Source organism: Carassius gibelio, chromosome B9, assembly GCF_023724105.1.
Source record: "Carassius gibelio isolate Cgi1373 ecotype wild population from Czech Republic chromosome B9, carGib1.2-hapl.c, whole genome shotgun sequence".
Taxonomy (NCBI): Eukaryota; Metazoa; Chordata; class Actinopteri; order Cypriniformes; family Cyprinidae; genus Carassius; species Carassius gibelio.
The window spans coordinates 11419591-11563769 of NC_068404.1; the positions used below are offsets into that span (position 1 = coordinate 11419591).

The 144179-nt window shown below is 36.5% G+C and overlaps 8 protein-coding genes across 12 annotated transcripts; 5 read left to right on the top strand and 3 right to left on the bottom strand.

The window, feature by feature from the left end:
• The first annotated feature begins 22071 nt into the window (after positions 1 to 22071).
• zc3h15 (zinc finger CCCH-type containing 15) lies at positions 22072 to 27559 on the top strand. Its single transcript, XM_052566245.1, has 10 exons — positions 22072 to 22277; positions 22811 to 22912; positions 23020 to 23131; positions 23817 to 23969; positions 24185 to 24276; positions 24388 to 24573; positions 24682 to 24828; positions 24988 to 25101; positions 26017 to 26149; positions 26588 to 27559. The coding sequence occupies exons 1-10, from the start codon at positions 22203 to 22205 to the stop codon at positions 26773 to 26775; spliced, it is 1302 nt and encodes a 433-aa protein (XP_052422205.1). The 5' UTR covers positions 22072 to 22202; the 3' UTR covers positions 26776 to 27559.
• A 4736-nt stretch (positions 27560 to 32295) lies between these two features.
• Positions 32296 to 55957, top strand: itgav (integrin, alpha V). The gene is made up of 30 exons (XM_052564672.1): positions 32296 to 32832; positions 34005 to 34141; positions 36373 to 36464; positions 36867 to 36981; positions 37267 to 37328; positions 38383 to 38428; positions 39570 to 39692; positions 39898 to 39942; positions 41254 to 41297; positions 41406 to 41462; positions 41930 to 41982; positions 44346 to 44551; positions 44820 to 45011; positions 45162 to 45207; positions 45815 to 45922; positions 47300 to 47355; positions 48570 to 48724; positions 49258 to 49395; positions 50197 to 50264; positions 50359 to 50506; positions 51142 to 51234; positions 51382 to 51461; positions 51907 to 51987; positions 52297 to 52402; positions 52507 to 52665; positions 52911 to 53036; positions 53411 to 53524; positions 53641 to 53748; positions 53950 to 54069; positions 54393 to 55957. Exons 1-30 carry the CDS (start codon positions 32666 to 32668, stop codon positions 54489 to 54491), a joined length of 3144 nt encoding a protein of 1047 aa, XP_052420632.1. The 5' UTR covers positions 32296 to 32665; the 3' UTR covers positions 54492 to 55957.
• Positions 55958 to 56245: 288 nt separating this feature from the next.
• Positions 56246 to 58471, bottom strand: si:dkey-69o16.5 (Alpha-aspartyl dipeptidase-like). Its single transcript, XM_052564675.1, has 8 exons — positions 58021 to 58471; positions 57622 to 57710; positions 57459 to 57533; positions 57242 to 57321; positions 56991 to 57164; positions 56724 to 56783; positions 56459 to 56541; positions 56246 to 56366 (listed from the first exon to the last, which is right to left on the bottom strand). The coding sequence occupies exons 1-8, from the start codon at positions 58113 to 58115 to the stop codon at positions 56300 to 56302; spliced, it is 723 nt and encodes a 240-aa protein (XP_052420635.1). The 5' UTR covers positions 58116 to 58471; the 3' UTR covers positions 56246 to 56299.
• Positions 58472 to 59491: 1020 nt separating this feature from the next.
• On the top strand, positions 59492 to 63500 carry umps (uridine monophosphate synthetase). Its single transcript, XM_052564673.1, has 6 exons — positions 59492 to 59708; positions 59954 to 60107; positions 60856 to 61527; positions 62249 to 62424; positions 62575 to 62689; positions 62877 to 63500. Exons 1-6 carry the CDS (start codon positions 59553 to 59555, stop codon positions 63050 to 63052), a joined length of 1449 nt encoding a protein of 482 aa, XP_052420633.1. The 5' UTR covers positions 59492 to 59552; the 3' UTR covers positions 63053 to 63500.
• A 1107-nt stretch (positions 63501 to 64607) lies between these two features.
• On the top strand, positions 64608 to 71211 carry cryba2b (crystallin, beta A2b). 5 transcript variants are annotated; one of them, XM_052564678.1, is made up of 6 exons: positions 64608 to 64738; positions 66991 to 67074; positions 68405 to 68589; positions 69571 to 69712; positions 69855 to 69997; positions 70692 to 71211. In XM_052564678.1, the coding sequence occupies exons 3-6, from the start codon at positions 68429 to 68431 to the stop codon at positions 70837 to 70839; spliced, it is 594 nt and encodes a 197-aa protein (XP_052420638.1). In that variant the 5' UTR covers positions 64608 to 64738; positions 66991 to 67074; positions 68405 to 68428; the 3' UTR covers positions 70840 to 71211. The 5 variants fall into 5 exon arrangements, with proteins under 5 accessions (XP_052420638.1, XP_052420640.1, XP_052420639.1 ...); XM_052564679.1 differs by lacking the exon at positions 64608 to 64738 and adding an exon at positions 64954 to 66801; XM_052564680.1 differs by lacking the exon at positions 66991 to 67074 and having other exon boundaries at positions 64632 to 64738.
• Positions 71212 to 74075: 2864 nt separating this feature from the next.
• Positions 74076 to 77629, top strand: fev (FEV transcription factor, ETS family member). The gene is made up of 3 exons (XM_052564676.1): positions 74076 to 74828; positions 75301 to 75372; positions 76150 to 77629. Exons 1-3 carry the CDS (start codon positions 74741 to 74743, stop codon positions 76695 to 76697), a joined length of 708 nt encoding a protein of 235 aa, XP_052420636.1. The 5' UTR covers positions 74076 to 74740; the 3' UTR covers positions 76698 to 77629.
• A 3973-nt stretch (positions 77630 to 81602) lies between these two features.
• cdk5r2b (cyclin-dependent kinase 5, regulatory subunit 2b (p39)) lies at positions 81603 to 83756 on the bottom strand. Its single transcript, XM_052564674.1, has one exon. The coding sequence runs from the start codon at positions 83506 to 83508 to the stop codon at positions 82606 to 82608; it is 903 nt and encodes a 300-aa protein (XP_052420634.1). The 5' UTR covers positions 83509 to 83756; the 3' UTR covers positions 81603 to 82605.
• Positions 83757 to 124834: 41078 nt separating this feature from the next.
• wnt10a (wingless-type MMTV integration site family, member 10a) lies at positions 124835 to 140308 on the bottom strand. Its single transcript, XM_052566213.1, has 4 exons — positions 139947 to 140308; positions 138816 to 139078; positions 135645 to 136018; positions 124835 to 125717 (listed from the first exon to the last, which is right to left on the bottom strand). The coding sequence occupies exons 1-4, from the start codon at positions 140174 to 140176 to the stop codon at positions 125250 to 125252; spliced, it is 1335 nt and encodes a 444-aa protein (XP_052422173.1). The 5' UTR covers positions 140177 to 140308; the 3' UTR covers positions 124835 to 125249.
• Between the last annotated feature and the right edge of the window lie 3871 nt (positions 140309 to 144179).

The following is a 144179-nucleotide window of genomic DNA, read 5'->3' on the forward strand; positions in this document are numbered from 1 at the left end:
ATCCACTAAATTCTGTTCATGTGTCAATCATTCATTCACAATGATCTTGAATTGTTAAGATGCTCGGAAGCAGTAATGCATTGTGGTACATTCCATGATGTGCTATCACAATAGTAACAATCAGCAAACCACTGAAACAATGAATACAACAAATTAAGAATTGAAATGTCATTTCACTGATACTTTCTTTGTAAACGCTTAACTGGTTAACACAGAAAATAAATGGCTGGATTTTGCATCCCACTTAACAGTGCTTGTCAATGTATGGCTTTACAGACTGATTATTCTTATTAACTGTGATGCATCCGGTCTTGCACCCTGAATATGGAGTTACGTAACATATACGACCAAATGGCAGGAAGTGTGGAGAGCGTGCTTGTGTGTTTTGGCTCAGTCTGTGCTAGCAGTGTTGTGCCATGGCATGACCGTCTGGACTCGACACAGGGATTACAAGTGTCCGCTGTGAAGAGGGAAGGGTCTCACAGGAAGTGACACGTGCTGTTCACACCCCACCCACTCTGTGCTAGTGGTAGAGTGACTGCTGGAGACGTTCAGGTTACTATTGCTGTTGAAATGTTTACCACACATAGGTCTCCCCACGTTTCATTCTACAATAGAAGCATATGCCTGTCTCTTAAAGGGATAGTTCACATTTGTGTATTTTTTCTCTTATGATGTTCCAAAACTGCATGTCTTTCTTCTGTGAAATTAAAAAGGAGTTTTTTATCACAGATTTTAACATGTTTGTGACGGTAGCTGGTGACAGGCATCCGGTGCACATGTCAAAAAACTGTCTCAGAGCCCAGGAATACTTATTTGGATTCTGACACTTGGGGATAAAACAGGTCAAGGCACATTTGTTTCAAGGACATATTGTAGAACAATTGGCATTTATCAGTGCATGTCCCCTTTACCAGGGCTTTAACCAGAGAAACTTTTGTCCTCTGTATTTTACCAAAGTTCTGCTGTTAACAGCAGTGGAGGGAGTTTGAATTCAAATCAGTTATTTCTAACATTGCTGGGCTTAGCGGATGTATTCATGATTGATTTTTAATGCGGGTCCTGTTGTTTGATGATTGAGTCCTTTGCTATATAGTAAGACTCTGAATGGGTAGTTCTAACAGCAGTTGCAGACTGTGAGAAACTTGCTGTGTTGTTGAAGGTGCAAACCTGAGCCGTCTCTAAAGATAAGGCTATTCCACCATCTGCAGTGTCTGATATGCAGCTCCAATGAAACAGGCTTTGCGTTCAGAGAGTTTCAAGCCGCTTTGGTGCCACAACTGTCAGGGGACATCAGTCGAGGTTTCCTAAATTGATCAGGCGCTGAGAGATTACTGGTCAACAACAACCATTTCTCCCCAGTCTCTCAAATCTCTACCCACACACACATACTAAAGCCTGGCCTCTAATGGAGGATAAATAGACAGGACTTTCTCTCAACATGAGCCTTCCTATCTAGAAGTTACGATACAAATGATCATTATCGATCTGTCATTTTGTATTTGTATTTGCTTTACAGGTTTTTGCCATTCCATACAGTATGTATATGTGGATTTGATACATATATCTTCCCCAGTCAACAACAGCCGTTCAAAACAGGAATGTCATGAACAATGCAAGCAAATTATATTATCTGCAAGACAAGCAATACATTTTCACCGTGTTTCTAAGAATAGATGCATTTTTTTTCTCAGTTTTGGAGACACATGCATCATTATTTGGGTCGTGTTTTCCCAGAGCATGGAGCAATCTAGTGAGAGTCAGCTCTTTTTCAACTCATTTTGCTTTCTATCGATTTTTATCGGGAGCTCAATTTTCACATCTGAAGCTTAATTGTTCATGCAATCCCTGTATGCTATATTCCAATTCACAAAGAGATGAAACAGTTGGGAGGAACGGATGTGTATAACTCAGAGGGAGCTGTAGCTGTGCTGGTGACAGTGGCCTTGTACCATAGATCACAGTGCCCTCTGTTGACAGGTCCTTGAATTTTTGCAACATGCTTGGATGCAGATTGGAGGTGAAATGTTTTTCTTTTTATGGCACAAAACAACATTATGTCATCCTAGACTTCATCTGTTTTTGCTATCACATTGATAATAATAGTATTTCTGGTGCTCTCATGTTATGACTCATGTATGAGGGAGAAACAGTGGGCAGTTTACAAGCAAAACCTCCTCCTTCCAGTAAAAAGAAAGTCCAGCTTTGATACATAACATGATTTCCATTCCGAAACATGATTTATGAGTTGCCTTGAACTTGCTTTTGTGTGCACCAGATAAGCAGTGTGCATTTATTTCCTCTTTAATTATCATGCGGGTTGGTGCAATCTGTGGTCAGGGACGCAAAATGAAAGCATTAGGAAAAGAAACAAGCTTTCAGAAGAAGTATTTTTGCCGAATAAGCGTCTACAAGAGCATTGACCTGTCAGGCCTTTCCCATGATCCATTCACCCGGGATATTTGATGGCAGTGTGTTGGTTTATTTTTATTCTTTATTTTTTTTCTTTTTTTTCTTCTCTGAGTCATTCGGTTCAAGCACTCTAGGTATGGATAAAGGAGGAAATTTGATTTCCCCCGCTCTGTGACTTATCGACTTTCTTATGTGCTTGAGAATAATGAACTTCCATTCTGGGCTGAGGTTAAATGGCAGTATGTTTGTTTTGATCACATGAATGTCAAGCACTTTTTAGCATATATTGCCTCAGCAAAAATGTGCCAGAATGGAGCAAATGAAGACAAGTCCCACTGTTGTCCATTAGAAATCTAATTAATGAAATTTAGCGTTGAATTGTTTCATGGCCCGTCCTAGCAAGTTTCATTTCAATTTTGCTCTCCCCTGCTGTCACCTCATGATGTGTGTAACACAGCACTACATAATTGAAAACCAAGCGCTGCATCCCAGAATGTCTCTCTCAGCAGATTTTGACGCTGTAAGCCCTTGACCAGCAGAGAATTCATAATTGTTACATGGGTTCCACTTGCCACAGTCACCCTCTATTTGAGCAAAACATTTAAACCTTGTATTATAGCATTCCACAAATACACTGCAGAAAAAAATGCATCTGTTTGACACGTCACATGGGTTTGTGAACATGTGTGCTTTTCATTAAGCCATTTAATTGCCTTAGCACACAATATGTAATTATACACTGATACACTGATGGAAAAACAGACACTGAGAAGACAATAGGAGAGAAAATTGCAGTGTGTATATGTGCATGTTTATATCTTGGTGTGTGCTGGAACAGGGGCTTTCTGAAATGTGATCTACCAAGAACTTGCAAAGGGGATTTATGAGAATATTTTTTAGGGCTGTCAAAGTTTATGTGCATTGTGCACCTAAGATATTCATGAAATATTAACAAAATGCAATATGTTTAATGTAAGTTTTTTTATTATATTATAATTAAATTTTGTTTTATAAAGATTGGTCAAAAATCAGATTAATAGTGGATATTTTGTTATGTTTACTCCACTAGTTTATAACTGAAAGACAAATTCTCAAATTAATCTCAGCCTGTAATAATAATAATAATAATAATAATAATAGTAATAATAATAATAATAAATTGGCTTTGGTACATGACAGTATTAAAGCCCATAATTTATTGTGGATATAATTAATTATGTTGTCTTTATAATATTTTTCTCCCACAGTTTACACTACTTTTCGAAACTTTGGGGTCAGTAAACTTTTTTTTATACTTTCATTCAACAGAGACACAATAAATGAATCAAAAGTGACAGTAAAGACATTTATAATGTTTCAAAAGATTTATCTAGATCTTTTGAACTTTTTATGCATCTAATTATATATATATATTACAGTTTCCATCAAAATATTAGGCAGCACAACTGTTCTAAACAATAATAATAATGAATATTTCATGAACACTAAATCAGCGTATTAGAATGATTTCTGAAGAATCATGTGACACTGAAGACTGGAGTACTGATGTTGAACATTCAGCTTTGTCATTAATAAACGACAGAAAACAGTTATTGTAAACTAATAATATTTCAGTATTTTACTTTTTTTTGATCAAGTAAACGCAGCAATGGTGGCTGCTTTCAAAGTCATTAAAAATGCTTACAGACAACATTTTGTAAAAGTTTGCAAACTTTTGAATAGTGTATATGGGATTTTCTATATGAAAATATGTATCTTATTTACATTTTAGGAAGACTATGTTACCTGTTATTTATTCATAGTGACCCCATGTACAATGCACCTTCTTTTATGATTTCAGATCATCTGTTCATAAACGAAAAGAGCTAAAGAGGTCTAAAACATTTTACTATTCGATCATGCAAACCACATCAGAAGGTGATGGGTTTTAACCTTCTTTTTCTTTTTTCTTTCTTTGAACTTTTTCCTCACTTGCACTAACATACTGGCATAAGTAATGCATAGTCACTATATCAGAGACCCTTCTCTCAAAACACAAGTCGCAAGTGATCACGTCTTAATGCAGGAGTAAACAGTGATAGGTCTCAGCTGACCACTTGTGATAAAATCACTCCACCTTCATACCAGGTGTAAACAGTGCCTTAGTTAAATTGATGTAGAACGCGAAGATCTGGTGAATTTCAAAGTGTTTCCTCTGTCCTCTGCAAGCAATTAGCCCACAGCACAGAGAGCTCTTAAAAGAGGTCACAGTAATTGCTAGGAGGTGGGTGATAAAAGCTAAACCAGTTAAATTATCATAGGCAGACAGCCCTGTGGTTTGCGACATCAGTTCTTCATCAATAAACTGCCTCTGTCGTTAACAGGGCCTGGGAGGGAGATTGGAGATTTAATATGGGTGTTAACCCTACTGAGGCATGTATCATATTTTAGATCTTATGACTTTCCTTTTTCCTGGAGATTCATAACCAATACGTCTCTCGTAAATTGAAGACAACTCTACTTTGCTTTCCTTGGCAATTCCATCCGAGCGTTCCTGATGTCCAACGAGATTCCGTACGAGTGAGTGACATCGTCTCAGCCCCACAGTTAAAGCAATTTAGAGATTTCAATAGAAAGCAACGGAATGACAACACAGGCTGAAAGATGCTGAAAGCCCGGGGAGCGAAGAGGTCTATCTGAGTGGTTTGAACATGGCAGATAGTTTCATAAAAATTTTGTAGTCATTTTTCCGGATCCAATATTGTGAGATGCACATGAATGCACTTTATCATCAAACACAATGCCTGACAGAGATCAGAGTAGAGGAACCGAGTGTGATGGAAGGGCCATTACCGAAAGCTGTTCTTTTCTAACACTGAGAGTTACATGCTGTCTAGCTCAATCTGTGTGAAAAAAACAACAACCTCCTAATGGTTGCGTTTGAAGTCTAAATTTTCATCTGTACAGTGTCTAATGGTGGGATTTGCCCAACTCCATTACACCCAAAGGCTATTGGCAATCGAATACTTTGCTGTGGATTATTTTCATAGGAATGAATAAAACTATACAGTTTAACCGTGAAAGAACCTCAGGATTGTGGCAGAATGTATATTTTCAGTGTATATGAGAGTTTACCATTGTAAAGAAAGTTTATTCATCAGCTATATTATACTGGGGCTGTTTAAAAAAAAAATAGATTGATTTCGTGCTCATTCTTTATGGCTCCGATTGCTTCTCATGGGTAAAATCTTTATATAGCTGTTTATGAAATGCCATGCCAGGGTTTTATAATGCTTTTTCTGTTCTCTTGTTTATGGAGACATAAATCTTGTTATTTACTGACAGGAATAATCAAATATTAACTGTCAGACCCCATTTATTCAATCCACAAATTGAGTCTATAAAATTTGAAAGCTTTGGTACAGAGGCAGCAGTAAAGCTGTGCAGTTTTTTAAACTTTCCTGAGATGAGCAATCCAGTTTTAGTTTTTGCCTATGCCATTTTTTTTATAGCATTATGAATTAAATAAATCATAAGAGGTGTAATTTTCCTGTAAAGAAGCACTGTTGCTGACAGCTGTGTGGGCTAGAGAGGTCTGATTCCTTCAGGGCTCTGCAGTGTCTGTAGTTTGCATTTAGAGGTTTTGAAGAGCACTATGAAATTGGAGGTGTCTCAAAAACTGTCAGGACTTTGAGCTTGTTAATTTATGAACTCGTCGTAGAGGAACTCCACCAGGCATAATGTGCCACAGTGTTAGAGAGCATTTCATTGATCTGCTCACATTAAATATGTCCAAGACTCTGCATCTGACAATTGACGAAATTTCACTCACAGGGATTCAGTTTGAGCTCTCTTGCTTTTCCCAGAAATGTGTGGCATTTAAAATCACACAGCCTCTTTAATTAGACAGGTTTGGCCTCTCCTGTGACATCTTGCTTGTTTTTATATTATGCAGACCTCTTTTCTTTACCCCAGAATGTCCCAAATCAACACAAATTTTGGCATACATAAATAATCCTTCCTGCTGGACTTGAGTCACTCTTTAATTTATGCTACTAAGCTCTAGCGCAGCTAAAAGTATTCACTTGGTTTCTGTCATCAGAAAATCTTTATTTTTAACCACAAACACATTTAGCGACAAACTTTCCACTGCTTATAAATCATTTAACATCATTCTAAAGCTCTGCAATCGACAGATCTGTATTTTTATATTCAATATATGCTTGTTATTCCAGCACTGGTCTTTTAAACTTTACTTAAAAAATTCAAAAAATGGAAACAGGCAATTACAATGCATGGCTCATAGGTTTTTGGCTCATCATAGCCCCTGATTCCAGTCAGTAGCATAGCCATCATTTCATAAGTGGGGGGGGGCAGGCATGTTATATATATATATATATATATATATATATATATATATATATATATATATATATATATATATATATATATATATATATATATATATATATATATAAATTTAAATTTATGCATTTAGCAGACGCTTGTATCCAAAGCGACTTACAGTGCATTCAGGCTATACATTTTTATATCATGTATATATATATGTATATATATATATCCAGTACCGCTGCTCCCTATACGCAGAGTACGCAGTCTGCGTAGGGCACCAACTCCCAGAGGGGGCACCATCCCAGTTGCTCAAAAAACAAAAACAACATGTGCCATTCTCCCATCCATTGTATATATATATATATATATAATTATTATTTTATTTTTTATTTTTTTAACAGTAAGATTTTTAATATTTTATAAAGTCTCTTCTGTAAGGAGCCCTGCACATGGCATGCAGGAAACAATTGTAGGCTAAATAATGTGCACAGATTATCCCTCAATGTACTACAAGGTGCACACGATTACTATTGCATTCCCTCGATTTAATATTTTGCTCACTTGATTTGTAAATTAAATATTTTTTTTATTATTATTTAGGATTCTTTGATTAATAGAAAGATCCAAAGATCACCATTTATGTGAAATAAAAAGCATTTGTAACATAATACACCATTCAAAAGCTAAGAGTCATTATATTTTTTCGGAAATTATAGAAATTAATACTTTTATTTAGGAAGGATGTTTTAAATTGATCAAAAGTGATGAAAAAGACATTTATAATGTTACAAAAGATTTATATTTCAGATAAATCCTGTTTTTCTGAACTCTCTATTAATCAAAGAAATGTTAAAAAATTATACTCCAATGTTGAAAACATCATCAAAATAATAAATGTTTTTTGAGCAGCAATTCAGAATATCAACCTGTTTTCTGGAGGATCGTGTGACTGGAGTAACGTAATGAAGCTAAACATGTTGTTTTGAAATCACAATAAATTAGTTTTTCTGAATACTAAAAATATTTCTAAATTTTACTGTTTTTCTTTTGATCAAATAAATGCAGGCTTGGTGAACAATAATCAGTAATAATGATTTGTTTATATAATGATTATGTTTATATACTACAAACACTTTTTTATCACACAATAAGGCAGAATAGTTTCTATACTGTAATAAATGCTATATCAGTTAGCACTGCATTGTTCATATACTTTATTTATTACCTGGTGTTGACTTGAAAAACACAGATAAACCATATTGTCGCAATCGTACATTTCTGTTTTTCTTTGAAAACAACTGTTTTCATACAGCGATAGCTGGACGCTTTTGTCCATATTAGGAATTTCTTGGTTCAACTTTCTCTGGCTTTGTATGAATGAAACACGCTGCATGAGGGTTTAGCACTCCGTGATGTTCATCTCGCCTTATTCTGGGTCCGGATAAAATATCAGATCATGTGAAGACTATCCTGTCTATTTGAGTTAAAATCTATATTTATTCACAGAAGCACTTTTAAACCTCGAAAAAGTGTGACAAATTTACGTGATATTAAAAGTGTCTAAGCTTCTCTTTTCCATACAATCCACTTTCATTGTATGGAAAAGAGAAGCTTAGACATTCTAATAAACTTCTCATTTAGTGTTTAATGGAAAACATAAAGGTTTGGGATGACATGAGGAACAGCGCATTTGTATGTTCATTTTTGGGAGAAATTCTTCCAAAAAGTTGAAATACATGTAAATGCATTTATTTTCTTCATTTATTATGATTTTGATAGAACCTCTTAATGCTCAGTCTGAATATATTTGATGGCAAGGCTGAACTTCCCGCAGCCTTTACTCCAGTCATTTTTTTTTATTTTTTTTTCAGGATTCTTTGCTAAATATAAAGCATTTATTTGAAAATAAATGTGTACAGTTCACTCACTCACTTTTAGATTAATTCATCCTTGCAGAATAAAATGATTAATTTCACTATCAGTGTATGAAATACTCAGTAGCAAAATACTGAATGTTAACTTTGCTTGTGAACTCAATGTAAATTGAGTAGAAGTCTTTTAATTCTTCTCAGTGCTATTTGGTTTTCTGTTCTTCCCTCCATGTGGACATTTAGACTCAGAGTATATTAAAGAAGATTGTGTTTGAAGTTTATGAGACAGTGCCACTTCCTCAGGATGTAATTCACTTTCCATTTGAATCTCAACTCATGCGTAATGAAATAAAATGCACTCCGCATGAAGGATAGCACAAAAAATTGCATCAAACCCTGACGGCTGCTGATCAGTTGAGTTCTCTTTCAACTTTCTGTTGTTGCTAGGCTACTTGTAAGAAGCACAAAAATAGCTGCAACAAGTAGTATGTAAAGCTGCTAATAAACCTCTGGCATTTGTGTAGTTTACAACTTCTGCCTAAGAGAATCTGATGGCTGCACTCCAAAAAAAGTGTTGCGGTTGGAAAGGCATGTGATAGCTGTAGCTAGAGACATCGTGATTGTGGGTAAAACGTTCTATATTTACAGCGCCGTTTGAAGAATCCAAAGGAAAGCTGAAACCGGTAAGGTGTCATGGAGCGAGCCGCAATATTGAAGCTGACAACTTCTCTGAAGGATTGCCTCGGGGGAAATTGCGGAAGTGCCACTAGTGGTCTGTTTGATAAATCAGAGGCCTTAAACCAACGCAGCTGACGTGTGCCCGCCAGCCACTGTCAGAGGCGATTCAAACAGAGATTAAAGGGTCTGATTACAGCGCTGAAAGGAACAAACTTTAATTAGGAGAACACAAGATTCTCCCTCTGGTTTCCGCTGTCCCAGTCCCCATGCTGTCAAACTATTCCCATGCTTGATCACTGTCATCTATAACCCAAATCTCAGACCATGCTATGTAACTTCACTCTTACAGAATATCTGATTCTTATGAACAGCGAGCAGGGAGCAGTATAAAAGGTAGGATATTGTCACTGACAAGTACATGTTCTGTCAGAATTAATATGGCACGGTCACGCTAGACTTGCGCTCGTACAAGAACGGGGGCAGAAATGAAAACACATGAAAAGCGCTTGAAAGCAGAACTTTCAAAGTGTCGTTTGGGAAACTTAATCTTAGGACAGATGTTTGACTTAAAAATCATAGATTTACAATGAATACACTATTCCAATTACTGTTTATGAAAAACAGAAGCCATGGTGTCATATCCTGTGGCATCATAGCCCATATTTTAATCACCTTTATGCTGTCTGTGGAACAAAACTGTTTGTCACACATATTTCTGCCATACAGATTCTCAATCTTACAGTCTTAAAACAATAGTTCACCCAAAAAAGAAAATTATATCACCCATTACTCACCCCCATGTCATTCCAAACCTGTTTGACTTTTCTTCTTCATGCATTTGTCAAAAGAAGATATTTTGAGGAATTTCGGGTACATGAAGGTGAGTAAAATTCAGGAATTATTCCTTGTGACATTACTGTATCTCTGAATAGCTGAACAGTTAGTCAAAACTGTTTTCATTCAATCGTCAATATTCCATATCAAAACCTATATGTTCTGTATTATCTTATATATGTTTGATGTTTGCTTTTAAAAGATGCATTTTTACATTTTACAGATCTCTGAGAATCTCTTTGCAAACTGCTAGGATGCATTTCTTACATCAATCTATATTTTAATTCTCAATCTGGCTAAATTTGGCTTCTTGACCTGGACATTAATTAAAATAATTGCGCAGCTTATACACAATATTTTGCAGGCTCTTTGGAGATTATCTGTCGACAAAAATGCCATACTTTTCCATCTTGATAATTTGTTAATTGTAATTGGGATCAAGTGGTTAATGAGGTAAAGGCAGCAGGATTAGTCTGCAAAGCCTTATTGTGACAGGTTTAAAGACAGTGCTTGTGCAAAGGCCTAGGAATTCATTGATTCTTTTGAACTGAGATATAATGATTTACATTGTTAATCATGAATATACTGAAAGGTCATGTTGGTCACTCATGAATTGCAAATAGAAAATGTGTTGAGCTAAAAATGTTACAGCCAAATACATGCATTTGTTTTTGGAAGTGGCATGTGGCTCTGGACTCCGATGTGTGCTTTGCCTGATCAAGACATTAGGTTTGAGTTGAACTATTCTTTTGTGGACATATATATAAAAAAAAAAAATTACACAAAAACAGAATAATAAGTTACATCAACCAAAGTTAAATTTAAGAATCTAAAGTGTAACTAAATTATTTGAGTGTGTTAAATGTAATGTTCAAGTATGTTACTGGAATAATTCATTGTAATTGCGTTGCAGTGTAAGTATCATAATGTATGTATTTGCATGGTGAAGTGCAACATGTTCCTGGATCAACATCCATGTTGATCCTGGAACAATATTCCATTCAACCAATCAGAAATAAGGCATAAGTTTACAGGAAATGTCCCTTTTAGACTAACACCCAGATTTACGTGCTTCTACATCCTTGTTATTTAACAATCATTTCCCTCTGATTTTAGGGATAAATTATGGGTAGGGTTATGTTTAGGAGTAGGGATAGGGTGTTGATCCAGGATTAACAAAAGATTTTGACATGAGGAACGTCTTGCTTGGCAAAATCATGGTGACCGCATTTTGGCCTTTAAAGGGTAAAAAAAAAGAAAGAAAGAAAGAAAAAAACAAGTTTACACCTAAACTAACTACATTCAGTATTTAATTCTATAATTCAGGTTTGGGTTTGTGGACACAATGTCTACTTTCACCCCTTTTCAGCCAGTTTTCTCCTGGCTGCAAATTGTCCAGGATTTAGCAATTAAAAAAAGTCAGTTAACGTTATCTCAGAGCTGCTCCGGTGATGTAATTGCAGATCTTCCCCAAATCTTATACCAGCAGCTAAAGGTTAATTTGTTCAGCTGGCCTGCTTGTACCTCATCAGCATTTCTGTAGCCCTGATGTTAAATGATGAAAACTTTGGGTGCCAAGTCAAGCAAGAATTGTGAAGTTTAATCCTCTAGCAGAAGAAGAGCGTGTCTTGCTGTCTTTTTTTTATTTAAATGTATTCCCCACTGAGAGATGATGTTTGACTGAACTAGGACAAGCCAGTCTTGTTTAGAGGAGTTCTGGGAAGGACTTGTGGAAATCGCACAAATAAATAGCATCATGTGCAATCAGGGCATATGTTATGACTGACAGAATGTTCCAGCGTGGATGGACGATAAAGGCTGATGGCTGCGTGGTTGAATCTTCTTGTCAGTGCACGATGCTGGCCAACCGTTTGAATGAGTGTTTGTGCATGAATAATGGAGGAAACGTGACTTTGGTGGCAAAATGATGATTTTGGTGTGAAAACATCCTCCGCTCCTTGGTGGTTGGTATGCAGTGTAATATTCTCATTTTTGTGGTTATTTTGGAAGTCAAATTAATGTTACAAAGGTAAGGTTGTTTTTCGAAGCAGCACTGAATTAAATATTGCTTGGCACATTTTGTTTCTTCAGAAATGATGAACAGAAGGTCTATTTTTGCATCTGGAACAAAACAAATGCATTATGAATCAGTTTGGCACACTGATATTGTGAGAGGATGGAGAGAGTACATGTCGTCCACTGGCAAGTGTTTAACAACACAACCTTGACATAAATCGCATCTACACAAACAAACAATATTTATCTCTGCCAGCCAATGGCTTACTAGGTAGGTTTATGCCTTTATATGTACTTAATGTGTGTGTGTGTGTGTGTGTGTGTGTGTGTGTGTGTGTGTGTGCGTGTGTGTGTGTGTGTGTGTGTGTGTGTGTGTACAAACACACACACACACAAATACACACATTTGTTTTATTATTATATATTTTTGATTCATTCTCATTTTGGGGGAGCCAATATAATTTATTGTTTTTTCCCCCTCAAAGCTATGTGTTAAAATATTTTTAGAAAATGTAATAAAAGATTATGCCAACCTATTTAATCAGTGTTTTTTTTTTTTAACCAAATTAGCAATTGTTACTTAAAAATAATAAAAAATAAATAACTGTTATTTTGGTCACACAACTGTTACCATGGCAAAAGGCTCCATCTATTTTATCCAGTTTTGTTGACGTTCAGCTTCTCCCTGTTTTATGTTTTTGTTGAGAACATTTCTAAGTCATGGCCTGCAGCTAACATTTTGAGTAAATAAAAATGAGAATATCTTCCATCAGGCAGGTCAGGTGAATTATGAAACCATATTTCCATTAATCAGAAACCGGTATAGCATGCTATTTTCCCATTGTGGCAGGTTTATTGTGGTTGAGGGGCATGTTTGTCACAATCATACTAATCCATATGAAATCCAGTGCCGGGATTTGTGTTCAATGCATATGGTTTCCAAAGCAACATTTTATCACTTTGTACATGCTGCCAAAGAAGAATAAGGCATGAAACACTTTGAAAGTGACGTCTTTTGTTTCCTGTCATTGTACCTTTGTTGTTTCACACTGGTGCTACAACACATGTTGAAAGGCATGGGTGCGGGATAAGACACGCTGTGGAAATCGTTTTCCCGCATCCGATCAAGTAAGTAGAGCTCTAACAGAGGGGTGTCTCTGAAACACCTGTTAACAGTTCTGCTGTATCGCCGCAGGGAGGAGGAACATCAATAAGCCACCGAATATCCTCAGGCAGATCTTTAAAACAACAAATTAAAAGGGGTGGTGGAAGAGAGGTGTGTATGTGCGTGTGACAGGGTGGCTGATGAAGCTCTGGAGGATGGGCCGCGGCGCTCCGGTTTTCTCGCTGATGGGAGATCGAGTCCCCAGCCATCTGCTTCTTGGCCCACTACAGGGACGCCTGTCTAGCTGAATATGCTCAGCAAGCAGAAAGGGAGACGCTGTGGCAGCACTCCTCCTCTCCTGCCCCCTCAAACCCACCGCTACAGACGAGGTGGCATCCGTGGGGGGGGGTGAGGGTAACTGTCTTGTCTTGGCTGGGCTCCATTGGATCCTCATTGCCAAAGAGCTGGCAGGCATATCTATACACACACTCATTCATAAATACACACAGATGTATACTCACAGGTACTGTCTATCTGTAGTCTATGTGAACTTTACCAGTGGTTTTCTTGTAAGCAAACCAGTGCACTAGCAGTATGAGTGCATTGAGATTTCTTGGATCAGGGTTTGATGGACCCAAGTAAATGTCAGTATGAAGATAACAGATATTAGTCATCACAACCTATTTCTTTTAACCCTCTGGTATCACTTACTTGGTGGTGCTAGACAATAGACAAGTAAATCATAGCAGAATTTTGGGGATTTGGCCAAGTGGCACCAGTTCGTTACAGAAGTCGAAATATTGGAAAAAAGATCTGACACTTACAACCACATCTGGAGACATAGAATCTTGTCCAGTGTTTGTTATAAACCATTTTGATAGTATTTGATGATTCATGATCTCTACCTTTCCATTTAAGTAAATTATTCAAGTTTGTACCGTCATGAGCCCGTTATTTCAGCCATTGCAGTGGTATTTCACCTGCTTCCTCTGCTACTGCATAAGAATTCCATTCCATCCAGTTCCCTCTGATTGTCTGAAGTAGGCACACAGACACCTAAAGAGGATTCTGCTCCCACTGAAAGTAATTGGCAACTGCTATGCACGAACAACCCAGGCGTAATACACTAATGGCTCTGCGTGCGTGTGCGAGTGCGTCTCTCCTCTTGTGTATGCTAATCCCTAGAAGGAGTCAGACTTGTGATCGGCATGTTAGTTCCGTTAAGTGTGGAAGGAGAGATTCCATTCAGGACCACAGCAGAAGGATATCAGTGTCCCAGCAGAAGTGTAAGCGGGGCTATCAGGGGAGCTGGTAATGACAACACGCTCTCTGTGGGCTGATTAAAAGGCCTGTCACTCCATTAGCTTAACAATCACATAAATGCACACACATAAACTTAGTAATGGCTGTAATAACATGTTGGGACACATTCCGGGGGAGACCGTCTTTCTGTATTGACGTGACTGATGGTCTTTCCATCTGAGCATGTTCAAGCTGAGCGCCATGTGGCTGCGTACTATTACAGGATTTGGATAGCGATTCAGGCAGCAGGAGCGGCTGGTGTGTTCTGCACATCTGTCATACCCAGGAGACTCAGTCTTGTAAACTCCATTAAGTGTTTGTGAGGGTAATAACGGATTCCTGTCTGATAAAGCAGAACGGCTGCCTTTCTCATCTTCTGCTTCTCTAACATCGACAAGCAGTTCCGGTCCAGCAATCTTCACAACTAAACAACACCACGGCTAGAGGTAAACTTTAAGCGCTGCTCCCATCCTCAAACCCTTATTGGTTCTTACAGGTATTTGGATTATACCCTTTCATATCCCCCCTCCCTGTCATATATGTGGCTCTGGGCTGTTTATTTTTGTAGGCTTCCCCTTTGCCCCTCTGAGGAATTCCATTAAGATAATGACACAGAAGCTGCACATCCACACTCCCCTGCAAGCATGTTTACACCTGCGGGCCGCAGGTTATTGCAAACATTTTAAAATCAGATGATGAGGGTGATTGGCGGCCTGTGGGGGATCGCCATTATTAAATATCCCATTACACTCAGAGATAGAGTAATAGTGTCGGGATCACAGGGGTGCATGAACACTCCAATTATTGGCCTCTGAGCTCCGATCTGCTTCCGTTTGAGTAAACAGCTATTTAAGTATGAGGGACTGTGGTCAAATGCAATTTTGTCTATTACGAAAAGGGACAAATGCAATTTTGTTGCCCCTCTGAACCAGCTGGCTCAAAAAAAAAACACACATATGCATTGCTTTTTGGAGAGTATCGGAATAATTCATGTGGCCACACATTTATTTTAATGATGGTATGTCTACAAAACATGGTTTCATAAACTCATCAGTTAATGTGAATATACAATATAAATGTTGATTAAAAAACATTGTTTAATTCCCAAATTATGTTTTTTTTTCCCCAAACAAACAAGGTCTTTCTTTCCCTCGACAGGCATGATACATTTACTAATGAAGTTGTGATATCATAAAAGTATGATATGCAGATATCCTCCCTGTAGAATCTGTCTGGCATTGTGTCCATCTATAATCTCTACAGTTTATATCTACTTATCCATCCATTTTTTTCTTGCTTTATGAAGCAAATTTTGACAAACCGTAGGCTATTCACGAGACACATTAGTCTGATGGCAGTAAGGGGTCTTGACTCAAAGAATCTCTGGGCAATGAGAAAATTAGACACGAGTCTTTCCTCCCTGCCTGCTTTCTCACGGCTACACTCGGTTGAGCAGCGACACAGAGCTGCAAGGCCACAGAGATACACAGCAGGGAACCCTAATTACTGCCTTAGCCAAAAAGAGCTCTCAAAGACGGAGGGGAGGTGGTGACTATGAGAATCCTGTTTTAGAGTGGATGCTGAGATTAAGTGGATACTTACTATTCCCTCATTTTTGGAAAAGTATAGATGTGCTTCAAAAATGTGACTGTTCCATGAGGGCAATACGCAGAAGAGATAATGACATGAATGTCACAGGTCATTTATCTGGAAGGTCATTTGATTTAACATTTAATTGACTCTTCCACCCACAATAGAGATTCATTTGTGAAATATGCCTGGGTTAAGATGGTGAACTGTGCATTTAAAGCCAGACAATGTATTTATGAAAAAACTGAAACTGAAAACTGGTTCGTATTTAGATGTTACTTTAAAATATTTTCCGATATATGAAATATACCATATAACTGTTTCCCCTTTTTGCCTTTATATTTACATTTCTTGTATCAAAACAAACATTAGATTAATGTTTCTCTCTGATTTTTTTTTTTTTTTTTTTTTTTTTGATCATATAACAAATTTGGGGGTTGAAATTGCCTTTTCAAATGAATAAATACAAACTTTTCTCTTTAGACAAATGTAATAATCACAACAATGTTATTGTCTGTGTTTTTGTGCAGTAACCACTCTTGTTTTTCTCTCAAGGTTGTATCACTGTTCTGTTTTAAAACTCCTTTCTTGTACGTAAGAGGCTGGTGACTCATTGTAAGCACAAAGAGTTGCTTATATATACATTTTTTTTTTTTCTTTTTTCTTTTTTTGCTCTAGACCTTCCATTAAGAAATCATTTAAATGCCAGCATAGTACATGAAAGTGCAAAAAAGATGAGTCATGGTCACCATTTCACGACAAGCTGACAGCATAATGATAACATCTGTAAGGCACGTATTTAATGTTTCTGGGGGGAGTGACAAGGGAAGATATTAAGAGTCTGTGGGGGGTGTTCAATAAGAACTTGGATGGACGGTTGTAAATTAGGTTCAGTATCAGGAGTGAAAGTACTGCAAGTAGGTGACATTGCTGTGTAGATGGATACTGAGTTTTGGTGGTTTCGAAATCTATTCCAAACTATCATTTCACAAAAGAATTTTCCTTTTTGCTAAATGCCTGTTACAAAACAAAAAATGGATTTATGATATAAGCAACCACATAATCTTAAAAAAAATATATATATTTTTTTATTGTATAAAATGTCAGTATTCAGCGTTTTATGTTAAGAACAAAACATTAGGCCTATTTATACATCTGTATCTGCAGATTAAATGAATCCATCTCCCTTCTGAGATAGATAAACTGTGTAAATACATGCTATTTCAGATTCCAGAAATGTTTTCTTATGAAAGACACTGTACCGGAAGAAGTGCTTCTTATTCTTACCCAGAAATACAAAATGGAAGAAATTGTTGCTACTCAAGCTGTGTATGAACATTTAATTATTTATTTATTTGCTTTTTTTTCTATTTGGCATTTACTTGTACTTTTACTTTCAATACTCAAGCAGATTTCAACTTCTACCAAAGTCATTTTCTGGTACGATATCTGTACTTTCAGGTACTTTGTACACCTATGGGGCCGTGCATTATGCTGCAACATGAGGTGATGGTCGTGGATTAATGGCGCAACAATGAACCTCAGGATCTCGTCACGTTATCTCTGTGCATTCAAAATGCCATCAATAAAATTCACTTTTTTCGGTTGTCCATAACATACGCCTGCCCATACTATAACCCCACCACCACCAAGGTCCACAACTTGGACATCAGCAAACCGCTCACCCATACGACACCACACATGTCTGTCATCTCTCCTGTATTGAAAACTCTGATTCATCCGTGAAGAGAACACCTCCCCAAATTGCCAGACACCATTGAATGTGAGCATTTGCCGACTCAAGTCGGTTACGATGACGAGCATGCAGATGAGATGGTTTCTCACCGTTTGTGCAGAAATTCTTTGTTTATGCAAACCGATTGACTGTTGCAGCAGCTGTCCAGGTGGCTGGTCTCAGACGATCTTGGAGGTGAAGATGCTGGATGTGGAGGTCCTGGGTTGGTTTGGTTACATGTGGTCTGCAGTTGTGAGGCTGGTTGGAAGTACTGGCAAATTCTCTGAAACGCCTTTGGAGACGGCTTATGGTAGAGAAATGAACATTCAATTCATGGGCAACAGCTCAGGTGGACATTCCTGCAGTCAGCATGCCAAATGCACGCTCCCTCAAAACTTGCGACATCTGTGGCATTTTGTTGTGTGATAAAACTGCACATTTTAGAGTGGCCTTTTATTGTGGCCTGCCTAAGGCACACCTGTGCAATAATCATGCTGTCTAATCAGCATCTTGAGACTTTCTGTTTGGGAAAACTGTGTAAAACTTATTCAGCAGCGCTGAAGGTCAGCAACATTCAAACTCTCTCTTTTAAAAAAATAATAATAATAAAGATTAATATTTATAATGATTGATTATCTAATGATAGAAGCATTTCCCATATTGAAGATTATCATTAGAGGCAGAATATTATTTATAAGAGAACATCAATGCTGCATTTTTTTGTGTGCCTCTTTGACTGTGTTCTGCAAGGAATTCAACAGGTGACTCAAAACTATTTGAACATTAAGCTAAAATAATTCATATCAGGGCTTGATGAACAGCTAAAATTAGTTTCTTGATGTATCAGTCCCTGGGTAATTTCAGCTTCCTGCTCAAACACACATTTGAATTACCAACATTCAATGAGCATTTAACTTAAATCACACAGTGAATGACATTGTTCTTTTGTGTTCTGCTATTCTGCACTTTACTTGGCCACATCGGCAGTGTGTGTGCTGATAAATATTGCAGAGGGTTTTGTGGGTTATTGCGCACTGCGCTGAGCCAGGAGGACGTTGCAGAAGGCTTTGGATAATTTACTGTGCCATAAAGGCAGCATGAGTGATTTTCTCTAGTATTTATTACCCCCACCCAATGAATTGCCAAACCATTTCATTCAGTTTATGGCTTTATGCTAATGTGCGAAAATCAAATTAAGTTGACTTTGTTTATTTATTTGATTTTAAGTTGGTTTACTTTGTGATTTATTTGACATTTGAACATATGGTGTTTGATGGATAGCTAATAACATCTGACACTTGGAGATTAAAAGTAGCAAAAGGCTAGTTGCAGTTCTACATTTGTTTGAATGTCTTTATGTATTACAAATCAACAAAATGTTATTTAAAAAATCAAAACAGACTCATTGTAAAGTTGTAAATTAAACAAAGACAATTAGAGCATGTTATTCAAGAAAATACTACTTTAGACTTTAATTCAGAATTATAGATTAATTAAAGGTAATACTTACCAGTTTGAATCAGTTTTTAGTGTAGGCCTATAATGTTTTCATTTAGTAGGCTACAGTTAATTTTATGGTCAAACATCTTTCAGCTGATTCAGGTGGCCATAGACACTTGCACTTTGTCTCAGTAATTTAAGGCATTGTTGGACATCAGTGCAGGAAATATAAAAAAATAACTGTGCAGAGTGTGCAGAAAGACATCTATTTGTTTGAAAAATGAAATCAGTACCATTTTATGTCGTGTGTGTGTGTGTGTGTTAATAGATTCGTTTTAAAATGGTGATTTACTTATTTATAAAAGAGGCTGGCCGCCCCCTAGAGGACAATAATGATATTTTGTATCCACGCTCTATTCAAAAGGTAAACACAAATCTGTACGTATACCAGATTTCCAGAACTGTGCTCCGAACGAATAATATTTTAATCATTAACAGAATGGCTAGAAAATGAACACGTGGTTGTGTGTGTGTGCGTGCCTGCGTGCGTGTGTGTGTGTTTTATGTGTTTATGCTTTTTAACCATCTTCTACAGACATTATCATAAACATGTCTGTCATTTTATACAGATGGATTTTTCTATCTAAAGTTAACTAAAGAAAAAAATTAAAACAGATTTTATAAAATCCATTGCTGTTTATTAATGTTTGGGTTGCTATTTTCCTATCATGAATTGTCACTTTTGAGAGGATAATGTAAAAAAAATGGCTTATGATAGTAAAAGAACTTATAAAAGAGTAATATGAAATAAAGTAATATAGAAAGGATGCAACATTTGAAAATGTTGATACATTATTTTGAAATATCTGTAATATATGAAGAAATTTAAATATATTAATCTGAAATATTTATGAACAAATCAACACTTATTTCATGCACTATATTACAAAATACATGATGGGGGAATTTAAATTAACTGCAAAGTAGAAATGACTCTGGTGTGACAGCAGGATGCTGCCTGTGTGAAATTAAATTCTGTACCAAAAATTTAAGCAAAAAAGTATTTACAAAGGAAGCTCAAAAAAAAAAAAAAAAAAAAAACCTATAACAACATTCCAGACAACATCAACAAAATCCATTCATACATTTAACCACCACTTAATATAATGGATGAGCAGCTTCATTTCTGTAGCTGTGATTTCCATTGTTACTCAAGAGTGTGTTTATCTCACCTCTCCCTTTTGGATTTCTCACAGAGAGGAGTGTGGCAACAGAATCCCATCCGTCTGCTGAATCGGCAGAATAATAACATAATGGAAAAGGTGCGACAGTATGAGCTGCTTAGCACAAGACTTCTGCTTTGATTAAACTGTGTCAGACTAAAACCTGAGAAAAAAAAATCCAATAGAAAGAGAATCAACAAATAAAAAATGCTCAGTGTTCAGACAAGACATATAAAGAAAAATTCAAACGAAAAGTGTTTTAAAATTCTTCTAAAGCTACATTTCTTTCCAAGCATCTGCAGGTCCTCAAAGCTCAAACATTAGAGTTTGTATGAATATCTGAGGTATCTTTGAGACTATCAGCTACATATTCCTCTAAAGCACCCGAGGCCAAGTTGACTAATGGAAGACTCATCAAGTCGCCTCTCTATTTGCTTTGGATGGGAGGATCTGATATGCAGCAGGAGGAGAAAGAGCAGTTGCTTGTAGAAACTGCCAGAGTTAATGATGGCTACTTACAGCAGGGTGTCCATTTGTGATTAGACACTATTCATCACTCCGACAAGGGGAACACATTTGGTGTGATGTTGATAAATCAAAACAGCTCCTAATGAGAATGCTGGAGGGGCCTTCCTCTTCATTTATAGGTGTGCTCATCATCTAGTTCATCTCACAGAAACCTCTCTCCATACCATAAATGACGTTACTTTTAATCATACATGTTTCACTCAAGCATCCCGCTCAAGTCAGTGATTAGAACATCCACATAAATGTTGAAATGCCAAGTTTCTTTAAAGCTAATCATGTTCAAATTAGATCCCTGTTCTTATACTCTCCTGGAATATATATATATATATATATATATATATATATATATATATATATATATATATATATATATATATATATATATATATATATATATATTAACAAGAAATACTATTTCTGTTTTTCTACTTCAAAAATTTACCTTTAAATTAATGTGTTACTTGATCTTTCTTGAAATGAATTTTTAAAGTTATGCATTTTGAGTAAAAAAAAAAAAAAAAAAAAAAAAAAAATACATTGACACCAACTTTTTAACTTTTTAACGTTTTAAGTACTGTGTTTCTTTTTACATTTATATTTTATAATTATATTTTTATATTATATTGTATTTTAAGTGTTGAAATTGTATTTTCATGCCAAATTCAATCTAATAAAACTTTTTACAAACCTAAACATAGTATTGTCAGTACTTCTGTCATTACTATGATATCAATCATTTAAAAAAGTCATGGAAAATTGAAAGTAATACAAACACATTTTTGCTTTATTTATAATTTATTAAATAAATATATAAATGGGAAATATTATTACCCTCAAACATTGTTACCCTCACATGCAAAACAATAAAAAAATCTACTCGAAGGCAGATCAAGGCCTTATTTTGTAATTGGAAGTAAACTATGGACCGCAAATCACAACAGAAAACATGAACAGCATGTTTATCAGCAGTGCGCTAGATGGCGTTGTTGTGCCACGTGCGCTCACATCATGCGCGCCCGGACTTCCCAGAATGCGTCGCGGCTGCTAGTGCGGTTAGCTTACGCTTGCCTGTGAACATACGGCATTATTCACACGGCGTCAGGGTTTCCTCAGTTTTATAGGTAGTCTTAAGCGATATGCCTCCGAAAAAGCCAGCCCAACCTGCAGGCAACAAGAAAACCCAAGAGAAGAAGAAAGAGAAGATCATTGAGGTGAGATTTGCGGCGTTTTAACACTCATGTAACGTTAGCATTCTCAACTCTGGGCCTTGTGCTCTGATTCACCCACCAGCGCATTTCTGAACCTTCTAATGCTATTAAAAACCTAAAATGAATGGAACTATATGAATAATCAGTTATATATTTGTTTAATTGGGTTAAACAAATTAAGATTAAACTGTCAGTCTGATATTGTCAACGTATCGGTAAGTAAAGAGGAAATGACGATATGAATTGAGCCAAAGTCTACTGCTAGTGTGCCACATTGAGGCTGTGTCTGAAAACACAGTGAGCTGTCCATGTAGACTGTATTTGCAGCCATTATCGGAGTCATTTGAAAGTGCCAAAATGACTTACAGTCGACAATTGGTTTGAAATGAAATGCCTGTTAATTTTGGTCTTATTTTATAAGCATCACATCGCTGTTCTGTTACGTTTAATTGTCTGATTATGTAACCTGTTTGTTTTGATGGGGCTGGTGTTTAGATGATGTCATTTTTACCGTGACTTTCAATTGTTCATGGCAGGATAAAACCTTTGGACTGAAAAACAAAAAGGGAGCTAAACAACAGAAGTTTATCAAAGCTGTGACTCAGCAGGTCAAGTTTGGACAGCAGAATCCACGACAGGTAATGATTGATTGACACTGATTTTAGTGTTTCTATCTTCAATTTGAATTCCCAAGTCAGTGTCCCAAAGGTCTGCAATGTGTTGAGGTTTTTTTCTCCCCCCGTAGGCTGCTGCTGCTGAAGCTGAAAAGAACAAAAAGAAGGATGACAAGAAGAAGGAGTTGTCAGAGTTGAATGAGCTCTTTAAGCCCGTGGTGGCAGCTCAGAAAGTCAGCAAAGGTAACTGGTCCATCGAATAAGAGACACGACTTTATTTGAAACTGTTCTCTGAATCATGCACATAATTTAAATCATCAGGGGTGCATTTCCCAAAACATTGTTAACCAGCTGGTTGTAATCAACAAACGAGTTACAGCTTTCGACCTGTAGTTAGAAGCATAGTATCTGGTTACATGCTTAAATAGACCAGTACAATCTGTATTTTTCTAGTTTGTCATAAAAATAAAAGCACAGTTTTTTTGAAGAGTGCATGTGCAAATATGATCCAGTACCCAGTGGAACCCTGGAGTATGATGTAAGAGGGAATCAGTGATTAAATCAAGCATCTGTAAATAAAGCAAAACAACAGAGAACAAAAATGGCAAGGTAGTCCTTAAATGTTTATTTATAGCAGTAATGTGACAATTAAAACCTAAACCGATTAATTAGCTGAAGTTATTACTCCCATCACTTTAAGATCTGTATTGTTTAGCCATTGCTAGTTAAGAGATGAGTGCAACTGTATATTTTATGGCCATCTGTATACTTTACTTTGGTCTTAGCTTGGTTTATGTAGCTCTGTGATGAATAGAATTGTCTTGCTTTGGAATGGTTACTGTCCATCTGTTCGTTTTGCTCTTCTGTTCTGTTCTTTGTTTTGTTGTGTGTGTGATCTCTTTCATGGTTTTTCTGTTTTTCGTTTCAGGTGTAGATCCCAAGTCTGTGCTGTGTGCTTTCTTTAAGCAAGGCCAGTGTACCAAAGGTGATAAGTGTAAATTCTCTCATGACCTCACTTTGGAGAGGAAATGTGAGAAAAGAAGCTTGTATGTGGATGGGAGAGATGATGAGCTGGAGAAAGGCAAGTCCAATAGTATTTTTATGAGGTTATATTTTTAGCATGGTATTATGTACACTAATACATTTGAAAAACAAATGATCACATACTGACAAGGTTTCTGGAATTGACATAAGTGGAACTGTTGCTTCTGATTTGGTTGATAGAATTAATCTGAAAAAATAATCTTGCTTGCTTTTATGTAGTTATCTAAATTGTTTTGATTTTTGTAATCACAGACACTATGGACAATTGGGATGAAAAGAAACTTGAGGAAGTGGTGAACAAGAAACATGGAGAGGCTGAAAAGAAGAAAGCAAAGACCCAAATTGTAGGTTCTGGCAGGAAGTATGCACTTACAATTTTGCACGTAAATCATCTAGATATTATTGATGTTTTGATCAGTGAATCAAAGAAATTAATGAATAATTTTTATTTTAAGGTGTGCAAGTATTTCCTTGATGCTATTGAAAACAACAAATACGGCTGGTTTTGGGTTTGTCCTGGAGGAGGGGACAACTGTATGTACCGCCACGCTCTCCCGGTGGGCTTTGTTCTGAAGAAAGACAAGAAGAAAGAAGAGACGAACGTGGAGGAGATCTCGCTGGAGGATTTGATAGAGACTGAGGTGAGAAGGAAGAGCGTTTCAGATTGCGATTGTGAAGTAGCAGTGTCATTGAATCTGATTGTTATCAATCACAATTGTTGTTATGATCAGCTGTACTTTATTTTGTAGCGAGCTTCCTTGGGAGCAAATGTCACCCGAATTACTCTGGAAACATTCTTGGCCTGGAAGAAAAGGAAAAGGCAAGAGAAACTGGCTAAAGCAGAGCAGGACATGGAGAGAAAGAAAGCAGACTTCAAAGCTGGCAGAGCATATGGGGTGAGTGAAAATCAAGACGCTTATATTCCTGATTGATTAAAATACTGATCTTAAAATAAAGATGTTGAGGTCTTGAAAAAAATACTCTGAAAAAGTATTGGGCATTAAAAGTCCTGGTACTTCAAGACTCTCCTCATCTCTTGCTTTCATGTCCTGCAGGTCAGTGGAAGGGAAGTGTTTGAGTTCAGACCTGAGCTTGTTGATGATGACGATGCAGAGGCCGATGATACAAAATATTCGGATGAAGATGACGATGCTGAGGGTTATAACGAGGTTTGAAAAATAAATTTCATGTTATTTAACAGAATGCACCATTACCTAATATAAGCTATACACTGTGTACACAATTATTAGACATGTTGATATTCTGATATTCTTTTTTACCAATTCCAAACCACATCGATCTTAATAACTACTATTGTCCAAGAAGGCAGGTAGTGAAAAACTCCTTACTCAGGTGTGCAGAATGATTAGGCATGTTTTCCTTTACTGATAAAATTAGCTTAAAACAGAGGTTAAATTCAGACTGAGATTTATCCCCCATGAGAAATATTCAAAACTAATGCAATACAGAAATTGCAAAGTTAAGGCATGACCATTGGACAGCAAAATGCTCTCTGGGACAAAAAGGTCTGAAAAAAAACAGGTGGAGAAAAAAAGACATGTTAACTGCAAAAGTATTAAGAATTAATGTGAAGAATTGGACACAAAACCATCAAAAACCATTTCATCTCCAGCGCCACCATATTTCAGAACTGCAAACTTCCTGGAGTCTCCAGAATTACAAGGTGTCAGGTTCTCCGAAAAAAAAAAAAAAAAACAGACCTCACAACTATGGAACCGCTTCAAAACACTTGAAATATGTGCACGAAAACATTTTGGTTTCTTTATAATGTTTTTGTGCCTTTCGTGGAGCTCAACAATAACACAGAATGGTATGCACACAATACTGTATTTGGATCGGTCTCGTTTGACTAGAAAATTGGAGCCGATACCGATCCCGAGAATCGGATCGATGCATCCTTATGTCTAATAATTATGAATGCCGTGTATAAACATTGTATATAAAATTAATTCGAGCAAATCTATTACATGTTTAATCTTTGTGTCTGTTGCATGTAATACTTTGTGATTCACTTATTTCAAGTCTCAAGTCGTTAAGCATTGTTAACATGATTGTCTCTCCAGGTGGAGGAAATAGATGAGGTTCAGGACATTGACATTGCTAGATTTGTCCCTAAAGAGGTGGATAATGCAGGTATAACAGTGGCATCTGCAGACCGGTTTACTGCCAAAGCTCCTCCAACAAATGACACAGATGGTGAGATGCATCTAAATATCTTTGTGTTTTTAGTATGCTAATTTGAGGTTTGTGTAAGTACAGTCTTGTTTGAATAGTCAGGCAGAGAAGGGTAGAATGACAATATAAGAAAAAGAAAGAAATGGCATATATATTAAATATTTCACAATTTTCTACCCAGCTGTTTTCAGGTTAGTGAATCACATAAAAAATAAAACATTACTGTTTACTTTTCAGCTATATATATATATTTTTTTTTATTACCCAATTAACTTGCCTACCGCAATTTCAGAAACCGTGCTTTACAGTGATCTATATTTAATGGTTGTTTTTAATCTTCACTACCTTAAAATAGTCAATCTTTTTATCTTTTTTGAATGAGTGTAATAACTCTCAATCAGGTCACAGCTATCTATAAATGTCTTTCAGACATCACTGAACTCTGTTTTGTCTCCACAGACAATAAATTGAGCGAGGCATCAGGTGGATCTGTGGAGAATGGGGAACACTGCGAGGATGAGACGCTGGAGGACGGAGAAACCAATGATGACGAGTCAGAGGCAGTGCCTGTAGACGAGAACCTATTCACCGGGGAGGATCTAGACGAACTTGAGGAGGAGCTCAACACACTGGACCTGGACGAGTGAAGACTGGGACTGGTGCATCATTCATAAACTACACATGGCTTGATGTGAATGACGATATTTTCACAAATAACTACCACCTGAATTGCCATGTCAGAAGCCGATCTGCCTGCGATATGCACCCTCATCACTCGATGTCCCAGGATGCTACAGGAGAGACTGGAGTGGATGTGGCTCTTGTTCTCACTCTGATTTAACTTTTTTTTTTTTTTTTTTTTTTTTTAATTGCAGTCTACCCCAAAAGCACAGTCAGGTGAGGGTTTGGTTCTTCAGCAGGAACATACTCCAAATATTTATGAGGCTGTTGATTATTTGATATTTCTGCGTTTGATTAAATCAGTCTTTGAAATGATCCAGCATAAATCCTCTTTTGGAATCTGTTTTCCTCTTCCTCTGCTGTTGAAATGTTGCTATAATGAAAACAAAGGTTCAGTCGATCGGTCTCATTTCAGTTTTTAACTTGTAACCAACTGCATGCCTATCAGGATCAGAATGTAAAGGTGAATAAGTGTGATGCTGACTTTCAAGTGTTCCATAATCAGTTGATCAGATTGAGGTGTTGAATGTGAAGTCTCTCGGATGCAGATGTGGCATCTGGCCTTACAGAAGGAGATGTGGATGTCGACATCATTACTAGTCAGATTTGATTTTTGAAGTGGTTTCAAGAAATATCAGCAAAAGAGGTGAGATTGTGAACTAGTAACATCTCTGTCCTTTTGTATTCAATTGTTTTAAATTGCCCTCCCACCAACAAAAGAAATTGTAAATAAAAGGATATCAGATACTGGCTTTGAGTTGAAATGTCTAATTGTAACTTTTGATTGAGTGTAGGTTTATTTAAGCTTAAACATCTGAAGTTTGTTCAGAAAAACTTAAACACACAGTCTGGTCTAGATATGGACTGCTTATCCTATATCAAAAGATTTATTACATTATGTGAAATATGGGTCTGCAACAAGCCCAAATCCATGAATTATTACCTGAATAAATGTATTATGCAGTTGTGCTGTTCTTAACACATGGTGGCACTGTATCACTAGTTCCATATAAAGCTTAAGATTTCAATAATTACATTTGCCTGGAAACACAATGGTTTTATGATATCTTAAAAAAGTTTACCAGTTCACTCCTGCCCAAGTCATGCTGGTGAAAGACTTTTTGTCAATGAAAATGATTAATCAAAACGGGAATCACAACTGTTTTAAGCCTTTTTAATTTAAAAATTGCAAATACATGCGGAAAAAAATAATTCTGCAAAAAAAAAAAATGCATTTACTGGCCATGTTTTTAGAGGAAGAGCAAAACTACAGTTGGGTTTTATTAATAAAAATTCAAAAAGAACATTTATTTAAAATACAAGTCTTATGACAATATACACTACTATGTTCAAAACTTTGGGATCACAAAATTTTGTTTTCTTTAAAAAAATGAACACTCAGCAAGGATGTTAAACTGATAAAACATGATCAAAGTAACTAAGTAAGTAAAGACTTGTTGGGAAAGGTTTCTGTATTTAAATATAAGTAAATGCTGTTTTTATAACTTTTTATTCATCAAAGAATTCTGAAAAAAAGTATCAGTTGCCAACAAAATATGAAGCAGCACAACGGTTTTCCACACTAATACATCAGAATATTATATTAATGACTGATCATGTGACACTCAAGCCTGAAGTAGCAGCTGATGGAAATGCCGCTTTGCATCACAGAAATTATTTAAAAGTTTATTAAAACATTTAAATAGTAATATTTCATCACTGTATTTGTTTCAGCATTTTTAAACGAATGCAGCCTTGATGAAAAAATAAATCTTACTGATCCCAAACATTTGAATGGCAGTGTATATTGATCTTTATCAGTAGTGCCATTTGGATATTTTTTATTTTCTTTTAAATGAAATCAGCAAATATGTATTTCTTTGATGAATTCCGCAAATACTGATGTACTTTTGTTTCTGTGGGCTTTGTTCTGAAGAAGGAAAAAGAATGAAAAGATCTCACTGGAGGATTTGGTAGAGAATTACTCTAGTTACTCTGGAAACATTCTTGGCCTGGAAGAAAAGGAAAAGGCAGGAGAAACTGACTAAAGCAGAGCAGGCCATGGAGAGAAAGAAAGCTGGCAGAGCACTTGGGGTGAGTGACACACTGATGTTCATCCTCTGTTTGCTTGATTGAAAAAATGAGTGACTCAATTAATTGGATATTTTGGCGGTGATGCTGTGGTTTGACCAGGAGGTGACAGTAAAGCTTATGCTCTCAGATCCTGTGGTTCTGCTGATTTACTGTGTCCTGGGGATTATTTCATAAAACAAGTTTACCAAATAATCCAGGCTTATTTCACTTAGTCTGATTTACTTTGTACCAAATCAGCTGACAATGAGTCAGACTTACCAAAATAAACCTGGCTTATCTGGTAAACTTGTTTTATGAAATAAGCCCCAGGTTCTTCAAGACTCTTTCATGTTGTTGTCTTTTGTGTTAAATGACACTTCAATCTTGCTTTCATTTTCTGCAGGTCAGTGGAAGGAAGGGTTTGAGTTCAGACCTGAGCTTGTTAAAGGGGGGGTGAAATGCTCGTTTTCACTCAATATCCTGTTAATCTTGAGTACCTATAGAGTAGTACTGCAACCTTCATAACTCAAAAAAGTCTTTAGTTTTATTATATTCATAAGAGAAAGATAGTCTGTACCGATTTTTCCCGGAAAAACACGACCGGCTGGAGGCGTGACGTGTGGGCGGAGCTAAAGAATCACGAGCGCCAGTAGGCTTTTGCGTTGAGAGCATGTGGAAGCTGTGACATTACCGTGAGGGAAAAACTATCATCCGAAACAAACCATGGCTCACAGTCAGATTCAGCCGTTTATTTATGATCCAGAATCAGATCCCGAGGCTGAAACTGAACGAGAGCAGCAGCAGCAACGACTCGCTCCGAGCGGGGCTCGATCCCGGGTCTCCAGCATGGGAGGGGACACACTAACAAGGAGGCAGAGATATTTGAAGCAGTTTTACTCACCGCCTACGGTTCCAACACAAGATCGTGACCCTTTTTCGTTGGGACTGCATTATCCTTAAGAAATAAACGATACGCAAATCCGTCGTCAAACTGGGCCTTGTTTTTAAAACAAGCATCTTCGAAATGCAGGGAACAAACAAAAACACTTGCACAACTCATTTGATGCTCTGTAAAAATAAACTCCATCCACTGGTCCCACTTGCCCTGTCAACCAAAAACACATTTCTTTTGTGACTTTTCGTGACGCTCTCGCTCTGATCAGTGAATCGCTCTGATCAGTGAAATGTCTGTGCTCAGCCTCGCTGTAGAAGTTCCCTTAGGACCCATATAAGGAAATTTCGCTCCATCTAACGTCACACAAAGCCATGCTCGAAAAAAACTTTCCGAAACTTGTGACAAACCGGAAGGAGTATTTTGGGAACAAAAATACTCCTTCAAATGTACAACTTAATTTTTGAAACTTTGTCCATGTTTAGCATGGGAATCCAACTCTTTAACAGTGTAAAAAAACTCACTATGCATGAAATAGCATTTCACCTCCCCTTTAAAGATGACAATCAGGAGGGTGATGAAACGTGGAGATGTGGAGATGTTTATTACCACTGCTCTACCCACAAAGCTGATGGTCTAGCTTTCTCATCACCTAGGGCTTTGTGGTCCTGGGGATACAGGAAGTTAGTTTTAATGGCAGTCAAAAAATAAAGGCTTTTCGCTTCTTTGGTAGATTGTTTTTCTGACACATTGCTCCAGCAGCTGGACTGAAACTGTTTTTAATACACAGAGGTATTGATGAGGTCTAACTTCTCTCTGTCACTGAATCTAAATAAAATATCGCAGAGAGATTTTTCTCAATCACAACTCTGGACCACTTTCCATAGTAAGACATCTTCATCTAAAACAATATGGGTAAGCTGAATCTGAACTTCCTGTCAACAACAGTGAGTGTCTCAAACTGAATTGATCTCATAGTCAAGGTTGGTCATAACATATATATATATATATATATATATATATATATATATATATATATATATATATAATAGAATACTTGAATCTGATTGGTCAAAAGTGCCATCCATTGTGTTGTATGTTGTAGTGGACTGTTAAGACAATACATCTGTAATATTATAATTTCAGCACTCACTATTTAATTTACACATATTTGTTTAGTAGGTTAGTAGGATCATGTACAGTCATCTGGTCATTATAACAGAACCAACCAGTAGGGCCTGTATATGGAGCATATAATGACTAGCTGGCTGGCAACAGACTGTTAACAAAGTATTTCCTCTATTTTCATTGGTACAAAGCCAGTGTCCTTCTGTTGTCAGTGGCCAAACGACTGAAAAAAAAAAACATTTAATGGATACAACCTCTTTTTGCATGAAAAAACAAATAATAACAACCAGATGGCTTTCTGATAGTTATTTTTAGTAATTAAGAGTATAAAGAAATAATTTGCCCTATAAGGCATTTTTCTAAACTTTAAAAGATTTGCTAAATCTAGTCATTCCTATTCTAGTAAGCCCCGAAAAGTCAGAAAACCTTATTGGAAAAATGACAAAGTGAAGAATGTCCATCGTACAGTAAAATCTAATCTTGATGTGCACCAGGCAAACAGAATTATTCTGCCACTCTGCCATGTATCACGTGGTCCCAAAAGCCCCTTTGACCACACACATGACTGGTCAGCTCTAAAACAAAAGTGACTTTGTTCTCTAGAGAGTGAGAATGTTGTTTATGTTCCAATTTGTAACTGGTGCCTTTTATTTCCTCAGGAAACATAATCTTTTCAAGCCTTTTACTCTATGACATTGTATAAAACACCAGTTGTTCCATATATATTCAAATAAATGGAATGTTAGGGGTCGAAAGCAAGCCTCTTCACTTGTAAGACAAGTCAACTGAAAAAAAACTAATAATATATCAACCAATGTCTTTCTTTAGGCAGAATCTATGGAGGATCCCAGGGGGAATTACAAACTGCATATTTGGAGATGTACTTCACTGGTTTTTAACCTCATGAATCACTGACAAGCCCATGTATGAATAACATTTCCTCAAGCTCTGAACAGTCATTTGTAATGGTCACAGCTATCTGTACCTTGTAGATAAAGTGAGACTCAATGAGCTTTTGTTGACAACTGTTATTATTGTTAATAAAATAATAGTATTATTATATTATTTTTCACATAATAATATATATTTTTTTATAATAAAAAATAACAATAACAATAAAATTAAGATTTCGCTTACATTTTAGGTAAAAAATTTAGTTAAAAAATTAAATCCACGTTTGTTTATTGTTGCCTGAATTAAATACAGACACAATTCCGGCCTTTCTTAACAGAGGGTGTCGCAGTTTCAGTAGTTCTAATAAATCAAAAGACTTTCATAAAACAACAGATTCCTCTTGCCTGCAATCGCAGTGATTTAATGGCATTTAAAATGTGTACCAAAAACGGTACCAAATGCCCTTTTAAGTCCTTGGGAAACGCTGCGGAAGTTTCTGGTGACGTCATCGTGACGTTTCAGTAGGCGGGTCTATTTTCACTTCCTGTAAAGTGGGACACCCATACAGACAGTAAAATAAGGGGACATCCCGCGGCTCCATCCAAGCAGGACTACAACAGTACCGCGTCCTACTTTTAGACGATTGATTCCATTTTACAGCTCAGGCAGGAAACGGATGCTTTTTATTGCAGCGTCTCGCCGGGAATAATGTAACGGACATCTCGGCTGAACAGTTAGTGTGAGTGTTTCAGTGATTGTGTTGTTATGGAGTGCGGAATCAGTGGAGATCAGATGTGCTGCTGATACAGACGTCCACCCACAAACAGCGCGATCTCCGTCTACTCTCACACCACACTCAGATACAAAACATGGCCAGACATCTCATCTGCTGTCGGATTTGGGCTCTAGTGGCTCTTTTCTACTTTGAACAAGCACTTTCTTTTAATCTGGATATTAGCAAACCCACAGTTTTCGCTGGACCTCCAGGAAGTTACTTTGGATTTTCCGTGGCTTTCTTCAATCCTGACAACAAACAGTGAGTAAATTAAGTTACATTTGTAAACCTATTGAGTTGTCGGTGCGCCAGTTTAGTCATCATAAGGGGCCTACAGCATTTTATATTTATTTATTTTTTGAAGAAAGACTAAGGCATGATTCTATTTAAATATGCAATTCTAAAAGATAAAAAATTATACATGTTTACAAAGTGGGAGAAAATTCTGTTGTGAAAAGTTTTTTTATTTTCTTGTACAACTGTTATGTGAAAGCTATGTATACATTTAGTATTTTATTCAATGCATGTTAAACAGATTTTTCATTTATAGGTTTTATTGTAATTTTATAGAAATCTTACCATATATATGTGGGAAAAAAAGTGAAAGTGAAAGTGACGTGAAATTCAGCCAAGTGTGGTGACCCATACTCAGAACCTAACCCATCCAAAGTTCACACACAGAGCAGTGAACACACACACACACACACACACACACACACACACTGTGAACACACACTTGGAGCAGTGGGCAGCCATTTTTATGCTGCGGTGCTCAGGGAGCAGTTGGGGGTTCGATGCCTTGCTCAAGGGCACCTAAATCGTGTTATTGCCGTCCCGAGATTCGAACCCACATCCCTAGGGTTAGGAGTCAACCGCTCTAACATTTAGTCCATGACTCCCCTTGTATAAATAATATTCTTATTTTAATATGATTTAATTAATCATTAGGCTTTCATCAGTTCACTTGCAAACTGCAGTTACAGACATAAAAAATATATAATTGACATAATGTTTAATGCATTTCCTGTTGTTGATAAAAAAAAAAAGGAATATGTACAAACAAACACACAGATTTATTTTTCTCATTGTTTTATATGAATACGATACACTATAATTCCATTCAAAATTGTGATTAAAAATGTTAGGTTAAAAGTTATCGAAAGGTAGTCAGAATACATTAGCTTAATTACTAATTTAATGGATTACTAACAACAATTTTCATCAAAGTAATGGAATATAGTTTCTTAAATATTTATATATAGATTTTAATAATAGTAATACATGGTATTTAGAATGTATAATACTATTATTAAGTCAAAATGACAGATATTCTTGTTTCAAGTGGTATATATATATATATATATGTAATATAATATTATTGTGTTTTAGTATATAACAAAAGCAATTAAACACACTTTACCCTGTTGTTCCAGGTTAAACATACTGGTCGGTGCACCCAGGGCAAACACATCTGATCAAACCCCGTCAGCAGTCACTGAGAGGGGCGCTGTCTTCAGCTGTCCCTGGCAAAAAAGTGGCTCATGCACCCAGATTGAGTTTGACAGCACTGGTGAGATGCAGCACTGTGTTTTCAGCCACCATAGTGCAGTCTTTGCTCCAACATGTTGTTATTTAAAACTTTTTTCTGTTTGTCTGTTGATTCACTTTGCATGCTAGTTGAAGAGGTTTGGGTTTTTCAGATTTATTAAAGGACCTTCTGAGTAGCTTGTAAATTTTTTTATGATTTATTGGGTCATATATCAGCTTTGCTCTAAATATTATCAATAGGTGGGGGGCAAAAATAACAGGCGAGGGAGTCTGGGATCAGTTCAAAGCTCATCTAGATTATAAGATTGTTTTTGCAGAATGTTTTGAATTCACATGCTTGGCAATGACCTGCAATAGAGAAGGGCTTTTTTTACCATTCACAAAATTCATGTACAGGCCTACTAACTAGTTTGCAGATGTACACAGTCTTCACACTAACAGGACTTTGTTCAGCCTTACATTGCTCTGAGGTGAATATAGGCACCAGTTTTTTTGTGTGCCAGATCTCATTGGCATTCAGTGACAGTTATAGACTAGTCTGGCCTGATTTACCCTGCCAGCCAAGCTGGATTGCTAGAAGAGGAACTACCAGACAAACAAAAAGGTCTTCAGTTGGATTATCTCAGTATGCTTCGAGTTCTCACCAACAACTGAACTACTCCTCTTTGTGTCCTTTTCAGCCTTAAAGAAATTCCTGGAAAAGAACCAAGTATAGTGTATGTTTAGTGGATGCTGTGCACCCATAGCATAGTAAGCAGACAAGTTACAAGTATATAATAATATAATTAAATATTTTGTGGAGGAAAATAGCCGGTCATATTCTGGAAGTCAGGATACTTATTTGGGCCACAATGTTGTCCACTGACCTTCAAGATATTTTAGATTTTTCTTTTTCTTTTTTTTCTTTTTTTCTAGTTTTCTTTCAGTGCACTAAATTTGTTTCTTAACAGTCACTTTTGCAAGAAAGAATCTTAAACATTTTTATGTTAAGCAACTGCCAAAGCATAACTGTGTCCTGACATGTTTTTACTGTGAATGATGTGGCTTCACAATGGTGTTCTCTGTGCTGGGCGACCCGCTGACTGTTTGAGGTTCTAGAGAAGTCTAGATTAGAGAAAAATGTCAGAAGTATGAGATGGAAAACACTGTGTATATGGAACAACACTCATGCTGAGCTGTTAAAGCGTGGTTATACAACTGTGTTTCCATTGAGCCACTGTACCATCAGCTCTCCTTTTGTGCTGTTAGGCAATAATTAAGTGCTTAATTCTAGTAAAGCCTGGGTGCTGTTGAGTGGCTGTATGACTCTGTTGACCATGAGAAACACTGGGAAATTCCCAGCCCAGTAGCACAGACAGATGAACAGCTGGGGCGTCCTGTGGCTGAGATGAACCAGCCGCAGGGAGGGAATATCTTTTTGGTTATATGTGTGTGTGTGTGTGTGTGTGTGGGTGTGGGTGTGTTTGTAAGGATCACGACATTACTAGGAAAAGCTTCAACTGCAGCGTAATGTTGAAAGAGCATACATTTGGAATCCTAGAGTAAATGTGACAGAACTAAAAGAGTGATTTAATGATTAGAGTCATGTCAGAATAATGTTATAATGGACAAATCCCTGACTTTTCTGCAGAACAAAAAAAAAAAAACCTTTAATTCTCCATTTTCTAAAAATCACCCATATCTTAATATGATTAAGCTTTCAGTTACCATTAAGATTTTAGTAGTCTCTGTGCTTCATAACATGTTTTATCATTTTTTTAAATCCAAAATTCCACGTTTTTCTTAAAGTGAGCACAGAAATTGTAAAAATATAAATAAAAATAAAACAGGTTTCCTTCTGGCCCTGCTTCTCTTATTATTGTCACTAGATGTTCATTGTGCTTGTTAATAGCAGGAAAGGTATAGGGTTTAATTCTGTCATGCCATGAATAGATTCAGCTGTCTCTTTTCTTGACCTTGGATTGAACTTCAGATGGTTTGGTAATGAACAAGATGAGAGAGTGTTTCATATCAGCATATCAGCTCAACTGTTTTAACTCTGATGCTTCTGTCAGATCAGCTCTTTTGAAATCAGTTGTAATTTGAGGAACACGCCAGGGGATGAGATTGTAGTGATGGGGAGAGCAGTGTAGACACTACAAAGGAAATGATGACAGTCTGATGATTCTAATTAACTGACCTAACTTATGTTTCCGTTCTTAACTCCATCTCCTCCTTTCCCGTTCTTCCTTCCCCTGTCGTTCTCTTTCACAGATGACAGGAAGAATTCCAATGGACAGCAAATGGAGTTCAAGTCAAATCAATGGTTTGGGGCCACTGTGCGTTCCTCTGGGGACCATATTCTGGTGAGTCTGTCTGTGGAGGGTGTGAAAGTTGCTCTGAAAAAAAGATTGTACAGAGCGAAAAAAAAAAAAGACTGCTGCAACAGATCACATTTTTGTTTCATGGACCATAAAAATATTTTATCTGCCGAACAATTTTATATATCGATCTGAAATCCCAGATTAAAAGGCAGTATGTCAAATTGGAATTATGTAGTCTTTATTGCATAATTTATTTTAAAGTACCCTGAACTTATCTTTCAGTGTTGATGTGTCACTGAAAATATTTATAAAAAGATAAAAAGATTTAAAGTAAATAGATACATGCTGTTTGGAAGAACTGGGTTTGAGCTGATTTACAGAAAGAACATGATTACTAATCTAGTATTTATTTGCACATCTCTTTTTTCCTTTTTTTTTCTTCAGGCATGTGCTCCTCTCTACCAGTGGAGCACGTATGGATTATCAGAGAGAGAGCCTGTTGGGACATGTTACCTGAAGAAAGGCAATAGCATTGTGGAATATTCACCCTGCCGCTCTAGTACGTACATGATCACCGCTCTTTTCCTCACGCTGCTCCTGCCCTTATTGGGTCATATCTAGTAGCCTAATCTTAACTAAGATTAATGGAATATTGTATGGTTTTTTAGACGTGTGTGAGTTAATACGTTTTCAGCAGACAATGTGTCAGTGTGCATGTGGTTGTGACAGTTCCTCTGTCTACAGTTTGCCTTCCATTTTCTCACCTTTTCTGAAACTTCTTTAAAATGATTTCTGCTTGTTGTGAATATATGAATGAAACATATTTTTTTTTTTATTACATCAGGCTCAAACTCACCTGAGGGACAAGGCTTTTGTCAAGCAGGTTTCAGTGCTGACTTTGTGAAGGTATTACATCCAAAGAAATCTGCTTCTTTGTATATATATATATATATATATGTATTTATTTGTTACATTTTATATACATTTTGCCCCCAAAATATTAGGGCACTTTATTTTCATTTCATCAGAATTTTCAAAATGACAGAATACAGAAGCAGCTCATATCAAACCCCATTATATCTATATTATATCTACAGCTCATATCAAACCACATTATATATATATATATATATATATATATATATATATATATATATATATATATATATATATATATATATATATATATATATATATATATATATACTGTTGTTTTCTAATGAAATGTTTTATTTGAAGTTTTGTTGAAAGAGTGTGCTCTATCTTTGCAACATTAATAATGAAATAGTTTTGGTTATTTAGATAATTGGGTACAATGCCATTGTGTGCAAAAGTAGTTTATATACCAAACAATTTTGTCAGGCATATCCACAACAAGAATCATTATATTACATTATAATACTGTTTAAGGATCACAATACAGCCCACAAAAAATTATTCATTGTCATTTTAAATCTTTACTAGTCCTTGCCGACATCTTTCAAACCACTAGGACATCTAAAATATAATAATTTTAATCATCTGAAATATATTATTTTATTTTAGATTTTAATTATTGAAAATATAATAACATTTAATATGATAGTTTATGCATTTAATATTATTTTATTTTATAAATCTTCTTATTTTTTATTTTATATATATTACAGAATAAGTATGTTTATTCTTTTTTACATAAATATCTGTTATGTTGTATGAAAATGGAACATTATTTCACCCATATTTTGACCTTTTTATTTTCACAGAAGGTATTTGAAACATTTATGTAAACATTTGCTTTTAAAATGCTTTTTAAGCATATGAAATCACTTTGAGAAATTAATTCTGGCGTGGACACTAAAATGAGACATCTCTTTTTGGACTCATATATAGCTGCTTTTACATGGTTATGTATTTTACTGCCTATTCTTGCCTAAACTTGTACAGAATGTATAAAAACATGATTTTATGTCTCCTTCAGAAGAATCGGGTTGTTATTGGAGGACCAGGAAGCTTTTATTGGCAAGGTAAACTTATTTATTTTATTATCCCTCTGTGAATTTGACATTGGAAAGCATAATGGGAAAAAGGGAAACAACAATGTGCTCTGTCAGGATTTTTTGTGACTCAGAGAATGTCTGCTGTGTCTTCAGATATAGCATGCACACAAAACCGGTCAGTGAATGTTTGCACAAGAATGGCAATGCATGTTTAAATTTACAAATGTGTTTTTGGTCCCCGCCTGTCAGAGAAATGCAGCTCAGAGGAGAGGGAGGATGTTTTTGAGGCAATAAATAATGCAGAATGATATGCTGTCTCCTTCTGTGAAGATGCGCCTGCTGTTTCATTGAAAGGTTTTGTGTTGCTCTGCGATGTTGAGATGGCTGTTTACCAAATCTCAGCTCTGTTATGACCTCATAGGGTGGGGTCACTGTAGGAACCGTGCCCAGAAAATGCATTTAATCTCTAACACGTCTTTCATGACCTGCAGTGATCATTTTAAAGGATCTGTTTAAAAGCTTTCTAATAGCCTTTTGTGAAAACTGTTTCGTTTTTCTGCTGAGTCTCTCTTTTTCCTGGTGGTATGGTAATTATACACCCTGCTGAGAGTAAAATGCTTTCAGAAAAGGGAATGTGATTGATAGTAAGCTTGGTTTGACTGGAACGTCTTATTCTCACTTTGTTTACATTTTGTGAACGAATTCCTGCGTTATCATCATTTCGTCAAAACTAACCTTGGATAGACTTGAAATACGTCTTTACTTTGTTGTGTTAATGTATTCATACATTATCATTAAAGCCTCATGAGTTTTTTTTTTTTTTTTTTTTTCAAAAAGGTGACAAATGTCTGGGAACTTTGCTGATTACTCAATTTATACTTTATTTATATTTATTTATTTATTTTAATTTATTTCTTCAGAAAATGTATAACTTCTTTTTAATGAGACAATTAACTGAACAAACTGAAGAAATGTAGCCACTGAAATAAATTAGCTTTAAGTAAGAGATGATTTGAAGGGAGTGTGTTTGATTATTGCATCAGCTCGCTCTGTCGTAAGGCCGTGTGAGCAATAAATGTAGCTTAAACATGTTAGCGTACTGTAAAAACATTGCTTGCTGCTGAATCTTTCATATTTGTGCTTTCCTAACTGTTTTTTGTCTTTCTAGGTCAGCTGATCTCAGATGACATCACTGAGGTCATCGGCAGATATAATAAGGATTTTTTTACTCCTTACGGTAACCAGTTAACAACCAAGTCAGCCGGAGCCCAGTATGATGACAGTTATTTGGGTAAGCCTGTGTGCGTCTTTTGTTTTGATATTTCTTAAAGTTGTAATTTTGTCTTGTGGTGGTGCTCTGTTGCCTGGAAACCAGGAGAAGAGCATGCTGTAATATTAGTTTACATATGTAAAGAATGTTTAGGTGCTTTTAGTTGCAGTGATCAGAAAATACAAAGTTTTACAGATATTAATGTCATCGTTTGATTTGCTCTTAGGTTACTCTGTGGCCATTGGTGACTTTAACGATGACGGTGAAGATGGTAAGATATTTCATAATTTTTATTTGGTTGATGTTTTGGAAATTATAAATAGATGGGATCGGTTAGATATTATTAAAAAAAAAATAATAATTATTATTATTATTATTTGGTAAGGGCACATTAAATTAAACAGTTAAAGGGTTAGTTCACCCCAGAATGTAAATTCGTCAATTTTCTACTCACCCTCGAAGCATCCTAGTTGTGTGTGACTTTATTATTTTAGAATAATCCAATCGAAGTTATATTAAAAATTATCCTTGCTCTTCCAAGCCTTTCAATGTTTGTTGTTAACTGTTCAGAAGCATCTGTAATAAAACGTCTCTCACACGGCTCCGGGGGTTGGATAAAGGCCCCCTGTAGTGAATACATGCGTTTTTGTAAGATAAATATCCAGATTTCAAATGTGATAAACACTTTTTTTTTCTCACTTCAGCTGACTGTGGGGAACCATAAGGCGTGCAGGCAGATGTCTTAGTTCGTCAGCGTTGCGTGGTTAGTGACGAGCGTGGAGCGAGAACAAAACAAAACAAAATGCTGGTCACGAATTATAAGCACAAAATGAGGATTTGTAAAGAAAAACTTCTAAATTTACTTCTACATTTCCCAGAGACGTGCGCAACACATATGTCCTCCATCTTCCACCAGCACATCTTCTGGTTCCCAACAGTCAGGAGAAGTGAGAAAAAAAAGTGTTTATCACATTTGAAATCTGGATATTTATCTTAAATACGCATGTATTTGCTACAGGGGGCCTTTAAACTAACCCTTTAAACTAACCCTTTAAGTCAATAATGACAAAAGATCACTTTTTCAAATAAATACTGTTCTTTTGTAAACAATCGTGAATAAAAGGGTAATATATAGTTTTCAAAAAGTATTAAGCAGCGCAACATTTCTACATTGATAATTATAAAAGATTTTTCTTGAGCACCAGATCAGTGTATTTGAATGATTGCTGAAGGATCATGTGACACTGAAAACTGGAGTAATGGCTGAAAAAAAAATCTGCTTTGCATTACAATAAATTAGATTTTAAAATACATTCTCATATATTTTTAAACAAATAAATGCAGAATTTTGAAAACATAAAAAATCTAATAGACCTCAGATGTTTTAACAGTAGTGTAATTTTAAACACCCCACAACCACAAGCTGTCAGTGGCTTTTTATCTGGTCTTTACTGGGCCCATAGTATTGCAAACTAAAGTAGTGCATTTCGGGAATTGCTTAGATCCGTACACTGAAATCAAGAAACCTCTCTGCTGAATGAAAGCATGTCCGACTCATTTCAAATTCTTCCTGCCTCTCTAGATTATGTCACAGGAGTTCCTAGAGGGGAGAAGGCTCTCGGTTATGTGAGTTTCATACTATTTTTGGTCAGGAATCTGATGAGAACCTATAAAAGTGATGCAACTCCTTTTGAAACGACTTGCATGAATCTCTGTCTGGTTTTGTCTTGTAAGGTCAACATTTTTAATGGGAGGAACATGGAGTCTGTGTATAATTTCACAGGCACTCAGGTGAGCATTACAAAAGTGTTTGTTAGACATTGTGATGTGTGGTAAAAGACAGGATAAGAGCATATATGAGCAGTCCTGCCTGTGAGCAGCCTGCAGGTCACATGATAGCCCCATGCTTGTGGTCACGGCAAAGTTATGTTCAACGTTTGTTTATGAGCAGCAAGTTCATGTCCTAAATCTATTCCCACATCTGGAAGCTATTGACAGCAGCGTCGCCAACACACGAGAGCAAGAAGGGAAAAGAGGTGTTTTTGGCTAATTGCGATTGCTTCAATGATGATTCAACAACAGTTTATCAAGTCAGCATGAGCTTAACAGAGATTTCAATAAGCTCAAGAACTGAATCTACGTGGATATAATGTAGGGAGTACAACCAATACCAGTGATAATCATGATATTCACGTCTTAAAAACAGTACTTAGTCTAAAGCTGCAGTCTAGTCATTTTTTTTTCTCTGTCCACCTTAGATGGCTGCTTACTTCGGTCATTCTGTAGCAGCTGTTGACATCAATAATGACAGGTTAGTAACACTTTACACTTACACGCTGTTGGATGTTTTTTTGTTTCTCAATGTGGATTGATGATGATTTGTAGAAATTTTTGACAATCTTTTCTTTTATAAATGTGCATTCATGCACTAATGGATACTTTAAATCAGTGGTTCACAACTGGTAGGGCGTCGCCCGGTTTTGTGATTTAAAATCTCGACGGATGGACAGGAAGAAAGTCAAAGAAAAATAAATTAAATGGGCAGAGAGGAGGACAACTACTGAACTAATCAGCCTGCATTGTGGCAAAGTCATTTGAACCAAAATCTCTAAAATCTTGCCAGATTGGATGGATGAATTAACAACTTACTCTACAAAATATGACTTGCTCTATAACTATGAACAATATATACAGTATTTACGAACTGTGAGGTTCTTCACTGACGTTCGTGTGGATACATGGAGCGAAGCTTCTGCTGCGTGTGAAGCTCTCAGTGATGAGGACGCGTCCATCTGGCTGCTCTGTCTCCAGCAGTAAAGGGCACTTGAGTGTCTCCCACAGATGCTGCTTGATCTTCAGCCCCAGCTCAAGGCTTTAGGGATGCTGTTGTGTCTTCATCATGGGCTCCACATAGTGGTAAATGTCCTGGTGGCCCCTGACACAGCAGCCGTGGATGGAGATCTTCATGCTGACACAGAGACTCCAGACACTCGTCCACTGAAGAGAATGAGACAGCTGGAATGGCTGTGAGGAAAGACAGCAGTTCTTCAGGTATCACTCTTCCAGCCTGTTGGGTCTGTGAGCTTTGGCAGAGATGCAGCTTTAGGTGTGATCTAACCTGAGTACAGCTGCCAGCTGTGAAAGCTCACAGGCCTCTTGAATGAAAGAGATGCCCTCCACCCAGAATCCCGTCAGGTGTGTGGGAAGAGCCCTGCTTCTCCTGGGGCAACACTGCTCCATGAAGATGCCTGGAGAAACACTTTCTCAATGATTTTTGACAAATTTATAAAACTCCCCAAACTTTGGAATTGAAAAGCTTGCAGCACATGTGATCAGCTTCAAGGCTTCAGGGATAGTTTGTTGATTTCAAATAGCAATCTGTGTGTATATGTAGTGGTGTCTGTTAAGGTCATATGAATGAATCTTTTAAAGCTGCGGTAGGGAACTTTTGACGCTCTAACGGTTAATAAACAGAACTGCTTGCGTCTTGCGGAAGAACATCGTAGCCGGAACTACTTCTCTCTGTTTATGTCTATGAAGAATCACAAAGGTACTGGGTTACTCCGCCGCGGTACCCCTGAAGCAATCTAAAATAGTCAGAATATAAACACTTATTATAGGTGCACCCTAGTGATTCAGGACAAGTTAAAAACACGGTTTGCAAAATGGATTCATGGTGTACTCGCTTATTATATAAATTTTTCTACATTTTGAACACAAACAAAGTTACGGACCGCAGCTCTGATTGGTTGCTTCTTAACGGGAGCGGTCAGTAACTGCAAATGGCAATAGGACCACTGGGAGGAGCCAGAGGAGCTTGATTTTTTTTCACAGATTATCTGTCTCATATTCTACTGTCAGGACATAATGACAGGTTAAACAAATATGTAAAAAAATATATATATTTACAAAAGTTACCTACTGCAGCTTTAAGTGGACAAAACATTCTTGTTTACTTCCTTGTACTGACTCTATTTATTTATTTTTTGTTGAAGTAAATGACTGCTTTGGGTTTTTTCCACCCTCCAAAGATGTCCAAAGCATTTAATTGGTTAGACCTACGGTATGAATGTGATTGAATAAATAGAGGGCATGTGATTTATTCAGCAAGTGAGGCCATCTTGTTCATCTACAACAGAAAAGTGTGGAAAAAATTGATTAATTAAAGAGTTTTATGTGCGTTCACGCAAACCATCGGTTTTTGGGCACTTTAAATTAATGTCTTTTTAGAAGCCAGTTGAGAACCACTGCTTTAATTATATTCATGTTGGCAATTCATTTTTATGACTCTGGGCCAAGTAAACCTAGCCTAAATATATGCAAAGCAATGTTTTGAGAACATTAACTGGCATTATTTCAAAAAATGAGCTCAGATCTGAACATTGTGCAACAGTGAAGATAAAGTTCACTAAGTTTCCCGACAAGTTACTCTCTGCCTGAACATGTTGAACATTTTTGTTCAGAAATGACCTGTTTTTAAATATGAGGTAGTTTTCATCAGCTTATCTTTTTTTAGTTCTGTGCATTTACTACTTTTACTTTCGAAGTATAGCATCTATTCATCAGAATCCTCCAGCTGTTATATGCTGGTTGATAAGTGTAACTGCAAAATCCCAAACAGCCTATCCTGATCTTTTCAATTCGAATTAACAACACCCCCCCCCCCCCTTTTAGGAAGATGGATTTGTTGGTGGGAGCTCCTCTGTTCATGGACCGTGGGTCAGATGGGAAGCTGAGGGAGGTTGGTCAGGTCTATGTCTACTTAGGCAAAGGTGGCTTCACTTTCAACAATGCCATCAAACTCACTGGTTCTGAGATCTATGCTCGATATGGAAGCTCCATCTGCAGCCTGGGAGACCTCAACATGGATGGATATAATGGTATTATTTTGTCTTTCTTCAACATATTTTCTGTATTTTTGTGCTGTTCTTAAAGGACCCAACCTAGATTGCAACACTGACGAACATACAGTACATATTTAGTCATTTGAGTGTCTTACTTGCCTCATTGTGCAACAGTAATCATGACTTGTGAGCTTTTTGTGCAAAAGCGGTACAAGCAGATACAAACACAGTACTGCCCATGGTGGTTACTCCATAACCACTACTTAAAATGGTTTTTAATTTCAATCCCTTTGTTTTCTCTCAGATGTGGCCATTGCTGCCCCATATGGTGGGCAGTTCCACCGTGGCTTGGTGTACATTCATAACGGGCGTCCCACAGGGCCCAATTCTGTGGCCTCTCAAGTTCTGGAAGGAACATGGGCGTCTGCTTCCATGCCTTCTAGCTTTGGTTACTCCATGAACGGAGGCACAGATGTTGATCAGAATGGATACCCTGGTTAGATTTCAACAATCAAATGATCTTTTTTCACACATTTACATCTTTTGCAATTAACCGATTACAGACACTTAAACTCAAATCTACTTCCTCTCTCTTACTCTTCTATTGCCACTCATTCTTTTTGTCTCATACTCCCTTCTCTTATAGACCTGGTTGTTGGGGTGTTTGGCGCTGACAAAGCTGTTCTGTACAGGTACAGAATGCTTATGCTTCACTTTGAACTCACACATGCGTTTGATTGACTTTTATGATCAGAGCCGGATAAGCTATTAAAGGTGGTCTCATTTAATTCAGCAGTATTTCATTTGCTTTATGTGCATGTAGCAAAAGCAGTTCCAGGCTGTATAAAAAGAAAATCACAGTGAAACAGTTGCCATAATCTATTTTTATACACGAAAGACCACTAGACTTAGATTTACTTTGTATTACACATATTGTGTGAGCCAAAATGTACGGTCAGCTCATCATTATTGCACAATAAGCTCTAAGTGTTAAAAAAACAGTGAGCAAAAGTTTAGTCATACATTGTGAAACTCCCTTCTCAGTCCATCTAAACCATCAATGGATACTAAGCTGCAAAAATAGGTGATTCTGAATCCCACACAGTATTTTTGTCTCAAATATGAATATAGTAATATTACCAACCACATATCAACAGGGTGTCAAAAACTACACTAAAATGATCATGTTAAACTAAATTAGTGTTTTCATGATTTTTCTGTGATTGTCTACCGTCTTACAGTATAAGGAACCTGTCTGAATTTGTAGACTGATGATGCCTTCTCGTGTTGTGTTGTTAGGGCTCGTCCAGTCATCAGCGTGAACACCACACTAGATATCAGCCCACAGATCCTAAACCCTGAAGACAAGAGCTGCACCCTCCCTGGTACAACCACCTCAGTTTCCTGGTGAGTCAAGGTTTTTTTCATCAGTTTCAACCAAACATACATGGTGCATTTTGTTTCATTTAATGATGGAAATGTAATTGCCAAATAAGAAGTACATAAAAATCATTGCAATAATAATTTTGTTGCCTCTTATTTCACCAGTAAAATCATATAAAATATATTTAGAATATCCCTAATATAACACTAAGCTCGACTTTTAGTTCTCTTTTTTGAGGGGGGTTCATTATTCTTGTAACATTCTGCTTCTGTTAAAGCCACAGCTGTTTGTGCAAGAATACATTAACAGAAGCATCGGTCTGCATGAATATCTGTTTAAAGAACTGATTTCTTAAAGGGGTCATGTCATGGATTTTTTTTAGATATGTTACTTAAGGTTTACTTATAATGTTAATAAAGTTTTTTGCACAATAAAACATAAATGTGTGGAAAAATTATTATTTTCAACCCTCATTCTGACCCTCTGTCGAAGGGCCTGTCCACACGAATGCAGGTATTTTCAAATCCGCAGCTTTTCTATGCGGTTTGGCCATTGGTCCACACGCAGACAAAGCACCAGGTCACTGTAACCAAACATTTTTGAAAACGTCTGGCAGGGTGAAGATTTTCAAAAACTCTGGTTGCAGTGTTATTGTGTAGACGGCGAAACCAGGGATTTGGGCTTGTGTGGTCGGAGAATGTTCTGTTATCTCCGCCTATTGGAAACTTTTTCAGGCTTCTGATTGGCCAACATGACTTTACAGTTGAGATCATATCTCTGCCTGTTGGCTTGGCCTGCTCTTGACAGTGCTTCATTGCATGTTTTGCATTTTCATGAGGACAGAGATCTAAAAAAAAAAAAAAATGGAAGGAAAAACATGGCCTAAAATTACCTGTTTTAAGAGGCTTTAATGCTTCACAGTAATCAGCCACTAATGATCGGCTAACGCCATAGCATAGGAAACCATATTGCAACACTATTAAATGAGTGTTTTGACAACATGATCAAAATAAAACTTCCAGACAAAGCATTATGAAAGCATTTACTTACGGTTTGTGATGCAGCTGTGATCATATCTAGTACTGTTTCATCTTTCAACAAATGTTTCTTTGTGAACTTTCCGTGACACTGTGCCCCAATTGCAAGACAAAATCCTCAAGATTTTAAGATATGAAATGTTTTAAAATATGAAACTTGCAGGATGTTTTTTTATGGTACAGAGACATCTTTTATGCCAAAAAATCAAGGCAAATTTGTTTTCTCATGTCATGACCCCTTTAAGCAGAAATGGGAGTACATCTAGTTTATCATCAGTAATATCTTTAAGATGCTTGTCTAGACTATTATGCATTGAAAATATCATGAAAATAATGGTAATCCTACTCAATTCTTTCCCTTAGCTTTACTGTGAAATACTGTCTGAAAGCAAATGGCAAGGGAGCACCATCTTCTCTTTGTAAGTACCTTTTTCTTTATATATGCAAATGTATAATACCCAGGGCAATATAAGCTATTATTGCCCATAGTAGGAGCACTAGGTGGCTGTAAACGGCGTCCTGCTGTTGCGGTGTGTGTTATGAGCACTGCTGCGGGGGGAATCTAGAGCTCAACGTGTCAGGCATCAGTGTGTGGAGCCGGACGTATAGTGCAGAGCCGTTAAAAGCCCAGCGTCCGGCGCTCACAAAGTCTTCACATGGATCTCACAGTCTGGGGTGTAATGGCTACCAGACCCCGAGCCCACTGTTCATAGACCACAGACCATGATGCCAATTCATTACTTCTCTGTGAGCTTTGAAGTTCTCCTATGCTCTGGTTGAGCTAATGGCTACCGTTATGCAAGCTTAAGATGCGGATGTGTGTATGCTGCAAGGCCTGTCATAAATGGATCTGAAACGCATAAACTGTATCAGTTTAGTTGTTTTGTTATGAGTAGGACATGTAGTAGGTATGGATATACTACTGTTGAAAAGTTAGGGGTCAGTTAGATTTTCATTTATTTATATTTACAAGTTAATTATTTCATTCAACAATACATTTATCAGAAGAGACAGTGAAGACATTGTTCTATTGCTAATAATAAGAAATGCTTCTTGAGTAGCAAATCAGCATATTAGAATGATTTCTCAAGGATGACGTGACACTGAAGAAAAATATATCCAAATATGTATGGAATTTCGAATTCTAATAATATTTTACAGCATTACAGTTTTAATGTATTTTTCATCAAATAAATGTACCCTTGGTTGAGCATTAAATACTTTTTTTAGAAAACCTTGCGAACTAGCTTGTTTGTTTTCTTTAAACGTGTAGTTTTTGTGACTTTGCCTTTGACATATATGTAAACCCCTCATTGTATGTGAAATGAGTATCAGTGCTTTTCTGTGCTTATACAAAGGATGTGTGATTGCAGCTAAATGCTTACAGAAATTCAAGGGCATAACTATGTTTAAAGGTTTCAGGGTTGACTGATGGTGTTCTAAACTCTTTCATTTGCAGATGATATTTATTTTGCTTGTTTCCTTTAAATTGCCTCTTTCATTTAAAGGAGAAACTCTTGTTATCTGAAGAATGTAAATAGCTCCCTCAATCCTTCGGAATTTAGTGCTTTGTATTACTCTTTGAGTTTCCCTCCTTTATAATTAAAATGAAAACGTGGCCTTTCATTCACAGATTTCCAAGTGGATCTGACCCTGGACCGTCTCAAACACAAGGGAGCCATCAAACGGGTGCTGTTCCTCCATAACAAGCTGTCTCAGTATTCAAAGAACATGACCGTCTCCAACAGCCAGGGACCGGCCTGCGAGGAGCTTCAGGCTTATTTAATAGTGAGCAAATTCATTCACATTTATTTATTGGACAGATGTTTTTATCTAAAGCATTTTGCAGTGCTTGCAAGTTCTATATTTGATAGGAAATCAATCCTGTGGCCTAGGTGTTCCTGATGTAATGCTCTTCTAGTTGAGATACAGGAACACACAGGAACTCTCATTCACTTCTGCTGATCATGCCAGTACTGGGCTGTGAAAAGTTCAGTGTAGTTTTGTTTTACTTGGCCAACTGAAGAAGTGCTCATGCCTTTATGTCATCAAATATGTGTTTGCCCTGTGCTTAAAAGCAGATAACCCAGATGTTTGGCACTGGAATATGCCGTTATTTTGTTTTTGAAAAGGAACAGTGCGTTACAGAGCTAAAGAAGGATTTGACCTGGAAAGCCAAAGCTCTCTTTCTTGGACATAAAAGAGCATGTTGTCAAGCTTGTAAGCTGGACTGAAATTCCCCAGCCTTGAGCTCACTGAACTAGAGGCCCCATTCCTCTCTCCATCCACTTTTGGCTCTACCTCTTTCTCTCTCTTAACAGGATGACTCCGAATTCAGGGATAAGATCACACCCATTTCTGTTTTTATGGAGTACAGCTTGAATTACAAAGCAGCAGCAGATAAGACCGGCCTGTTGCCCATCCTTGACCAGTCTGCACCTACAAATGTCACCAAGCAGGTACAGCTGATTCCCACACTAGACCTCTGCTCACAGGGACACTACATAGACAAATACAAATCTTAGAAATAAAAATAGAAATCTTCTGTATCACAACAAATCATAAAATCTAGTCTTTACTGATGTTTATCAATTCAGTACATCAATTTAATAGATAAGTATACATTTCTTTCAAAGAAGACTCTTCCTGACCTCAGACATTTGAGCGGTAGTGAATGAGCAGTCTGTTTCCTCATTGGGTGGGGTTGTCATGGCCTGAGTTGCATCTTTCGTGTATTCCGGAAAGATCTCAGCATCTGTAGGAAAGGATGACGGTGGAATAGATGAACATGGCTGACATGGTTGAGTTAAAATATTTTCCCATGGACATAGACAAACTAAAAGTAGCAGGGAATTTTTAAATGTTTCCTACATTTTAGAAAAGCCATGGAAACAATTAAAATCTTAATATAAGTCTTTTTTATGCAGTGTTCTGAAATATTTTTAATTGTGAGAAAACTTTCAAGGAATTGTGGAGTCGATTTGCAAATCTTTTTTTTTATTAACTTGAATTCTTTCACTTTAGTTTTATAGTTTTTTTTTCTATTTATCACAAACTACTGGAAAACTGTACGAATTCATTGGTTTTAAAGTGTGGGAGCCCTGAATGAGACCTTACATTGTGCAGAAGCAACTCAAAAGATCAAATCTTCTACTAACCAAATACTTACTTGATGATTTACACAAACAATTAACATGAAACAGCATTGGATAAAAATAAAAACACACTTTATTTTCTTATAATTCCTTGTGACTTTCCAGGCTCACATACTCCTGGACTGTGGCGAAGACAATATTTGCAAGCCAGACTTAAAACTGTCTGTTGTGAGGTGAGTCACTGGTTCATCTCAGTCTTAAATTCCATTGTCTGGTTGTGTGTGGCTGGAGATTAACTTAGTGCTTTGATGGTGTTTTGTGCTCCAGTGACCAGAAAGAGATCTACATAGGTGACGATAACCCCCTGACCCTAGAGGTCACAGCAGAGAATGGAGGAGAGGGGGCATATGAGGCCGACCTTACCGTCACCCTACCATCTCAGGCAGATTTCATTGGGGTTGTGCGTAACAGTGAGGTGAGCAGTGACCTATTTACACCTAATAAAGTGCACTGTCCTCCCGACAGTGACCTCCTATAACAAGACAATTAATGTTGTATTAAAAGAGCTGATTTAACAGATGTTCCAGGTTTAACGACCATTAAACTCTATGGACAATGTCTGTGACTCCTTACTGGTAACTTGTTGCTCCATTTGCAAAGACAAGCTAAAGTTTCTTTGAACAGTAGTAGGAAGATTTATAAGCACTTTTAAAAAATACAAGATGCTTTGGAAAGCATTGCTGGTAACTCTTTTTTTTTTTTTTTTTTTTTTTGCTGTGACCTTGTTACAAGCTAAATGTACTTACCATTATAATTGCAACAAATTATGCATAATTACATGCAAGTAACATGCAATGTTAAGCCAAACCCTAATCCTAACCTTAACCATATAGTACATGTAGTTAATCAAGATACTTAAATATATAACTATACTGTATCATGGACACCTTAAAATAACACATAACCACATTGCCTCATTAAGACCATTTAGTGTAATTTAGTGTTTTGGGACAAGTCAAAAGTAGTTTTATTTATCAGTAATATTTCTGTGCTGTTCTGTGACATCATTTAGGATTGTTTGAAGGTCCATATGTTATTTCTGTATCTCAGACATTGTCTAGACTTTCCTGTGCCTTCAAGAGAGAGAATCAGACCAGAGTGGTGGTTTGTGATCTTGGGAACCCAATGAAAGGAGGAACTAAGGTGACCAACAGACTTTCCGCTCTAAAATGTCTGCATATATATTTGTAGCAAAAGTTCATTTTGTTTAATGTTGCTTAATGTAACATAAATTAGTTATTTAATTTCTGATTTTTTTTTTTTTTCTGTAAAATGGTGTTGTTTGTGTAGATAATAGCAGGACTGCGCTTCAGCGTGCACCAGCTCTCTGAACAGGATACAGAAGTCAAGTTTGACTTGCAGATACAGAGGTATTTTAATTAATGCTTGCTATTGCAATTAAATATAGTTTTTAAAGATTTGCTTGTGCAGTGTTAATTAATTAGAGTAAGGTAACCCAAGGAGGCCCATTAGAACAACTGTAAAACGTTTATTTTCACTTCCTGTCTTTATATTTAAATCCGTAAAACTTCAGACAGCATTTGCTTCTAATGCTACAGTTTTCTGCTGACTGTCAGTGTTTTTTCTTAGAGTGTTAATTACACAGAACTGCTATTTTTGTGAGAACATCCTGCTTTGCTTCCTGTCTCTCACTGTTTACCCGACTTTACCACAATGATTTGTAGTTCATTTCTGAAACCTAAAGAGTGGTCCATGGTAATATGTTATCATGTTGTCTGTAATTTAATGAAATGTATCAGTTTTTAAAACAACAGCACCACCTATTGGAAATGAATAATTCCCTTCTGCTTCCAGCTCAAATCAGTTCAACAATACCAGCAATTTGGTCTCTGTTGTGACCAAGCTTGCTGTGCTGGCCAAAGTGAAATTAAGAGGGTAGGATCATTTAAATCATATTTCTGTTCGAATTGTGTGACATGTATTATGTACACAGATTTAAAATCATTTAGAACACATTTTACTTTTAAGTAGCAACAAGTTAAGACATTTAGATTAAGAGGGCAAACCTTTTTTTTAGAATGACTTGCACCATATGACCAAGATTGGGAATTAAAAAAGTAAAAATGATCCAGTATGGATTAAATATGTCAATAAAAACCTGAATGATGAAAAAACTTGAGCATTATGATTGGCTGCTACCAGACAGGATCTTGACTGTGTATTCATCTGCTCTATCCTGATTAGGGTGTCTGCGCCAGAGCAGGTGTTTTTACCCATCGCTAACTGGCAGCCAAAAGAGAATCCTGTTCTGGAGGATGATATTGGTCCTCTTGTACAGCACATCTACGAGGTAGAAAATGCAGTGAAGACCATTGGTCAAAGACATTATATATTTATTAGACTTCAGTAGTGCATCATTTCTGTTTTTTTCTGTTATCACTTATCTCTTACTAGCTGAGGAACACAGGACCCAGTACTTTCAGTAAGGCCATTTTGGATGTGGAGTGGCCATACAGATTCAAAAATGGCTCTCTGCTCTACATCACCAAGTTTGAAGTGGAAGGAAACATGAATTGCAGCTCAGACAGAGAGATCAACCCACTTAATGTCACTGTATGTATCCCACAATCCAAAGTATACATTGATGTGTAAGACCGTTGTTGAAATGGGTGTAAACAGGACCCAAAACCCCACTCCACACAAGCTGTATATTAAATATTATTTATTTTCTGAACATCCAACAAATGGGATTTTTTACACTGTGGACAGAATAATTAGTTAAATGGATGGTTAAAAACTTCATTTGTACACAAATCACTAAATTCCATTGATGAACGTGTGCTTTTGCTTTCACCTAGAATCCCAGATTTATTGACAAAAATGAGACCTCTGCCAGCGGAGACAGATCTGAGGGGAGGGACAGACACAGCGTCCACCGCAGAGACCTGGAGGACAAACAAGGGGAAGAGAACCTGGAGATTCTGGTATGTTCACAGCTTTAACACTTGCTGTTTGACAACCACCATAGTCTGCGAAGTACTTGGAACAGTTTTATATCAAATTTGAAATATGTACACTTCTCATCATAAAGCTGTTCAGTGAATTTTTGTTTGATATTTTTGAAAGACATTTCTAAGTCCACATTTAAGCAGAAATACAGGAGAAAAACACAAACTTCTGAACAGCAGTATGTATGAAATATATGAACTATTATTATGGTTATTAAACCATCAAACCGTTTTTATGGGAACTGTTTTACCCTTCTACACACCAGTAGGTGCAGCCAGTGTGTGTCACTGAACTGTCCTTTACACCAGTATGTGTGAATGCAACTAATGGTTTTTGTGTGTCCACACAGGATTGTGTGAATATGGAGTGTCAGAAGATTAAGTGTTGGGTCGGTCGGCTGGAGAAAGGCCAGAGTGCCATTCTATTTATTCACTCCAGACTCGCTGTGAGCACGTTTCTCAAGGTAAAAAATCAATTCATTTGACTGACATTGCAAAGCCTTAAGATTTTTAACATCTGGTTTTCACTGCACAAATACTTATACATTTAAAACACAGCAGTGCTTTTCTTTCCTTATAGGCTGAAAGTCAAAACAAATCATACAGTGTTCGCTCCTCGGCATCCTTCAATGTCATTGAGATGCCATATAAAAATCTGTATTCTGAGCTTCCAGCCAGCAAAACATCGGTAAGTTCCTATAATCATCAATGTAAATGGGACATAACTTGGATTTTCTTGGGTCAGAATGTGTGGAATGGTTAACCGCTGTTTAAAAAAAAAAAAGCATAACCAAAAAAAGGAACATATTTGTGCACCGAATATGTGGTGTTTTTTACTGTCTTCACTGATCACGACTGAGTGTCATTATCACGCGTCTCTGTCCTGCAGGCCTCTCTCAAGGTGATCTGGAACTCAGAGAACCCTCAGCCCGTCCCAGGATGGGTGGTGGCTCTGGCGGTCCTGGCTGGACTTCTGCTCCTGGCTCTGCTCATCTTTGTCATGCATAAGGTGAACAGCTGTAAACTTTAGTCATATAACTTCGACTGATTGATAGTTTGATGAACTACAGAGGTCAGAATTACTGTTGCTAATTTGATAAATAGTCATTTACACATTTATATTTTTAGCCTCCAATCAGTGACTATTGCTTGCGTTTCTATGGCCTATTCAATAGTTATTTATTTGATGTAAAATGTAAAAAAATTACTTAATGTTCAGTGCTTGAAGAATCCACTTTCAATGGTACTTGTGTCAGTAATGGAAGTTTTGGTATTGAACTATGCATAGAAATATCTTCGACTGATCTTGATCTTGATCTCTCTCCTCCTCAGATGGGCTTCTTTAAACGTGTGCGTCCGCCCCAGGACGACAGCATAGAGAAAGAGCAGCTTCAGCCTCAGGAGAACGGAGACCGAAACACAGAAGCCTGAGCTCTTCATCTTCACTAGTCTATTACTAGCCGACTCAATAATGCCACATCAGCAGCAGTGTGCCTGATTTACAGTACAACACATCCTTCATCTTTATTAGCAGGTCAGCCAGACAGCCCTGCTGAGCGATGGCTGTCGTCATTTGAATGGTACACAGCTGAGGTGGTCTGAATAACCATGATGCTCTGTTAATAGGACTAAAGCCCCCTGCGCTCCTGTCCTTCTTTAACTGCACTGAGTCTTAAGACGAGATTTGATTTTCAATGGGGTTTAGAGAATAATACATTAAAAATCATAATACATTTTAAACTGTTTACAAGTAACTAAAATAATAATGGTAATGAACCATAATACAAAATGAGATCATGATTTTTACTTTGAGAGATGTGAGGTGGTTTGGTACATCATTAGATTGCTGGTTCTGCTTCTTCTGTGGGAAAAATGCTCAGTTTCTGCTGTTTGGGGGATTTCTGTAGGACTTTGGACTTTTGTTTCTTATCTTTTCTTTGCAGTTGTTTCAGCTGTTGGGATTTAATTTCTTATTTTTGGCGTAAGGTGTATTATTTTGAGAAAATATTCTTATGTTTGTCTACTGTAAGCACATGATTTTAGGGCAGGGTTGTGTTTGTGCATTTAGAGCATTTTGTATTATAAAAAGAAACAATAATATCCTTGCACAATAGAGCAATAAAATGGTAGCATTTTCGTATTTTGAAAACTATCCCTTATGGACAGAGCACCTTTATTAGAATATTTTAACCCCCCGCTAGTTTTAATATTCCTCCTGGTCAAAAGTATTTTTTTATTGATGAAACACTAGTCTTTTTTTTAAGGTCTCTTTTACCCAAATACATGTTGATTAGAATAGGACAAAATCAATTTAGTATGATGTAAACTGATTAATATTAATTGATACAAATAAAACTGAAGCTGGAATCCTTAACAGTATTGGTCTTTTTAAAATTGTCTTGTTATATTGAAAATGGTTATTTAATTAATGATTTTGTAAGGTTGCGGTTCATAGTTACTGGTCTTAATTTTGACTTCAGATATACTGAAATACATAACCTATAACACTGAAGAACAAGAAAAAAAAAACCTGGATTTCTTATGTTGCTGTATTATTGTAATGCTGCTGCCCATATGAATTTACCCATATTGGGTTCCCATAAATATGTTGTCTAAATGTAAAATTCTACACATTTATAGTTCAATCAAAATTATGCATTTTGCAAAAATAAAATGATCCAGAATATATTCTCATGTGAAGTTTGTAAAAAAATAAAATAAAAAAACCAATAGAACATAATTATAGGAACAAAAATATGTATTTTTGAGAATCTACCGTGTTTAAAGATGATCACTGACTCTTGACTTTATTTTTGACTTTCCTTTTCTTTTTTCCCCCCACAATTTTGTTTAGCAATATGTTAATGCTTCTGTAATTCAATAAACACATATACTGATGTAGTTGCATTTCTTTCTTTCTTTTTCTTTTGGTAGTTGATCCTATTAATGAATATAGCTGGACTTGCATTTAGTACTTACTATTGCTGTCCAAAGGTCCTGCCATCATAACACCATTTTCTAATCTACACCGATGAACTTGACCTAACAGGATATGTTTAGCTGTTAACAGATATATGGTTGATGAATAACCAACTGCAGGCTTTAAATACAAAAATAATCAAATTTAAATTCTAGTGCTTCCTTAGTTTTTGTTTTTGTGTGCTCAAAACAAACAGCAAACTTAATTGTGGATTTTATCATTTATTGTAAAAATTCATTGCACATAATGCAGTAGCAGCTCACTGTGCATCTGTCAGTAAGAAGCTGAGATCACTGCCCGGTTCATACTCCGTAGTATGCTTCCCCCTGAGAAAGAGAACCACAGTCTCACTGTCCCTGTTTGGGATCATTTTTTCTGTTATATTTTCCATGTGCATGAGCAAGAGTCTCTGCATTACCTCTGGAACAGTCGTGCTTTGGTGCTCCCTAATAAGGTGGCTTTGTTTCCCTCCACTAAGAGCATTGAGCCTTCCCGAAGACCCTGCCATGAACAGCATATATAGTACTGCTAGAGCTCAACTACTGCTGGAAATTAGATTTGAAAATCCACTCAAAGAGAAAACAATATTACTGTTTTTACTGTAATACGGTTCAAATAAATGCAGCTTTGTTGAGCATTAAATCGTCTCACTGACCCCCACAGTATTGTGCATGTTAACATACCAGCACGCATGGTGTTTCGGGCTCCTCGTGGTATTGGATAATTCTCTGTTCACGTGTTTCCTGTAAAATGCAAAATAAAATCTGCATTCATGAAGCCTGAAGGATCTACCTTACAATTCTGGTTTATTATATTCTATATATTCAATAGTTTTTTTTTCCTTTCATTGATGGGAATCAATTAATGTAAAATACATGTTTTTGGGTGATTTTATGCATATAATATTAATAAACGGAGTCGTGGCGTTGTGCATGATCATTTGAATGTACCCCCATATGCTTGCTGTTGGGATCAGCATCCAGGAAGTGAGGGTTAATGTTGAAGGGCACTAAACCAATGGCAGCAAACGTGGGTGGATAGACGATGGGCATGTCATTAGTGGTGTTGATGCTGATGGTGGAGACATTGGTACCTGCACTCGATCCCATGTAAGGTATCCCATCCTATAAAAAAACAACTACACCGGTTACAGGCAATTACACTGTAGTTTAGATTTTGATTAATAGAGACACTAACTCACCTCTAGAACTCTCTTTCTAATCTCAGTCACAAGATTGTTGTCATAGAGAGATTTCAGCAGGCGGAATGTATTACCACCACCTAGTGAACACACAAACACAATAACACAAAGTCTGAGATTAAATATGATTTATTATATTAAATATATTCTTAAACTGATCATAGTAAGAAAATGTTTATTTTACTATAGCAGCAAATGTATTAAAAATCCTTCATACCAATGAATATTCCTTCAGCTTTCCTAACAGCATCCACAGGGTCTGGAGTCTCATGGACGCTGTCCACCTCATAGCCTGGAAAAAGAGAAGAGAAGAGATGAAGGACAATGTGGCAGTGACTGTGTGCTTAACATGCATGTGGTAAAATCAACAAGACACAAACCCAGTGTCTTGAACTTGTCTCTGGCAGTCTTGGTATAGGTATCTCGATCATGCAGTGCATAAGGGACAAACAGGATCCTCTTTACATTCCTGTTGAACGGAAAACATTAAGTTATGCACACTTATAACAGGGGTCAATGCAGGTCAGATTAATTTGATTATTATTATATGCACTTGCCATAACGCTTATTTATGTTCAGTGAATGGACTTGTACTTATCCAGCGACACTGTTACATACAGATATAAAATGTATCAGAATATATTCCGAATATAGCCATTTATTATGTATCAGAATATTACTATATAAAGGGTTTTATTTCTGTAATTGCAAAACTGTTCTTAGAACAGTTTTACCAAAAGTTAAATGCCTACATTCTAGTTAAGCTGCTGGCAACTTACTTTCCAAAAAAGTCTTGGATCTGCTGTTGACAGTGCTGTAGATATCCTCCTCCATGAAGAGTGGAGTTAGAGATCAGCAGAAGTCTTCTCTTCATGATCCTGCCTCAGAAATGTAGACGTGGATCACAAGATGTCAAGCTCAGCAAATGATCAGCGGTTCTTTCTGCTGACAGTACACTTTCATATCAGTTTGGTCGTAATCTCTAATACATAACCTTTGGCCAGAATGTATATCGCTCTGATTATTCCACAGAAGACAGACCTTCATAGGAACAAGCCTTGGTTGATAAGAAACTTTATAACGTTACTGGAATCACGTGATTAAAGCAGAACAAACTTCACAACATGATTTACTGAGAAAACAGAGGCGGATCTTGAAGTGCCTAACACAATTTCAAAAAAATATTTTTTTTTAAAACAGACGAAATCGTTTGTTTTCTTTTATTTAAACGTTGTATTTGTGTTACAGGAAATTTGTTTTCAAAATAAAAGCCTAGAAGCTGGCCATCTTATCATCTTTCTTTCTTTTTTTCAGATGAAAACGTCGTAATTTTTTGCTACTTTTCAGGTGGTTGTATAGCTCGAGCTAAATAAAAAATACTTTAAGCATTTCAGTTATTAGTGTGTGAAAGTCATTTTTGTCTTTAAAAAAAGTACAGTCCCATATTTGTTATGTCATTTTAACCATCGCTCTTCCACTCGAAAATAATGTCATGTTGAAGAGCTTGAGGTGAAATATAAGAGATCAATATAATTGTGAACAAAATGTCCAGTCCATTTGGTATTTTGTCACATTGTGAAATTTTGTCACATGGGCCTATTATTCTTTTGTTTGTATTCAGGGTATTTAAAATGCTTAGCTATGCAGCAACCATTAGCAAGGAGTGTGTGATAAATAACTACTGTAAAATGCGTTTTAATATATATATATATATATATATATATATATATATATATATATATATATATATATATATATATATATATATATATATATATATAAGGTTTTTTTGAAGTCCACACAGGCACAGGGCTATACTGATGCTTTTATTTTGTCAAGTGATTTATCCAGTTTATCACGTGCGCCCGTCATAAAAAAAAAAGCGCGAAAGTTTTTAAAGTTTCGAATCAATTGAACCAATTGCTTTGGAAAACGATTCATTGTTTCGAAGCATTCGAAACACCACACAATGGCGACGCCTGCTGGTCAAAACTGTGTAAATGCAACAAAAACTCAGGCTTAAATATGCATAAAAACAGCTTTTAAAGCCCATTCCAAATGTTTCATTGAAAGCATACTACATTAAATGCTTCGATGTCAATGAACGCTCATAATTTACAGGTTTACATCTGTTTTTATACAGTCTGTGCTTTTACACAGTCTATGGTTCGAAAGGTTTCGAAACAGTCATGATGTGAATTTGATTCAATTGATTCGAAACAAAAGATTCATAAAAGTTTCGAAGCTTCATAAAGCAGCCATCACTGCTTTTCCCGAGTTAGTTTAGTGAGGCATTACTAGTCAAATCGAAATGGAGGACACTAACGTTAGTCTGGACAGTTTAATCCTGAATCTGTACGACATCCAAGCAGTCAAGTTTGAGACTTTCAAGTTAAAAAATGGACTCACTTCGCCGATATATTTTGATCTTAGAGTAATAGTTTCCCATCCAGCGTTAATGAATCAGGTAAACACGTTTTCGCTTTGAGTAATGATTCTGTACTGTTATGCCAGAAGTGTTTAAAATATCCTAAAGGTTTCCTTTCAAAATGTTTTATAAAAACAGTCTCAAGAAGTGAAAAATGCTCCTTTAGATTAATCTGATTTATTGATCATATGTTAGTATTAGATGTTATTTGTGTTTGTGTGTGTGTGTGTGTGTGTGTGTGTGTGTGTGTGTGTGTGTGTGTGTGTGTGTGTGTGAGAGATCAGGTGGCAGATCTTCTTCATAAGCGTGCTGATGATGCAGGAGTTGAGTTTGATAGTGTGTGTGGAGTCCCTTACACAGCTCTTCCTCTGGCCACCATCATCTGCTCTACCAAACAATATCCCATGCTTATTCGACGAAAGGAGGCAAAGGACTATGGTAAAAACATGCAAAGTTAACTGACCATTTAACTATCAGTAATCGATTTATTGTATTATCGACCCCTCCATTCCCAGTTAAGTATTTGGACACTTAAGACACATTTAAAGACATTTCAACCCAACCAGTATTTGTGCAAAAATAGAGTAGAACTGTAAAACAGTTCACAAAAAAATTGTGTTAGGTTTTAGTTAGGCTATTTATATAGTGTTAGATTTGATATTCAAAATAGATTTGGACACTTTTTCTCATTGACAAGATGGAATGTCATGCGATTAAACCGTTTCCACATGTATGTCTTATTAATCATTAATCATAAGTGAATCTGTATTATTATTATTGTTATTATTATTATTATTATTATAGTCACTTAAACCATAAAGTTAACGTTAACTGTAATATATTTTAAAAACCTAAACATATTTTATTTAAGCTAGTTGCAAAGCAACGCTTCTTTGGTTAAGCTAGACATCCTAAAATAACTAAACTGAAATAAATGAGAAAAATCTGTATAGGAATTAAAATGAGAGCGAGAAACAATTACTAAAACTTTAATTAAATTTTTAATTAAATTTTAATTTTGTTTAACTTTAATGTACTAATATCTAAAACTGAAACAGATTACAAAAAATTGTATTGACTGAAAATATATAAAAATAAATTAATATATTAATAAATGCTATAATAGTATCTTAATGATACTAAAATACCACTGACCTGTATTGATTTGAAATTTGATATCCCCCAGGAACGAAACGTCTCATCGAGGGAGCCATCCGCCCCGGTGACAGATGTCTGATAGTAGAGGATGTCGTGACCAGTGGCAGCAGTGTTCTAGAAACCGCTGAGGTGCTTGAGAAGGAAGGTCTGAAGATCACAGATGCTGTCGTGTTAATGGACAGAGAGCAGGGAGGCAGTGCCCGACTAGCTGACCGTGGCATCACTCTACATTCAGTCATTTCTGTCTCCAGACTTCTGGAAGTGTTACTTAAAGCTGGTCGAATAGACACAGCCACTTCTCAGAATGCTGAGAGGTTCATTCAAGAAAATAACACCTACATATCAACAAAGCAGAATGGCTCCTCGGCTCCTAAAAAGAGCTGTAAGGAGCTCAGTTATGGGGCTCGGGCTGCATTGCCAGACACTCACCCTCTTGCCACCCGTCTGCTGAAGATCATGGAGGACAAGAAGACCAATCTGTGCGTGTCTGCAGATGTGACTCGTTCTGAGGAGCTGCTGGAGATTGCGAATACGCTGGGGCCACTGATTTGTGTGTTGAAGACTCATGTGGACATCCTGCAGGACTTCACTGCAGATGTCGCCAGCGGTCTGAAAGAGTTGGCTATAAAGCACAACTTCCTGATTTTTGAGGATCGCAAGTTTGCAGACATTGGAAACACAGTCAAGCATCAGTATGAAGGTTTGTTTCACAGGTTCATGGAGCTCCTTACTAGTCTAAAAATGTTGCTTTCACTTACAGTATGCACCAGACATCCATAGAGCAAAGTCATTTTACATAGTTATGTTTTTTGTTTTTCTAATTAAATTTGATGTTACACACAGTCCCTTATTGCCCCAAACCCTTTTTAAAGGCGCCATGACTTTTTTAGCTACCTTCATTGTATAAGGATTTTAAAATATATATGTTTACTCTCAATTTCCATGCAGAAAAATGTTTTGGAGCTAGGCATAGCTATAAAAATGTACATTCATTATTTACATTTTTGCATTTAGCAGACACTTTTATCCAAAGCGACTTAAGTTCATTCAGGCTATATATTTTTTTTGTTTAATTTACATGACTTCTGTAGTCCTAGATATCACCATGTCATTCAAAACCTGTATGACTTTCCGTGAAGCATAATCTTCATTTTATAGTGTCCAAAATGGACAAAATAATAATAAAACACCATAAAATAGACAAATATATATTTTAAAGTCTCTGAAGCCATATCTTCAGATTCCTCCTTTGGTGTTCCACAGGACAAATACAGTCATACAGTTCTGGAATGACATAAGTGTGAGTAAATGATGACGAAAGGTTTATTTTAGTTCAAGTTTTATTAGTTTTTTTAATGTCATTTCAATTTCTGCTCAAGCTTTCTTAATATAAATGATCTACACATGTTCTTTGTTTCAAGGCGGTCTCTATCAGATCTCTTCGTGGGCGCACATCATTAATGCCCATGCGTTGCCAGGTCCGGGTGTGCTGCAGGGTCTCGGAGCAGTTGGCAAGCCTCTGGGTCACGGCTGTTTGCTCATTGCTCAGATGAGCTCGCAGGGTTCCCTAGCAGCAGGAGAATACACTCAAGCAGTTGTACGTCTTCTGCTTTCTGTGAAGAACTTGGGAACACTGTTCTCACCTAGGATAATACTTGTTTATTATTTCATAACAGTAATGTTTTTTGATAGCTACCAGAGCTCAGCTTCTTGTTTCTCCTTTTGAGTTAATTGAAATGTCTTTTAGGTCAAGATGGCTGAAGACCATACAGATTTTGTGTTTGGATTCATAAGTGGATCAAAGATCAGTGCAAAGCCTGCTCTGGTTCACATGACTCCAGGAGTGCAAATGCAGACAGGAGGTATGTTTTACTGTGGGCTGGCATTAGCTTTTCGGTAAAGGAGTCTTGTCAGAGAAAGAAAAATCACAAAAATGCCTTATAATAGAATGTGTTGTATTTTTACTATTTAAAAGCAAAAAGTTTTTTTTTTTTTTTTTTAAGCACAGACCTGATGCATGTGCTTAATTATTAATAATTTATTCTCCAGTGGATGGACTTGGACAGCAGTATTCTAGTCCGGAAGATGTGATCTGCACTAAAGGCTCTGATATCATCATTGTGGGACGAGGCATTCTTGCCAGCTCAGATCGGCTCAGAGCTGCAGAAGAATACAGAACTGCAGGCTGGCAGGCATATCTGAAAAGACTCTCACAGGCCAGCTAATGAAACCCCCTCCGGAAAGAGAGCTGAATCCCGTCTGGTCTAGCGCAGTCATTCCATCCACTTGAATACAAACCTAATTCTGATTATTCCCTCCATGTTTTGAACACTAGTAAAATGTCAAAATCTCACTATAATTATTACAAAAATATTTTAGTGCAAAATTTCAATTTAAATATTATGAACATGTTTCTCTGTCTTGTACACCTAGCTGGATCTGGCCTGGTTGTAACCACATTTATAAGCCTAGACATGTATACAGGTATACACTACCATTCGAAATCCTCAAGAAACATTTCATATCAGTGTTTAAAGCAGTTGAGCTGCAAAGATCTTTTTTTCTTTTTTTTTTTTTCAAGATAAAAAAAAATTGTCACATTTATTTTTGTAATTCACTTTGAAGAAATGTCATGTGTTCTTGCTGAATAAAGGTATTAATACCTTCTAAAAATCTTTGACCTCCAGACTATTCCAGAGAATGCCTCAAAGATGGACTGCCAAAATTTGTATAGTTTAGGGCACAACCAAAACATGTGCAGCAGTGTGGCAGGAGCCTGCCTGCACCGATCACACATAGGGTCAATATCGTCTTAATCTTAGACAATCTATATCGACCTCCAGACTTTTGAAAAAAATTGTACCTGAACAAAAATTGAGCTCCACAAATAAACTATGATATATGAAAAGTCAAACTCATTTTTCATTTTCTTAAGCATGTTTTTAGTAATTAAGGTATTGCAATCTTTTGAAATTAGAAAGTCACTACTTATTATATTTTGTCAAATCCAGTAGGGGGCAGAAAAACATCAGCTATTTTATGGCTGTTGCTGCCAATAAAGTGTTCAAATGATAAATAAAAACGACTGCACAATAACGTTAAGCCTTTCATATGATTAAAAATGTGGCCTTAAATTATTCCTGTCAGTCATTGTCCACTGCTTCTCTTTGATAAATGTGATGTGGTTTAATTTCAATAACAACAACGAGACATGCTGTATACCACATTAAAAACATTAAAAGGTCAATATTTATCTAATAAATGTATAACTTCTAAGAATATAAAACTATAAATGCAGTTTCCGTGAAGAGCAGAAATACATTTTTAATAAAAATAATACATAAAAATAAAAAATTAGTTATAGAAGTTTATTCATTCAACATGACTTCTGTAGTTCTGAAAATCACCATTTTAAAATTAAGCTACGTCATATATTAAGTAAAGAAAAAACATAAAAATAACCTGAGCTGAGCAAACTATTAGCAAAAGTGTAATTGTATAGGCTACAATTTAATGCTCCGATTTTATTTCTGAATCGTTCACCTGCAGGAGAGCGCGGAGGTTAAAGGGTCACCTTTGTATGATCTCGCGCTCTGACCTCATGCGCTCCAGATGTCTCCGCGCTTTTTATCTCAACGAAACGAGAGGTCGGTTTGCACAGAGCGACATGATTGACATAACAGAACTAATCTACTCTGGCCCTCCCATTTGACTCCCTGTGTCAATATTGGATGAGAGGAAAGTGCCGTGTGACAGGTGTCCACGACAGAGATCCGCGCGCGGAAGACGGAGAGCGGATCAATGCATTTACCCGCGTGCGCACTAAATACACCGACACGGCTCTATAAAGGCCTCAGGTCAGTGTGCATTAGCGGTACTATTAAAACGCTACTGATTCGCTAAATGACACGGTAAGATTTTTTCATTTTATTTTATTTTTTATTCATGTTTTGTTAAAAGCTACATAATGTAGCCTCATAAAATTTAAATATAATAGGCCTATTCATATTTTCATTTAGGTACATGGACTACTGATTATTAGCTATATGGTGTTTGTATTGATGGAAAAAGTTATTATTTGGGAAAATCATTGCACACATGATCTGTTGGGGGTTGTGCCTTCAAGGAGAGAAGACAAGTCATCACCAGAAACGTAATAACAGAATTGCCGTCCAGGATGGATGTTTTGTGTGTTTTCTGTACTTGTCTCACGTTGAGCCACGCGCACAATGCCTGCAGTTGAAAAGGTTTTGTTCGTTCGGCTCGCGTTACGCAGATGCAGACGCGCGTCAGTGAAACACCAGAGCAGCGGGACACATCGACTGACATCTCAGTCACACTTTTCACCGAAGCTTCATTCTACCACAAGCAGTAATACAACGCAAATAACATGCTGATTAACTATTAAGAATGTTAAGGCTATGACATATGAAGACACAGGATTTTGACAAAAGGAAACATGTTAAAAACGTTTTTATTCATTTATTTTTAAACCAGTAGCACTTGTAAATTAATACTGTAAGGTCAACAGTTTGTAAAACAAACCTTTATATTATCATTTTATATAACCATGTAATTGCACCTAAGAACAATAGCCTATACATGTAGGCTAATAATCTGAATAGGCCTATGTATTTATTGACTGGTTTTTAAACAAGTAACACTTGTAATACTGTAAGGTCAACAGTTTGTGAAATAAACCTTTATATAACCTTATATTATCATCTTAATGTGTATTTGTGTTTTAAGAACAATATAAATGTAATTATCAGTTTATTATATTAGAATTCTGGCCAATTAAATTTTAAGCAGAAACAAATACTGTATAAGTTTATTTTTTATTTATTTATTTACATTCTGCTTATGTTGTGACAATTATATTGTGTCTGAATGAAGCATATTTTGCAGTATTATTCCATGAAGTGTTTAGCAAACAGTTACCTGCTGGAGAGGCGTTGCCTGTTGGCTATGTGGCAGTTAAAAGAGTTACTGTTGAAATGCAAATTATCTTTTTTTTTTTTTTGCCTTTGGCAGTAGATGGAAATGTCTGTCTCTATCCATCATGGCCATGTTCTGCAGAAGCACTCGGCTTGTGCTCAAACACATAAAGGACATTATCTGAGCAGATGTCACTTGCACTAACTGTCTGAACCTGTTCACATTTGCACTGAGAAGGATTAGTTTCCATGGCACCCTCAAGAAAACATCACCCAGCACTAACTATTTCACCCTTCCATCACCTGCAAAGTAAACAAATCAGGAAAAACAATATTCACACCTACAGGGTTTGATGATACTGACAACACGCAACAACAATAATAAAAATAATAAAATATATATAATGATATGTCATCTTTCATTATATTTTACAGTTCCATTAGTATTTAAACATAATTGTTCAATGTCTATTTATAAACGTAACTTTTTATTTTGTTCAAATAGACAGATATGCCAAATCCTTTTACTGTGTGGATATGATGGCACAGTTTACTTTTAGAATGAGACGGAAGTGTCACACTTTCTGATTTGCAAAGGACTGATTTGCATGTCAAATCACTGACAGTAACACTGTGTTTTTCCATTAGGAATGTGTACATTGAACACTGATGTATCCTCATGTTTTTAAATGATTCTGAATCAAGGCTATTATGCTCATAAAAGCTGCATTTATTTGACTTATCAAAACAGTAATATTGTAAAATATTATTACATCATTAAAATATCTCTCTCTCTCTCTCTCTCTCTCTCTCTCTCTCTCTCTCTTTCTCTCTCTTTCTCAGAAGAAAAAGGTACAAATGTTGTCACTTGGGTGGTACCTTTTTAAAAGGCACAACTGTCTACCTATAGAGTCCAAGTTGGTACCACCCCAGTGACAGCTTTTGTACCCTTATATGTATATAAATTTGGAAGAACTGCATTTTCAGCACCATTAGGCCAGCATTCATTGTCACATGATCCTTCAGAAATCATTCCGGTTTGCTGAATCTTTTATATTTTCATATCAGTTTTGGATTTAATGCATTATTGCTGAATTTAAATATACATTCCTGTCAAAAAATTTAATAATAAAAAAAAAGTTTACTGACTTATGAGTGCAATTCTGTGCTCTTATGAAATTAAGTTATTGGATGCAATTTAATTATACATACATTGTTTCTCTCAGATCAGTAAAATCAGGATAACAGGACACCAGCTGTGTGTCCTGTATCCCTGCAGCACCTGTTCTTACGCAAACAACACCTAACAGGTGAGAATAATCACATGTGTATGCATGCATATTCATGCCTTGGCTTATCAGAATATTTTATAGGGTTATGTTTCCAACATGATTGCAATACATTTAGTTCTATGAATAATACTAAATAATGTTGTGGTCAAAAAGGTCCTAAAAAAGTTAAAATGTAGGCTACTGAAACCTAGCTTCACTGGTCATGCAGTAAAGTATTACACCACCAGATGTCATCAAGAAGGCTATTGGACTAGTTCTATGTTTAAAATAAATTAAAATGGCCTACTTTTTATTAACATGATCATGCTCTAAATGAAACAACACGGGCTTGACAGGATAAATCTGCCATGCTGATCCAATTTCAAACATTTATCTCAATTATTTTTAATGATGTATACCTATTATTTAAAATAGTTTTAGCTTTTATTGTAAAAAGACATAAAACAACTGTCTGCTGTAGGCCTGTATGTTTCTGAACAGCGGCTGTTATTACAGATATTACAGATTGCAAACTGGTATATTATTTTAATTAATTATCTTAATCATAAACACACTGGTTTCTAGCGCAATAGGTTTTACTGTTTACTGAATTTTTTTATGAAGTATTCCTCTAAAGAGTCTTCTTATCCATTTATAGCGGCTGTTATTATAAATGAATCATAAGTCTTATTCAAAGAAAATAGTTTAGATCCGCGCTGCCTAAATAAGGATATTGTGGATAAAATTATTTGGGAAATGTATTCTATTGCCATAAAAGTGTGAGAGAAATCCTGCTATTGGCCAAAAGCAGCCAGTTCTGCCCAGAGAGAGCATCCACAAGCAGGCACCAGAGAGGGACCAGGGCTCAGTCTAATCTCATGTTAAAGCATAGCCATTGTAAACAGCCAAGGGTCTGGTGTGGGGGCAGATAGTGAAGTTTTGATGAGTCAGTGGGTCTAAGACCTCCACAATAGGCTGCACATGGCTCCACAATAGTGAAGGCTAATGCAGTTTTTCTGTTGGCTGCTGCTGAGTGTGCAGGCCTGATGTGCATTCTGCACTAAATGAGGGGCCCTGTCCTATAAAACACTGGACAAGGGCTTGGCCACCACATTGATTATACTGGATCTGTCCCACCTCAGTACGTGAGTATCCCCTCAAAGTGAAACATCAGAATGCTAAAGAACACAGACAGAGCAAATGTGATCATATTGACCAAAAAGTTTATGTCAGAAGGAAACACATACTATCAACACTTGATCCAGGAATACATTTTTTACTTGATCTACCCAGGAATTTCTGATATGGGTGCATGAATTCATGCTGTGGTCTTGGTTATGCCCCTCTCCTCTCCTCATTTTCCTGATAGAGAGTGCGGTGATCGACAGCAGCCATGAATCCACAGGAGCAATTGGAGCAGAGGGGGAAGTTTCGGATGACAGTGTTCGAGGAGGAATACTTCCAGGGCAAGAGCTGTGAATTCAGATTTGAGTGCCAGAACATTCTGGACAGAGACTTCAGAAAGATTCGCTCCATTAAGGTGGAGAACGGCCCGTAAGTGTATTCTCTGAATGTTTTAATGTGCAAAATGTGAAGCAGAGAGGATATTATAATATATGAATGTAATGTTTCATCGAAATAAGTGAGATATTTGTCAAATTAGAAGTAATATATATATATATATATATATATATATATATATATATATATATATATATATATATATATATATATATATATATATATATAATTTTACAAATGATTTCTACTTCAAGTAAATACTATTCTTTTGAACTTTCTGTTCATCACAGTATCTTGAAAGTGTAAACAAAAATATTAAACAGCACAAATACTTTTAAAATGGATAATGAGGGAAAATAATGTACAAATCTGAATAAAGTAATGATATCTTAAAGATCACGTGACTCTTAAGACTGAAATAATGGTTGCTGAAAATTCAGCTTTGCCATTACAGAAATAAATGACATTTTAAATATATTAAACAAATAAAAAAAGTAATAATATTTCCTAATATTAATGTTTTATACCTAGGTAAGTTTAAGAGGAAAAATATAATTGTATATGTACTTTTAAATTATGCTATTAATCTATAATAATAATTATAATTATATAATTATATTATTGTTGTTTTTTATTAATTTAAAAATGTCTATATTAGAATTACAGTGACTATTTGGTATCTTTATCTTTCTTTACTTGATAGCAGTGCTCCCAAATAAAAACAGCTTATAGTCTTAAACAATATTTCCAACTGTAACTATAGCTTCAATGCTGTTTTTGTTATATTTATATAAACTGGAATAACAACAGAGAGATAGTGGCGATAGTCCATGTGGCTGGCAGCTGCCTGCCGTGGTGACGACAGATGAGCTGATAAAGGAACACAGAGCCGCTCCATTCAGTCCACGCCATTGTGTTTGCTTTGCTTTTGTGTCCTGATCAGTAGAGATCACTGCCATGTAAAGCGCTGTTGTTTCCTGGTTTGTGTTGACTATGACATTCTGTCTGTTTCAGCTGGGTGGGGTACGAGTATCCTGAGTTCCAGGGCCAGCAGTTTATCCTGGAGAAGGGAGACTATCCCTGTTACCAGGCCTGGAGTGGCAACAGCAGTTACAGAACAGAGCACATGCTCTCTTTCAGACCTATTAAATGTGCTGTAAGTTTACGTCAAACCTGTGAAGACTTACTCCAGCACCTCTTTCAGCATCTCTGCAATTTCGACACATTAGTTTTTGCAAAAATCATCAAAATCGTCACCTCTATGATTTAATTTCTCGCACTCACCCTCTCCCCGACAGAACCACAGTGACAGTAAGATTACCCTCTATGAGTGTGAAGACTTCATGGGACGCAAATTTGAGATGTGTGAGGATTATCCCTCCCTTCAAGCCATGGGTTGGTGTAGCAAGGAAGTCCCCTCAATCAAAATCAACTCTGGAGCGTAAGTCACCTCACCAGCTTTTTAACATCATTTGTCATTAATAAACTACGATAAATATCTACATACTGAATAACTATATTTAATTATTCATTATTTTTTTATGTTTGTTAGTAAAGCCAAATAATAATGCATACACATTTTTATTTATTTATATTATACATTAATTTTATATATTTTACTTTTTAAATGTTTGATATAGTAGGCTATATTTATACAAGTGTAATATATATATATATATATATATATATATATATATATATATATATATATATATATATATGTTAGATTTTCTGTAAAAAAAATATGCGTATCTGCCATGCATGCAATCAAAAAAATTATTTGTAACAAACATTTCATTACTTGTGATTTTACACTCTCACAAAGATGGTATCTTTTCAAAAGTTACAAATATGTACACTTTAGGTATTATTATGCACCTTGAAGGTACTCATATGCACCCTTTAGGGGTAAATAATGTGTATCTTTTGAAAGGGTACTGCCCCTGTGACAACTTTTGTACCTTTTTTCTGAGGGTGTATATATAATTGTCTTTGAAGCTCATATTATATAGAGTTTTGTCATTTGTGGATGTCCATTTCTTTGTGACAAATAATGTATCACAAATGCAGCAGCTCCCTGCACAGTCTTATTTGTGAGCAGTGCAATAAATGATATTTGCTCTTTTCTCTGGCAGCTGGGTAGGCTATCAGTTTCCCGGTTACCGTGGATATCAGTACATCTTTGAGAGGGACAGACACCAAGGAGAGTACAGATGCTACAATGAGTACGGCACCCAGGCACACACCAATCAGATCCAGTCTATGCGCAGAATTCAGCAATAAGACCCAGCACCACTGTGTTCACCATGTCATGACATGTCAATACTATAGGCAATAAAGACATTATATAAACTATAGTAAAAGAGTGCTTGTGGCAATTCCTTGCTTTCATTCACATCTGCTCAATTCATGGACCTGCTAAGTGGTAATTCTTGATGTAAAACAAGCAGATCTGATGCTTTTTTAAAGTTATATGTAATTAGAGCTGGCCTCCCACATTTCTAGGTAAATGTAACCATGCAGACATTTTACAAATTAAGGTTGTTTTTTTTTCTTTCTAAAATTGTTGGACTAGACGGATTAAATTTAACAATAAGGATGTTTTATGCCAGCTGAACAACAAAAAAACTCTTGCTTGATCTATAATAAATATATATAATAAACAAGAGCATGAGTACCTTTATGATAATGCCTCATTATTTGTTCTTCGTGGACCTGCTTTTGAGGTTTTCAACTACAGTACCATATATTAACATATATCATATGTACCCTTCAGGGGTAAATAATGTGTATCTTTTGAAAGGGTACTTCCCCTGTGACAACTTTTGTACCTTTTTTTCTGAGGGTGTATATATATATTCTCGTCTTTAAAAATCATATTATACAGAATTAAATATGAATATATATAAATGTATATTATTTTTCTTTATATATAAAAAGTTTTACTCTAATTTTTCATATATAACTTAGATATATAGGAAGTGCTGCTAATTACAAATCTAAATATTTATGTATTTAAAATTAAATGACATTTTAGTAATTATTTATTATTTATTTAAAATGAATTATTACATGTTTATGTAAATTATTTGTATTGTGCATGTATGCATACATACACACACACATACGTACATACACGCACACATACATACATATATATATATATATATATATATATATATATATATATATATATATATATATATATATATATATATAATGCATTTTATAAACAAAAGATATGATACAACCAATGGAAAATGAAGGGGGAAATGACTATAAATGATTTATATATATATATATATATATATATATATATATATATATATATATATATATATATATATATATATATATATGAAATATAATGATATATTAAGATGAATTCATAGTCGGTATACTATAAATGAATAATGAGGGGGAGAGAGTCTCAACCGTTTGGGTTTGTGTGGAGCTGTCCGAGGTCCTGACCTTTATGGATTAAACAGGTCGCACACATTCTTTCTTGATGATGATGATGATTATTATTATTATTGTATTTTATTTTTTCACTATTAAAAAAACAGCCTAGATCCAATGCAATGGACAATTCTTTTTAACAATAATGGGCTAAAGGAAGTACGGGTTCTTGTTCGTCCAATCAAATGGTTCGTAACCCTGGGATCCGGGTCTGATTCCGCCTCTTATTTGTTTGCAGTGTAACCGTTCAGGACTCACACACACCCACTCACAGGATCATATGTGGACGAAACAGTTGCTGTTTGAACACCCGATCCCACACCCAGTCCAGGATCTCATAATAAACGTTCGACTGCACACACCTTTATCAAATACACATACCTTACGAACTGATTAAAAGTGTGCCACTCGTTCTTAGTGCAATGATTATAAGACAGACAAGAGTACTGAAAGCAGCTGGATCTGAGACAGGCTGCAGTCTGACATAACAGGACGGGGTAAGTCAACTTATTGAGGGAGCAAATCAGGAAACAGAACGGCACTATAGTCAGTGTGGGTTAGCTGAGGAAATATCAGGTTATAAAGCTATGAATCACAAATCAAACTGTTTAAACTACACAGTCAAACGGTTTAATAATTAACCTAAATATGCTACTTAGCTACATTTATAGCATAAGTTGATTAGTTATATTCATGCAAATTTTTTAATAAAAATCGTGTTATTAGAATTAAATTAACTTGACTAAAATGCTAACAAGAGAAAGAGAGACCTGTAACACAGTTTGTTGAATAACACAATGTATTTTAAGCTTAGGTATAACTAATTTGCCTGCTTCAGATTAACGTTGTTTAACGTTGCTTCAATAACGGACTCTAAACTGAGATTAATAAAAAAACTAATATAAAGGGTGCTGCTGGTAAAATGTACCGCCTACTGGGGAAGTTTGTAAGGCAATAATTAAAACATGTACATTTTATATTTTAAGCATCAATTTATTGTGGAAATTTAATTTACTATTAAATTAAATGTTATCCCTACCACCGCCCAATATTTAATTTTAACATTTTCATTTTTATCATTTTAGCTCAAACGTTTAAATTCAAAACGCAAATAAAATTCTCGAAAAAAAAGCAGGGGAAAATAAATCAACAAGAAAACCTGTGTATTCGGGTAGTAATGTCTCCTTAAATTAACAATTTGGTTTTACTGTATGTAATCATGCAAGTCCTTAAGCTATAACCTGATATTAAAAACACAAGTAAATCTTAAGATATATACCAGTTTTAAACAATTGTCTTTGCAATATGTATTTTCTAGGTTATTCTCCCTTAATTTTCTAATTGTTGCATTTAGGAGCGCGCACCAGCATGAAGTAACCCATGTCGCGTGGACAAACTGAAGAATCGCCTTGCATCCGGGGCTTGTTTTAAGTTGCCTGCGATCTATTTAATGACTCAGGCAGCTAAAGCAAGTCTGGGACGCCAGAGACAGCACGACAGAGAGCGTCAGAACTATGTACAGAAGATGAGTAAAATTATTACAGAATGATGATATTAATGTTTGTTCATGTCGATAACGATGCTACTCTGACAGATTAAGCTGATGCAGTCAACCATTGTGCAATTTATAGTTTAAATAAACACTATAAGTAGACATATACATAACCTACAGTACCTAGCCTACCTGACCTATTTCACGATAAGCCTTCTTAAGCACTTATTACCAAATATTTACCTTTATTGTGAGTTTTAAACAATACATACACATACATACACATTACACACCCCATACAGTCAGCATTAGCATTTTTATGTGGCAAAAAAGGTAAACATAATAAAACATGTATCTCCCTTTTCTGTTAGTTCACGAGCTGAATGTCGTATGAATTATTGTCAAATTCAGGGTGAACCCAGTCTGTTTTGTTATTGTTATTGTTGTTTTAACAGTTTAACACTCAAAAATCACAGTGTAAAACATGTACAACTGAATCTTAATTTATCTACATTTCTTTTTTTTTTTTTCTTAAAACATAAATCTATCTACATAAAATATCCATGAAATTCAAGGATTTGTATAATAAAAATGTGCAATAATCATGATAAATGACTATTGTTGTTGTCTAGTTTAGAATATTACGCGATTTTAGAAAGTTAGAATAGTAGCCTATGCTATATATTAAAATGAAAAAAAAATATATATATTTCATCCAGTACACATACATTCAAGAGAAGTGATCAAGGCAGGGCCGAGGGTTTACCATATAATCCATTGCTCATTAAAGTAGCATAAGTTTGGGATAAAATGTTCTTGTTTACCATAATGCACTGAGCCATGGTTAAAAGGTAAATATTCTCAACCAACATGGAACAGGCCTTTCTGTTTGCAAAGAGGTAAAAAGGCGGAAAAGAAAAGGGATCTGAACCGGTTTCCATGTCAAACACTTCAATTTTCCATAGAAACTCTGATCTTAACGCAGAAACTTTATTAAACCTTGATGGTGGATTGATAAGGCCGAATTTCTATCGGTTCCTTTTTATTGTGGAGACAGGGAGGGATGACAGAGGTAAATTGCTCTTTTAATTAAACCAATGCACCGAAGGAAATTGCTGTCTGAATATTGTCTCAGAGATAGGGCTTGTGACAGTTGCCTGGAAACTTCAATCTGTCTCGCATTTATTCCAGATCACAGTTTTGAGATAAAGTTTAATAAAAATCTTTGCGCCAATGAAAGCCTACCCTTTCACGTCCTCCACCGCCACCACAATGCGACAGAACTGCGGAGGAAGCCTTATGTTTAACATGTATCTCTCAGGTACACAATCTTTTTTAGTGTGTAAAATGAGAAATATTGCTGAAATGACTGAAAAGAAAAGGGCGATGCTAGGGGTCCGCAGGTGCAATGCTGCGCACCATTGCCGGTGTCTCTGATTTCTCCATCTGGAAAGCATGTCCTCTTTTGTCGGAAATCGGATATCCTTTTTCCTGGACGCGTTTCCTGACCTCAGCGCTGAAGTCTGGGCAAACGCATCGAGCAGCAACACGACATACTCATAATATTTAAACTCTTTTGCTGCGATTTGTTATTTATCGACGAGTGACATTACGTGTTTTGTCTAAAATTACGAATTACAAATACACAGACGGGGAAATATGTTAAATGCATCTTTTGCGTTTTATGATTCTCCAATATTTAAGAAGGCATTTAGAATATAAATCACAGCTAATTCTAAATGTCATTTTCATAGGAAACGTATTTGAAACGTATTTCAAACGCTTTCTTTCAGACCCTACAGAAAATCTTTTGAAGGAAAGTAAAGGCTCTTCTTGGACCCCCATCAACACAGGAGTGCAAAAAGGTGAGTGTTGCGATGAATTGGTTGACAGGCGAATGCACTCACTTCTTTGCAAAAAAATAAATAAAATAATAATAATAATGATAAAAGAAAATAAATTTAAAAAAAATCATCATTTAAAATATGTGTTATGTTTTTTCTTTCTCTTATTTTATTGTTTTAACTTTTGTAACAGTGGCTTCTCTTTTAATGATTCATTTTTTATTGCTGTTTTATTTATTGCTCTTGATGTACGGTGACCATGAGGGACATGAAAGGCGTCTAAAACAAAATTAATTACTATCATTTTAATTATTCGAAGGGGTTTGACTGCTTTTTTGACTGATTTTATTTCATTTTATATTTATGATTAGGCCTATTTTTTTTTTCTTTAATTTTTTAAAGAATCTATTAAAAATAAAAGTTCAAAAATTAGATGTTCCCAAGAGAAGGTTTCAGTGAATATTTCTTTAAAGAACAGTTCTTAGTTCCAGTTTAAGAACATTTTCATGCTACAGAGAATGGTTCTTCATGGAACCATAGATACCAATAAAGAACCTTTATTTTTTAGAACCAAGAAGCCAATACGCCAAAGAACCTATAATGAAACATAATAATAATAATAATAATAATAATAATAATAATAATAATAATAATAATAATCTCCAAAGAACCATATATAGAACCATCAAAGAATGCCCTTTACTCTCACTCTTTACAAAGAATAGGCCTACTGATTACAAAAGGCCTGTCTGTTTGATTTCCCTACATTTATGTAAGCTTACTTTACTTGCATTTTAGGAAGTGGACAAATCCAGCTATGGCAGTTTCTTCTGGAGCTGCTGTCTGACAGCGCCAATATGACCTGCATCGCCTGGGAGGGCACCAATGGAGAGTTTAAACTGATAGACCCAGACGAGGTGGCCAGACGGTGGGGGGAACGCAAGAGTAAACCGAACATGAACTATGACAAACTGAGCCGAGCTCTGCGCTATTACTACGACAAAAACATCATGACCAAGGTGCACGGAAAGCGTTACGCGTACAAATTTGACTTTAACGGCCTGGCGCAAGTGTGCCAGCCCTCCTCAACCGAACAAGCTATTTACAAATTCCAGAGCAACTTCGCTCCCCTCCAGTTTTCAGGCATTTCCAAACTCAGTCTGGTTGCTCCAGGTGCTGGTCCGTCGGGGTTCTCATACTGGCCCGGATCTCACCCGACCCTCTATCACAGCCACAACCTGCAAGCCCCAGGACCCTTCGGTGCCGTGTCTGCGTCACATATAAGCTGCGTAAACAATATCAACAGTTTAAATAACCTGAATAATATCAATAGTCACTATAACTGATTGTTTTCATTCGCCTCAGGAGTGCGCGCTGATAAACTAAGGCTAATAGGGCCTATTCAAAAGCGCAACTGATTGAAAAACATTGTAGACTAATAATCCAATCATAACACAGATAACAAAAAAGAAAATAAAAAAAAGAAAAGAAACTGCGATTATTCGGCTCAAAGGGTAATTTGGAAATAACATTTGGTGGATTGTTAATGTAGATCACTTTAAGATAAGAAAGGAATTTAGCGCCATCTTATGGAAAATAGCACTATCACTGGTTAAATCGACATTAAAATCAACTGGTTCGTCGTAGACTGCAGAATGGAACGCTATGTTGGAGAAAAGTCTACATGGTATGAGAACAAATGGTAAGAAGCAAAATAGAAGAGTTGAGATGCAAAAGCCTCTAGGCTAAGTACCACCTGAAATGTTCTTCTAAAATGCTCATTTTCTCAGGCTCTCAAGTGTAGGTTCAGTAATTTCTCTTTAATTGCAATGGCTAGGCTATGTTATTTTCATTGCCATCAATGTGAAATAACTGAACATAGGAGACAGAAAAAATTTAATTTTAGAAGAATATTTCAGATGACTCTTCGAGGCTTTTACATCTGAACTCTTCAAATATGTTCGCTACTAGCTACACTTTTGTAATCGAGCATAGTTAACACGTATGTAAAGCGCTTTGATATTTCGTTATTTCTTTAACGTCGACATTGACTCGTGGACGGTGTCTGAATTTTGGGCATAGGGCTACATTTTAAGAAAAATATGTCCTAATAAACCCTAAATATTTTTTTTTCGTATGGTCCATTTAAGCACGCAAAGATCACCAGTCTGTGTCCTTGCCATGTTTTCACTCAACTGATTATTTAGTTATAATATTAGTTATAATATTTTAATATTGTATTTTGCTTGTGACGTACATTAAAATGGTTAATGTAAAATGATGATGTGTTATATTTGTTCTTTGAGTGTTTCTGTAGACAGAGTAATATTGTATCCTGTTTGGGTGGTTTATAAGGTAGTTTTAATCTATTTATTTATTTTATAGTAGCTATGTGTGTGTGTGTGTGTCATGAAAAGTCTCATGTTTATCATTAATAATGTAAAAAAAAAATTAAATAGTAAAAAATATTTCAAAAATATTAGTATTTTATACTATTAAACGTGTGGGGGTTTTACAAGTAGGCATAATACATAGCCTATATTAAACTTAATGTCCTCATATGCATTGAAACAGGAGAAAAAGAAAGCTGATCAATAAAACACAGGGGAAGCAAAATATCGCATCGTTTTAGAATGACACAATCTGGACACAAGAGGGCGCCATGTATCTATATTCGACCATAACCTCAACTATGAGAGAAACCGCGTCATCAGACATAATTTTAGCTTCATATATATATATATATATATATATATATATATATATATATATATATATATATATATATATATATATATGTGTGTGTGTGTGTGTGTGTGTGTGTGTGTGTGTGTGTGTGTGTGTGTGTGTGTGCATATATATAAATAATAATAATAATAATAATAATAATAATAATAATAATAATAATAATAATAATAAATAAATAAAAAATAAAAATAAAAAATCCCAAAAGGTACCAACTGGGGAAATAAAATCCAGACCTTTTCCTGTAACGTAACAAGACTGAGATCCAAATAGCAATGCATTTCCTAATATGTGGAAAATTGCTTTCTTGTTTAGTTGGCTGGTAGCTTATCTCATGTCATAGACGAGGAATTTCTCCAGCATTGCTGTGTATTGTGAGGAGACCCATAAGTCCCATCAGTGTGATCTGCATGTTAATAGCAGCTCTACTGGGGTCCGCCATTTATGGCAGGATTTGCTTGCACTGACACACTGGACCTACTTTGAATCCAGCTCCTGTCTGGCCAACAGACTCCAACTAAGAGAAAGTGCCTGCACAGACTTGGTGCTTTCGTTCAGTCAAAACAATATTTGTTTATTAGATAAATAACAATAAAATCAAGGAGCCTTTATGTTTTACGCTTTATTTTTGAGAGTCAATTTTTTGTGTAGACACATCTTAAAAACTTGGTTTTGAACTTTCCCTTATGAAACAAAAATATATTGCAATATATTGGAAAATATCATGTAATATAAAGGCATATATTCTTATATATATTTATATATTTCCCATATATTGTAATATATTAAAAGCGGCAATCATTTGTATATTTTGCAATATATTATATAATATATGTATCATCAATATATTATTAAATGTATTCAAATATATTAAATATTAGAAAATAAAAAGGGAAAATAATATATTACAATATATCACAATATATTTTAAGAAATATATTGGTAAATATATTTTCCTTTCGCAAGGGTTTCGTCCATTATTGTGCATTAATGTTACTTACGCTATATGGGGCAAGTTGTCACAGCAGAACAAATTTGTCAAAAATATAAAAGTACTACACAGAAAATGTCCTGAATAGGATTTAAACTTACTTAAACATTTAAACTTGACCTATAATATTTAAAACAATTTATATGTTTACATGTAATCATACAGAAATAGTTACACCCAAATATGGTATGTAAGTGTTCCTGTGGCTCAAGTGGTAGATATTTTTTTGTTAGCAGCGCAAGGTTGTGGGTTCGATTCCCAGGGAACGCATGTAAACGTTAGCCTGAATGCACTTTAAGTCTCTTTGGATAAAAGCGTCTGCTAAATGCATAATTTCTTATTATTATTTTTTTTTTTTAAATATACAATTGTTGTTGTTGTTACTTTCACTTAAAAATAGTGACCTTTTTATTTGAGCTAAGTTGGGAAAGTAAAAATGTAAACAATAACAACACAGAGCATCTAATCTATAAATACAGTAAGGTCTACCCTCCGCAGGTCTCCTCAGTGCTCACTAAGACAAATCACTCTTATAATAAGCTCTTCTGGGTTCTAGGGTGTCATTGAGTAGGTGAATGTACAAGAGTTAATCCGGACATTATCTGTGCTAAATCCAGTACAACGGCTTTTGCATAACACACAGGTGGAAGGAAAACATTTCCAATCTCTCCTGCACTAAACAAGTGTATAAAATTAAAAACGATAAAATGCTTTTTACTTTATTCCTTCCTTATAAACTAACTGGTATGTTTTAAGGCACTTAAAAAGGCCAAACACTTTAGTTTCTTATATGGTAGATTGCGTTTACAAGCATGATGCCACTTGCTGGTCATGTTGGGTCAAGGATAAATGCTATCATTAAAGGAAGCTGAAGAGTAATCAATATAATTCAGGATAGGCTGCTGAAATAATAGTTTCTGATAAACACAACCCTCTGTGACAGGAGAGGAGTGTTGGCTGGTACCCCCAGAGAAACCTTAATGATGTGATCCAGTGACTAACTCCCAGCCAGTGGGTGGCACTCAATGTATCATCCATTCAAGTCAGTCACTGAACTCCCACTCCCACTCTCTATACAGTCAACATCCTCCATCTTGCTCTCCCCCAGAGAAACTGGAAAAAAAAAAAAAAAAAAGTATAATCAGATTTGCGGCTAATTAGTTCATACTGAATGCTTAAAAATGTAGCCAAATAATAGCCTGTTTGAAACATTCTATATTATTAATGTAATTTATAATTATATTATAAACTGTTTAAAGACATGTTTACAACATGAGCAATAAATTTAAATGGAGGTAACTGTAACAATAATTAACTATAATATTAGCATCCACACCAGACTTTGATTTCCAATGTGATATAACCTATTTCTACTAATCTGGGATCAGTTAGTGGAAAGACTTATATAATACCTCTTATATACAGTATATATAGCAAGGGCTCAGTGTCATAAGGGCAGGCAGACGGTAGCTTCTGAAGAAAGCCTGCTGACAGATTAAGAAGCCCTTTTAACAAGTACAAAGAAAGAACTAATCCTGTGCTTGGCACTTTGGTTAGGGTCTCTGGAGAAATCACTTGTTTACTGAGGATCTGAGGAACTAATAATGCACAGCCATTCAAGTGATACTGTTTTTAGATATTATGAATCAGATGTCCACCATTTAGAACTAAATGGGGAATTCCTTTTTTAATTCAAATTTAATTGATAAATTCTGGAATTAGACTTAGAAAATTTGAATTTCAAGAAGAAAAATGACAAATTACCAAAATTGTAAATAAAACATTCAGACGTTTCACAAGAAAATACTAATTCTTGCTTTCTACTTCAATATATATATATATTGAACTCAAAAGTTACCAACAACTTTCCTAAATATTTAAGAACTTGCAAGTAAGCTGCAGAAATATAGGTGGAAAACGAGGTGGCTGCATGTTGTTTACAAAAGAAGTTTAAAATAGTTCCAAAACTGGAACATGTGTTGATTGCGAGCTAATTTCCTACTTCAAAACTACTTGCCTCCTTGATGTATATTTTTTGTGTGCACGTGGCTACGTGCTGCTTGAAGACAAAGCGCGTGAGGTTCCGCAGTGCTGTGAATGAGCGATCCTGACAGACAAGAGAAAGGAGTTCACACGTCTTCCGTTGACCGAGAGAAATCCCTCTCACAGACTGCAGCAAATCCCGGCCAATGAACTCGAAGATCATTCATGTCGAGTGTTTTATTCACAACTCTGCGACATTCGCTCTTTCTTACTTTCAGGTGAACGGGACTGGTTGATGATGAAAAGCCCATAAAATAATTTACTGCCTTGGAGTCGTAAACAAGATTGATCCATCTGTAAATTAACTGTAGATTCATAATTAATATTAGTTTCCTTCCTTTTTCAAAAACTATCATTAGGAATCAAAGGGCAACGAATATAAGGGCAAAATAAATATACAAACCATTAGAATGAACAGAGAGAAAAATGTAGATTGTTAGTCAAACGAAAAAGTAAGAACAAGTGACTACAGTTGTACGAGATTTTGAGTTTTATTGTACACTGTAGAGATGATGGATATGGCTTGTCCCAAAGATCAGCTGAAGTTATGGATGCTATGTAATATTATAATATATCGTCAAATGGCACGTGGTCAGTGCATTAATGAGCTTGTGCATTATCGATCAAGAAAACCAGTCAGACTGGATTTCATTTTGTTCAAGCAAGAGCACTGAAAAAAATCATGTCAAAGTATAAAATAAACTCCAAGCATGATCTACCCATTTTCCTCAAACCAATGTGAATCAAAACAGTAAGATCATCCCTGAATTGGCACATAGAACATCTCAGTGAAGAGAAAACACTTTCAAGTTTCAAATCCAGATTGGCTGGAGACAGGCGTCTGTCAACAGAATAAATGAGCACGAATAGGTCAGGACCTTGGATAGTTCCATGCAAATCTTCAAATGGAGCATCATCCTCCTGAGACCCATGCAGTCATTTGTGTATGAACTAATAGGCCTACCTTTTAATCCTTGATACAGCAACTTCCAGACTTTTTTAATAAGAATGTGGCCATTACAATAGGTTATAACATAATTGATATATTTTTTTAGAACTAAACGAATATTAGGCTACTTTTGTTAGGCTACACCAAACACTTTAATTATGTAAAACGGTTCTAATGCAACATTAGACCTAAAATATACAACTTTTATTTAGGTCTCAGAAGGGTAGTGACCCAAATGACAGATAAGGCTGACAATTATATAGAATAAATGTTGTGCCTTCCCTTTTTATGAATGACTGTGAATCACAGCAACAGATGTAAATACGACATGCATAAAGCTGCAGCTACACCGGTGATGCCATCTAGGCAATTACAAATCACTTCATCGGGGCTACTGTTAAAACAAAGCCAACACAGCAGTGTCATAAATACTAAATTGATAAACCGGCTCAAGGTGCAACGTAACAGTCACTCACGCAGAGCTGATTACAGTTACGTCCAATAAATCAGAAGTATCTGATCACACTCAACGATCCAGTTCGCCTGCATCCTTCTTATAATCGCCTTCGGTTTTTAAGTCTTGGAAAACCTCTGTAAAAAAGTGCGGATCCATGTTAATCTGCAGCATTTTGCCGCTCAGTTTATCGATGACATCTAACGAACGTTCCCAGAACACGTCCTGATTGGTGTCGACCATGAAGGGCTTGAGAGGGTACGAGATCTCGTTCCCCATGTAGGAATACGCCAGATAGAGGCAGGTCAGAAAGGTCCCGTGGAGTTCATGTGAACTGTCAACATCCTGGCTTACAGTTTCCCTAACGAGCAGATAGACGAACACGAGGTTGGCAGGCGTGATGAACCCTTGGTCCTGCCAGCCCTGCAACAGCAGAGTCCTGTCCACGTTTCGGAACCAGAGGACGACCTCGTTTGGGGTGAGTTCCCTGACTTTGCAGCATCGTTTGCAGAGGAATTCGCCCAGACAACGGAGCAGCTCCCCGGTGGAGGCCTGGACGATCACCTGCCTCGGCGAGACGAGCGACTGGCTGCTGGTCTGCTTCTGAACCGACACCAGTTGCTTCGCCGCTGGAGTGAACAGGTCCCGATCCTGATCTAGATTGGGAGGAACCGTGGGGATGGGTACCACGAGAGGTACAGTTTTCGTTTTCTTCTCGGACTGTTGCGATTTCCTGGAGTTCTCCTGATTCAGATGCTCGACCTGACTGTCGCTGCTCGCTGGCAGAAGAAGAGGATTCGGACTTACTTTCTTGGCACTTTTTCTCTGACATGATGCAGTCATTAGCCGCTTAAATGTGAGCGTGGACACGACCACTGACGGCTTTTTAAGGCTTTTCTCTGTTTCCCCGTCTCCTCCATCTTTCAGAATGGTCCCCTTAGTTACTATAGGGGATATAGAGAGCACGGTCCCCATATCGCAGACAAAAATGTAATGTAACGGTCCTGCGAGCGCGGAGACGTCGCGATGGAGATCGAACGTACCAGATCACAAGGGCAGTTCCATTTGGTTAGTTAAACTGGCAGGTTAGCAGGTGGACTGACAGCACATCAGAAAGGAAATTCCTGAGCAGTCACACACCTTCCACTTCTTCTGTAGAAGTGAATGCAAGCAAAGTCCTCCTGCATTGCCTACCTCAACTAGAGGGGATTTGTGGTGAGCCAAACCAATCTGACATCAGCTTCTGCTAACCGGGATTATCCCAACGTGTCTGCGTAATTAGCCAACCTCAGGGCTACAGAGGACAAATGACAGACTAAAGCACCAATAGAAGCAAACCCCTGCGTTCACATTATCACTTCAGAAGGTGCAATTTTTAGACCGCATGAGCCAAGGATAGTTCTGCTATTCCCAGACAGGGCACAGTTCTCTCCTCAGCACTTCCATTTAACCTACTTAGCACTGAAACAGCTGAAAAAGAAAACAATAACCAGTGATTAACCAAGATAAATGTAATGGGAAATTAAATTGAAAAAAAAAAAACATTGTTAGGCTATTTTTTATTTTGCTATTTGTCCCAGAGGGTTTCCTAGATATTAAAAAATATATATTTGTTAAAAAACATATAAAATAAATGACATTCCTAATTCTTCGCACACGTTTTTGTTGCTTGGAACAGCTTACTAAAAGTCTTGGCAGAAACGGACGTTACATGAGCACTCCTTTAAGTTTCCATGAGATTATAAAAGGATACCCAGATTCATCAAGCTGCTCCGTCATGCTTAAATCTGGATTAAAGCAGTAAACATTAAAGTTTGCTCTGTAAATAGCCCATTTAAGACAAATTCAATCAAACGTCATTTATTCATATTTGTCAGGAGACACCTATAAGTGTCATAGAGGGATTTTACATTCGTTTTGCTGATGATACAGAAGATATGATGCAATATAACAGAATGCAATCCAAGCATGAAATGTCACAAATCCTGTGTACATTTACAGTTTTCATAATACATAATTCCAGGTTTATTAGACAGTTAGATCAACTTTCAGATTAACACACTTGTTTCTGTCCAAGTTGAATGGTATGTTCTTTGCTGCTGATCTCTGTGACTCTGCTGAATGACAAAAGTCCTGTCTGATCATAACAGCTGGCAGGACAGATAAACTGTATTATACCTTTGAAGCATACAGTATTATAAGAAAAAAATAATAATGGATTTTTTTTTAAATAACTGCACATTATGGCACAAAAACAATCCAATACAATTACTCACTACTCATATTGAGAGTATTACTCTTTGAAAATATGGTAAGGTTACAGTGTAAAAACCAAAAACATAAGAAAACCGGGGAAAAAGAGGAATTGCCCACAATGCAGCATCTCACTGGTAGAACTGAGAGTACTGCAGTCAGTGCAGCATTTCTATCTAATGAATACACATGAGGGTTATGAATATTCACCTCTTGCAGCAACCTTACACAGTTACTGTGAAAAGCAATGTGTCTGAAAAGAAAATGATTACCTTTTTTCTGTCAATCCAGTAGGCTACATTTCTACTAAAGGACAATGAAATGATCTCTTTTCATAATAACCAACCATTATTATATTAGCTATATCGGTAAGCATCTATTTTTTATAAATTATATTACAGTCAGATGTGGCATTTGCCAAGCTTGTCAATATTACCTAATTACAGATTAGAATCAGCATCACGGTTAGACAACAGTTGAGAGACAACTGTTGTGAATGAAGAACTTGCTGAGTCAAGGCAAGGATATGTGAGTTACGTCTCAGATTTACAGCAAATTCTTTATTAGAACATTCTTTAAATAAAGCCAGATCATTAGAAAAATCTGTAAATCAAGGCTGTTTATTACCACTGTCCTATTCTTGGAATGAACTCCTTGCACTCTATCGCCACCTTGTGGTCAGTTATAAGCAGCCTACAAAAATTATAAAGCAAAGTTGGTTTAAAATTGGATGACACTGACCTGCTGCATACATCACATCACATACTGTTCAGAAATATCTGATCTTATAAATGGGGGTGCATTTATGGGTGTATTAATATACATTTTATTATTATTAAAAAAATGTATATATTAATTTCTTTTTATATTTTATCTAAATGAATACACATTAAATCTACAATTATTTGTTTTAAATGAGTACAACATTGTACAGCATAATTTAGGCTACAGTATTAAAAATGATTTTAAAAGTGAATATTAATTGCATATTAAAGTGTATTCACTTTAGTAAGTGTTAGATGAAGGCAAAAGTAATTTAAATAGGGGAAATAAACATGCACAATTGAATATCCAATATGGATACTGACTACTACTACTAATAAATAATGAATAATAATTTAATTTTGACCATTAACCAGTATGTTGCTGATCATTAATTCTTAATTATATAGATATAAATAAACTGTATATGGTTTTCTCAAAGTATCTAAAACTAATTTCAGTTAATTTAATCACTGCATTAAGTAAGGACAGAAGAGGGCACCATCTACTAAGTCTCAGGAGTGCAAGCGTTTGGAAGAAGTGCAAAATCCTGATGATAGGGAGAGCTGATGATAGCCCCTGTCAGCAACGCCCTTCAGCACCTCAGGCTAATATTTAATAACCCCAGGCAAGAGCTAGCGAAATTATACACCCCCGGGATCCCTATCTGTCTAATATTCTCGCTCATGACAGAATCCTGCTTTCATCCGAGGCACTGCTGCCAACAGAGAAATCTCTGAACAAATGCTGACTATACCTCCCCAGCTGTTAGTGGAGGAAAAAGCTCTTCATATGAAGGACAACCATTTGTTCAATTTGTCCACATTTAGGTGGAAATACTTGGAACAAGCAGCGTAAAATCTAAAGGTGTTAAATAGAGTTTATGTAAATGTGTAATACAGATTTAAGAATGCTCACACAACTGCATGCGTTGAGTACAAATACTACCCTACCGCAATTAATTACCAAACATGTTAAGGGGTTTATGGGAAAGAACTATGAGCATATAATCTGTGCCAAGGTCAATAAAGAGAAAAACTCAATGAACTCAACTATGTCATTGTGCACAATAGGCTGTGGCTGTTTCATTTCTCTTGCCCTGTAAAGCACAAGAATTTGTCCACCTCTTTGTTGTGGGTCACATCAAAAGCAAACACAGAGATCATGTTGCTGCTCTTATCACAGGGTTGTCCATCAGGACTCCAGAAAGGGCTTAGCGGCACAGCCAGAGGCAGGTGGGCGGCACAGCACATCACTGATAGGCTTCTGCAGCTGGACAACATTGAGACGATAAGACAGAGCGGCCTAAACAGACACACACACACACAAGAACAGAGCATGAAAAAGTGTTCAAACAAATAACACTGTAAAAAAGAAAGATTCTTTATTAGGATTACTGGTTCTTTAACATTTATGGAAACTTTTCCTTGACTTTCCATTTTCATTTTATAGTGGAGAAGCATTGATAATATTATTTAAAATGTTCTCCACACTAAAAAAATAAACTGAAAAGTTCTTTGGAAAACCCAAAATGGTTCCTCTATGGCACTGCTGCAAACCTCCTTTTTAAAACCACATTTTTAGGAGTGTAGAATGGAAAACGCATAAAATCACAAAGTAAAAACAGGAGGCACTATACTCGAAAAGGAATAAAAGTTCTGGATGTTGGCTTCAAAATGCAACAATGTCAACCACAGCGTTTCGTTTCGTCATTTATTTCGGGACAGGGCCACTGACGCATAGATTTTGGTAAATAAAATGCCGAACAATTATTAGAAAGAGCAAAACAAAAATATAGCAACTGTAGTTTGTATTTAACAATGAAAAAAAAAACATAAACATAAACATAAAACCTGCCAGCTTTGTTTAACCTGACTGGGTCTAAATGAAGATCAAACACTGGTTAATACTAATACAGGCTCAATATTACTGGCCGAGCTCTCTTGAGCACAGACACACCTGCCTTTGATCAAAGCCTGCTGCATGAAAGCCATGCATAGTGCGACGCGGTGTATAGTCCTGTCATGCAAACAAACCTGCCGCTATATTTAACTGGCCAGCTATCACTTGAAAGGCCTGTTTGTTTTTATCTTAAGCTGAAAGACATCAGACGGCATCTGCTGCCTCAAGAACATGAGGGGAGGAAATCTATAACACTGACTACTAAACTAGAAATGTCTGGTTATAGCATAATTATTAAAGCTGTCACACTTCACTGATTATGTTTATTTATATAACAGCTAGTTTCCGTTCTCGAATTTAGGTTTTGTCTCACTCTGCTTCTCTGTGTAGCAGTGAGGTATTTCTATAGGTTACACCAGTGAGACAGTAGGTGATGACAATACTCTTAATGAGTAAATCATTCATTCATTCATTCATTCATTCATTCATTCATTCATTCATTCATTCAAATACATAAATATGTTGAAAAAACAAAACAGGAAATGCTCCTCAATAAACACAAAACACAATTAAATTCCATTTATGTGCAATTTAGTTGTATAATTGGCCAAATTCACAAAGAAGCGAAACATGTGCGTCACTGAATTATTCACTTACCTGAATCAGTGTTTTTGAACCAAATCATTATGAAAAGCAGCTATTATTTGCAATGGTTAAATCTATTGTAGCTTTCTGCTTCAGAGATATTTTCTTTGGCAAAGCAAAAAATAGACAAACAGTGACTAGCGTCTCTAAAATGTAAGTTACTCTGTATAGGCTTGCTTGTGTTATATTGCGTCGTTGTTGTGCTGAAGGGATTTGTTGACTTCAAAGAAATAATTTTGCTGTTTACAGTCATGTGATCCTTGATGGATATTGATACTCAAGATTGATTCACAGTCTGATTGCTAATTATCCCACTGGAATTATAATTTTCATTTTATGCCAGGATTGAGGTAAGCACTGGTTTACCTGTGCATTTTTAATTTTAGTCAGATAAAGCCAACACTCTTCCAGAAATCTGACTACTATGATTAGATTACAGGATGATGGTAGATGTCATAATTACACCACATGACTTTAAACGCTTTTCTTTCTATCTTTTTTTTTTCTTTTTTTTGAGTGAAATTGAACTTTTGTGACATTTTCTCCATCTGTTGTCTTTAGTCACGGCTCAGGATGGTCACTAGTGAAGGATTTGGCACATGACCGAATTATGCCAGTAGGGTGCTGCTAGTGGAACAGAACTTTTTTTTTTTTTTTTTTTTTTTAATCAAAGTAGTGACATGTCACATGCTTTTAAAACAGTTCCAGAAATTCAAGCAATCCGCTTAATATTTCTGGGGACATAATTTGGGATTTTGTATATTTAAACTCTCAGAAAATCAATATATCTTTCAGAGGCTCTGTGCAAATACGTTGATGTACAGATTAACAAACTGCCTAAATGTCCCACCGATGAGTTCTTGCTGATGGTCTTTTGGGTGATTGGGTGCAGGTGATGCAGAGTGAGACCCCCCAGCTGGTGCTGTGTTTAAGTTCATGTCTCACATAGTCTAATTACTAACAATGGAATCCTACAAACAGTAAACCATATAGTCACATTGATTCTACATTAAGGTCTTAATCAGCTGTACAGGATGTTCGAGACATTCAAGAACAGATGTAAGAGGGTAGAGGGGTGTTAATAATGTTTTCTTCCATAACTTATTTCTGATTTGCACTGATAGTGTATATGCACAGGGGCCTATCTTTCACAGGGCCAGAATATGTCTTCAAATTAATACCTAGTTAAGTTAATAGTTTTTGCATAATTGTTTGATATTAACAAAATATTTTGGCTTGAGGAAACTGAGGAATTCTATGTTCTGTTTTTGTAACCCTCTGTAATCATATGTATTATATAGAACAATAATGTAAAATCATATTTGAATATTGAAGAAATAAAACGAGTATTTAAACTATTTGAATGTACATAAAAATCTTTTAAGAAGACATATAGCCAATTAAGTAAATATCGAGAAAAATAAAAAAATACTGTTTTTAATGACAATTTACACTAATTTATTAATAGCTGTGTTAATTAAATGTAATTAAAACAATTACAAATATGTATTTATTTGAGGGAGCTGATGGGTGATTCATAAGTTAAAAAAAAATTTAAGTTGAGAAAATAGGGTAATTATTTAAATAAAATAAAATTAGTTTTTATTATTAATTTGTGTCTAAATTTCTCTATTTTGGGCTTGTCCGTTTGTGCATTGCACTTTCCACAACAACCTAAAATGGAGCATCAATTGGTTAAATTTTAGATATAGAGAATCCTCCATATGTTATTGTGTGAGTAATGAATTCAGTGTCAAAATTGTGTTTCACCAGCAGATGGCATCGTTGTGTGTTTATGGCAAGCGTGAGTGTTGAGTTCTATAAATCACTAGACAACACGGGCCATGTGTTTGGGGACAGGGTCATGCTGAATACTGTGCCACTGCCAGAATCAACAGACGGATCCCTGATTCCATCTAAGTAATGCGACTCATGAAAGGCCAAAGCCCTGTGATAAATCCATTACCCACAACTCCTGTAGTCATTGTCCCACCTCTTACTGACCTCCCCAGATAAACCCTACAATCTTCCTTTCCCAAGGCTGAGAAACTCACTCGGACGTCCGATCAGCCGGAGAAATGTTCAACGCTTCATTTCAGGGCAAATGTATAAATACGTTTATAAGATCATCACTTGGTGTCCTGTGGTCTTTTATGACACCAATGAATGACAAAGTGAGGGTGAGAGACACAGTGAGCAGATTCCTGCGCCCCAGGCCCATTTATCAGCACGTTTGAAGTGCCGTATTGACATGGAAAACACATGAAGCATAACCGCGTGTGTCCAGAAGTCAGTCTTTAGCAGAGAATCAAGATAGTATTCTGATGCAACTCTAATTTACAGTAAATTTAAAGATGTTATTGAATGCATAATTTAAATAATACAGTAGTGGGTGGTGCAGCATACTGGTTAAAATGGACAGCTGCAGGTTCAAACACTACTGTGGGCCATCTATAAACTAATAACCCCTTGGAGAAAATCACTTGACCCCAAGTTACTCCAAAGGGATTGTATTTATGGTTTTTAATCTGTAAACTGCTTTGGACAAAAGCATCAATGAATTGGGAAATCAAGAAACTGTTCAGACTTTCTCTGCTTTGCTTGTGAAAAAAGAAGTGCGCTTAAATGTAGTGAATGTCCACTTGTTGTTTATTTTAAATTCTAAAAGTATATTTTTAAGTAACTGTACTTGCAGATAAAATTATATTAATTAAATAAAAAGTCTCTTTAAGTGTATTTAAAGAGAGTGTACTTACACTTTTGTACACTTAAGAAGTGTACTGTGTAATAATGTCAAAAGAAAAGTTGAACTTTTAAAGAAAGTTTTATATCATTGTATTTTAGTCTTTTGTCATGCTTCATGGAATTTAAATTGCTGACTTAAATACTAAAACACAGGTACAGTAGCCAACATGATTATAATTTTAACTGTAGTGAGATATTCAGTATTACATTTAATGTAAACACATACTGAACATGTTTCAACAGATAATGACACATAAGTTTTCTTTGGTTTGCCATTAATGCTTGTCAGTATATTTGACAGCATAGAAAAATTGAAGTAATTATGAATAAAAATTTAAAGGGACAGTTCACCCCAAAATGAAAATTCTATGATCATTTAATCACCAACAAGTTGTTACAATATGTATGTCAATGTATGAGTTTCTTTCTTCTGCTGAAAAAGAACATAAAAAAAATTAAGAATTTTTAAACATGTGGGTAATCAAACTACTATTATAATCCCCTTGGTTTTTCCCCTTTGGCAGTCAATGGAGACCATCAACTGTTTGGTTACTCAACATTCTTCAAAATATCTTTTTTTGTGTCTTTAATGTGTTTTCTATATTCTACATTTTCTATATTCTACATTTACACAAGCTCTTCCAACCCTATTTTTCTGTTGAACATATATGCAAATTTATAGAAAATGGTTGTTTTTTTATTTATTTTTTGATCTATACAATGAAAGTCCACAGTGACTTTTAACACAGGCAAAAAAATGTATTCACAATATCTTTTACACAGAAAAAATTAGGTCATACAATAATTTTTTTTTTTGGTGATTTATCCCATGCAATAAATTCATTTTATAAGCTTATTATAAAGTGTTCCCCATTAAGACACCAGTCCATTGCTCAAATACAGTGAGCACACCACTCATTATTTAATGCTAGAGAGCAACAAGATTTCCACATTCCTTTTGTCAGACGGTGGAACCAAGCTCTGAATGGGTTCTGGCTGCACACTGGGTTCTTTCACTGACACAGAGGGAAGACCGGTTCCCTGGTCTGCAGAGTACTTCAAACACCTGGTCCAAAATCAACAGCACATGTTGAAAAGCACTAACAGCGACCCGTTCCACACTGGGCGATGATGTCACCTGAGCCCGCCATACTGCAACACTATGACTTGTCAAATTAAAGAGAGAAAACCACAGAGATGTGTACCCCTTGGAAGCGACGAGGCCTTTTTCTCCTTTCCTTCTGGGAAATGGAGATTGTGTGTCGGGAGGCCAGTTTCCAGAATCCACCTGCTGCCAAGCTTTAATGGCGTGATAAACAAAGAGAAATCGTTAGAAAGCATTAAAAACACAGCCTCTAACTCGCATGCGACTTTGGTTTATGAGAAAGAAGCAAATGCTCTACTCTCTAAAAGCTAAGAATAGAGGCTCTTTATTTCGTTTATATATCGGTTTACAATTTATGCAGTGCACTAAAGCGGGGGAATTGCAACCTTATAAACATTTTTCAGTAAGCATCCTTAAAGCAGCTAGAATTAGAATAAACCTTCACAACGGAGCAGCTACTGTACACGATACAATCATAAAACAGCCAGTATAGGGTATAAAACAAGGCTCTAAATTTTCCATCAAGTGCTGAAAACAGTTTGTGTTTTGACCCAAAAACACCCCCAACAGCAGCTATTTTTTATTTATGTACATTATACTATACTATTATGACTACTATTAGCATTCTTAATGATTCTCCAACAGAGGGCAACACAGGCTCCCATATCAGATGAAAGGACAAAATAACAGCGTAAACCAGCTTCATAGCCCATAATTGAGTCTCTATACGCACATAAAATGACATTTCTTATTTTAACCATCACCCTTCTGCACACAAGAATGATTCATCAGTGCGTAAAAAGCTGCTAAGTGTAGCCTAGGCCAAAACATAATCCTTGTCAAGTGTACGATATTAAATAAAGCCAATAATTTCAGCATCTGTTCTCATTATGCCTAAATGGAGAGTAATTGTTTTCAAATTTGAAAAATGTGGCGATGGAGCTCTCAGCTACTGCTAATGTGGCTGTTGTTATTTCAGAGCGACCCAAAGGAGTATTTAGGCAGCTGCCGAGGCCTCCGTCCCAGCCCTGGTATCATCCCCCCATCAGGCACTCCTTGAAGTGGTTTTATAAGACATGACGAGGGAGCCCAGGCCGAAAGTGATCAGCGGGCGACGCACATCTGAAACCCATTTCCCGCAATTAAAGGGGAGAGACTATCAGCTCTAAACATCGGCCGTTTCCACGGTATCGGTTCAAACATTCGCCTCGCGCGCACATTCCCATAAACAGTGACAGAACATTTCCAAATATATTTGTTTAGAGAAAAAACACAGTGGCCGTTCCAGCTGGGCCTGGAGGGGCGCTTGTATGGATCAATAAAGGTCGTGTTTTTGACAGTGGTTTGAAAGTTTGAGAGCGGTCCCAGCATCTACACCTGGGGTGGGACGGGTCTCGATGTGTAGCAGTGTGAGTGTGTGTCCAGCTTGAGAAATACTTCCCCCGTCAATGCCTTCACTGGTCATTTTCTCCCTATTTATGAGCTCATCAGACTTCAAACACAATAAAACAAATACCAGACATGCAGCAAGTGGTATGGCAGACCTGATTGCTATCAGAAACTGCAATCAAGCCAATTTAACCCGAAAATGCATTGTTATAATTCCAACACGCAAAGAGATAGTAAACAGCTTTGACTTAGCATTGTTTGGTTCACTGCTCCCCATGCTGAAGTCTAAAAATGCTTCGGCCAAAAGCATAATAACTTCTGAAACTAATTCTGCAATGATGGGTTTTGTGAGATAAAGAATCTGTTGATTTACTGAAGAAGCGCTGTGAGACATACTCTTTCTTGAGTGTGTTTTGGTCCATATTAAGGTGTTTATATGTGAGTGTGATAATGTGTGACGGCCGGGGGCAGTTTAGCATAAAACGTTTAATATTACATCAGAAACTAAGGGCAACAACAAAGTGATTCATAAAAAGCCTTGCCATGCATACAAATAAAAACATGGTTAGGGAAGATGTGTTCTCTAGGACCTTTTAACTTTTGTTGCTTCACTTTTTCCTCAAAAAATGTAACTTTTGAAAGATAAATGGGTCACAGTTTCATATTTAAGGTCCAATTTTTGCCATTAACAAACCAGTAACTATGACTGTTGTCTCAATAAACACCTAATGTGCTACTTATTAATAGTTAATTATTAATGAATACAGTATGTGCTTTATACTTACTAATAAACAGCCAATATGTTAATAACAGGCATGCTAAAAGCAAATTGTTGATAATGAGAACTGGTCCATACTAAAGTGTCACAGAAAAGTTTTATGTCAATATTCAATTGTTTGGACTCAAATTTTGATTACTATAAATGACAAAACATGATCTAATCTTTATTATTATGTAAAAACAACAAAACTATTAGAACATTTCATAAATGGAAATACAGCTGAAATAAAATAAAATATAAATATTAGATACAACAGTTGAAGTACAACAACTGAAAATAAATTAAACAATTATATTTATTAACTAAAATAAAATGTGAAAATCTGAAAATGAAAGCTCAGAATATTAATAACTACTGTATTTTACTACTAAAATAACTCTGATACTAAACCACTTAAATTGTTTTCATTAAATATTTTGCATTTTTTAATTGTCATTTCGAGTTTAGGTTGAGCATATTGCAAACTTTAAAACATCTGGGACTTAAAACTGAGCACTGCCAGAATGTTAATTGAAATAAAATGATTAAGGATGGCTTGTGTCTGATGAACACTCCAAGAGGCTTTAGCTTTAGCTCAGTCATATGAAACAGATTTCCCTGTGGTCAGACATGCTCTCCTCGGTGGAGGGCAGATGTCTCTGTGGACTCAACCACTTGATAGTGAAAGACAGAAATGTCAAAAGCTAAACTGTCATGGGGGATGATCCTGGTTCATCTTTGGGGCAAACTGTGCCTAAGCTCATTACAAATATAAGGCAGGAGATGTTCCTTGGCTACCCAGTCTACCTAGTGTCTGGACTTAGTGATGAAATAGAAATGAAGAGAGGATTCCTGCATAAGGTCTGACAACTTAAACTACACTTTCTTTGTAAAATGATCATGTATGCCCTGTGTGGTCTCCTTTCATGGTTGGAAAAGTTACAAAATTAGCGGGAATATGATGTGTATCATGCCCATATGACAAAGGCATAAATTAAGGACAAAATAAGATGTGGCCCAAAAACTAAAAACACTCTTTAATTCTTTTTTTAAATTACATCCATCTATCTATTTATTATTCATACCACTTGGCAGGACTTCTATTCAGTATAAGAAAACAGAATATAATATAATGGAAAACTGATGGATAATCAAACAAAGTAGGATTCAACTAAAGAATGTCATTTTAGAAATGTAATACAAATGTATATGATGAATAATTCATTTTAATTTAATTTAAAATTCATTTAATTGGATAAACACATTTTTATTTACAATGTGTCACAAAAAGTAGATTTCAAAATAAAAACCTATACTAGAAAAGAGAAAATTTGTTTCCAGATGCCACGTGGTTTGCTATTTTGTATTTAACGTATATTTATAAATACTTAGTCTACAAATGTCTGTTCTTCAGACCCAAAACTTAATGAAATTTGTTGAAAAATGTAGAAAAACTAAAGATTGAAGACTGAATGTTCCTACAATCCTGTTATTACATTTAAACCGAATACACTCTTTAAGACATCGTTGCAGTCTTTGGAGGGCGGCAGTATGTACCAGCCTCAGCCCATAAAATGGCCATCAGCAAGGCCTCTGGTCACTGTAAGGCAATATGAGCATCTCAGCGAGAGCCTGCTAGACTCATCCATCTCTGTCCGGCATCATTGTCTGCCTGCTGGCTGGAGCTGCATCTGGTGTCACCATCTCCGAGAGAGTCTGCCTGCAGCCCCATAAACATACTAATCATTAACACAAGCCTCTTCAGCCAAAAGTGCTACACTCCCACAGCTGCTGAGAGCACTAAAGGCGCACATAAATCTGTCCTGAGAAAAGCGAGCAGAGGACACGCTCTCTGGTGGGCACTGGGAAAATGGACATTTGTTGCCATTGGGATGGTTGCCGTTGCTGACGGGAACAAAGGTAACCTTTTGGACTACGGAGCGGGTTAGGTACCTCATTGGGCCATATGGTTTCATGTGTTTATGCTTACATTGAGCTTTCCAATGAGTTACCAAGCCTATCTGTTCCAGACCAGAAATTTGGAATGATACATGTCTTTAAAATACACGCAGATGCTCCAGATGTTGATTATTTTTGTGCTGGACTGAACTATGAAAAATGGGTCAAGGGTAATGCAGAATTTTGCCCCACTGAGAATTACTTGACTTTCACATTATTTGATTGTTTTGCGTATTTTCATAAGTCCATGTCACTTTCTGCCATGCTTGCTTGGCAGCCAATACCATCACTATTATGAAGCAGCAATAATTGCAGATGCCCAGAAGGAAAATACAGCTGCATAAAATAGCACAGAGACATGTATATATCATCAGCTCATCAACTGCTGCAGAAAACTGAACCAATCAAATGTGATGAGCTTAAATAGTTTGTTTGTGCGGTTTTTGAAGGCACCAGAAGGCGTAAACGTTTCCAGTCTTTGGCACAATATCAGTAGGATGCTTTGTGCCTCTATGGTTTCAACGAAGCCTTTATTATTGAGCAAAATGTAAAATATACATAGTTTATATATTACTTTATATTTTATATATGTACATAACACTGAGAACAATTAATATGTTTATTAAGGATAAACATCTAATTTGAACAGGACAATTTGTTAGAGAGTCAGCTAGTGATGCAATTTCTTATTGTAGACCAGCTGTCACCAATGCAAAGGTAAGGAGGATAAAGTTTAGAGCTGTAATGCTCGTTGTGTCCTGTAGAGGGGGCACATCCGAAAGCTCTGCACTAAAAGCCCTCCAGTGATGCTGAAACCCACCTGCCTGCCAGATGTCATTGTGCTTGTCCTCCATGATTCATAGAGCTTGTGTTTTTTTATTCTCTTTTTGCCCTCACTGCTGATGGTATTTCTCTTACCCTGGTATATGTTTACAGTAGCGTATTAATCTTGGAGAAGGTGAGGTGAGGTTAGGGAAATTACACCTGATGACAGGGTGACTTTGGGGAATCCCAGATACGTCACTTTGCTAAGGTTACCAAGTTATGGTATATCAAACTCTCCAAACCTAAAGTTTTTAGGGACACTTATACGTCATACTGTATGCGGTAATTATTCTGGCTGTCATACAGATCCAGGTGAGTATAATTTCTGCAATATATTTCTGTTATATTTTAGAACAGTTTTGTTTTAAAAATCACACTCCACATGAGTTTGCAGGTGATCTAGGTGTTGGTTTTGTTTATTTAGTTACACTGGATTTTTTTCTTCAGTGTTTTGTCATTGTTTACTCACCAACTTATTATACCATAAATTATGAGATTTTCGTTTATCAAGTTTTTTTTTTTTTTTTTATCAAGTCTGATTTTAAATAACATGAAGGTAAGTAAAGGGTGAACTATCTCTTTAAGTTGTTGGATGATATAGTGGTTACCTTGTTCTTACACTGACAATTATTGGTGTGGACGCAGCATTAAAGGAGTCATGAACTGAGAAACCAAAATCCCCTTGATCTTTTGACATATAAGAGGTCATTGTACTATAAAAACATCCTGTAAGTTTCAGAACTCACAAATTTCCCGCTAGTCTAAAAACAGCTTATATAGCCAGTCTGCCAAAACGACAGCTTGTGGAATATGCCACTCTATGATGTAATAGTGTGGCTAAACACTGCCTCTGAAGTAGAAGATCAATGCCTGCTTTTACAGCACTGCCTGTTTATCCCCGCCCAAAGATTCACACATGTAGTAGGTAAATGATGAGAGAGGCATATACGGGCAGAAACCAAACAAAAAGATGGCTCCAAAGAAAACGAGGCACTGTGCTTTTCCAAGCTTGGGAAAAACACAGTCTTTGCATTGCCTTCTTTTTGATCCAAACCACGTCAGTAAGAAGTTGGTCCTTTTTCCACTTCATTTTACAGCAAACTTGTTTACAAACAAAGAACAAATCAAGGCTGGACTTTCAGGAAGATTGAAATTAAATGACAATGTTACTGATTGCTTTGTCTGTTATTACAGATCGTTTGATATGTATTGAGTTATTTATGCATTTTTTGCCTAAATTAGAGCAGTGTCCATCTTTGAAGGATTTGAAAGATACAAATTAAGTGTTCCGACAAGGGGGGTCAAACAGGACAGTAAATAGCCTATTACTTCTAAATTATGTTTGTGATGTAAAAATGGACATTATAAGTATACCTCAGAGAACTGTACAAAATAATAAAAAAAAAAAATCATAACCCCTTTAAGCAAATTTAAAGCAAGTTGCATTCAACAGGTCATGTGATTTCAAAGTGGCTGCTCCTGTGCGGTGACCTGTCCCTGTAAAATAAAATGGCTTCATCTCATGTGAGTGCATTTTGTTTTCAAATTGATGTTCATTATGTGTAAAGCGACTGTTTAAAGGTAAAAATCCTTGATTGATTTAGCAGATTTTGTTTTAAAAAGATGCTAATTGATGGACTGGATGGACTTGTGTTGTTGATTACTGTGAAGTTTTTATCAGCTGTTTGATTGACGCCCGTTCACTGCCGATGATCCATTGGTGAACAAGTGTTGTGCTGCTAAGTTTCTCTAAATCTGATGAAATAAAAAAATAGCATCTGCATCTTAGATGGCCTGAGGGTGAGTACACTTTCAGCTAATTTTCATTTTGGTGTGAACTCTTCTTACACAGTGATTGCAGAATATGCAGGACAACAGAAACCCCTGCTAGTGTCTGTCTGTACAGGTGAAAAACTATTTTGTTCTAGTTGGTTAAAGCGCTAATCACAATCTCAGAGTAATTATCTTCTGTTTACCGGTGAAAGCAGCTCGCAGTACAGCGATTTGGAAAAGAGGCAGAGTAATCCTCAGAGCATTTTACAGTAGACTATAATTGCTTGCTTACTGTCAAGGAAACAAGCCAAGCTCAATACTAAGTTGATTACCTGTGGTATGAAAATACTTAAAGTTTGCTTAACTTCGTTGTATTACCGTCCAGTAAACACTGCACTCACATACAATTTGGCGACTAGAGTTTGAAGAGCGTACGGGAGCCAGAAGCATAATTCTGACTGATTCACGACAGCAATGGAGCATCACTTAATGAATTGCTTACACAAACATGTTCAGTGTTGTTATGGAGACTGTCGTTTTTGTTCCCAGCTTAGAAATGTTGAGATACGTTAGTCAGCACTGGCATAATTTTAGCATATGAACAAGTATGCTAATACACATTTTTGTTGTGAATCCAAAGTGGGGTGGGGGGTGGTGATGGAAAAGCACAGCAGAATGTGGCCTGCGAAAGTATTTCTGCAGCTGGTAAACAGAACATGTGCATGTTTTCTTGTGTATTTTGAGATTTCACTAGATTCTCAGATATTAAACGTTCAAATGAATGAGTCCATGGCAGTTTTTATTTACACAACCACAAACTGGCAGAGGTAGAAAGAGCAGCCCTGTCCCTACGAAAGGAACGGTCTTTAATATTTGTTGAGAAAGCCACAGCGAGGGTGTTCCCCCCGGATCGGTGGCCAGCTGTGGTGGCTGGAGCCTATAGGCCGTTTGATCCCTGGTAAAGCTGAACTTCCCTCTGCCTTCCGAGTTCAAATGCTTCGGGTCGCCTGGTGGAAACGTTACGTTTCCGCCAGCAGCAGCGGAGTGGCCCAGCTGCTCGCGGGCCGTCGCCGCCAGAACCACGCCAGATCCTCGACATGTGTCATAGCCACAATTTACTGAGAGCAGTGTTGTGTAACAGATATATGATACCACAGTACTTATACAGTTATTTTTAACATGGTCAGTCTCCTGCCAGCAGCAATTAGGAGCATCACATCTATGGGAAGCCCAAAGAGCCACAGAGGCTGATAGGATTTCTGTCAGCTGAAATAGGATGTTTTCTGTATTCACTGTGGGACAAACACATGCTTTTCTCACCATCTCCATATAAGCCTCAAGCAAACACATGATTGGATTTGATCCATGTTCCTGTTTTTCCTTCAGTTTTTTTTTTTTTTTTTTTAGTCAACAACAAACAATATTTCAGTTTGTCTTTATCATGTTTGAAATTTGCTCTAATGATCCAGATGACGAGCGCAGGGTCCTTTTTTTAGTAATGAAATGTGTGCTGTGATACATGGGAACAAACACAATACATAATTCTCCACTGAAATTAATACAAGCTGTATCAGGGATTTCTGCACAAGACTTTATGAGTCCAGGGATTAAGCAAAACAACGATGGAATGGATTTAAGAGATTTTGGAAACAAAAGGAGGATTATATCATTATGAGAAAAGTTAGGTTTGATGGCAAAATATTAGAACTACATCCGATCGTAAACAGCTAATGTAATGATATTGCTAAATCAATGACACATGGGTCAGTTTGCCACAATGCTTTTTTGTCTGGATCTGTTGAAATCAGTTTATACATACAGGGATTTAAATACACCACTTCTGTGATAAGCATATTTTTAATTTCTGAATTAAAATTCATATTAATATTTTGCTGGGGCTTTAATTAAAAAATGTATGCGTTCGCCTGTCCTTACAGTGCAATGAAGAAAAATGCCTGACATTCTTGAAGACAAAAACCCTAAAAAACTTTAACATGACATAATCATTTATTATTATTTCATATAATACATTTGCTAATTCGTATTCATTTGAATATAATATATTAAAATTAAATAGATAAAATATATTTTATCTAAAGAATGAACCTGTTCATTAATATTTACAACTTTTATCTTAAAACATCAAATATTTTGATATTTGATGACAAGGCACGTTTCGTTGTAATATCATGTGTTGTGTCCCTCCAAAAACAATGTATTTCTGAATTAATTATTTAAAATATTTGTAAAAAAATATTAAACCATGAAAAAAAATAACGTGTAAGATATAAAATATGTTTTTACTTTTTGCTTTATGGTTACAGCATATGACATTTCAACCTTATCTGAATCAAACATGAATACAAAGACTACATTTCTACATGTAATGTAATGTAAGCATTCTACATTTCATGGACATTCTTATTTGTCATTGGCCCACATGTTACTATAATACTTCTGGAAATAGAGAGTTTGGTCGTCTGCACACAGGCTGAGTGGGAAGTGAATCATTCCCTACAGACCACAGACCATCTCACAGTGATGAGTGTGTGCACCGGCCCCCTCGTGTTCCCATAGAGTCATCCTCACACACTCTCTGCCCTTAGACGTGTGTGTGAAGCAGTGCTACCACATCAGTGCTGGCCCAGTGCAGCCTGCCTACATTCCCCTGCACACACACACACACACACACACACACTTCTGAATGCTGGATGCCCCACCCAGCTAAAGACCGGAGGCAGTATTCAGACACAAGCACAACTACAGTATCCAGTTGTAGGAAGTTGTGAAGAGCTGCACTTGCATGCAGTCTAATCTGGGGGCTTGTTTGCTACTAATTACATAGCGTACACATGTAAAACAACCAAAACTGATAGCTAAATGCTGGTCTAAAACACTTGATGTAGTATCATGATGGTGTAAGTCAGTCGATTAAAGCATGGCGGCAAACTTGAGATGCTGTCTAGCACTGTGTTAGGAAGAGCCACCACAGTACGGAAGAGCAGACTTCCGTCTTGTCGCCAAATTCCACGGGTGATAATAAATGACAGATCCTGAATCACTGGGTGTTTAGAGGTGTTATGATGTGAGAGAGCACACATCTTCAGTACAGCTCAGCTTTGAAAGGCATTGAGCAATCAGATGATACATTTGCTTTTTGCAAGGCTTGATTCTGGAATAATTGATTCTGATTGGTCGATCGAGCCATTCTGCAGTCAGATAATTTCAATAGTGACCACTAGATTATATACAAACCTGTGGCCTCTTTCTTTTCTTACATACACTACCATACAGTAGTGTGGGGTCATTTAGATCAGTAATTATGCAATAAATGTAAATTAAAAGTGACAGAAAAGACCTTACTAAATATTTATATTTTAAAACAGTGCAATCCAAGAATTCATCCAAGAGTACCAAAAAAATGTATCACAGTTTCAACAAAAATATTAATAATCACAAGTTTGATGTTTTCAGCTTTGAAATGTTTCTTGAATAGCATATTAGAATGATCTCTGAAGGATCATGTGACACTGAAGACTGGAGAAATGGCAACTTAATAGAATGTTTTTCTATTTAATTAATTATTTGTCTAGTTACTGTACAATAACTGAAAAAAAAAAATGCATCATCTTGTCATTACTGCAAAATAACTTCTCTGAGAGAGATGCAAGAGCCCAACACAGGACCCTCTGCTCTGCCTGGGTTTTTTATATGATAATGACCAGCTGACTGCACTTTATCCCTAACGTTTAGGACTATGCAATCTTACAATAGTAAGCAGGCCTCTTATCAGTATAATAGGTAGTCTGAGTACTTGGCCAGAATAAGCAGAAAAGTGGAGCAGCCTTTATGCCTATCCAAAAGTTTGTTTCAGAAAGGCTAAATCCTTAGTGATCCTAGTGTGCATTTGCTGCTAAATTGTATCATATCTAAAGGTGAGTTTAGCATGTATTATACATGATGAATAATCTAATATACAAAAGAAGTGAAAAGCAGTTTGGTTGTCATGATAATCATGAAAGGGGACCATCTACTAATGTAAGATGACCCCCTACAGGAGAGGAGGCTTTAGTAAATGTGTCCCAACTGTTATCTATAATCTAACTACAGATAACATTAACTATCATTGTCAAAAAATGTCAATAATGTAAAATATTAAATCAGACATTCTATGTAAAGGTATGCATTTTGACACTTCAGGTAAAAAAAAAAAAATACAAAAATAACAATCCTTATCAGGTATACATACGACTTGCACTGTAATTCTATAAATTATGTACTCTACAAATCTAAATGAATTATTGTCCCCTATGATACATGAGATTACCACAGCTAGGACGGTATTAGTCTGCTAATCTGACATACGGCTTGTTTTGGGACTGAAGGTAGTTCCAAGTGGAGACAAAAGATATTGCCCTTTTGGGGAACATGTGTGTGAAAAAGAGTGTCAGTTAAATGAACTGCTGAAGAATGATGAACCTCTCTTGAACTCCAGAAGAACAATAGAATTGTTTTTAAAATAGTTCTGGCAGATTTGTGGCTAATAATTAAAGTTATATATTACCAGCTCAGTCCAGCTAAGTGTTAATAGGTGTTTTATGAGGCAATAACACGCAGGTGTGCTCTGTGGAGTCGGACACAATGACACTCTCTAAGAAACTCCTCCTCTCAACTCCGCTTCTGCATGGAGAGCTGCCAGCGACGCCAACTGTAAATTAAAACTTAATTAACATTAACGTGACAGTCAATCGGTTAACTAGAAGAAAACCTGAGATGTAAAGCTGAGGCACTGCCATTGTTTGCTTTCTCTGAGTCTCCCATCCCCTCTCGATCTGAGACTTTCCCCCATATGAACAGGTCTGCCCTTAAACGTCCTGCTCCGAGCACAAAGCGCTGCCTTCATTTGATCTTTCTCCACTTCAGACATGACAAAGGAGCTGTATGGTTGTAATTAGTGTGAGGAGGATAGGGCACGCCTCCTTCGCTCTCTCCCTCTTCCCCAGCTGCTGTCCAGGAGCTCAGATGAAAGGCTGGCTTTAGTGATTCAGATCTAAGTGATGTGGTCCAAAGCGGCAGCAACAACAGCAGGTTCACATGCCGGCCCTATAAATTGGCACCAAAGTGCACATGGAGCGTGGTGCTGGCTGATGAGTTATAAAAGACCCCGGCTTATCATCTGGATACAATTCTATCATTACAGCTTCCTGCTGTCTGTGAGTGTGGGCATAGCTAAACATTCAGCTGATAGTGGTTGGAGAATGGCCCTCGTGCACCCGTGCAGACAAGGGGGCAAGATTGCGAAGCCACACAAGATGCAGTTTGGTGGGAAAAAAAACGAGTTTGCACCACGAGCCTGTGATGCGACCCCTCCTGACCTCCAACTCGCCTGTAGGGCGGCCGCAAAATAATTCACACGGCCAGTTACGGTAAAATCCACTCCCTCGTTCTCATCTTCTAATTGAAAAGAGGGAAGTTGTTCAGCTCTAATTATGTCTGAAAGTTGAGCTGTAGACGGATGGCAGCTGCAATCACACAATTAGAGAGGATAATGTTTGCAAACATAAACGACAAATCTATAGGACAGTAAATGGATTGATGTGCTGCTGTAAAATGGGAAAAAATGTAGGCCTTCTTTAAGGGCAATCAATGTTGATAAAGAACAAAAATCAAGGTAACAGCAAGGAACTTAAACTGTGAGCAAAACAGGCCAATTTTGGAAGATTTAAAATCAGAAACACAAAGCTTATGATTTTAATTAAACCATTCACTTTTTTATTTTAAATAATGCATCGTTTGAGCTGTTGTTCTCATCTTTTTACAGTAGTTTTAGATTTTTAGGTGTTATGTTGCCAATGCAATCAAATTAATTAAGTTTCTTAGATTTATTGAAAAAATAATTCCCTTACGATCTGGTTAAACAATGCTTTGTTTAGTTTAGCTGAGAAATGGTTATGGCCTGAGACTCTGATTCACCTCCAATTAAAAAAATAAATTAATAAAATGATAATAATCGTAACTTTTCCAACCAAAGGTGTTTTCCATTGCCAGCATGTAGCTGAAGGAAGAACCACCCTGTTATTTCAGTCTTTAATGGCCTGACAAATTCAAAATAATATCCAGAACAGACATGCGATCTTCCTCCCTCAAACATCTCAGGTGCAAACAAAGGTGGAGAAGAAAGCATCGGTTTCATTTCTGTGTTGCTTGGAGAGATTTCAGTTAACTATTACAGATGTAATCATAGTCGCATCACTCTTTGCTGTCCTGTGGTTCAGAATCTCACCTGAGCTCAAGTTTTTGTAGGCATGACTTCATCTCTGAATACTGATTCTTTCATCATAAACTCCGCCAACATGAGTCATTTAGCCACTCATCTTCCCCTGCTACACTGGTTACAAAACTATTTATTCATCTTGTACCCAGACATTTGGACAAGCAAATTGGCTCTCTCTAAGTCTGGCCTCTGTTTTATCTAATGATGGTTGTGGTAATTGTCTTGCTTTATAATCAAAGGCTTAGGCTATTGCGAACAATTAACCCCCTCCTGACAAGTGTTTGACATCTTACCTCTGGGAGTCTCAGACTAGTAATTCTCAGTCTTTTTAGTTTATTTCTCTGAAAGCACTCTTTTATTTCAGGTCAGACATTTTAGAGGAAGCCTGTGATAGATGCAGACTTATTAAAGTTTAGTGAGACAATGATTGTTCAGATTGTGTGGTCTGATAGTCTCTCGCTGTTTACTATCCTGCGCTTGCTCATTTAAAGGTTAAGTCTTTGTAATTGCAGTGAGATGTTCAAACAGACCATGTTTTTTCCTCAATGTGGAGGTATTTTATGTGGACAGACATGTATAATTGTACTCTAAACAAACAATTTTTTTTCTCTTGATGTACCACATATGTTTTTTTTTTTTTTAATTTATAGATAAAAAAAGTGATTTACATTGCTCAAGGTGTTGTCCATGCAGGGTCTGACTGATTTGATCATCTTTACCAGTTGCTACACCACCCTACTGCTAACAAAATCTAATCCTCACCATATAGTCATGCCAAAAAATAAAAATTCACCTTTTACACATTCACAAAACATTATTGAGCTTCATTGACTATGGCAACTTTTCAGAGTTTTTTTTTTTTTTTTTTTTTACCGAAAAAAAGTCAGTCATATGGGTTTGCAATGATTTGAATAAATTATGACAAATGTTTATTTTTGGACATTCATTGCAACTATATCTTCAATTATCCCTTTAAAGATTTGGTGTTGTAAGATCTTTGGAAAGCTTTAGAAAAAGTCCCTTATTCTTATCAAGTCTGCATTAATTATTTTTATTTGTTTATTTATTTTATTTATTTTTTGAACAACTGTTTATTGAATTTTCTTTTGGGAACAGTAGTATAAGACAAAAAGCAACTGGTCAAACTTAGAACCATTCCCACCCCTTGGTAGACTTAATAATAATAATAATAATACTAATAATAATAATACTAATACTAATACTACTACTACTACTACTACTACTACTACTACTACTAATAATAATAATAATAATAATAATAATAATAATAATAATAATAATAATGGACCCACTTTATATTAAGTGGCCTTAACTACTATGTACTTATATTTTAATTAATAATTTAGTACAATGTATTTATTGTGTACATACATGTTTTTACATTGTACTTATATAAAAAAACTACATGTAATTACATCTGTATTTAATTTCTGTAATTACATTTATAATTACACTGTTGACCCATACTTTACACCTTAACCCACCCTTAAACTTACCCATACCTCCAACCCTCTCCCTAACTTTACCCCTATCCCACCTCAATAGCAGCAAAAGTGTTTTACAATACAATATGAACACACTAAGTACATTGTACTTATTTTTTTATGTAAGTACATAGTAGTTAAGGCCACCTAATATAAAGTGGGACCATAATAATAATAATAATAATAATAAATTAAGTAAAATAAATACATAAATAACAATAAAATATTTTTTTACAAAGATTTTAGAAAAGATGACAATATTAAATGCTGAAAGCCATACATTTACAGTTTTCTCATTAGATCCATGTATACGATAAGTTCCATCAAGATAATGTCCAACAAATACACAGTCCAGGTTCATCTGTCCATTGTGCATTAATTTGATTAAATACACAAACTAAATTACTATTTAAAATTACTTGTTTTCTATTTGAATATAACTTAAATTTAATTTATTCCGTATGGCAATTCTGAATTTTCAGTAGCCATTACTCCAGTCTTCAGTGTCACATGATCCTTCAGAAATCATTTTAATATGCGTCACAAAAAACGTTTCTTATTATTATTATCAGTGTTGAAAACAGTTGTGCTTCTTAACAGTTTTGTGGAAACCATTATAAAAAAATTTCTCAGGACTCTTTGATACTTAGAAAGTAAAATATAATTTATTTGAAATTTAAATTTTTTTGTAACATTATAAATGTTTTTATATTTTTCATATCACTTTTAATCAATTTAACACATCATTGTTGATAAAAGTATTATAATATGTATAATATTTATAATATTTCAGTATTGGTAGTGTATCTTAAAATACTAAAGTAAAGTTCACACTTTAGTCAGTCTTCACAGGCTTTATGGACTCACAATTCACAAGCAATAACTTTGTGCTTGTTGGATAATCCATGTAATACAGTATATATTATTATCTACCACTAAACTGCAATTGTTATTAATTTTAGTTGTTATTTAAGCCTTTATAGATGAGGCAATTGGTTTCGGGCATGTCCCTAACGTACCAGAATTCAAATTAACTGAACCCAAGACCACCTTTTAAGGCTGATGGGTGTGGTTCTCTGGTGTGTGCACCGAGTTCGGAAAACAGCTTTCACACCAACCAAATGAACCAAACTCTGACGTCAAACAGACTCGGGTTTGCACCACAAACTCTAGTGTGAAAGCACCCATAAAGTTGAGCAAACATGAATAAGTCTTTCTTCTATTGCCACTTACTTAAGGTGATGACCTGCTTTGTTTTTGGCACTTCAGGCCAAAACTCATAGTATTAATGGACAACACTGGCCAGACACTGATTTAAGTTTCAGCATACATGATACATTAGGATTTTACATTTAAAAATGTATAAGAAGAGAAACTGTCATCATAGAGTTTGCTGGTCCTAACATAACATTCAGTGCAATAGTTTGAATCTTCAATAGATCTTCATCAGTATGACCTTTTACAGGTTAATAGCACTGAGAGATCGCTCAACAAGTCATTAGATGTGTCGTTTTAACTTTTAAATTAGCCTTTACCTCAACCGTATCTTCAAATGCACATCAGAACACATGCTGCTCGCTAATTGGTTTGGAGCAGAGCGAGTCTAAACCTGGCTGAATGTGAGTATGAGACCACATAGGGACCACAGCGCGCTCTCAGAGGCCTGTACATTCATCATCATGGACTCTCATAATGTGGAGGGATGGGTGACCTCAAGAGCAGATGTGCCGGCGGCCCAGCTGTGGTCACCCATATTGATGAGAGCATCTGTAACCAGGCTTTTATTGCTTTATTTAGAGCTGTGTGAATCTAGGATACAGTAGCTACTGAGTCTGCGTTCATCCTGAACCTGATCAGATGATGTGAGACGTGATTTAAGATCAACAATGTGGCTCCAACACATTGTTTTGCAAGAAAAAGCTCAAACTTTTGGGCTCAAATCTTAAGAAATCTTTGCGTAAACAAATTATAAGTATGTTACATAATGTTACAATCATAGTTCTAGTAATAATTCCTCCAAACATGTTTTAAACCTTCTAGCAAGCTAACTAGCCTATAGCAAATTGAAAACATGTCAAGTAACATAAAATTAACGGAGTGTCTGTTTACACAAAGTACAATTAGCCAGTCTTTCTGGCAACTCTGCCCACAACTGTCTGGTTGAGCCAGACAAAATTACAAAGATACTGTACCAGTCCAGTATAAACTGAGACAGTAGTGTGGAGAGTAAGGACAGTGGACTTAACTTTTGATGCAAATGTCCTGACTTTGAATCTTCCTTAACATCCTATTAAGAGCGTTTCTTTTAAAAATAAATGAAGAACAAATAAAGTGCTTGTTTAATAGGGAGCATGAAGTGTTTAATGTGGCTTCTATCCTGGATCAGCAGGTTCAGTATATGACTGGGGTACTGTAGGTATAGAGATAGAGGCACACGTAAAACAAAATCCATCTATGGTTTTACAAATAATTAGGGCTGTCAGTCGATTACAAATTTTAATCTAATACAGGGTACTGCTATTAATTATTCTAATTAATCACAAAATGCCCCCAAAAGATCATTTAAACTTATAATTGTATGAAATGTTTAGGCTACAATGGCCTAACGTAAAATATGGAAAATGAAAGAAGATAATTTGAGAAACACCTCACTATATTTTGTACGTGCAATGAAAATCACTAGTGACCAAAACAGTATTCAAAATTCCTTATTTTATGTTGTGCAAAAACAAAAGTAAGTAATTCAGGTTTGAAACAACATGAGGGTGAGTAAATGATGATAGACTTAATTAATTAATTAATTTTTGGTGAACTATCCCTTTAATGTTTATATATATATATATATATATATATATATATATATATATATATATATATATATATATATATATATATATATATATATATATATATATAAATGTAATGATGTAACTACAAGCAGATGGTGGTAAATGTCTTTATGAGTCGATTATTTCAGGAATGAAGTAAAGGGCTTTCTTTATGAATGGACCTTTGAATCATTGATTCACAAGATTCATTCAAAACGCAGATTCATTCAGAAACTTAAAAACACTAAACACCAGCAGTTCTGCTGTGGCTTTATAGGTAATATTTTTGTTGGCAAAACTTAATTAAAACGCAAAATACTGTGTTCAAATTGTGCACAATATTCACTTCTTTACTGAAACATTGTTTGAAACCACATTTGCACTTGTTTTCTAGTCTATGGGTCTACGTGACAAAGACATCACTTGTTTGATATTGTTCTCCCTGCTTGTGTGATATTGCTTATCATGCTTATCATATGATTGGCTATATATATATATATATATATATATATATATATATATATATATATATATATATATATATATATATATGTGTGTGTGTGTGTGTGTATGTATATGTATACAGATTATTTCTCTCTCTCTCTCTCTCTCTCTCTCTCTCTCTCTCTCTGTAATATTGGTCGGACAATGGTCAGATTCAAATAAATCAAAAGTCTTTTTGAAATTACTTTATTGAAATGATCATTACTTTAGTGAAACTATTATTGAATGTGAGAGGTTAGTGAATGCTTACTGTATGATTGGTGGAAGCACTGAACACATTTTTTAATGATTTATTTAAAAATTTTAGAACTAAAGAAACATTGCCAAGGAAAGGAGAACAATTTAATGTACCGTGTGGTTAGTCATAACTATAAATCACTTTTACATTTTGACATCGTCGTAAACACAGTCATGTCTGCTCTTGGTCATATGGGGAAATCCTTGAGTCACCAACCACCTCAAGACACTGCTAACACACAGAGAGAGATGGGTTCACATGCTGAATGCTTTGTTTATCAGAAAAACTGTTTCACACACAAAAACAATTGGCAGTATTACATAAATAAACTGTATGTATATTTACCTTGAACTATCAATTTCAAAACCATTCCGATGGTACACTAAATTTTAATAAGGTGATTCTCTTTTTACCCCCCCCCCCAATAGTCTATGGTGAATGTCTGAGAAATAAATGATAGCCTATTGAATCTGCAGTGCTTTGCATAATAAACTTTCAACTATTTGCAACTTTTGGGGCACGAACCACAGGTTGAGAACCACTGAATTAGAAGTTTAAATGGCCAATGGTTCTTAAACTTTTCTGTTTAACAGATACCAGATAGCACAAGAATGCATGTAGCAGACACTGTTTCTGTATGCTCATGTAAATCTTTCAACTGAAAGCAATTACAGGTGCCAGAGATAATATGAAGGCATTCTCTCTAAGGTGTTACTCTTGAAAAACCATTGATGCATTTTAATGTCTTTCACACCGACCACCTAACAGCATATTTACACATTGACCGTTTTGCTTATTTTTCAACAACCATGACTAAACGTCATAAAACCAATTTCTTTCAGCATCTAATCAAATATAATTGTATTTATACACCTCTGTATACACAAAGTATGATGTGCGTAAACTAACAGCGGCACGGCTGCACTCCCCTCCTCTGAGTTATGAGAGCTTGGCCGCAGGCGAGAAATGTATGAGTCATTAAACTTGTGAATGCTCCATCGCTGCTATTGTTACAAGCTACACTCCATTTCATAATCACAAAACATTAAATGTGCACGGCCAATCAGCTGCCTGTCATACTTTTGCTGTAGAAAGATCATAATTTGTCTCAGTAGCAGTCTCTCATGAGCTGTTGAAATGTCAGCGCGTGTGCTGCGCTGTTCTGCCATGAGATGTGTTTACAATACACCACTGAAACATAACAGAGCATGTCAGGAGGCCCTCATTTTTGTTCAAACTGTGATTAAAAGACTTGCTCTCTCTCTCTCTCTCTCTCTCTCTCTCTCTCTGCTGTTTTACAGGTTTTTTTCTATCCTAACTCTGTGACCTGTCTGTCTCTATCCTGTTCTGTCTCTCGTTCTCTCCAACTCACAGTTCTGTCTCTCGCTCTCTGGTGGAAAGTCCCAAGTGCATTGGGAGTGATGGGGTCAAGGCACGCCACTTGCAGCTGTGTGACCACATGAGAGAGAGCGGAGTGGAGGAGTGAGGAGATAATGAGAACCTCTGTGCTGTCAGATGCAGCCAGCTGCTGCAGCCAGATTAAAGACTAGCTTTACTGCTCTCCACACTGATCCGCACTTCACACTGCCACTGCTGCTGCTGCCCAGGGTCCACTCACTCACTCACTCACTCACTCATGTCATTTATTCACTTCTTCAATGACTCAAACCCTTTATGAATGAATGAGTCAGTGAGAGAATAAATTGGTGAGTGATTAAATAGAAATAATCTTATTTTATTATGAATATTTTGGATTATGGATGTATTTTGGCCTTAAGTGATGGTTTGACGTTAAAACGCATTAATGATTTGTTTCTTTCAAATACCTAACTTTTCACTTCACAAGAAATTAATTGATGGAGTTGAGTGGATTACTTGTGGATTATCAGCAGTTTGGACTTTCATTTATACAGCATTCCTTCACTGGAGATGATCCATTGGTGAATAAGTGATGTAATGCAAAATTTCTCCAAATCTGACGAAGAAACAAACTCATTTACATCTTGGATGGCCTGCCTAGACCAGATCTGGCCCACATCTGGAGACTCTGGGCCAATTGAGACTCGCCAACACTATTGCTGTCTGGGTGATGATGGGTAAATTTGAGGTCATTTAAAAAAATTTTTGTGAACTATTCAATTAATTAATTCACTTATATATAACATATATATATATAATTCACTGATAAAATGATTCTGCAGTGAAGTAAATACTGTTTTATCACCGTAGCGATTTTACGTTTTCTATTTTTCTACTCAAATTGACACAGTCTTACTCAAAAATGATCCATAAATGTTACTGTCATTGTGTAGTGTGTGCCAAGTATCGAAGTCTTTGTGTTCGAGTGAGTGCTGCATTACTAATTATGTAAATATGGTCTCTACATGATATCTACTACATTTACTACATTGTTTCTGAGTAACACACATTTTTAAAGCTTGGTGCTATATTGAGTAAAATCTAAGTTTTGCCATGCTTTGACTATGTAAAAATTACTCACAATTTTACTGGCCGAGCTAAAGTTTAATTTAAAGTTTCTTATTTTATTTGTAAAATTTTCATTTTTCATTTCATTTTTTTTGGACGTTTAGTTTCACTTTGTTGCAAATCTCTACACACATGGATGTCGCTAGAGAGGCTTTCTATTGGTTGATGTTCAGCAAATTGGAGCCTGATGTGAAATTAGAAGGAAAATTTCTTAGCCACCGTGAGTCAGTGAAGCAAAATTCTTAGTTATGCTGGTTCCCATTGAAATGATTGTAATTTCTTGGGAATTTTCACAGAACAACGCCATGCCTTGACTGATGTTCCTGTAATTCCAACTCAACAAAATGGCGCTAGCAGTGCCAAGGCCATGGATTTGATTCCAAAGACATACGTGACAGAAAATATGAATTCAAGGCAATGTAAATAATTTGGGATAAAAGTGTCTGACTAATGGATACTTATAAAGAGAGAGTCCTATTCATTCACTTCTGCGCTTATGTACTTACTCAACCTCTTTATGAAAGACCGCTCACTGCCCTATTTACTCACTCACTTGTTGAGCAGATATAATCCACGTTGCTTCATCCACAGGTTCTCCATAATTTAGTAATTTGCACACTGACTCATGCTTTTCTTTCAGTGTGGGAAGCCCCACGCATCCATCACTCACAATCCTTTACTGCAACCCCTCACACTGCTTCCGTTCGCTTCTGGCACACACTTCAAGCTCTCCTTAATTAAACACATTCCTGTCCATGAAACATTTTTTCGCTTGTATTAGTGGCATACTGGGTAAACTGTAATATTCAGAGGAATAGGAATGGCGGCGCTTTGAGGGATGCCTTACGAGTCATTTTCCAATACGTTAACCGCTGATTAAAATCTTCAAAGGCTGTCCCCATTCTCCTCTCCTAATCACGTTTCACACAGGCGCTCCTTGTTTTTTCTTGTTTTGGTTTTATTACACTCTCATGCAGGCAGCGTGTCATTACTGTCTGTTTCTTACTGAACATCCAAAGAATGCACAGTGACTCACTCGTCTTCATGTTCAACCACCGAGTTGGCAGGGGAGAACAGAGAGAGAACCTAAAAAGGGAGACTTCCCTCTCAAAAAAAGATTGGACAATTAGCTATCATTGGCAACCACTTGCTCTGTAATGGTTTCAGGGAGGGGAAAGGCTTTCCTTTTTTATTTTTTTTTTACCACATCATCCAAACAGCTAATAACAGTCATTTCCAATGAAACCTGCAGAGGTACTGAAGGAGTTGTGGGCAGGATTTCTCCACCGTAATAAAACCCCAGAGGTGACTTCACTGCCTAGCCCTTTAGTCAAAATGCAAAAATGTCAATTAAGACTAAGCGTATCCCATCAGTCAAAAGGACTCGGGAGGTATCTGCGCTCAGTTGTGGTTGACACCTGAGGATGAAGCGTATACCTGTGTCACAGTCTGCTTGTAACGCCTTCAAGCTAACTTATTCAGCTCCTTTGTGCTCTGTTTATCTGTGTAAAAGAATACCCTTATGTCATAACCCTGAGAGGTGCAGCTGGCCCTCATACATTGTTTCAAAAGGCACAGCTCATCTATTTGGCACCTATTGTAAGGGAGAGGGAGGCCAGAAACATCTTTTTATGTTTTATCATGTAAGAGAAAATGCTAATACAATATAATATACAATATACAACAAAAAAAAAAAAAAAAAAAGAAACGACCACACCACAAACTAAAGAGATTTAAAGGGACAGTTCACCACAATTTTTAAATTCTGTCATCATTTACTCACCATCATGCCATTCCAAACTTATATAACTTTTTCTCTTCTGTGAAATAAAAGGGTACTTTGAAGATTGTTTTTCCATATATAAAAACAAAACCCTGACATTTTCTTCCACAGAAAAAAAAGAAAGCCAGAAATTAAGAATTTATGATAACTGCAGTATTATTATTTTTTGGTGAACTGTCTCTTTATGAGTAAAGTTCACTGGGTTTCTTCAAATTTAAAGCTCATTAATAATCACTACCTAACATTGGTTCTGTTTTTGAAGCCTAAGATGGCATTTGTGGCACTTATGGTCTCTATAACTTTTTGATGTAAGGACAAACATTTAAGATCAGGCAGGTTATAACATTAAAGTACAGAGAGGCACCGGCACTCCCCCTAAGACATGTTCCAATTTGCCCTCTCCTCTCTCTCTTCCTCTTCTTTTAGTTTCCTTCTCTCTCACTCCCATTTTTTGTAGCTCAAGCTTACGAAGCTTAAGAGAGGGTTTGATGTGACACACATCATCATGCAGCTCCACTGTGAATCAAGGTTCAGATAGGAACTCGAGTCGGGAGGGAAAGTCAAGAACATTCCATGCTAACCCACCTGTATGTAATGATTGGACGAGCTAATGTTTGCAGCCGATTTACTTGAGTCAAAGAGGAATGAATACATACGTTTCGCTTTAAACATAAATCACAAATCCAGTGATCCACATTCACCTTATCTATAGATGCATTTTACTCTGTTTGCTGTTGTTGATCATTCACAGACCGACAGCTTCCAGGGAGAAATGGTGTAAAATAATGTATTTGATTTCATCCAGTGCACAGTTTTACACAGACACAGAAAACAGGAGGAAAAATGCCAGGAATGATCTTCATACCTAGCACGGCAGGTCTGTGCACGGCATGCAGAACTTCTGTTTGCCAGCAGAACTGGCCTCGGGCTCAATCCATTTTTCTTAACAAAGGACTGGAAGTATAACTGATTAGTGTGCATCAAATCTGCTCTCACTGAGGCCAAAGCTTCCACATTCAACGGACAAAATATTAATCTAAGCAAACAGTTGCGCAAGTCTTTTTTATTTGCATACTCTTCTTATGCAGTAATCTGATGCATTTTATAGTACTTAATTTTTTTTTTTTAAAGAAAGTTAATCTAATTTGATTTTGCTTTGTTCAGTTGTATTCATTTGTCTGGGTTTTTGTGGCGGAGGGTTTGATGTTTTAGTCATTTCGGTACCATTTCATAATTTCTAAGTCAAACATACCTTTGGGAAACCACGTAGAGATGAATGGGCTATTCACTAGATCCCTATAATACCAACCTACCTTGTTTGATGTTGCATCAGGTGGCCACAAAAAGAGGAACGTTCATTTGTATGCAAATATAGCATTTGACTGAAGGAACAAACATTTTCTCTCAAAGACAGCATTGCAGAGGAGCTTTGCATTTTGCTTTTAAGTATTTTTGCCACTGCAATATGTGCATTTAAGAAAAAAAGTGATTTTAACTGAGACTATATTTAGGTTATGTATTCAGGTAGTTCAGCTGATCATAAACGTCCATTTATTGTCACTGGATTAGTTTTTTTCTTGATGTATCTCAACTTTTGCACTCCTTACTATCAATAAAATGACTCAAATGGTCTCATCAAATACAGGCCTACCATAAAGCTTGGCTTGTGGCTTGTTTGGGTCAGTCTCTGAAAAAAATGGACAAGGAGAGAGCACAGGGGGAAGGAGCTGGAGAAAAAAAAGAGAAACAGCTTAAGATTAAAGGGTAAGGTCTAGTTTTTATGTTATTAATGTTGGAAATTGCTAATTATACTCTTTAGAAGTTTTGAAGGCTGGTTGGTGATGCAGCAATTTAACTCATTTAGTGCAGATAACTTTGATCAAAGCTGTAGAGCCCAGAGGTCACTGCGAGAGAGTCGGAGCTTAGAGGTAAATCAAGGGGCATAGACAAGAGCACTTGATTTCCAGGATGACCATGCATAAACATTTTCAAAGACTGTATTTAAATATGTCAGAATGTGGTGAGATGGTGGGAGGCCCCGTTCTTCCAGCCGTCTGCATGCTAACCTCCAGATAGATGCATGAAAATATGTGGCCAAGCTTGTGATAAAGACCTGTTTTCTGATATTTAGGCCCTTTTGGCACATTAGTAGGTATTTTAGGTATTTTTGGCCATTTTAGAGCAATCAAGGGTGAAATTGTGCAAAAATCTTTAAAAGGCTCTTCTGAAAGGAAGAAAGATAACCCTGCTTACCTTACGCACTGGCATTACCTGTGTTTTTCTTTTCATTAAGCTTCAAATATGTGGGGGTGGAAATCTAGAACGAGATCATCTGTATTTTTGACTGGTCTGAAAGAAACAACATTTTAAGCCAGAACATTTAGTTCAAAATCAGTGATCTGCGAAACCTGATGTATTACTTCTCACTAGGTCATTCACCTGCAAAAATGGAAGCAGATGATCTCAAAAAGGAGTGTAGTAGTAAACTGGCAACCACATCTGCTGCATTATATAAAACAGGGCTGGGTAGGCTGTAAAACAAAGATTTCTCCAGTCGAGGGACCCAAAATATGTTATTTTCTCCAAAAACATGGACCTCTTTTGATCTGGTCCTTTCAGATGAACATGTTCCAATTCATACGCTCATTGATATCCTTCTGTGTGGGCGTGATAAATATTTGGTCAATGAAAATAAAGCCTTTTGTTATAGTTCTTTCAGAAAGGGAAGTAAACACTTGCAAAAAACACTAAATTGAACAAATGTGGTTTTGTCTCCGCTAAGTGATGTGTTATATTGGGCTGTTACCAGTCACCATTAAAACCCACAGCTACTATTTTAACAGGCGGTGTGTTCAAAGTCCTGAGAAAGACACAAAATCCTTGGACCTGGAGGAGAAGAAACAGTTTGTGTCTCTGTCAGATCGCAGCTCTCCTGCTGTGCGCCTGAAGAACGTGATGTTCTTTAAGACATGCAACAAGTGACTTAAGGAGCCCATGAGAAACAGAGCTCATGCAGTATTCACTACGGCTCAATACAGAGGGCGCACTTAAATAAAGTCCAGATTTGCTGTAAGGACAGGCGGGGGAACCAAGGAACAGGAGTGGGTAGACTGTGAGCTAAAGGTTTTACGCATGGGGCTGGAGGCAGAGCATCGCTCGCTGGCTCAGGTCCATTTATAGCATGAGCGACGGGGAAATATTTAACCCTGTTGATCAATATTTCAAAGAATGGCTTCCAGTGTCGTTCCCCATCTCCGCACTTGTGAGGCAGCTGTCACAGAGCCTAATCTGAGAGTAAAGTGGAGCAGTCGCTGGGGAAAGCGCCACTTCACATCTTCTCTTTCTGGAAATGGAAGTGAATTCGCTGGCAGTGCTGCCTAAGGTCACCCCAAACATGTTGCAAATGGTGTTAAAAGCATGTACTTGCTAGCCCAGTCTCAATATTTCATAAAAACTGTGCACAAATTATCCCTCTTGCTGCCTCAAAAACCCTGCCACGCTGATGCGGCCTATTAAAATAATCATAAGGATCAAACTGTGATGTTAGCACAGATCAAGTATTTGTAAAGAAGCTGACAGAATGAGGTATGAAGCCTCTGGGGAAGAAGTGCATGCGGCACAGATGTATGTATTAAATTATAGTGTGGAGTTTCCTTTCATAAGTATTTAACTCAGTTAAAGCTGGAGTGACTAGTGTGGCCTATAGGATGGCCCAAAAATGAGCTTTTGACTTGTAGTCAGAAGTACAAGAGGCACCAAGAGAGGAAAAATCTAAAATGTAAATGTTATTATAAAGCTTTATCAACTTTTTTTTAAATGTAGTAAGCTTTTTTTCTTTACATTTTTAATGATTCATTAGCTTGTATACAAGAATAACAAAGTAAGCAATAAAACTATTTGTGCTACAAACCAGCATGTTTATGATTATGATTAATGAATTAAAAGAATATCATAATGAATACCAGATTGCAATATCAAGCGACATACCTCACTGCTTTTGTCCGGGTAAAATAACTGGAAGCGGATGACACAGCATGTTACAAAATGCGTGCCTGGATTTCTACTAAAAATAAGTTGGATTGGACAGACTTATGGAGTGAGCAATGCAAAAAACCTGGAGAGGAGCTGGAGTGATTACAGAGTGGAGGAGAGAGTTCATGGAGATATAAGCAGGTATCTTAAGAGCTGGAGATGCGTAGATGCTCAAGCAGAACTGGATAATCTTACAGAAAAGGATACATGGAAAAAAACACAACTCCAGTCTTAAGGGTGCACTGAAGTGAGATATTACAATATAATCTTGACGTACAAGTCAGGGCTTAAGATGATTAAGTCTGCTGGTGTGTGTGAGTTCTCTTCTGATCATGCCATGGAGGCTCGATCGGTGCTGACTGTGGCTTATCTTAGAGCTCATCCACCAAACCTGAACTCCTCTAATCAGCTTCAACTGGATCAGGTGCTTGTATTTGCTATAGTCTGTGACCACCTAGACTCTGCCAACTCTGGCTCTGCTTTTAATATGAGTTCAGTGATCAGTATTGCTACATTTCATTTTTTTTCACCTAAAGTTCACATATATTGTTAGTCTTAAACGGAGAGTAAAGCTTCCTGCACCAAAAATATGATTATATTTTTGAATCATATTTTAGTTTCGTATTGCCCACCCTTTATTAACTCTGTGTTAAACAGTTTTTTTCCTACTGGACCTTTTAGATGTCAAAAAAATAAATAAATAAAAAATTCAATAATAATTAGAAAGAATTTCAGGTCCAAGTGGAATTTTAAAGTTGAAAGACTATTTTTATATTTTTTTCTTTTCTATGTGGTTACATTTTGCCAGTTTAAATAATATTTGAAACCTTGTTCATAATATGAAAAAATTCTTTGAGGATGTTAACTTGTACTGTGTAACCAAAAGATAATGTCATGACATTCCTGATTAAAAAAATAATGTTAAAAATGGCTTTATATTCAAAGTGCAAGGAAATTTTTTTTTTTTTTTTTTTTTTTTTTTTACTTGATGGTTACACTGATTACTGCTTAACTTTTGTTGAAAAGGGTATCGTAATTTTTAATGCATGAATCCGGTATGCATCACATGAATGCAACATGAGGTTTTACTTTATAATTCTCATATTATTTGTCATTTGACCCTGCTATATGTATAAATGTGGGTGGCCATTTAAAGCATGTGTTCGTGCTTCTGCCGTCATAACCGTGACAATTTCTAAACTCCCCATTTTCAGCTTTTGTTTTCCTAGGATTTGTTGGATGGGTGGTTTTGTGTTGTGAATGTAAGAACATAGGTTACACTCTAATTTCAAAAGAGCAGGGAAAATCCTGTTTTCCATGAAATGTCCTGTCTACTTAATGAGCAAACACCGAATACATTGGAATAAATCCACGCAAGTAAATATATTTGACAAAATTACAAAATAATATTTACTTGTAATTCAGTGGTGGAAAAAATGACAACTCGTATCGAAATTTCAAGGATCCATAGTTAGTTCAATCTTGCTGTTGCTTCATGGTTGCATCATGACCTTTCTGGTGTCTGACTGTGGAGAATTCCCTGCTTTTTGTGCTCTAATCCTTGTGAGGCCTATTGCAAATCAAAGGACCTTCTCTCTGACTGAGGCATTTTTTTTTTCTTTTCACTCTTTTACAGATTTCCAGAATCTTTATGTGTGCTATTATAAAGCTGAGGACTCTTTAGTGGTATTAAGTTGTACTTTGGGACCCTGAGATCAGTTGAAAAATGAAACATCAAATTGCAGACAAATAGCAAATATTGTTGAGAATTGAATGAGCGTATAGTAGACCAAAACTGGATAGTGGTGGGGTGGGTGTGCTATAGAATAAGGAAAAATCCTAAACAAGCTCAATCCTGCCTGTTCATTTTGAATGTTTCCAAAATCACACGCATCACAGAACCACAGAATTTCAGGGGCAGCTGTTGCATGCCGAGTCTGACATTCAAACAAAGGGTGTTACCAAACATTATTATAATGCACGATAAAAAAATAAAAAAAAACTTTGATTGATAACACAGATAAAAGAGGAATGTGGCTGATTTCCTCTGCATTATGACGTCAATATTTATTATAGACTAATCATCATGTTGACAGCAACATTAAAGGGACAATAACAAAAAGTGTATCTATTACAAAGAAAGATCTAGACTAAAAGACAAGTTTTTAGAAATGTTTTTTTTTTTTTTTTTTTTTTTTTTTTTATTCAGGTGGTTTTAAATGTCATGTGGTGCAACTGTGTGAACTACGGATCCCCGCACATGACATGCAGGAAAAAAATATTAGGCTAAAATGTGTCCACGATTTACTAATTCGTTCTTTCTATGTACTAAAACGTGCACACGATTACTATTGCATTCCCTCGATTTCCTATTTCGTTCACTCGATTTATAAATTGTGTGCACGATTTAGCAAATCGAGTGAACGCAATAGTAAATCAAGGGAACGCAATAGTAATCGTGTGCACATTTACATTGAGGGAACGAATGAGTAAATCGTGTGCACAATTTATTTATTGTTTCTTGCATGTGCGGAGCTCCCTAGTGCACATATTAATCATTCTTATTTGTTTTTAAGTATTTAAACATATAGCTTTGAAACATATGCTACCATGCAAAAGTTTGGAGTCTGTTTCGAAAGAACAATAAAACTAAAAATATTAATATTATTACAATTTAAAATAACTGTTTTCTAAACAGAATTCGGTCCCACTTTATATTAGGTGGCCTTAACTACTATGTACTTACATAAAAAAATAAGTACAATGTACTTAGTGTGTTCATATTGTATTGTAAAACACTTTTGCTGCTATTGAGCTGGGATAGGGGTAAAGTTAGGGAGAGGGTTGGAGGTATGGGTAAGTTTAAGGGTGGGTTAAGGTGTAAAGTATGGGTCAACAGTGTAATTATAAATGTAATTACAGAAATTAAATACAGATGTAATCACATGTCGTTTTTTTAAAATATAAGTACAATGTAAAAACATGTATGTACACATTAAGTACATTGTACTAAATTATTAATTAAAATGTAAGTACATAGTAGTTAAGGCCACTTAATATAAAGTGGGTCCCAGAATTCTAAGTAGACTTTTTGATTATTAATTCACTATCATTGTGTTTTTGATAACTACCAACCTGAACTAATCTTGTCTTGGCACTAAAAGGTCACATAATCTGATTTTTGAGGAGACTTCCATGTGACCTTGACACAGCCATGAGGGTCTTTGGGGGACCTCTTGATGAGATAATTTCCTGTTTTAAAATTTGAAGCAAATGTATTATGTAAGTTATAGTAATAATAGATTATGCCAAACTACCTGTTTTCAAAAACTGATTTCCCTTTTTTTTATTCATTATATATTTATTAATTTTATAATGACATTTATTTTTTCAAGGATGGGTATTTGCATCAACTCTTCTTTGTCTGACATAGATTTTAAATTCACCAGCTAAAGTGCAGGTAAATCACCAGCCAGGGCCTGCTAGTGTGTTCATCTGCGTGCACAGGATCTTTTCATGCAGAATCCCTCATGTATCTGCAAACCAATACCTGCTCAAACATTCATGTGTGGTCTTTGAGCATGTAAGGAGGTCAAAGTTCACTTGTGTTTGCAAACAGATAATTAAATGAGCCTTTGACTCTCAAGATCATAATTTCTTTAGCATGGTCAAACAACCATGGCCAAATGGTGTACAGGTCTCAATACACACGGCATAGTCTCTGCCTCTCGCATGCCATGCTTCTGATTCAGCTAACAAAATAATAATGACTTATCTCTGGCTGCAATAAAAACTGTGTCATTCTGAGCTTTGTGTGGTGTGTACAGTCTCTCTGTCTGTTCTGTCCTGTGCTTGTAGAGACTGGCCCATCACATCAGCTTGACGTGATCCACCCTTGGGGAAAAACGCAGAACATTTATTTCACATCAGGCATTGGCACTGAGGTGCTTGTTTTCCATCGGCTGCTTTCCCCAACTGGCCTTTTTTTTTTTTTTCTGTGTCTTCTCAAATTTCTATATATGTCCCTAAATGTCAACTGCCTGCACAAAATGCACTCATCAACCACACAGAAAACAACATGATTGATATGCAAAACACATTATATGCAAATAAGCTCTTTCTTAGAAGTCACATGGGTATAAAGGTGTCTGCCAAGAATCTGACTGTCAGTGCAAATATACAGTAAATACAGTACCACCGATCATGTTTTTTCTTCAACTGGAGCACAAAAATTCAAACATCAATGTGTAGAACTCTGCTCTGCCTATAACAAATATGGGCATCAGCTCTCTTTGATTTCATTTAATACTCGTGAATAACTTTTGTAAACAAATTTATCTTCACACATAGTCATATGACATGCGAATTAAAAGGTGGGGATCAAACTGACGTCATTAGACATTATTATCTGCCCTCCGTCTGAACAAAATTCAGATGCTTCTTATGTAACATTTGGTTTCAGGCAGATACTTGATACACAGTTTGATGATGTTTTATGATATGATCATTTCATATCTACCTATCTGTCTATCTATCTATCTATCTATCTATCTATCTATCTATCTATCTATCTATCTATCTATCTATCTATCTATCTATCTATCTATCTATCTATCTTTGTATACACACACACACACACAAATTTGTTTATTTCTGGTATTTCATGGAGCTGGGCTTTATGATGTTCTTTATGAGTTACAACTTCATTCTTTATGGTAATTAATGATTAAAAGGGTTACTTGACTAATTTATGCTGCAACATGTTTATATAAAGGCAGAGATGATCAGTTTTGCTACTCTACAAAAGGCTGTTGACTGACTGAAGCCTTGAGGGCAGCTCTCTGCAGGCTTCAACAACACACTTGTCCTGCAACAACCACTGTTCATGCAGTTCACAAATTAAAAATAGTTTACTTTTGCCAGACAACAGAAAAGAAAAAAATATTTATTTTTTCTTTTGCTTCTCTCTCTCTCTTTCTTTCTCATGCTTTCCATAAATTAAAAAAACATACACAATAGGATATATTGGTGGTTTTCTTTCTTCTGCACATGCAAAACAGGGGAAATGTGAAAGCTCACCCATCAACTATTTATAATTAAGTTCTTTATTGTTTTACAAATATTAAGTTATCCATAAAATAAAATAACTTATATATTCAAACGTAAAAAAAAAATTATACCATTAAAAAAAAAAAAAAAAAAAAAAAAAATCATCGCGCTCACCCCACACAATATTTCATGTCAGTCATTTTCTCCAGAATAATTGGTCTAAATGTGCAAACAATCAAACTAAATTAAACATTAACCGGAACTCAACTCTGACAACTCAATTAAACTGACTCTGTATATTTTTACAAATGCATATCCGATGTTTTGGCTTATATTTTAACATGAGAAACATCACAGAAATAAATAAATCCAACAACAAAGCAAAACAGAAGAACAGAACAAGATTAGCAGATTAAAACAAAAACAAAAATATATATTTTTTTCTTCTTTCATTATTGGACAAAGTTTAAAACTACTATATGAAAACAATTGTTGGCGCTCCCTTTAAAATGTAATGATGTACTTTATTTTCATATGATACTAAGACATTTTTTAAATATGGACAAAAGTGTACAAAAGCTTATTGTATTTATTATTATTATTGTATTTTTGTAATTATTGATCAAAGTAATGGTTTTTAAACAAAAAAAAAAAAAAAATCTGAGACTTATAGAAGTTTCTTTTGCTTGCCTTGAACAGTTATTTTCATAAAATATCCAGTGATATTTTACTACTTCTTGCAAGACATTATATAAGACTTCAAGCAATCTGAAGAGATGCTAAAACAACTTTGAATGTTGAATAGTCATGTCTGAACAGTCACTTGAAGAATGAGCTGGCAGAAATTGAGCTATTTTATTATTATATAAAGTTTGCTGAGTCGAGGGGACCTAAAGCTACCACATTATGGGTGTGGTGATCAGGAGGTGATTATACATCTGTCTAAATATCTACTGACTGACATTAAAAGCTCTGGTGAATATGTTCCTGTTACAGTGAACAGAGGCACAGCCAACAGATTGCAGCGAAACAACATGCACACAAGCATCTGTAGAGGTTTAGTCCAGCTTCTTCCACATATTTAGTCTCCTCAGATGCTTTCTACAATCTGTTTTTCATAAGATTTGTCCATGACAAATATCCATATAACAGTGTTGTCCTTTCAGCTGGTCACCAGAACTGATCCACAGCTTGCAATCTGTTCATTTGACTGTTTAAAAAGCCTTTGAAGACCAGTTTACACTTTTACCAGCATTAAAGTGGTTATATATACAATCACTGGAAACTGAAACAAGACATGCTGGCCTTTTTGAATTGATATTTACTGGTATATGATACCATTTTTATACTCAGAGTTTATTTGGTAAACTCTTCTGATAAATGGGTCTGTGCAAAAGTATATGATAGTACTAACTATATATATATATATATATATATATATATATATATATATATATATATATATATATACGTGTGTGTATTTATATATTTCTCTTCTTTAAGTACCGGAATCCCATGCGTCTGCTTGTTGCTATATTACAAGACTAGGAGTCATTGAGATATCTGAAAACTGAAATAAAACGAACACCACGTAGTGTCGATGAGTGCTCTGTTGATAATATACTCAACAATATACCCATATTCTTAATTTATTTAAATTAAAAATACTTTCTGAAATTATATGCAGTGCAAGTCCAAAATCAGTCTGAAATCTTGTGCTTGGACCCATGCAGTGTGCAAACACGTGCACACTTCTCTAGCACTCAATTCATCTCAGTCCACTTTTGTGCTTTCCATTCGAATCATGGAAACGGCAGTCCATTGCAAAAGGCAGGAATTTCTCAGTCTTTCCCTGTTTAAATGTCAGTTTTTGTACATTTAATAGATGATTGCTTGTTTCACTTGCAGACGCTGACCCACTCTGTTATCGTGCACTCTTCGCACACAACATAACAGCACCAGTGGAACTTGCAATTGCAGCGTTCGCTGCGAGTCTGCTGTAAGATGTTGTGGCCCCGGCCACAGCACAGGCTTTCACAGTTTTCCATTCCCTGGCTGGTCTTGTTACAGATCCGACCCTGCGTCCCAGCAGAGTCCGATCCAGGGTCCCTCTCGCAGAAATCCGGGGACTTCTCAAAATAGACCAGATCGTTTGCATTGGCTCTCCGTCGGTGTGTTGGATGGGCATGCTCCACCTGACCTGTGTTTCTGTTGTGGGCTTTGATTAGCGTGGCGATATTAAAGCGTTCCTTCAGCAGAGAGCCCACCGTTCTGAACTCTGGAGTCACCTGCCAGCAGGTCTTGAGCTGACAGCTTCCTGATGTGCCATGGCATTTGCATTTCCTCCTCATGTGGTCCACCACAACCTGCACACAAGCAAAACAGATGAGGAAGATGTTAATATCTGGAAACCACAGCATCTGGACCATACCTGGCAATCTATACTTTGCAACGCATTAGTGGAAAATCATCTGGGCCCTTATTAGTTGAATCACTGATTTGTGATGAATGGAATAAGAAACAGATATTAATAGATGAGTCAATGACATTTAAGAGTGAACACAGTAAGGAAAATTAGTTCTTAATTATTTTTATTATTTTTATTAAAAATATAGTTTTTAAATCTTTTAATAACGGAACTGTTGATGGACAACGTTTCAAATTACATATGTGAGAAATGATTCCTCAATCATTGATTCCTGCCCTCTTTCAACTACATCTACGAGGACCTAATTAAAGAGCCACACAGATGGGAAATCAAAAATTACCTGTATTACAGTGTATGATGTAGCTGTCCATCAGTGTAAACAATGTGTAAAGTAATTAAACCAAAAAGTACACGATTTATAAAGTTATTGGCTTCTAAAGTAAGGAGTCGACTCTGAATCGCTGAAGCGAGTCGTTATAGATTTCAAATCTTTTGCCCATCTCTATGTACGTCACTAGAACACTTTGCATAATAATCTCCGCCTACCGTCTTGGGAGAAACGGAACTCTGACCTGCCCCACTCCCCCACACAGACGCTCTGGTTAGCAGTTGATGTGATAGCATCATGTCGAGGAGACAGTGTGTTTTTAATTGTTAAGGCAAGTTTGTTTTATTTTCACTGCCAAAGAATGAAGATCAGAAGAACCAATGGCTAAAATTCATTTTTACCACAATACCAGAGCAGTACAACAAATCCCTTTTGTTGTGTTCACAACATTTCACTGATGACTGCTTTTCTAATCTCGGTGAGTACAAGGCAGGATTTTCAAAGCGTTTGGCCATAAAAGAGGGTTCATTACCAACTTTATTTAGACCAACAAGCATCTCCGAATCACAACGCGAAGTATGATTATGAAGTTATGTGTCTGTTTTCTCCCGAGCGTCTTATCAGTATGTGTGCTGTCTGCAGCCTTTATCTGTGCTGAACTTCATTTACAAACACGTCATTAAAATGAAGTGTAACAAGTGCTGCTAACAGATATTCTGTGATAAAGTAATCCATATCAAAACAACGCGATGTCTGTTTTCATGTCTCCCTTCATTATATCTAATGTGACCACGCTCCCGCGCTGAACGCACTATTCAGATTCAAACTGAAGCGCGCGGCTTGAATACACCCACACAGAAGAAAAAGCAGCGAGATTGTTCAAGTTTTTTATTTTACTGTTTGCTTCGCGATGAGAGGAATAAGATGGATTGATTTAAACCTTGGATGGATTTAAACCTATTGTACAGGACTTATAAACAGTGATAGGAAGCTTAGAATTTTCATCTTACTGGCTCGTTAATAGCTAAAGGAAAAAAATATTATGAATAAATTCATAGAACTCATTAAGCTTTTCATTAAGGTCATGAAAAGTTATAAAGAAGATTCCTTTCTACGAATTAAAGTTCCTGTTTTTTGTATTGTTTTGTTTTCTGCATGCTTCTACATGTTGGTTGGACCACAAGACTTGTCAAATGAAATGTCAATTTGGCTGACAACATTTTTTAAAGTACTTTAATTATCACTTTATGATATGACTTTTTATGATACACTTTTATTTATAAAATCTGAACAGTTCTATCACCCTGACATTATCGACTTTATGCACACCAAAAAAAAAAAAAAAAAAAAAAAAAAATCATAAATTAAAATCCATGCAGAAGAGGCATGTTCAAGTCATTGTACATAATGCACGAAAAATTATTAACAAAATAAATTAATAAATCCAGATAAAGAACAACATTTATTCATTCTAGTATTACTCATGCACTTTTTTTTCTCTCTGTGGTTATTAGTTCCATCACATGACATTTCAGAGTTGGAGATGAGGATGCCCTACTCACAAGTTCAGACCTCCCATTCTCTCAACAATGCACTTATCTGTCATCCCCAGCTATAAACTTTTAGATCCAATTACCAAGAGGAAGAGGGGCCACCCTCACGACTGACAGATGCCCCAGCACCCACCCATATCAACAACACAAGCACAAACATTAAGGCTTAGCAATCCCACATTTCACACTGTCTCAGGCTTCCTAGCGCTCACCGCGGGACAAAACACAGTTTGAACATCTTTAGAGATAAGTCGAGTTTTGTCTGTCAAAACTCGATGGATTAGGTTTCACTGTATAAAATGAACCTGTGCTATTTCACGTCACTCAGCCATGGCCTGTGTTTTTATTTCTTCAGTTTCCCCCCTCCTATGCCGTGGTGTCACGATCCAGGACATATTTTTTCAGTTTCTGAAATGACTCAAAACAACTTTTCAATCCTCCAGGGCCACGGTCTGCTAAAACGCAATGTTCTGACAACTGTTGCCGTTCACCTCGAGTCGCAGGTCACTTTCAGTAGTTGTCAAAAGCAGACATCTCCCATGCCTGAAGATCGTGACTTCTTCAGGCTATACGGTTTGCATGCCGGTGGTTTCTATTTCAAGCTCTTAGCCACCATAGGTGCGCATGCAAATGGAGCAGGTCTATTTTATATGAATGGGCTCAAAGAGTCAAGAGACATAAAACAGATATCACACCCATACTGAGGCCAAAGATAACACTGATCAATCACAACAATACGCCCACAATGGCAAATCAGGTACTACAAAACTGTTTTGACAAAACACCAGAATTTCAGGCTGATCTCGCTCAGTCTGAGGTGAACACCTCTGTGAAGCATAAACAAAGATTAACCCGTGTATCACCAGCATCATGTCAGGGTCATTGTTTCGAAAGACTTCAGCCTTTCAAAAGGAAGCCAAATCAGTTCCCTGGGGGCCGATGCGATGCGGGTACAGACAAATAAGGATATTCAAATCCTTGCACTTTGAGTGCCGAGAACCTGACGGCAATTTAAATGTCACACCTCCAGCAGTTAGGAAGTGGACATGCCTGCTCTTGCCATGTGCGGCCTGTGCTGAGGAAGCTACAGGGTTGGGATGGAAGATCGCAGGGTCTGATTGCTCTTCTTCCTCCTCTGCCTGGACTTGGCACCTAATGGCTGGAGCAGTGTGGGTGCGAGGCAGCGGAGGAAACGAGGAAGAGACAGGAAGTGCTCTCTTGGAAGCTGCCGCCCTGCTAAAGTGACAACAGGATAATCTATCGGGTGTGTGGAGAGGTGGAGCATCTGACTGAAGCCTGGCAGACTGTCTAGCCTGAGGAGCTACAGATGAAGTGCAGGAAGCGCAGCTCATTCGTGCGTCTGCCATGAACAGATTAAAATCCTTAAAGTAAAGCCTGTCAAGCCTCTGCACCGCCCTGCTAGCACAGAATGAAACTTGAGAAACAATGGGCTTTATCAACACATTTGCTTTTTTCAACGTATCTTACCTTTCTATAAGGAAACAGGGCTTCATATGTAAAGAGACATACCGGTACATTTATACGCAACCTGCAAGCAATCGAGGTTGGTATCGAGCACAGAGCAAACCTATGACATGTATTTGGCAGATTCGCCGTGGAAGAGGTGTTGCAGTTATTCACCAGCATTTGATGTGTACAGCAAAACGTCGTGCTCCAGAGCTACAGCAACACAGCAGAAGCCACTATAAATGGATCTGCAAGCAAAACATATTAGTGCCTATAAATTTGCACATTTTCTTTTCCGAAATTCAGTGGATGGGGATGTTTTCAAGGGTGTGCTGTAATTTCATTGGTGCAGAGCAAATTGAGAGCCACATCTGGGACACTTTAATTAAAAAAAAAAGTGAGACAGGCTCACCCATAAACTGGCACCATGACTGAGATCAAGTAAAACACATTGGTAGCACATTTGGACCACAGGCAGTATACACGAAATACAGATGCAAGTCCCCTCAAGTCAGATGCTTTTTTCTTCACAATACATCAACAATGTAAAAACTAATAATTAAATTAAGTAGCTTTTACAATAATATTCAATTTTTTGGGACTTGTCAATTAAGCCATTATAGCTCAATACTTTCGAGAATACTATCAACCTGAAACAACATTTGCGACACATGTAACTTTTTTAATGTGCTGCATTTTTGCATGGAATTTTATTTTGTTCATCCGGATTTCACTGGGGCGAAAAATGTTCGGCTATGATATTGTGGGTGAAAATAATTTTTCTCTGTCATGCCGCCTTTTCAGAAGTAATTTAAACAAGTAGAGAAACTTATTACATTTTAATGAAAGAAATATTACTGCTTTTAAAGAAAAAAAATGTTAGTCTCTCAGTAGTTTCCATTACAGAGTTTCCAAATGTCAACAATTCCCCAGAAACGTACCACTTCTTGTACAATTAATGGGTGCCTGTTATTCTAAATGAAAATAACTTTCAAATAACTCATTCAATTTATGTTTCTTTATTAATTTGAGGTATTTATAAAGTACATTTCAAACTCTAGTTAAAGCGAGTGAATCATTGTCATTTATTCCTCTTAAAAACATGCTCAGTGTTAGCCAGCTGTGCACTCTTCTTCTTGGTCTTTTATGTCAAATGTAAGTGTGCATATTTTTAAAAACACATGAAACAAATAATTCAATAATGATTTGTTTCATGTGTTCAGAAAAATCAGCGCACATTAATAAATGCACATTTTTCATGCACAAGTGCAGTAATATACTCAATACTCCATTTATAAAAAAAAATGCCAATGAGAAAATACATCACAGCTATTCCAATGTGGCACAGAACTGCCATATGGCAACAAGGTTTTTTTCCTGTCTGATAAAGAGTTTCCACATGGCAGTGTTCATATTCCTTCAATTTAGTGTAAAACTATTCCAGATAATGTTGATCTGAGAACAAAGGCATCCATGTATGAAATTTAGATCCACAAAGAACAGCTTGAGGAGCAGTAAAGCCAGCACCCCTGTATGGGTGACAAAAGTAAAGCTGTAGAGAAAATCAAATGTGCTATGGCTTAAACTTTTGCATTACTAATTTCTTTAATGTTTGCAATGCAATTCATTCTCATCATTTTTGTGAATGTGAGCGTGAAAGAAAATTGAAAGGTCATGATGTCTTTATCTACATTACAGCTATATTTATGTCTAAAATCTTTGCATGCCAGGCCAAAAATCAGGAACATATTAATGTCTGTCACCACAGAAAGAGACAATCATGTGTGGAGCACTTTTGTGTTCAGGGCTTTGTAGTCGCAGTAAGACACCGTTAGGTAGGCTATAAGCTGGATACTTCACTTAAGATCTAGGACAAAATGATGACAGGGTGCCTGACAGCATGATCCTCCATCTAATGGCTCTTGATGAATTGCTGAATGAGTTTTGCTCCGTTCCTTTGATGTTTCAGAGGAGGCGTTCCAACAAAACCTCAATGTCCCAACACACGTCTTCATTAAAGTCTCGGACAAATGCATGACCAGACTGTGATGTATTTGGTCAATTAAACATGTTTAAATTTAAATCATGTGTGGTATACACAGCAAAGAAATGTAGAGGAAATGTCACTAATACTTTAAGGTCAAAACATTGTTCTTATAAACTGTGTTTCTGTACCGTCTCCTGCCCTTTGCTTGCTTTGCTCTAAAAGTAGAAATGCCGCATGGCTTTCCAACCGGTCTTCATTGAGTGGAAGGAGCTCCAATGAAAACATGCAAAAAATAATTTACAACCCCACTAGACGTTGCCATGTAATCGGCAACTACTGCAACCATAAAAACATGCCCTGTTCTTTTTGCCCTGCCGATCCATATAATGTTGCCAGAGGCAGTGAATGGCAAATACTAAAACAATACAATTAAATCGATTCTCTTCATGCAGTTTCCTTTTTTTTTCCCTCTGTGTTGCCCTGGCCAGTGACAGACTGTTTAAAAGTTGTATTTGGGGAAGGAAGGGCGAATGTCTTTCTACTTCCCGCTGTGTTTGATGTCTAAAATCTTTTGCTGGCTTTAAACATCTGTTTCCAAATAGCCAGCAGCCACTAATTAGAGCTTTTAACAAGACTGAACGTCGTGAGAACCAGAGGGTGGGCATGAGGCGACATGTACATCCCAGTAAAGTCACTACATTCCTCCTCGACAAGCGACTACCTTTCCCGGGGAGGGAGGTAGGGGAGTATTGGGTCGCAAACCTTGCAAATAAAAAAGCTCTGCGATACAGAGCGTCCTAGCCAGCCGGGACCCCTACCTCACATCACCCATCTGCCAAAATGATGAGACCCAACTGCCAAAGACAATGGGCTAGGCAGAGAAAAACATAAATATTTCATGAATTGTGAGAAGATGAGTTTAATTAAAGATTGAAGATGAAGGATTTTGCCATTTTTCCTTTCTCATCCCACTGACACTGACTCAGGAAAACCTGCCAACAGTAACATATTTCGGTAGCTGCAAATTTTCTTGTCTAACTTTTTTCTGACAATCAGGTTCAGATGCCAAATAGGCTTACTGGCAGGAGCAGAAGAAATATTCCTGAACAATGGCGTCTCTCTCCGTACATCACACCCTCGCTGGCAGCTTGATCAAACGGCACACCTCCTAATTGAGCTTCACAGACAGAAATCCTGAACTTCCAGCATTCTTTATAGATCATCCAATTTAAATAACAATTAATCAGTTTAGAAACTGATAACAATAAAAATCCTTTGAAATGTCATCTCAGAGTCCAAGAATGGGTGACTTTGGCCAGAAAAATCCACAATGATCATGATAATTATCATGATTAATCAGTAGACTGTGACATAATTCATCAATAACAGAGATTTTAGAAATATACCAAATTTACAGTCTCTAGAACGATGTGTCTTCGCTTATAGCGTGAGACAGAATTGGGCATGAGAATTAGTAGAAGTGCTTTAGACGGCAAACATGGCTACTATCTGTTACTTTATTTGGGACTGACCATGTTTTGTCTGAATAATCAAGGGAAGCAGAAAACTGATGGAACGATACAGAGACAAATTATAGAAGAGGAAGCAGCAAACAATGAACAATCTGCGACACTGTCTGTGTGGACCTGCCAGTGAAGCCAATCTGAGCTTATCGTGGTCATTTACACTTTAGCTCTGTACCGTCCCGATAAAGAGTGATAACAGAATAATCCATGATGATATCTTACCTCCCATGTCTAGAATGGCTGATGAGCTGTCACTGTGTGAGGAGCAGCCACACCAAAAGCAGTTCAAATAGCTAATATTGAAGTTACAAGCTATAGTGAAACTCTTAAAATACTGCTCAGTCAGTAGAGCATAACGATATCAATGCCAAGGCCATTGCTTTGATTCCCAGGGAATGCAAAAACTGGTAAAAATGTATCTTTTGAATGCAATTGAAGTTTCTATGAATAAAAGTGCCAGCTAAATTTAAAACGTTACCTCAGGATTACAAGAAGTGGTGGTTTATAAGAGTAGGAATAGTACAAACACTTATGTTCTAACCCAACAGCAGGAAGGCAGAGCTTTATATAATGAAGTTGAAAATAAGTTTCAGCAAATATGTTCTAATTCCTACAGTAAGTACTGACTAAAATGACTTTTAAGTGTTGTGAAGTAATGCCAACAGCCATGTCAAACCAAAATAACTGGCCTCAAACAATGAATACGCGGATAGTGGGCCTTCAAGAGTAATATGACAGGAATGACATTACATTCTGCATGCAAGGTTTATTTCAACTAATTTTATTTACTTATCTTTCATGATCTTATGGACTTATGGACATAGACATACTACACATAGTTGACACACATACAGACTCTCATATTTGAAGTTTAAAGGGGGGGTGAAATGCTCGTTTTCACTCAATATCCTGTTAATCTTGAGTACCTATAGAGAAGTACTGCATCCTTCATAACTCCAAAAAGTCTTTAGTTTTATTATATCATAAGAGAAAGATAGTCCGTACCGATTTTTCTCGGAAAAACATGACCGGCTGGAGGCGTGACGTGTGGGCGGAGCTAAAGAATCACGAGCGCCAGTAGGCTTTTGCGTTGAGAGCATGTGGAAGCTGTGACATTACCGTGAGGGAAAAACCATCATCCAAAACAAACAATGGCTTACAGTCAGATTCAGCCATTTATTTATAATCCAGAATCAGATGCCGAGGCTGAAACTGAACCAAAGCAGCAGCAGCAACGACTCGGTCCGAGCGGGGCTCGAACCCTTCGAAATGCAGGGAACAAACAAAAACACTTGCACAACTCTGTTGATGCTCTGTAAAAATAAACTCCATCCACTGGTCCCTTAATGCTGTTTTTTTTTTTTAAATGCTTAGAAAAAACTGTCACTTTTGGGATTGTTGACTTGGACTGCAGAGTGAAGAAGAAAAACAGCGAACAAGTGGCCAGATAACTTAAAAAAAATCCCTCGGATCTGTTGGAAAGACAGTTCTGGATGCTCCTCATGAAGATGGGACTATATCCAGAGTGTTATCAAAGTAAAGAGGAATGAATCTAAAATATAAAATAGTTTTGATTTGTCTAACATTTTTGGTTGATAAATAAATTTGGAAAAATATGTGTTATTTCATATGTCTGATGACCTTGTGTTCTATACAACAAACTGCATCATACATGATTTTTTTTTTTACTACAGCAGTGCCCTTTGATGAAACACAAGGCCTTTAGGATACCTAATTGAGAATGTGGATGTCAATGGTCATTTTGAGAGATAGGAGGCAGTAATGCACTCATAAGTCTGCGATCTGCTGTAAAGCAAGAAGAAAAAGAAAAGACGCATCATGGGACGGCTGAAGAAAAAGACGCGAACACGCCCAGGACAGTTCGGACAATGTGGTGAATAACAGGTAAATTATTATATAAATACTGTTCAGTTTCTTGCACAGACTGATCTTTTTGTATCTTTGCACATCACTGTACCATCACGAGCCGCAGGGTTTAATTTGGTTTTGTTTGTCTATGTTTTTTTGTTTTTTTTTACTTTTAAAGCCGTGATTTCCATTCACTTATATTATATCACTGAATGGCTGCATAGGTTTGAGTTAAAAATCTTGCTTTGTGTTCTACTGAAGAAACAAAGTCACCTACTTCTTGGATGCCCTGGGGGTAAGCAGATAAACATCAAATTTGCATTTTTGGGTGAACTATCCCTTTAACCGCTCAGTGCCGCTAATGTGTCTCTTATTATCTAATTAGTACAACAACACAAAGAGACAACACCTCAATCCCTTACATCACACATTGCCACCAGGAGGGACTCACTGATCAAAGGCAACACCAGGGAAGGCATATTTTGATAAAGCTTAAATGCCTTTTAAACATTCCCAAATCCAAAGATAACATATTTCAGAGAAGCACATGTTTGCTTTTGCTCGAGTGGAGTTATTGCTCATTTAAGTGTTTTGCTGTTGGTAGGTGGTTCAGGGGGGTGCATGGAGATCGGAAAAGATTCATGAGAGCACCTAATTGAGCATAGACGGGGCACCAGCTCGTACGTTTACATGCAGGCAGGAGCTCAGGCAAAAAGTTCAACAAACCTCTCGCAATGCCAGGGCCTCGCTTTAGAAAAACCAACTATCGCACGACTCAGGGAACGCACAAACAAAAATGTTACGCTTGGCAAAACGGGCAGGGATGAAGCTTTCAAGAGCACAGCTGCAACATGAGCGTCCCTTCATGTTTAACCGCCGCTCTAAGGAAATCTGTAGCTTCTAGGTACATCAAAAGGTGGAACTCAACAGCTATTGTCTCCTATAGTACATGTGACACGGTTATAGTATCTCAGTAGAAAAGAGGCGCTCATCTTTGAACATGGGTTTTAACGCACATTAAAAGGGAGCGTAAGATGATCCCTTGCACTCTTTGGAAATGCAATCCAACACTGCTGATTCATTCAGGCTTAGTGTCACACATCACACACACAACCAACATAACGCTGTCTCTCACCTGCCTGCCAACTCTGTTGTTGTGAAGTCTCATCCTGGAGTGAATGTCTCTGTACGTCTCACGGGAGTCCAGGAAGTCCTTGGAGAAGCGTTCCCCAAACTCTACATTGGGACTGCAGCCGCCCCATTCCCAGGAGTCCTGGGGGCCAAGAGCGTCGGCGGGAAAGTGTTCCATCACACCATGCACCATGCCTTTCCCCCGGTTAATGGCCTCCAGCTGGAGACGGTTCAGTTTGATCCTGAATGCCTCCTCATCGCCTCTGCGTTTCTCATCACAGCCGCAGGCCTTCAGCTTGCCCATGGCGCAGGCGTTGGATACGGCATGCACCACTCCGGCCGCTGCGATGGCATAGGCAAATGCGCTTTCTCTGAATCCTGCCAAAGAGACAATAAAAGGGATTATTTAGGCAAGCCTCACTTAAACATTGTCTATAAGCTCCCCACTTTGCCCTGGAAATGTTTTCTCTGTGCTTTATGCAGAAGATTGCTATCACATTCAAGGAGAAACCGCACTAGCCCTGATGTTTGACAGAAGTACCGGTATACTCCTTCTCACAACAAGCAACAGAAAGACCTCACAGGACAAAGTTAGTGAATACTGTGCTGAGCTTAAGCATCCAAAGCATGCACATGCAGGAACAATGGAAAAGGTGTGGAGGGCTCTGGTTAAAGTGGCTAAGCACAGACATGCTCATCTGTGCACAGGCTCTGTGCTGAGCTCAAAACGTGGCTACAATTAACCTGGCTACTGTTAGTGGCTGTTTGAGCTGTACTAATCACATGCCGCTCATCTGGATTTCAGCTCTCATCCGCTGCGCTATTTATTGGACCTGAAGTGTGGCAGACTTTAAGGCTTTCCGACAAGATTTTAAGAAATTCCTCAGCAAATACGTTCGAACACATGAGAGCCATATGTTAGCAGTAGCAAGTTATGTTATTGTTCTTGTATAACAGTATTTAATTACACAGTTTTTTTCTCCCTCTGCAGGTTTTGTGCTAAAGGCTTGTTGAAAGCTAATGGTCTCAAAAAAAAAAAAAAAATAACCGTAGGTCTCATAAAAGCAGACTCTCCTGAATGACTTTCAGGGACAGATGGGGAATTAAAGAAGGCCATGCTCAGGAACATGAAAGAGCCCATAAAGGCTAAATAGTTTATAGTTCCTTCTGCCTGTTCAAAGCAAAGAGCACTTCCAAACAAAGTAACAACAAACAAATGAGCTGCTGTTTTAATGCATCTAAGTATATTATTCTTAAGATGATATTTTGCCTTGTATCTTTCTTTATTTTTTTATTTTATTATTATGCTTGAGACATTGTTTGTATGTTTATCTGTCCTGTACGTTGCGGTGAGCCAAAGAAAAATGTCCACCCCGGTGGAAAATAAAGATTTATTCTATTCTATTGTATTCTATTCTATTCTATTCTTCAGCATGAAAAAAGACCCACTAAAGTATACATACAAAATTACTCTACATTTTTTTTAATAATAATAATATATATATCAGCCTGGTAAATGTCTAAGATCTGAAATAAAATATGGATACATGAAAATATTAAATTAAAATATAAAAGTGAAAGCCTATGAAATTACTATCTTGACATTTAAATGACCAGCAATCTGAAAGCATATGAATCTCTCTCTTCCTTTCTCTCTCTCTCTATAGATGTCATACAAAATTTGTATTTTTAATGATTAAATCACTAAGAGAAAAAAAAAATCTATGTGCCCGATTAATGTCAGTGATCTGAAAGATATATGAGAAACTGAAAGGCTATGAAATTCCTATTTTGTCCTTCAGCATGCTGTGAAATATAATATAATGTACTGACAATGTATAATGACTTTTGCTTCTTTCATGAAATTACTTAACTTTAAATCATTTTTTTTTTTTTCCTAGGTACGTCATTAAGAGGAGAAAAAACTCGGTTAATGTCAAAGATCTGAAAGAAACTCTACAAAAATATAAAAGCTTATTACCTCTGCATGACTGACTGTCTACAGTCATATGCATTTGTGTGACCTCTAAAGTTAGTTTATTGTTAATGATCATTCAAGAGAAACAGACATTTCCAAGTTTGAACAAGTTTTAAACTGGCCATGACCCTGTGTCTACCACTTAAAAAGTGTTTAATGCAGATCGGGGCTTGTTTTTTCAGAATGCAGCCTCGCCTCACCTCCGTGTCCTGTTTTGTCCATCTCTGGCAATTACAAATGACTAGTTAGCCTTTAAAACTTAAATCAGGTGTGAAGCAGTCAGTGTATGAAATTCATTATGTTTTCCAAAAATGCTTGCTGATGGCAGAGCTGCCCTTGAGGCACAGAACAAAGATCGGAGATGAGACATCTGAATGATGTTCAATTGATCATTTCAAAATACACAGGAACTCACACCTATTAACCCACCCATCCACCCACAGTGACATACACACTCACGCAGAGGAGACCTGCAAGCTGAAATACACACACGAGCGTGCAAACATGACACCAGCCAGAGCAGTGTTTTTTTTTTTTTTTTTTTTTTTTTTTGCAATCCTCTCATGATTCTATGGGGGGCAAACGGCACTTAGGCGCAGCCAGGAGACACGGACATGGAAATGCTGTTTTAGATTTCCTTCCAAGCCAATGAAAGACCTGGAACAAATCAATCTAACAAATAATTTAAAGTGAGAGGCATGCCCGGCTGCGCTGATGGTGGAGGAAGTGGGAAAATGAATTAAAGATTGAAGGAAACTGTCACTTTGGGTTACAGAAACTAACTAAACAGGTTTATGCTTTTGCCACTGAGGGTTGGGAAAATGCTGAAAGCAAATTCACAGCACTTGCACTGGTAAAGAGTAAAATACATTAGCTGGCCAGGGAAGCCCTCTTGCAGGATATTTACATCCACTCTTTAAGTGATATATGCCTATGGCTGATAAAGCTTTTCTACTATCAAACATTTATGTGTGTCTGCAATATTCAAACTTTAAGGATTAATTAACCCATTATGAATTAGTTTCTAGCTAGCCAAATAATTAAGATGTAGTTGAGTATGTTAATGAAGTACGTATACCAAATTTATTTGAAACTCAGTTTTTGTACTTCTATACACCTAACTTTGCTAAACCAGATGAAAAAAAAAAAAAAAAAGTCACAATTTCTACAAATGTTCAAGTTAATTTTGTTGCTTACCCCTACTGAAGACAACACTCTCATAGGGGATCTTGTTCCTGGTCTCCAGACTTGAGCAGTTCCAGCGGTGTCCTCTGAACTGATGCTGGCACTCATGGATGGCGATCTGGATGCCCTGTATGGCTGAGGCGGTCACATCTGGATGTCTCATACATACATCCAGCTGTTTCTTTGTCAGGCCGGGCAAGGTCAAACACACCGTGTTGGCATTGAGAATGGGGTCAAAGGGGATCTTTAGTCCCAAGATTTCATTTGAGTCTGCCCTAGAAGAGCAAATGAAACTTTATTATGTATCCAAATATATCTGCATAAAAAAAGGCAATAAATAAAGAGGTAATAAATAATAAATACCCTGTGTTCTTCTGCATTGTTTAAGCGTTTAGAATATACAAAGACCCTTTTATTACTGGATCATACAAAACTGCTGTGGCACATTTTAAAGTGACAAAAGTACCACTGAGAAGCCTAATGCTCATGACTATTACAAAATACACCATGTGCTGGAAAAAGACACCATATACGTATACAAAATATGGCATCAAATGGGGCTGATTGGATGCAATTACGAATGAGTTAACTTGACAAATAGCAGATGCAATGTTCCTTCCATAACAGTACAAGTAAGAAAAGTTTTGTGAAGTAAATATAAGCAACTACAAACTTACCTAGGTGTATAAACTAACCACTACATTGCAAACTACCAGTACAATATAATAATATTAAAGGAAAATGCAAATAAAGAAATAAATAAACTGCAAACAAACTTTTCAAAAGTTGGTTCACTGACATTAAATTGAGCTCTGGTAAAGCCATTATTTATTAGCAAAATTATTAGCTAAAATATACCAATAAATTAAAACTGAATCAATAGCCCACTTTATAACTTTATGACACGTACAAATAGTTAAATTGCAAAAGAGTGAAAAAAATAAACGTTTCTCAAATATGTAAAAGCAACAACGGATGTACAAAACTTTAAAAACATGTTTTTGAAAGTTCTAGGATGCACGTACTGCAGAATATCAAGCCAGTTCATATTTGTGAGCAAATGTGTTGAGTGAATCAATATTCACCTGCAGAAACCAGTGCAATAGTTTAAATTTGACACGAAACAACTGAGCAAGTACTTACCTTTGAACTAGAAGCGACGCCAAAGCCAAAGAGCAGAAGAGTCGAAATAAAAAGTAATCCATGCTGCTGCTGGTGCTCTTCTGCAAAACTCTTTCACAACAACTCTTCTGCTTGAGGAGAAGATCCGTCCAATACGCGCACAGCTTCCCGGCGACCAGCTTCAGATCGTCCAAATCCGACCAAAAATAAATTGATGCTGGAGAGTGCCACGCGATGTCGTGATACCTCATTCATGAAACCACTTCACAACTTTTCTGCTGGAGCTATCAGTTTGAGCTTTCAGAATGAATGAAAATGCGAGCCGACGCTGAGATATCATCTGACACAAGACACTCGTGTACACATCAGTACTCAGACTGAGCTATCTACTGTCTTCAGGACTTCTGATGTTTGCCTTATCTTGATGGCACTCAGACTACACTTAACTCTCTGCCAGCCCACCTCTACGTCAGCGCACACACTCACACACACACACACACACACACACACAGCGTTCTGCCGTACAGGACAAGTGCCTCATTAGACGAATCCCGATTAAACCGATAAACAGGGAAGTTACGACTCATTGGGACGTGAGGGATTGTTCGGGGACAGATAGAGAATGATAGAATCTAATGAGGTACTTTCATGCCATGAAAATGGATAAAAATAAATGGTGAAGGATTTGACTGAGACACGCGACAGGACACAAAGGCAGAGATAAACCTATCAAGCATGCATATGACTGTATTTCAGAAAATGATCCTGAGGCAAAATTCCATTTACATAAATGCTTTTCTTTGGCAGTAGTTCTATGTGTTAAAAAAAAAAGTTTCGGACCTGTCTTATATTATAATAGGTACAAATACAATGCAATATTATTTAACATCACAATTTAAATTCAAAATTCAAATTGTAAACAATATCTAAACTGGTTAAATAAGTTTTTTTTTTTTCATTTGAGCAAGTTGTCACGTATTTTAAATGTAAAAAATTTGTATAAAATGTATATTCGCATTAATTTTTGTATGTTTTCTTTTTATTTCATTTTGCTGTTTTATGAATTGTTTTGTGTTCCACAAAGGTTTCAGTTTTGCTGAAGAGCTAAGCTGTTCAAACTTATCACAAAAGGTCAACATGTGTTTAGTGAACTGTATATTTTATTCCTTTCTATTACATAGCCCTAATCAAAACCGTATTTTTCTAAATTCATGTAGTATTTTCACAGGGAATAGTCCCTTAATATAATCTTTGTCTACTTTACTTTCAAATTACGGTCTATTTTTAATTCCCACAGTCTTCTTTCTTGGTGTTTATGTTACCTGGAAACCCAATTATGGACACTGAATTTATAGTAAACCCATGACAAATGCAAAATACAACCACATCTTACATGCTGAGAAAAGAGCCACAAGCCAATTAAATCTGAAACCTTCCCGCAGCTTTTGTAACGTTTGAAATCCAAATGCTCCTTTGTAATTCTTCATTTCAAGATTTAAATGAAGAGTGTGTGCATAGTGGTATCAATAAAGCGAACCACAAAAAAAGTTACTTCATTGTGGCAGGGAGGTTTTAGTCACAGTAAAGTCACAGGGAGGGAGCCGGTACGGTTTAAAACTTCAGTCTTGAACAAGGGTGAATGAATTGATAATGATCTCTGCCTTCAATTAGGCACCATCACAGCTTAGTTTTTATTGCTAGTTCATGACAAGTTAAAAACATTACAACGGACACAAAATGGTTACCAGTAAGATGTAGCACCGTTCAGAAAAACAAAATCCTGCTTCCATCTGGTGTGGATCCTTGCCAAGAGATCTGCGGTCAAGAATTTAACACATGCTGATTTTAATTGTGTCCTAGTGTCAACTGGGGAACCCCTTTCTCTATGATCTATTTAATTGTAAAGCATTAAGATAATTTAGTAATGACATTTCTCCACGGCTGAACAACACATCTTCTGATCATGAGTTAAATGCCTGAGAAAGACATCATTTCGTAAAAGGCAAAATCATTACAGTAATTTTACATTCATTAATCACATAATGATTTCTGTCTTGTGATGTAATGACTCACATGAGCAAAAAACAGTTTTGTTCATTGATTGTAGTGATTACCAGAAGAGGCCCAAGGCAAAGATAATGCTGAATTGGAATTTCCCACAATAAAGAGGTGCGCTGCGAGTTACATGCACTTTTCCTTGCTGCAATGGCATTGTAGATGGTAAAAGCTCTTGTGCTTGTCCAAATGGTCCCACCAGGGACATCTGAATTACTTACAGTCTGTCAGGTTTCAGAAGTTCTCCGAGAAAGTCTTCACGACTGATTCAGTATAGACTGAGAACACACGGACATGAAAATGACACAAAAATGAAGAAAGAAACATAAAAAAAATTATCTTAGATATATAACTTACCCCCCTGTAAAAAAAAAAAAAAGTGTAGAAAAACAGTTCTGATTTTTTTTCAAGCTTTATTTACCTAATTATGCTCGTTTTAAGGAGGCTAAACATTTCCCAGTCTTCCTTTAATAAGCATTTCCTCCTTTCATGAGTGGGCAAAAGATGTGACGCCACAGGAGAAACAGAACAGAGGGTAAAAAGATCAACACCGCAATTACTGGGGCTCCCGCAGGACGTCTCACCAAGAAGGTTTTTAAAAGAATTAGAAAGTTCAACCCCCTGCTGCGGAGCAATGACACATCTGTGGAGAAATGAGTTCTTGCAGGGAAACCTTTCCTTTTTTCAGGGGAGAATAAAGTTGAGTACTAAGCTTTGGTTTTTCCCACTGGAATATTTGTCTCTTTTCTGTCGTTAAGCCATTAGAGCATGATGGGAAAAGGACTTTTTGATTGGCCTAATGGTGTAGGTATTGGCTCCTATAAGACACAGAAAGTGAGGACGCTCAAAGGATAGAGGAAAATAAGCATTGTGCGGTACAGCGCAGCGTGCGCAGCTCCCAAGAACCATTGCCCTCTGATCTGCTTGTTGATATGTGGAATGGTTGCAATCAATTAAATGTTCATTGTGCTGAAGCAAAACATTTGGGGGATTAGAGAAGTTTTGTTATTGACTGTCTTAGCAACCCAAACACAGAGTGTCTTGTGCTGTTTAAGAGATGTCTTAAATTGGCCGCAAAATATCTTTATAGGCCATGGAATGATGCGGTCTGCTTTGATAGTTTGTAAAATTGTTCGCTGCAATGTGGTATTAGTGGTTATTTCTAATGTATATTAGTTGTTGTTAATAACATGCAAACTCACTTTGAAAACAGCACAACAGGAAGTTTTCTCTTTGATGGAAACCTGTAGTTAATTACTCATTTCAACAGCGGAACACGATTCCTTAAAAAATAAACATCTCCATCAACAAATGCAGATGTTGGGTCGATAAATACGTAGATAAAATTGAATACTTGCTGATGGATCAAATATTTATTTTAATGGATAAATACATTTTTGAACATTTGCATTCTATGTTTATTCACAATGAATTCCATACCACAATGCAGGCTACAAATGCACTAGCAATTAATGTCTGAACATGTCAAACCAGCAGTTAGGACATGATATCTGAAGCTCCCCCTACTGGCCCTTCTTCTCCTAGCTATTAAATCAGAGGAGATGTTCGGTTTGTGTATCACAAACAATTTCTGTTGGTACTGATATTCAGAGATTCCTGTTGTCAGCTACTTGCCCAGCTGCTGAGTTGGCTAAGCCATGGCTATTGAAAAACAGCAGAGCGTTGCTTGTTTTCTTTACCGCTTGGGTTACTGCTCGCTATCACTAATTGAGCAGAATTGCACCCGCTTGCTTGCTTTTCTTGGTACTGTGAAGATGTTTGGGTTACTGCAGCAGATGATATGACTATAAAGGTATGTGAAGCAGGAGAATGTATTAGAGATAAGAAAGTTGTTTGCCATTTGACAGAAATATGCTCGGTTTGATGGCAGTGTGCCACAATTTAGTATAGCATACAGAAAATCTGCCATTCTTGGAGGAACAGTAGGGTAAAAAGTAAGAGACCACCTGCTTTTTTTTCTCCACTGAATATGTACAGTACATATGCAGTAACAAGAAACATTTCTTATTGTTATTAATATTCAAAACAATTGTACTGAATAATATTTTTTTTTTGTGAAACTTTTTCTTTGATGAATAGAAAGTTGGAAAAATAGAAATCTTTTGTAACATTATAAATGTTACTTTTGATCAATTTAATGCAATTCCTTTAATTAATATTGTCATCAAATTAAAACTT

Excerpts from the sequence above, each read along its gene's own strand:
- itgav (XM_052564672.1), top strand. The coding sequence starts at position 32,666 with ATGGCCAGACATCTCATCTGCTGTCGGATTTGGGCTCTAGTGGCTCTT. Across the intron at positions 36,982-37,266 it reads ATATTCACCCTGCCGCTCTA|GCTCAAACTCACCTGAGGGA; the intron begins GTACGTACATGA and ends TTATTACATCAG. Across the intron at positions 44,552-44,819 it reads CAACATGGATGGATATAATG|ATGTGGCCATTGCTGCCCCA; the intron begins GTATTATTTTGT and ends GTTTTCTCTCAG.
- cryba2b (XM_052564678.1), top strand. The coding sequence starts at position 68,429 with ATGAATCCACAGGAGCAATTGGAGCAGAGGGGGAAGTTTCGGATGACA. Across the intron at positions 68,590-69,570 it reads ATTAAGGTGGAGAACGGCCC|CTGGGTGGGGTACGAGTATC; the intron begins GTAAGTGTATTC and ends TGTCTGTTTCAG. Across the intron at positions 69,998-70,691 it reads ATCAAAATCAACTCTGGAGC|CTGGGTAGGCTATCAGTTTC; the intron begins GTAAGTCACCTC and ends TTTCTCTGGCAG.
- si:dkey-69o16.5 (XM_052564675.1), bottom strand. The coding sequence starts at position 58,115 with ATGAAGAGAAGACTTCTGCTGATCTCTAACTCCACTCTTCATGGAGGA. Across the intron at positions 57,322-57,458 it reads AGCTGAAGGAATATTCATTG|GTGGTGGTAATACATTCCGC; the intron begins GTATGAAGGATT and ends TGTGTTCACTAG. Across the intron at positions 56,367-56,458 it reads AAAGCACGACTGTTCCAGAG|GGGGAAGCATACTACGGAGT; the intron begins GTAATGCAGAGA and ends TCTCTTTCTCAG.
- cdk5r2b (XM_052564674.1), bottom strand. The coding sequence starts at position 83,508 with ATGGGGACCGTGCTCTCTATATCCCCTATAGTAACTAAGGGGACCATT.
- umps (XM_052564673.1), top strand. The coding sequence starts at position 59,553 with ATGGAGGACACTAACGTTAGTCTGGACAGTTTAATCCTGAATCTGTAC. Across the intron at positions 61,528-62,248 it reads AGTCAAGCATCAGTATGAAG|GCGGTCTCTATCAGATCTCT; the intron begins GTTTGTTTCACA and ends CTTTGTTTCAAG. Across the intron at positions 62,690-62,876 it reads AGTGCAAATGCAGACAGGAG|TGGATGGACTTGGACAGCAG; the intron begins GTATGTTTTACT and ends TTTATTCTCCAG.
- wnt10a (XM_052566213.1), bottom strand. The coding sequence starts at position 140,176 with ATGAGGTATCACGACATCGCGTGGCACTCTCCAGCATCAATTTATTTT. Across the intron at positions 139,079-139,946 it reads GCGTCGCTTCTAGTTCAAAG|GGCAGACTCAAATGAAATCT; the intron begins GTAAGTACTTGC and ends TTGCTCTTCTAG. Across the intron at positions 125,718-135,644 it reads ACAACAGAGTTGGCAGGCAG|GTTGTGGTGGACCACATGAG; the intron begins GTGAGAGACAGC and ends GCTTGTGTGCAG.
- zc3h15 (XM_052566245.1), top strand. The coding sequence starts at position 22,203 with ATGCCTCCGAAAAAGCCAGCCCAACCTGCAGGCAACAAGAAAACCCAA. Across the intron at positions 22,913-23,019 it reads GACAGCAGAATCCACGACAG|GCTGCTGCTGCTGAAGCTGA; the intron begins GTAATGATTGAT and ends CTCCCCCCGTAG. Across the intron at positions 24,277-24,387 it reads AGAAAGCAAAGACCCAAATT|GTGTGCAAGTATTTCCTTGA; the intron begins GTAGGTTCTGGC and ends TTTTATTTTAAG.
- fev (XM_052564676.1), top strand. The coding sequence starts at position 74,741 with ATGAAAGCCTACCCTTTCACGTCCTCCACCGCCACCACAATGCGACAG. Across the intron at positions 74,829-75,300 it reads GTTTAACATGTATCTCTCAG|ACCCTACAGAAAATCTTTTG; the intron begins GTACACAATCTT and ends GCTTTCTTTCAG. Across the intron at positions 75,373-76,149 it reads CAACACAGGAGTGCAAAAAG|GAAGTGGACAAATCCAGCTA; the intron begins GTGAGTGTTGCG and ends CTTGCATTTTAG.